The sequence below is a fragment of the Nomascus leucogenys genome, chromosome 20 (assembly GCF_006542625.1).
Source record: "Nomascus leucogenys isolate Asia chromosome 20, Asia_NLE_v1, whole genome shotgun sequence".
NCBI lineage: Eukaryota > Metazoa > Chordata > Mammalia > Primates > Hylobatidae > Nomascus > Nomascus leucogenys.
This window is the reverse complement of record NC_044400.1, coordinates 46,533,226-46,660,233: the sequence shown is the minus strand read 5'-3', so window position 1 is coordinate 46,660,233 and position 127,008 is coordinate 46,533,226. Positions and strand designations below refer to the sequence as shown.

General features: G+C 42.7%; 1 protein-coding gene and 1 pseudogene across 1 annotated transcript; one reads left to right on the top strand and one right to left on the bottom strand.

Moving 5' to 3' along the window:
* Positions 1 to 29,516: 29,516 nt before the first annotated feature.
* On the top strand, positions 29,517 to 115,110 carry UBE2K (ubiquitin conjugating enzyme E2 K). The gene is made up of 7 exons (XM_030800871.1): positions 29,517 to 29,865; positions 67,590 to 67,683; positions 74,590 to 74,648; positions 87,387 to 87,469; positions 106,845 to 106,944; positions 110,009 to 110,137; positions 110,676 to 115,110. Exons 1-7 carry the CDS (start codon positions 29,803 to 29,805, stop codon positions 110,748 to 110,750), a joined length of 603 nt encoding a protein of 200 aa, XP_030656731.1. The 5' UTR covers positions 29,517 to 29,802; the 3' UTR covers positions 110,751 to 115,110.
* Positions 101,922 to 104,701, bottom strand: LOC105738274 (annotated as a pseudogene).
* Positions 115,111 to 127,008: the final 11,898 nt, after the last annotated feature.

Here is a 127,008-nt window from a genome sequence, read left to right as displayed (position 1 = left end):
CTCACTGCAACTTCTGCCTCCCAGGTTCAAGCGATTCTTGTGCCTCACCCTCCCAAGTAGCTGTGATTACAGATATGCACCACCACACCCAGCTAATTTTTGTATTTTAGTAGAGAGGGGGTTTCACCATGTTGGCCAGGCTGGCCTCAAACTCGGATCTCAAGTGATCCACCTGCCTCGGCCTCCCAAAGTGCTGGGATTACAGGCAAGAGCCACCATGTCCAGCCTCTATAAAAAAATTTTAAAAATTAGCTGGGTGTGGTGGCATGCACTTGTAGTCATAGCTACTTGGGAAGCTGAGGTGAGAGGATTGCTTGAGCCTAGGAGGTTCAGGCTACAATGAGCCATGACTGTGCCACTGTACTCCAGCCTAAGTGACAGAGCAAGCAAGACCCTGTCTCAAAAAAACCACAAACACACACACACACACACACACACACTTAAAGCTTGATCTGGCCACTCAATAAATGATAGTTTTATTATTCATTACTATTCTTACTACTGTGGTAGATCAAGAAAATGGTGTGGAACCTATGTCCTTATTTAGAGGCATTCGACAAGTCTTCATGAAGAAGGAGGGGGGGATGATAGCACAGTTTATTGGAAGCTGAGATTATGCAAAGGTTGAAATAGAAATTTCTAGCAATTGTCAAAGGCCTCTATGGCCCTTTACTGTTAAGCCTTTTTATGAATGACTTGGCATGAACAAGCATGGAGGAAGCATGCTTGTCAAATCTGCAGATAATACAAAACGGGGTGGGCTTGATGCATGAACGGCTGAATGACAGAATGCACATTTCAGGAGATCTAAAAAGGCTGAGCCAAGAAGTAATTTAAAGCTGAGTATGTGTGCTTGAAAAACATAACTGCTGCATAAAAACAGAATGATGAGAATTGGATTTACTAGTATTTCAAGTGAAAAAATACTGGAACATCTTGTTGACTACAAGCTCAAAAATGAACCATCAGTCATTGTATAAAAGCTAAATAGCAATTGCAACAACGATGGCCCTACACACAGAATGTTTCCTTTTTTATTCTTTTCTGAAATAATTTTTAATTAAAAAGGAAATAGAGATGGGGTGTTCTTGTGTTGCCCAGGCTGGTCTTGAACTCCTGTGCTTAAGCAATCCTACCGTCTCGGCCTCCCCAAAGTGCTGGGATTACACACGTGAAGCCACCATGCCCAGCCTATGTTCTTATTTCCCTACAGCATCAAGTAGTGGTGTCATAGCCTGAAGATCCCACGTTCTAGTCTTGGCTCTCCAGCATTTACTAGCTGCATGACCTTGGGCATGTTGGTGAATCTTTCTGAGTCCTAACCCTGAAATTCAAAAGAGGTAGGGAGGGGAATTCGGACTAATTTATTACTTTGTGTTTGTGTGTGTGTTTATGTGTGAATGAGACAGGGTCTCACTCTGTCACCCAGGCTGGAGTGCAGTGGTTCAATCATAACTCACTGCAGCCTTGAATTCCTGGGCTCAAGCAATCCTCCCGCCTCAGCCTTCTGAGTGGCTGGAACTATAAGCATGCACCACCATACCTGGCTAATTTTTTTTTTTTTTTTGAGACAGAGTCTCTCTCGGTTGCCCAGGATGGAGTGCAGTAGCACAATCTCGGCTTGCTGCAACCTCCACTTCCCAGGTTCAAGTGATCCTCCTGCCTCAGCCCCTCTAGTAGCTGGGATTACAGGCACGTGCTGCAATGCCCGGCTAATTTTTGTATTTTTAGTAGACATGGGGTTTCACCATGTTGGCCAAGCTGGTCTCGAACTCCTGACCTCAGGTGATCCACCCACTTCAGCCTCCAAAGTGCTGGGATTACAGGCGTGAGCCACCATGCCCAGCCACGCCTGGCTAATTTTTTTTTTTCAATTATACTTTAAATTCTGGGATACACGTGGAGAACATGCAAGTTTGTTACATAGGTATAGACATGCCTTGGTGGTTTGCTGCACCCATCAACCTGTCATCTACATTAGGTATTTCTCCTAATGCTATCCTTCCCCTTGCTCCCTCTCCCCTGACAGGCCCTGGTGTGTGATGTTCCCCTCCCTGTGTCCATGTAATCTCATTGTTCAACTCCCACTTATGAGTGCGAACATGTGGTGTTTGGTTTTCTGTTCCTGTGTTAGTTTGCTGAGAATTATGGTTTCCAGCTTCATTCATGTCCCTGCAAAGGACATGAACTCATCCTTTTTTGTGGCTGCATAGTATTCCATGGTGTGTATGTGCCACATTTTCTTTATCCAGTCTATCATTGATGGGCATTTGGTTTGGTTCCAAGTCTTTGCTATTGTGAACAGTGCTGCAATAAACATACATGTGCATGTGTCTTTATAGTAGATGATTTATAATCCTTTGTGTATATACCCAGTAATGGGATTTCTGGGGCAAATGGTATTTCTGTTTCTAGATCCTTGAAGAATCGCCACACTGTCTTCCACAATGGTTAAACTAATTTACACTCCCACCAACGTGTAAAAGTGTTCCTATTTCTCCACATCCTCTCCAGCAACTATTGTTATCCTGACTTTTTAATGATTGCCATTTTTTTTTTTTTTTTTTTTTTTTTGAGATGGAGTCTCCCTCTGTTGCCCAGGCTGGAGTGCCATGGCACGATTTTGGCTCACTGCAAGCTCCGCCTCCCGGGTTCACACCATTCTCCTGCCTCAGCCTCCCAAGTAGCTGGGACTACAGACACTCACCACCACGCCCGGCTAAATTTTTGTATTTTTAGTAGACACGGGGTTTCACCATGTTAGCCAGGATGGTCTCAATCTCCTGACCTCGTGATCCGCCCACTTCAGCCTCCCAAAGTGCTGGGATTACAGGCGTGACCCACCATGCCCAGCCCTAATGATTGCCATTCTAACTGGCGTGAGATGGTATCTCTTTGTGGTTTTGATTTGCATTTCTCTAATGACCAGTGATGATGAGCTTTTTTCATCTGTTTATTGGCCACATAAATATCTTCTTTGGAGAAGTGTCTGTTCACATCTTTTGCCCACTTTTTGATGGGGTGGTTTGTTTTTTTTCTTATAAATTTGTTTAAGTTCTTTGTAGATTCTGGATATTAGTCCTTTGTCAAATGGATAGATTGCAAAAATTTTCTCCCATTCTGTAGTTTGCCTGTTCACTCTGATGATAGTTTCTTTTGCTCTGCAGAAGCTCTTTAGTTTAATTAGATCCCATTTGTCAATTTTGGCTTGTGTTGCCATTGCTTTGGTGTTTTAGTCATGAAGTCTTTGCCCATGCCTGTGTCTTGAATGGTATTGCCTAGGTTTTCTTCTAGGGTTTTTATGATTTTAGGTCTTATGTTTAAGTCTTTAATCCATCTTGAGTTAATTTTTGTATAAGGTATAAGGAAGGGGTCCAGTTTCAGTTTTCTGCATATGACTAGCCAGTTTTCCCAACACCATTTATTAAATAGGGAATCCTTTCCCTGTTGCTTGTTTTTGTCAGGTTTGTCAAAGATCAGATGGTTGTAGACGTGTGGCATTATTTCTGAGGCCTCTGTTTTGTTCCATTGGTCTATATATCTGTTTTGGTACCAGTACCATGCTGTTTTGGTTACTGTAGCCTTGTAGTAAGTTTGAAGTCAGGTAGCGTGATGCCTCCAGCTTTGTTCTTTTACTTAGGATTGTCTTGGCTATACAGGATCTTTTTTGGTTCCATATGAAATTTAAAGTAGTTTTTTCTAATTCCATGAAGAAAGTCTATGGTAGCTTGATGCAGATAGTATTGAATCTATAAATTACTTTGAGCAGTATGGCCATTTTCATGATATTGACTCTTCCTATCTATGAACATGGAATGTTTTTCCATTTGTTTCTGTCCTCTCTTATTTCCTTGAGCAGTGGTTTGTAGTTCTCCTTGAAGAGGTCCTTCACATCCCTTGTAAGTTGGATTCCTAGGTATTTTATTCTCTTTTTAGCAATCGTGAATGGGAGTTCACTCATGATTTGGCTCTCTATTATTGGTATATAGGAATGCTTGTGATTTTTGCACATTTATTTTGTATCCTGAGACTTTGCTGAAGTTGCTTATCAGCTTAAGGAGATTTTGCGCTGAGACAATGGGGTTTTCTAAATATACATGTGCAAACAGGGACAATTTGACTTCCTGTCTTCCTATTTGAATACCCTTTCTTTCTCTCTCTAGCCTGATTGCCCTGGTCAGAACTTCCAATACTATGTTGAATAGTAGTGGTGAGAGAGGGCATCCTTGTCTTGTGCTAGTTATCAAAGGGAATGCTTCCAGCTTTCGCCCATTCCATATGATATTGGCTGTGGGTTTGTCATAAATAGCTCTTATTATTTTGAGATACATTCTGTCAATACCTAGTTTATTGAGGGTTTTTAGCATGAAGGGGTGTTGAATTTTTATCAAAGGCCTTTTCTGCATCTATTGAGATAATCCTGTGGTTGTTGTCATTGCTTTTGTTTATGTGATGGATTACATTTATCGATTTGTGTATGTTGAACCAGCCTTGTATTCCAGGGATGAAGCCGACTTGATCGTGGTGGATAAGCTTTTTGATGTGCTGCTGGATTTGGTTTGCCAGTATTTTATTGAGGATTTTCACATCAATGTTCATCAGAGATATTGGCCTGAAATTTTCTTTTTTTGTTGTGTCTTTGTCAGGTTTTGGTATCAGGATGATGCTGGCCTCATAAGATGAGTTAGGGAAGAGTCCCTGTTTATCTATTGTTTGGAATAGTTTCACAAGGAATGGTACCAGCTCCTCTTTGTACCTCTGGTAGAATTTGGCTGTGAATCCATCTGGTCCTGGACTTTTTTTGGTTGGCAGGATACTTACTATTGCCTCAATTTCAGAACTTGTTTTTGCAGTGGCTGGTACCGGTTTTTCCTTTCCATATTTAGTGCTTCCTTCAGGAGCTCTTGTAAGGCAGGCCTGCTGGTGACAAAACCTCTCAGCATTTGCTTGTCTGTAAAGGATTTTATTTCTCCTTTGCTTATGAAGCTTAGTTTGGCTGGATGTTAAATTCTGGGTTGAAAATTACTTTCTTTAAGAATGTTGAATATTGGTCCCCACTCTCTTCTGGCCTGTAGGGTTTCTGCAGAGAGATCTGCTGTTAGTCTGATGGGCTTCCCTTTGTGAGTAACCTGATCTTTCTGGCTGCCCTCAACATTTTTTCCTTCATTCAACCTTGGTGAATCTGATGATTATGTGTCTTGGGGTTGCTTTTCTCAAGGAGTATCTTTGTGGTGTTCTCTGTATTTCCTGAATTTGAATGTTGGCCTGTCTTGCTAGGTTGGGGAAGTTCTCCTGGATGATATCCTGAAGAGTCTTTTCCAGCTTGGTTCCATTCTCCTCATCACTTTCAGGTACACCAATCAAAGGTAGGTGTAGTCTTTTCACATAGTCCCATATTTCTTGGAGGTTTTATCCATTCCTTTTCATTCTTTTTTCTCTAATCTTGTCTTCACACTTTATTTCATTAAGTTGATCTTCAGTCTCTGATATCCTTTCTTCCGCTTGATCAGTTCAGCTACTGATACTCATGTATGCTTCACGAAGTGCTCGTGCTGTGTTTTTCAGCTCCATCAGGTCATTTATGTTCTTCTCTAAACTGGTTATTCTAGTTAGCAATTCCTGTAACCTTTTTGCAAGGTTCTTAGCTTCCTAGCATTGGGTTAGAACATGCTCCTTTAGCTCAGAGGAGTTTGTTATTACCCACCTTCTGAAGCCTACTTCTGTCAATTAGTCAAACTCATACTCCGTCCAGTTTTATACCCTTGCTGGTGAGGACTTGTGATCCTTTGGAAGAGAAGAGGCGTTCTGGTTTTTGGAATTTTCAGCCTTTTTGCACTGGTTTTTCCTCATCTTCGTGAATTTATCTACCTTTGGTCTTTGATGTTGGCGACCTTCAATGGGGTTTCTGTGTGGACAACATCCTTTTTGTCGATGTTGATGCCATTCATTTCTATTTGTTAGTTTTCCTTCTAACAGTCAGGCCCCTCTGCTGTAGGTCTGCTGGAGTTTGCTGGAAGTCCACTCCAGACCCTGTTTGCCTGGGTGTCACCAGCGGAGGCTGCAGAACAGCAAAGATTGCTGCCTGTTCCTTCCTCTGGAAGCTTCATCCCAGAGGGGCACCCACCAGATGACGCCTGGCTAATTTTTTAAAAGTTTTTGGAGAGATGGACTCTCCCTATATTGCCCAGGCTGGTCTTGAACTCCTGACCTCAAGGGGTCCTTCTGCCTGAGCTTCTCAAATTGTTGGGACTACAGATATGAGCCACTAGACCTGGCCAGGACTAAATTATTTCTGAAAAAAACTTCTGGCTATGAAATTATATTTCAATTATTTAATTTAAAGCCACTAGTTATTTTAAGCAATTTAGCTTAGCAGATTAACTGATTGCCATTTTAGATAAGGGATACATTAGTGGTTGTAAATGGTATAAATCCAATTCAAATTATTTCAGGCAAAATAGGATTATATAGGCTCTTAGAATTCAAGAAATGGTTAAGCAGTGAAACAGTGGGAAGGACAGAGATTCAGCTGAGCCTCGGGAACCCTGATATTCACACTAAGATAGTAAGGTTTAAAAGTAAGATTTGAAATTGGTTACTTGATTTGGATGTGAAAGCCAGCCTTGGCCGATGAATTATAGAAAGAAGAAGGGAGAGGAGCAAGAACTAAGCTTTGTTGAATGTCTACTATGTGTCAGTTTCTGTGCTAAATTATTTCAAGAAATCTATCTCTTTTAATCCCTACCAAAAAATATAGAAACTGAAGTTTAGAGTGTTTTAAGAAACTTGCGTAAAGTCAAGAGGTAGGGCCGGATGCAGTGGCTCACGCCTGTAATCCCAACACTTTGGGAGACCGAGGCAAGTGGGTCACTTGAGGCCAGGAGTTTGAGACCAGCCTGGCCAACATGGCGAAACCCCGTCTCTACTAAAAATACAAAATTTGGCTGGGCACAGTGGCTCACGCCTGTAATCCCAGCACTTTGACAGGCCGAAGTAGGCGGATCACGCGGTCAGGAGATGGAGACCATCCTGGCTGACATGCTGAAACCCCGTCTCTACTAAAAATACAAAAAAAAAAAAAAAAAAAAAAATTAGCCAGGCGTAGTGGTGGGTGCCTGTAGTCCCAGCTACTCTGGAGGCTGAGGCAGGAGAATGGCATGAACCCAGGAGGCAGAGCTTGCAGTGAGCCGAGATCACACTACTGGACTCCAGCCTGGGCGACAGAGCGAGACTACATCTCAAAATAAATAAATAAAATAAAATAAAATAAAAATACAAAATTTACCCGGGCATGGTGGCCCGCTCCTGTAATCCCACCTACTCAGGAGGCTGAGGCAGGAGAATTGCTTGAACCTGGGAGGTGGAGGTTGCAGTGAGCAGAGATTGTGCCACTGCACTACAGCATGGGCAATAGAGCAAGACTCTGTCTGGAAAAGATAAATAAATACACACACACAAAAAAGTAAACTCAAAGTAGAACCAAAGAAGTGGCAGTGACCAATAATTTTCCCTGGTTTGGTTTAATGATGCACAGCTAATAATATGCTTGCAAATATTTCTTTTCTTTTTTTTTAGACAGAGTTTGCTTTTATTGCCCAGGCTGGAGCACAGTATTGCATTCTCGGCTCACTGCAACCTCCGCCTCCTGGGTTCAAGCAATTCTCCTGCTTCAGCCTCCCGAGTAGCTGGGATTACAGGTGCCCATCACCGTGCCCAGCTAATTTTTGTATCTTTAGTAGAGACGGGATTTTGCCGTGTTGGTCAGGCTGGTCTTGAACTCCTGACCTCAGGTAATCTGCCCACCTCGGCCTCCCAAAGTGCTGGGAAAATAGACATGAGCCACCATGCCTGGCTGCAAACGTTTCTTAATAGTGGTAGCAGCCAGGTGTGGTAGCTCACACCTGTAATCCCAGCACTTTGGGAGGCTGAGGCAGGCCGATCATGAGGTCAGGAGATCGAGACCATCCTAGCCAACATGGTGAAACCTCGTCTCTACTAAAAATACAAAAATTAGCTGGGCATCGGACAGGCGCGGTGGCTCAGGCCTGTAATCCCAGCACTTTGGGAGGCCAAGATGGGCAGATCACGAGGTCAGGAGATCGAGACCATCCTGGCTAACACGGTGAAACCCCGTCTCTACTAAAAATACAAAAAAAATTAGCTGGGCTTGGTGGCAGGCACTTGTAGTCCCAGCTACTCGGGAGGCCAAGGCAGGAGAATGGAGTGAACCCGGGAGGCGGAGCTTGCAGTGAGCCGAGATCACGCCACTGCACTCCAGCCTGGGTGACTGAGCGAGACTCTGTCTCAAAAAAAAAAAAAAAAAAAATTAGCTGGGCATCAGGAGGTGGAGGTTGCAGTGAGCCGAGGTCGTGCCACTGCACTCCAACCTGGGTGACGGATTGAGACTCCATCTCAAATAAATAAATAAATAAATAAATAAATAAATAAATAAAGCTGGGCGTGGTGGCGTGCATCTGTAGTCCCAGCTACTCAGGAGGCTGAGGCAGGAGAATCGCTTGAACCTAGGAGGCAGAGGCTTTAGTGAGCCAGGATGGCGCCACTGCACTCCAGCTTGGAGGCAGAGCAAGACTCTGTCTAGAAGAAAAAAATGGTAGCTAACAGATTTATAGTGCTTACTGTGTGACAGTAGCATATATAAGGTTAACTATTTAATAATTTTTTTTTTTTTGAGACAGAGTCTCACAGTGTCACCCAGGCTAGAGTGCAGTGGCATGATCTCGGCTCACTGCAACCTCTGCCTCCCCAGTCCAAGCAATCCTCCTGCCTCAGCCTCCTGGGTAGCTGGGACTACAGGCACACACCACCATGCCTGGCTAATTTTTTGTATTTTTAGTAGAGACGGGGTTTCACCATGTTGTCCAGGCTGGTCTCGAACTCCTGACCTCGTGATCCACCCGCCTCGGACTCCCAAAATGCTGGGATTACAGTCGTGAGCCACCGTGCCTGGCCAACTGTTTAATAATTTTTAATTTAATTTTTTTTTTAGACAGTGTCGCTCTGTCACCCAGGCTGGAGTATAGTGGTGCAATCTCAGCTCACTGCCACCTCCGCTGCCCGGGTTCAAGTGATCCTCTCTCCTCAGTCTCCCGAGTAGCTGGGATTACAGGCACAAACCACCATGCCCGGCTAATTTTTGTATTTTTAGTAGAGACAGGATTTCACCATGTTGCTCAGGCTAATCTCGAACTCCTGAGCTCAAGTGATCTGCCCACCTCGGCCTCCCAAAGTGCTGGGATTACAATTTTTAATTTTATAATAATTATAGATTCATGGGAGGTTGCGAGGTTCCATGTGCCCTTCACCCAGTTTCCCCCAGTGGTTACCTCTCACATAAATACAGTACAATATCAGAACAAGGAATTTGACATTGTTGCAATGCGTGTACATAGTTCTATGTCATTTTATCACATGTATAGATTTGTGTAACCACCACTACAATCAAGTCACTGGTTCTGAGATTTTACCTTACCTCCCTTTACATCCCTTTACCCTCCCTCATTTATTATTTAATTGTCTTAAGTATTTCCTCTATGTACATCGAGAACCACATTAGCAAGGGTTATTGTTTTTGCTTCAACTGCCAAACATAACTTAGAAAATGCAAGAGAAGGAAAGTCTATTGTATTTACCTACAGTTTTCTTCTTTCCATGTTTTATCTTCCTTCCTGATGTTCCAAGATGTTTTGTTTTACTATTTCCTTTTTGTCTAGATAACTTTTTTTTTTTTTGAGACAGAGTTTTGCTCTTGTTGCCCAGGCTGGAGTGCAATGGGGCGATCATTGGCCATTCTTTCAGGGTAGGTCTACTAGTGACAAATTTTTAGTTTTCCTTTATCTGAGAATGTCTTAATTTGCCTTCATATCTAAGGATATTGTCTCTGGATATAAAATTCTAGATTGACAATTATTTTCTCTTAGTAATTCAAAAGTATTGTGCCATCTTCCTTCTGGCCTCTGGTTTCTGATGAGAAATTTGCTGTTATTCCAATTGTTTCTCCCCCTGGGAGGTATTGTTTCATTTCTCAGTGACTGCTTCCAAGATGTCTCTTTGTCTTCAGTTTTCAGAAGTTTAACCATGGCGTGCCTTGCATGGATTTCTTTGAGTTTATCCAGTTTTCAGTTCAGTCAGCTATAATTTGTAGGTCTACTGTTTGTTTGCCAAATTTGGACATTTTCAGTTATTATTTCTTCAAATACTTGTTTAGCACTGCTTTCTTCCTCTCTTTATGAGAATTTTATGAGATGAAGGTTAGATTTTTTTGTTACAGTTCCACAGGTCCCCAAGTTTCTGTTAATGAACAAAAATCCATTTTTTCTCAGTTGTTTAGACTAGGTGATTTCAACTGCTCTGTCATCAAGTTCACTGATTCTTTCTTCTATCCTCTCCATTCTTTCTGTTGAGCCCACCCATTAAGATTTTTATTTTTGTTTTGTTTTGTTTTGTTTTGTTTTGAGATGGAGTCTCCCTCTGTTGCCCAGGTTAGAGTGCAGTGACACGATTTCGGCTGGCTGCAACCTCTGCCTCCAAGATTCAAGCCATTCTCCTGCCTCAGCCTCCCAAGTAGCTGGGATTACAGGCACTGGCCACCACAGCTGGCTAATTTTTTTGGTAGAGACGGGGTTTCACCATTTTGGCCAGGCTGGTCTCGAGCTCCTGGCCTCAAGTGATCCACCTGCCTCGGCCTTCCAAAGTGCTGTGATTACAGGCATGAGCCACTGCATCTGGCCTCATTTTTTTAGTTCTAAATTCCCACTTGGTTCTCTTTTATATACTCTATTTCTTTTCAAAGATTTCCTATTTCTTTGCTTAGACTTTCTATTTTTCCATTTGCATTAAGCATGCTCATAATTGCTTGTTGGAGTATTTTTATGATGGCTACTTTAAAATCCTTGTCAAATGATTTAACATCTGTGACATGTTGGTGTTGGCATCCTTTAATTGTCTTTTGTTCATTCATTTTGAAATCTTCTTGGGTTTTGGTATGATGAGTGACTTTTTAACTGAGACCTGGGCATTTGGAGTAGATCTTATTTATTTAATTAAATCTCATGTTGGGATCAGCCCTACCTCTGACACAGGGTGGGTAAAGGTGGGTGGAAGAATGTCCCTTTTTCCACTCACAGTATCAACACAGGAGAACCGGGTGAAAGTCCCGGTTCTCCTCTGTTGACATTATGGGTGGAAGAAGGGACATTTCATTACTGCTGAGTGGGGGTGGGAGTGCTGGCTCCCTACACGGTCTCCACTGAGACAGTAAGGATATGTGTGGCCTTGTTACCAGTGAGAGATGGGGAAAGGACCTAGTGGTCCTGACTTTCCACTAGGCTTCCTCTGACATCACTTACAAGGAAGAAGGGTGACTTGAGTGTGGACGGAAGTCCAGGCTCCCTATGTGGTCTCCACTGACACCATGGGGCATTCAATATTCTTTACCACCAGGCAGAGATGAAAGTCAATTTCCATTTGACTTTCTCTAACACTACCCTGCAGGAGAGCTGGGATGACACATCACAGCTTGGAAAGAATGGAAGTCTAGGCTCTCCAGTGGGCTTTTGCTGCTAATCATGTAGGTGGCCACAGTTTGGGTTTTTTTGTTTTTCTTTTTGTTCGTTTTGTTTTGTTTTGTTTTGTTTTTCTGTAATGCTTTACTAGAATAGAGCATCTATTATCTAAAGCAGTGGTGTCCAACCTTTTGGCTTTCCTGGGCCACATTGGAAGAAAAAGAATTGTCTTGGGCCACACATAAAATACAATAACACTAATGATAGCTGATGAGCTTAAAAAAAAAGAAGAGGAGCCAGGCGCAGTGGCTCAGACCTGTAATCCCAGCACTTTGGGAGGCTGAGGCAGGTGGATCACCTGAGGTTAGGAGTTCGAGACAAGCCTGGCCAACAAGGCGAAACCCCATCTCTACTAAAAGTACAAAAATTAGCCAGGTGTGGTGGTGGGTGCCTGTAGTCCCAGCTACTTGGGAGGCTGAGGAAGGAAAATCACTTGAACCAGGGCAGCAGAGGTTGCAGTAAGCCGAGATCGCACCACTGCACTCCAGCCTGGGCAACAAGACAGAAACTCCGTCTCAAAAAAAAAAAAAAAAAAAAGAATTGCATAAAAATATCATAGTATTTTTAAGAAAGTTTACAAATTTGTGTTGGGCCACATTCAAAGCTGTCCTGGCCTGCATGTGGCCTGTGGGTTGTGGGTTGGACAAGCTTGATCCAAAGGTTTTCTGTCTTGCTAGGCCACTCCTTTCCTGATCATTTGGCCCTTGGTTAGAGAGAGCAGACTTATCCAGACGCAGTGGCTCACACCTGTAATCCTAACACTTTGGGAGGCCGAGGTGGGTGGATCCCTTGAGCCCAGGAGTTCAAGACCAGCCATAGGCAACATAGCAAAACCCAGTCTCTACAAAATATACAAAAATTAGCTGAGCATGGTGGCATGCACCTGTGGTCCCAGCTACTCGGGAGGCTGAGATAGGGAAGAGGAGTTCAAGGCTGAAGTGAGTTATGATTGTGCCACTGCACTCCAGCCTGCATGACAGAGTGAGACCCTGTCTCAAAAGAAAAAAAAGAGAGGGGAGGGCAGGGCTTGTGCAGGTTTTTCTTATGCCTTCTTTTTTGTCTGTGGCCATTGCTGTTTCTAGGTTGCTTGCTTTTTCAGTGTCCAGTCTGGGATATATGCAGTAAAAGAAAACCCAGGGAACCCAGTACCATGTTGTTCTGTGGGTATCGAGGTCTCTAGCTGGTCTGCTTTCTCTGCTAGACTTTTAAGTGTCTTCTTATATTTTGTTTTATATTCAATGTCCAAGGATCTTAGTTGCAACTAATAGAAGAAATAGGGAAAAGTGCATCTATTCAATTTCTTCCTAGAAGCAGAAGTCTATGTTAATTTTATTTATTTATTTATTTGTTTTTATTTTTATTTTTTTGAGACGGAGTTTTTCTCTTGTCCTCCAGGCTGGAGTGCAATGGCATGATCTTGGCTCACTGTAAACTCCGCCTTCTGGGTTCAAGCGATTCTCGTGCCTCAGCTTCTGAGTAGTTGGGATCACAAGCACCCACCACCACACCCAGCTAATTTTTGTATTTTTAGTAGAGACAGGGTTTTACCATGTTGGCCAGGCTGGTCTCGAACTCCTGACCTCAGGTGATCCATCTGCCTCGGCCTCCCAAAGTGTGTGAGCCACTGTGCCCGGCCTATGTTAACTTTTAAAATCCTCCTAATAATCCTATGTAGTAATCACTATTAGACCCATTTCAGATAGGGGAACTCAAGTATAGAGAAGTTAACCTATTTGCCCAAGATCACACAGCTAGTAAGTAGGGAAATAAGATTCAAACTGAGGCAATCTGTTATCAGAGCCCATGGTCATGATTACTACATGGGCTTTTGGTAGCCTTTCATTTATTTATCACTTTATACTCTCAAAGTACCATCGCATTTAATGTCATTCATTATTAACCCTATCATATCAAATACTTACTGAGCACTCATTATGAAGAACTTTGTACTAGGTATCAGGATACAACAATGAAAAGACTTGGTTCCTGATTATAATATGCTTGCAGCCTAGTAAAGGGTATAGAAATATAAATAAATAACTGCAACAGAACATGATAAGTACTATAGTAGAGATATGTGGCAGATAATCTGGCTACATGAAAGAGGATGTAACTTTGGAGAAGCCAGGCAAGTTTCACAGATTATTTTTATTTATTTATTTAGAGACAAGGTCTCATTCTGTTGCCCTGCCTGGACTGCAATGGTGAGATCACAGCTCTCCGCAGCCTTGAACTCCTGAGTTCAAGCTATCCTCCCACCTCAACCTTCTGAGAGGCTAGGCCTACAACCATGCACCCCCATGCCCAGCTAATTTTTCTTAAAAAATTGTTGTAGAGACGCAATCTCACTATGTTGCCCAGGCTACAGATGACTAATTTGGATCTTGAAAGAAGGATAGGCTTTCAGCAAGGGGATGAAAGGGAGAAAGAATTCCAAGCAGAGAGAACAGCATAAGCAATTGCGTGGAAACATGAAAATAGCATCTCTGGTAATGTCTGGTAAGCAGTAAATACAATGACAGAGCCATTGTGCAAGGTGCATGTTGTAGGGTAGAAGATACGGCTGGCTTGTCCAAATTATCCCAACACTGCTTATTAAACAATTCATTATTTATCTACCAAATTTAAATTCCACATTTATCACATATTGAAACTTTATTAGTGGTGACTCTGTTCTGGCTATATGGTCTGGTTTGATTCTTTTTTTTTTTTTGGAAATAGAGTCTTGCTCTGTCACCTAGGTTGCAGTACGGCAGTGCGATCTCAGCTCACTGCAACCTCCGCCTCCTGAGTTCAAGCAGTTCTCCTGCCTCAGCCTCCTGAGTAGCTGGGACTACAGGCCCATGCTACCACATCCAGCTAATTTTTTTTTTGTATTTACTTTAGTAGAAATGGGGTTTCACCATGTTGGCCAGGCTGGTCTCAAACTCCTGACTTCAGGTGATCCCCCCGCCTCAGCCTCCCAAAGTGCTGGGATTACAGGCATGAGCCACCATGCCCAGCCCTGGTTTGATTCTTAACAGCTTTAAAGTATGCTTTGATATCTAATAGTGTGTTTCTTTTTTCTTCTTTTTTTTAGAGGTAGGGTCTCACTTTGTTGGCCGGGTTGATCTTCAACTCCTGGCCTCAAGCAATCCTCCTGCCTCAGCCTCCTCAGTAGCTAGGAATTCAGGCGTGTGCCACCACACCTGACTGATTTTTTAATTTTTAATTTTTTGTATGTGTAAGGATGGGGTCTTGCCGTGTTGCCCAGGCTGGTCTTGAACTCCTGGGCTCAAGCAATCCTCATGCCTTGGCCTCCCAAAGTATTTGGATTACAGGTGTGAGCCACTGCACCCAGCTTTTAGTTTTATTTTGCGAAGACATAATTATTTTGTTTTGTTTTGTTTTGTTTTGAGACAGAGTCTTGCTCTGTCGCCCAGGCTGGAGTGCGGTGGCTCAGTCTCAGCTCACTGCAAGCTCTGCCTCCCGGGTTCACGCCATTCTCCTTCCTCAGCCTCCTGAGTAGCTGGGACTACAGGCGCCCACCACCACGCCGGGCTAATTTTTTGTATTTTTAGTAGAGACGGGGTTTCACCGTGTTAGCCAGGATGGTTTTGATCTCCTGACCTCGTGATCTGCCTGCCTCGGCCTCCCAAAGTGCTGGGATTACAGGCGTGAGGCACAGCGCCCAGCCCTAACACTGATCAGTGTTCTAAGGGGCAATAAAACACAACCTTTGTAAATGGTCATCCTCACTACCAACAGAAAGAAAAAAAAATATTCCATCCCTGTTCATTTCTATAAATTAAGCTCTACTGTTAGAGGATTGGAAGGCATCTGGTCCCTAATCAATTATTAGTTGGAATTACATTTTCTGAGTCAGATAATCCTTGGGCAGCCTTATTTTAAAATGCTCTAAAAAATGCTCTAGCACAGAATAGCCAACACAATACTGAAGAAGAACAAAGTTGGAGAACATAGTTGGAGAAGCACTTAAAGACTTTAAAGACACTTAAAGACTTACCACAAATCTACAAGGATTGACAGTGTGGTTTTGGAGAAAGAAAAGGCAAATACATATATCAATGGAAAAGAATAGAGAGTCCAGAAACAGACCCATGCAAATATAGTAAACTGATCTTTTAAGGAGCAAAGGCAACTCAATGGAGAAAAGATAGTCTTTTCACAAATAATGCTGGAACAATTGGACATCTAGTTGCAAAAACATGCACTTAGACACTAACCTTACATCTTTCAGTACTATAAAACTTCTAGAAGATAACATAGGAGAAAATCTAGGTGACCTTGGGTTGGCATTACATTTTTTTTTTTTAACTTTTAAGTTGAGGGCTACACATACAGGTTTGTTATATAGATAAACTTATGGCATGGGGTTTGTTGTACAGATTACTTCATCACCTTAGGTATTAAGCCTAGTACTCATTAGTTATTTTTCCCGATCCTCTCCCTCCTCACACCCTCCACCCTCTGAAAGTCTCCAGTGTGTGTTGTTCCTGTCTATGTGTCCATATGCTCCCATCATTTAGCTCCCACTTATAAGTGAGAACCTGTGGTATTTGGTTTTCTGTTCCTGCCTTAGTTTGCTAAGGATAATGGCCTCTAGCTCCATCCATGTTCTTGCAAAGGACATGATCTCATTCTTTTTTATGGCTGTATAGTATTCCATATTTTCTTTATCTGGCATTGAATTTTCATTTTTATTTTTTATTTTTAGAGACAGGATCTTGCTTTGTGGCCCAGGCTGCAGTGCACTGGCATAATAATAGCTGCTGTCTCTACCACACCTGGCTAATTTTAAAATTTTTTGCAAAGACAGAGTCTCACCATCTTGCCCAAGCTGTTCTTGAACTCCTGGGCTCAAGTGATCCTCCTGCCTCAGCCTCCCAAAGTGCTGGGATTACAGGGGTGAGCCACTGCACCTAGCATTTATTTATTTATTTATTTATTTATTTATTTATTTAGGGGACAGGGTCTTGCTCTGTCACCTAGACTGGAGTGCAGTGCTGCGATCATGGCTCACTGCAGCCTAGATCTCCCAGGCTCAAGGGATCCTTCCACCTTGGCCTCCTAAATTGCTGGGATTACAGGTTTGAGTCACCATGCCTGGCAAAATTTTAGATACAACATAAGCACAATCTATAAAAGAAACAGTAGATGAATTGTACTTCATTAAAATTAAAATATTTTGCCCTGTATAAGACACTATTAAGAGAATGAAAAGTCATAAACTGGAAGAAAAATTTGCAAAACATGTATCTGATATAACAGATATATTGATATATTGTATATATGTGGTATCTTGTATGTAAAATACACAACCAACTTTTAAAACCGAGCAATAAGAAAACAACTCCAAATTAGCCAGTTGTGGTGGCTCACACCTGTAGTCACAGGTACTTAGGAGGCTGAGGCAGGAGGATCACTTGAGCCTGGAAGGTCGAGACTGGATTGAGCTGTGATTGCACCACTGCACTCCAGCCTGGGTGAAAAAACAAGACCCTGTCAAAAAAAAAAAAAAGAAAAGAAAAAAAAAGGTAATTTTGTCCCGCTTCCTGATCATTGTATTTGGAGCACTGAAGTTAAGGGTGTAAGCTCTGTAGTCAAAAAATCTGTGAGAATTCTTTCAGTCCCTAGTGTTTAACTTGGGGTTGGGTAAGTTACTTAACTTGCTTTGTTTCAGTTTCCTCATGACCAGTAAAGTTATAGTGAGATTAAATGAGTTAATTTACATTTTGTAACTTAATTACATATGTACAGCACTTGGAAGCATGTTTGACATTAAATGAACACTCAACAAATGTTACTTTTTTTCTTGGAATTTTGAACTGTATAGAACTTCAACATTGTTAAATAGTATTCTCATGGTCATGAGATGGCTGTTGCAGTTTCAGCTTGATATCCAGAGGCAGGGAAAAGAAAATAACTGTTTTGTGCTCTGGAAGCCTTCTCTTATGTGGATCCCCCCATCAGATTTTTTTTCATGGCTCCCTGGCCAGAATTATGGCGTATGCTCATGCCTAATTTAATTACCCACAAAAATACTTAAGACACCTATGATTCTTTGGCCAATCAACATTCACCTTTGGATCTTGGGAGGGGTGTCACATGGAGAATGAACACATGGACAAACTGAGACTCTGCAAAGAAGGGGGATGGGCAGGTGGTGGAAATGGATTTGGGTAGGCAATTAACAGGATTTGCTTCATGTATCAGCTCAAAATGTATACAAATTTGAATTCCTTGTCTTTCCTCTTACACCTGCACCTCTTCTTATCTTTCCTATTTCTGTTAATGATATCAAAGAAAACTTGGGCATTTTCTTTGCTTCCTTCCTTACCCTTGCCCTTTAAATCCAAATAGTTGGCAAGACATACTGGAAATAATCTGCCTACACATCATAAGCTTTTCTCTATTCACTTTATTGCCACCCGCTTTCAGGTACTCATAACTTGTCTCCTAGAGCAGTGCTTCCTAAATGTTTCTCTGCATCAGAATCACCTGGAGAATAAAAATGCAGATTACCGGATCCCAGAACTAATTCAGTAGTTCAGGAGTGGGAACCAATAATTTACATTTCTAACAATTTCCTAGTTGATGCTCGTGCTGTTCTAGAATTTTTTTTTTTTTTTTTTTGAGGCGGAGTCTCGCTCTGTCGCCCAGGCTGGAGTGCAGTGGCGCAATCTCGGCTCACTGCAAGCTCCGCCTCCCGGGGTCACACCATTCTCCTGCCTCAGCCTCTCCGAGTAGCTGGGACTACAGGCGCCCACCACCACGCCCGGCTAATTTTTTGTATTTTTAGTAGAGACGGGGTTTCACCGTGGTCTCGATCTCCTGACCTTGTGATCCACCCGCCTCGGCCTCCCCAAGTGCTGGGATTACAAGCGTGATTACCACCGCGCCTGGCCTGTTCTAGAATATTTTAACAGATACCAGGCAGGCTTTCTTCCTCCAATTCTTCCCCATTTCAGTCTAGCCTACTGAGAACTGCCAGTATTAATCCTCCTAAGCAGAGTTTCAGTACATAACTACATTAATCAAAAACTTTGGGGATTCTATAAAGCTAAGGGAAATAGCTCATTTGGTCCAGATGATAGTTGTTTATGGATTACTGGTTGGTATTTTTTTTTTCTTTTCTCTCTCTCTCTCTCTCAACTACTTTATTGAGATGTAGTTCACATACAATAAAATTCATATTTTTTTAAAGGAGTGATGGGGCTGGGTGAGACTATTTAATTTTTAATAACACCTTCATTGAGATACAATTTACATACCATACAAGCCACCTATTTAAAGTGTACAATTCCAGCCGGGCGCAGTGGCTCACACTTGTAATCCCAGCACTTTGGGAGGCCAAGGTGGGTGGATGACGTGAGGTCAGGGGTTTGAGACCAGCCTGGTCAAAGCAGGAAAACCCTGTCTCTACTAAAAATACAAAAATTAGCTGGGCATGGTGGCACGCACCTGTAATCCCAGCTACTCGGGAGGCTGAGGCAGGAAAATCGCTTGAACCCAGGAGGCAGAGGTTGCAGTGAGCCAAGATCGTGCCACTGCACTCCAGCCTGGGCGATAGAGCAAGACTCTGTATCAAAAAAAAAGTGTACAATTCCATGGTTTGTAGTATATTTACAGAGTCCTGCAACTGCCCCCATAATCAATTTTAAAACATTTTTAGTACCCCAAAAAGAAACCCTGTACCCATTAGCAATCACATCACTTTCCATTCCTACCTGTAGCCTAGGCAACCACTAACATGTTTGTATGAATTTCCCTATTCTGGATATTTTATATAAATGGAATAATACAATATGTGGCCCTTTGTGATGGCTTCTTTTACTTAGGGTAATGTTTTCAAGGTTCATCCATGTTATAGCATGTATTAGTACTTCATTTCTTTTAATTGCTGAATAATGTTCCATCATATGGATATACCACGTATTCATCATTGCTAGACATTTGGGATGTTTCCACTTTTTGGCTATTATAAATAATGTTGCTATGAACATTTGTGTACATACTGATTGGTATCTTTTTTTTGAGATAGGCACGATCCTAGCCCACTGTGGCCTAGACCTCCTCGGCTCAAGTGATCCTCCCAAGTAACTGAGACTACAGGTGCACGCCTCCACACCTGGCTCTCTCTCTCTCTTTTTTTCTTGATAGAGACAGGGTCTTGCTATATATTGCCTAGTCTGGTCTTGAACTAGCCTCAAGCGATCCTCCTGCTTAGGCTCCCAAAGTGCTTGAATTACAGGCATGAGCCACTGTGCTCAGCTGATTGGTATCTTAATATACAAAATCGGCCAGGTGTGCTGGCTCACGCCTGTAATCCCAGCACCTTGGGAGGTCGAGGTGAGCGGATCACCTGAGTGAGGTCAGGAGTTTGAGACCAGCCTGGCCAGCATGGTGAAACCCCATCTCTACTAAAAATACAAAAAATTAGCTGGGCGTGGTGGTGTGCACCTGTAATCCCAGCTACTCAGGAGGCTGAGGCACGAGAATTACTGGAACCCGGGAGGCAGAGGCTGCAGTGAGCCAAGATTGTGCCACTGCACTCCAGCCTGGACGACAGAGAAAGACTCTGTAGTCTCCTGAGTATCGGGGACTACAGGCACACATTATCATGCCTGGCATGGGGGCTCACTTATGTTGCCCAGGCTGCTCTTGAACTCCTGGACTCAAGCAATCCTTGTGCCTTGGCCTCCCATAGTGCTGAGATTACAGGCATGAGCCACTGGGCCCAGTCTCCTGCAATACATTCATTTTTGTTGCTTTTTTTTTTTTTTTTTTTTGACAGAGGCTCACTCTATTGCCCAGGCTGGTGTGCAGTAATGTGATCATGGCTCACTGCAGCTTTGAACTCTTGGACTCAAGCGATTCTCCCACTTCAACCTCCAGAGTAGCTAGGACTACAGGTGTACACCACCACACCTGGCTAATCTTTAAATTTTCTGTAGAGATGAGGTCTCAGTATATTGCCCTGGCTGGTCTCAAACTCCTAGCCTCAAGTGATTCTCCCACCTTGACCTCTCAAAATGCTGGGATTACAGGTGTGAGCCACCGTGCCCAGCCCCTAATAAGTTATTAATTTCATGAGCAGAGTATGTATTTTATTTTTCTGTGCATTCCTAGCATCTAACATAGTGACTTGAACTTCCATAAACGTTGATAATTACAGCTGCTTTTTTTCAATATAAAGCTTTGTCTGGGAAGAAAAGATTACAATAACTTTCTATATTAAAAGCTTGGGATGGGGCCGGGCGTGGTGGCTCATGCCTGTAATCCCAGCACTTTGGGAGGCCGAGGCGGGTGGATCACCTGAGGTCAGGAGTTCGAGACCAGCCTGGCCAACATGGTGAAACCCCGTCTCTACTAAAAATATAAAAATTAGCCAGGCGTGGTGGCATGCACCTGTAGTCCCAGCTACTTGGGAGGCTGAGGCAGGAGAATCACTTGAACCCAGGAGGTGGAGGTTGCAGGGAGCCGAGATCATGCCACTGCACTCCAGCCTGGGTGACAGAGCGAGACTCCATCTCAAAAAAAAAAAAAAAAAAAAAAAATTAAAGTGGCAGGGCGCCTGTAATCTCAGCACTTTGGGAGGCTGAGGCAGGAGGATGACTACAAGAAATTTTTAAAAATAGCCAGACAGCTAGCTAGCCTGCCTGCCTGCCTGCCTGCCCGCCCGCCTTCCCCCTCCCTCCCTCCTTCCTTCCTTCCTTTCCTTTTGGAGACGGTCTCCCTCTGTTGCCCAGGCTGGAGTGTAGTGGCCTGATCTCGGCTCACTGCAACCTCCCTGCCTCGGGCTCCCGTGATTCTCCTGCCTCAGCCTGCCGAGTGCCTGGGATTGCAGGCACACGCCGCCACGCCTGGCTGGTTTTTGCATTTTTGGTGGAGACGGGGTTTCGCCATGTTGGCCAGGCTGGTCTCCAACTCCTGACCTCGAGCGGTCTGCCCGCCTCGGCCTCCCGAAGTGCTGGGATTACAGACGGAGTCTGGCTCACTCAATGCTCAATGTTGCCCAGGCTAGAATGCAGCGGCGTGATCTCGGCTCCCTACAACCTCCACCTCCCAGCCGCCTGCCTTGGCCTCCCAAAGTGCTAAGATTACAGCCTCTGCCCGGCTGCCACCCCGTGTAGGAAGTGAGGAGCGTCTCTGCCCGGCCGCCCATCGTCTGGGAAGTGAGGAGCGCCTCTGCCCGGCCGCCCCGTCTGGGAAGTGAGGAGCGCCTCTGCCCGGCCGCCCCGTCTGGGAAGTGAGGAGACCCTCTGCCCGGCCGCCCGGTCTGGGAAGTGAGGGGCGCCTCTGCCCCGCCGCCACCCCGTCTGGGAAGTGAGGGGCGCCTCTGCCCGGCCGCCCCGTCTGGGAAGTGAGGGGCGCCTCTGCCGGGCCGCCGTGCAACCTTGCAAGTGTGAAGTGACAGCCTTTCTGCAGGTGTACCCAACAGCTCCAAAGAGACAGCGACCATCGAGAATGGGCCATGATGACGATGGCGGTTTTGTCGAAAAGAAAAGGGGGAAATGTGGGGAAAAGAAAGAGGGATCAGGTTGTTACTGTGTCTGTGTAGAAAGAAGTAGACATAGGAGACTCCATTTTGTTTGTACTAAGAAAAATTCTTCTGCCTTGGGATGCTGTTAATCTATAACCTTACCTCCAACCCTGTGCTCTCTGAAACATGTGCTGTGTCAACTCAGGGTTAAATGGATTAAGGGCTGTACAAGATGTGCTTTGTTAAACAGATGCTTGAAGGCAAGAAATAAAAAAAAAAAAAAGAAAGAAAGAAAGAATTAAGTTATATGGCAAGAAGAAGACAAGCACTGTTCAAACAATTATTTATAGTTTTTTTTAATTATAATAGAGACAAAGTCTCACTTTTTTGCCCAGGCTAGTCTCGAACTCCTGAGCTCAAGCGCTCCTCCCACCTCAGCCTTCCAAAGTGCTAGGATTACAGGCATGATCCACCATGCATGGCCCAAACTGTTCCTGATAAGTATTTTTTTTAAAAAAAACACTTAATTCTCAATGTTTCTGGCATTTTAAATTACAGTGTCCTAAATAAATACTAACTTTAAAAAAAAAAAAAAAAGCCAGACATAGTGCTGTGCACCTGTGGCCCCAGCAACTTGGGAGGCTGAGGAAGGAAGATCACTTGAGCCCAGGAGGTTGAGGCTACAGTGAGCTATGATCATGCCACTGTGCTCCAGCCTGGATGACAGAGTAAGACCCTGGCTCTAAAAAGGAAAAAAAAAAAATTAACTCAAAATGGATTACAGGCCCAGTGTGATGTCTTTTACCTGTATTCCCAGTGCTTTGGGAGGCCACGGTGGGAGGATTGCTTGAGCCCAAGAGCTTGAGTCTGCAATGAGCTATGATTGTGCCACTGTACTCCAGCCTGGGTGACAGAGTGAGACTCTGTTTCAAAATTGAAAAAAAAATTTTAAAAGGATAAAATATAAATCTTAGAGGCATTTCTGGAACTGGAGTCAACTGGAAGTTAATGTGGCAGATTAGCATCCAAGATGGAGCTGCTTTAGTCTCCACTAGGTTTAATAAAATTAATAATTCCTACTGTTCCATCAAGACATTCAAAAGTGAAACTGGCAGTTCTTTAAACAGTGAATGTGTTACATTAATTGTTACTAGTACAGTAATTGTACAGTACTATTGCTTTACAGTATTGGTGCAAACGTCAAAGTGGAAAAAAGGCAGATAATGTCTTAGTATCATTATAATAGTTTAAGTATGGGCTGGGCTCGGTGGCTCACGCCTGTAATCCCAACACTTTGGGAGGCCGAGGCAGGCAGATCATGAGGTCAGGAGATCAAGATCATCCTGGCTAACACGGCGAAACCCTGTCTCTACTAAAAATACAAAAAATTAGCTGGGCGTGGTGGCATGTGCCTTTAATCCCAGCTACTGGGGAGGCTGAGGCAGGAGAATCTCTTGAACCCAGGAGGCAAAGGTTGCGGTGAGCAGAGATCGTGCCACTGCACTCTAGCCTGGGCGACACAGCGAGCCTCCATCTCAAAACAAAAAAAAACAAAAAAAAACAAAAAAAAAACACCATAGTTTAAGGATGGTAGATTGACTGCCTGAAAACATCTCAGGGATTCCCCTGTGTCTGTAAACTATAGTTTGAGATTCTTTTCATCCCTGCTAAAATGTAAATTCCACAATTGCAGGGATTTTAATCTCTTGTTCACTGATATGCCTCCAGGGCCTAGCACACAGTAGGCATTCAATAAATATTTATTTAATTATTTAGTTAACGAAGTTAATCAGAATTAGATATTACTGAAGAGCTATGTTCTCCATTATTGGAAACACATTTTTAAAAATTTGTTTTTGGGTGGATAAAATATACAACAGGAGACATGGTGAAAATTCTCCCACTTTGCTTCCCCCAAAGTACTGAAGTTCCTTCCTGAGAGGTAACCACTGTTATCAGTTTCTTCCACATTTTTCCAGTGATATTTTATGGTTCACAAACATTACATATACAGGCAAATTCCTTTCTCTCCTCACAAATATGGTGACATACTATATACATATGGGCTGTGTCATACCCTTTCATAAGTAAATTTTTTCTTTTGGAATAATTTTATTTTATAATTTTAACTTTTTTAGAGGCAAATCTCACTTTGACACCAGGTTAGAATGCAGTGGTGCAACCATAGCTCACTGCAGCCTGAAACTCCTGGGCTCAAGCCTGCCTCCCACTTCAGCCTCCCAAGCAGCTAAGACTACAGGCACGTGCCACCACCCCTGGCTAGTTTTTTACTTTTTTTGTAGAGATGGGGGTCTTTTTGGCTGGGCATGGTGGCTCGTGCCTGTAATCCCAGCACTTTGGGAGGCCGAGGCATGCGGATCACAAGGTCAAGAGATCAAGACCATCCTGGCCAACATGGTGAAACCCCGTCTCTATTAAAAATACAAAAAAAAGGCCGGGCGCAGTGGCTCACGCCTGTAATCCCAGCACTTTGGGAGGCCGAGGCGGGTGGATCACGAGGTCAGGAGATCGAGACCATCCTGGCTAACACGGTGAAACCCCGTCTCTACTAAAAATACAAAAAATTAGCCAGGCGCGGTGGCAGGCGCCTGTAGTCCCAGCTACTCGGGAGGCTGAGGCAGGAGAATGGCGTGAACCCGGGAGGCCGAGCTTGCAGTGAGTGGAGATCGCGCCACTGCACTCCAGCCTGGCCGACAGAGTGAGACTCCGCCTCAAAAAAAAAAAAATAATAATAAATAATAATAAATAAATAAATAAAAATATAAAAAAAAAATTAGCTGGGCATGGTGGTGGGTGCCTGTAGTCCTAGCTACTCGGGAGGCTGAGGCAGGAGAATCGCCTGAACCGGGGAGGTGGAGGTTGCAGTGAGCCGAGATCACGCCATTGCACTCTAGCCTGGGCGACAGAGCAGGATGCCATCTCAAAAAAAAAAAAAAAAAAAAAAAAAGAGATGGGGGTCTTTTTCTTTTTTTTTTTTTTTTCTTGAGACCGAGTCTCACTCTATTGCCCAGGCTGGAGTGCAGTGGCACAATCTCGGCTCACTGCAGACTCCGCCTCCTGAGTTCAAGTGATTCTCCTGCCTCAGTCTCCCGAGTAGCTGGGATTACAGGTGTGCACCACCACGCCTGCCTAATTTTTTGTATTTTTAGTGGAGACGTGGTTTCACCATGCTGGCCAGGCTGGTCTCGAACTCCTGACCTCGTGATAGGGTCTTCCCACCTTGGCGTCCCAAAGTGCTGGGATTACAGGCAAGAGCCACCGCACCTGGCTAGAGACGGGGTCTTTCTATGATGCCCAGGCTGGTCTAGAATTCCTGGCCTCAGGTGATCCTCCCACCTCCACCACCCAAGTTGCTGAGATCACAAGCATGAGCCATCACGGTTGGCCTTGGAATAATTTTAGATTACAAGAAAGTTGAAAAGATAATGCAGAGATTCTTTTTTTTCGCTCTTGTTGCCCAGGCTGGAGTACAATGGCGCGATCTTGGCTCACTGCAACTTCGCCTCCTGGGTTCAAGCTATTCTTCTGCCTCAGCCTCCCGAGTAGGTGGGATTACAGGCATGCACCACCATGCCCGGCTAATTTTGTATTTTTAGTAGAGACAGGGTTCTCCATGTTGGTCAGGCTGGTCTTGAACTCCTGACCTCAGGTGATCTGCCTGCCTTGGCCTCCCAAAGTGCTGGGATTACAGGTGTGAGCAATCGCACCCGGCCCTATACAGAGATTCTTTGATACTCTTTACTCAACTTCCACTAATGTTAACATCATACATTACCACATGGCTATGTCAAAACTGAGAAATTAGCATTGTTACAATACCATTAAGTAAATTACAGAATTTATTTGTATTTCACTAGGTATGTCCTTTTGGTTCTAGGATCCAATCAGGATACCACATTGCATTTAGCAATGTGGTAAATGCATTGAGACAGAGTCTGGCTCTGTTGCCCAGGCTGGAGTACAGTGGTGCAATCTTGGGTCACTGCAAACTTCGCCTCCTGGGTTTGGGCAATTCTCCTGCCTCAGCCTCCTGAGTAGCTGAGATTACAGGCGCCCGCCACTATGCCCAGTTAATGTTTTGTATTTTTTTTTTTTTTTTTTTTGAGAGGGAGTCTCGCTCTGTCGCCCAGGCTGGAGTGCAGTGGCACAATCTCGGCTCACTGCAAGCTCTGCCTCCCGGGTTCACGCCATTTTCCTGCCTCAGCCTCCCGAGTAGCTGGGACTATAGGCGCCCGCCACCATGCCCGGCTAATTTTTTTGTATTTTTAGTAGAGACAGGGTTTCACCATGTTGGCCAGGCTGGTCTCCAACTCCTGACCTCAAGTGATCCGCCCACCTCGGCCTCCCAAAGTGCTGGGATTACAGGCGTGAGCCACCGTGACTGGCCTCACATGGTACTTCTTATTCACTTAAAATTTATCTTGGAGATTGTTTCATATCAGTTAATATGCAGTTGTCTCATTAGAAGGACTACAGAATGAATTCCTGGAAGTGAAATTGCAGAATCAGTGATTATGTGCATTTAAAGATTACCAAACCCTCTCCCTTGAAGAAATTACCAGACCCTTACCCCGTGCAGTGGCTTGCACCTTTAATCCCAGCTCTCAGGGAGGCAGAGGCTGGAGGATAGCTTGAGCCTAGGAGTTTGAGACCTGCCTGGGCGATATAGCAAGACCCCGTTCTCCACAGAAAGGGGGGAAAAAAGACAAAAAAAAGAAATTACCAGACCCTTTTTTTGGAGGGGGGAGGAATTTTTTTTTTTTTGTGGTTTTTCTCTTGAGACAGAGTCACCCTCTGTCACCCAGGCTGGAGTGCAGTGGTGTGATCTCCACTCACTGAAACCTCCGCCTCCTGGGTTCAAGCCATTCTCCTGCCTTAACCTCCCAAGTAGTTGGGACTACAGGCGCACGACACCACACCCAGCTAAGTTTTTGTATTTTAGTAGAGACGGGGGTCTCACCAGGTTGCCCAGGCTGGTCTCGAATTCCTGAGCTCAAGCGATCCGCCTGCCTCGGCCTCCCAAAGTGCTGGGATTACAGGCATAAGTCAGGGCGCCCGGCCTGGACCCTTCTAACTGGTCTGCCTTTGAGTATTCCAAGTTTCTTCACATTCCAAGATTAGGATTGGACAGTGATAATGTAAAGTGCCCAAAAAGTTTTTGCACTCTTCAAAATAATTTTTTTAAGTCTACCGGCACAAATACATATAGCATTGCGTGATTTACATTATACCAGTAATTCCTTGTACCATGACCTACGTATATGGTCGAGTCCTCTTAGGACCACTAGGGGGCTCTGCTAGAAGGGTTTATATAATTTATGTCAGCCCACTTAGGGGAAATGTTTTGAGATGGTATTTTAGAATTCAGAACTCTTAAAACTTGAAAGAGATAATCTAATCCAGTTTTCTCATTTCGTAGATGAGGAAATAAAAGCTGGCAAGAGAGCTGCCATGGGAGAGAACTGGAATTTTAAAATCTCCTCTTGTTACCTGGGGCAGGAGTTTAAAAATTCTCTTTTGCCTTGTGCCTCCACTGATTCGCCTCCATTGGCTATTTCCGTGTTTGCCACCACAATTTTAATTACTTTTGGTAAGACCATGTATTTGTGATATTTTTATAATAGACATTTTACTGATTGGCTAGGTGAAGGAAGTGCATGAAGTATAAACTTCTAAAATGACACCCTTATTACTTATTCCAAAATGTTCTGTTCAAAATGCTTCTCAGTACCAAACCATTATTACTATGCACCTTAGAAACCACTTTCTTTTTTAAAAATTTTTATCTTTAGAGATAGGATTTCACCATGGGGCCCAGGCTGGTCTCGAACTCCTGGGCTCAAGTGATCTGCTCCCCCTCGGCCTCCCAAAGTGCTGGGATTACAGGCGTAAGCCACCGCGACCGACCAGAAACCACTGTCTTTTCTTTTTTTTTTTTTTTTGAGACGGAGTCTCGCTCCGTTGCCCAGGCTGGAGTGCAGTGGCGCAATCTCGCTCACTGTAAGCCCTGCCTCCCGGGTTCACGCCATTCTCCTGCCTCAGCCTCCCGAGTAGCTGGGACTACAGGCGCCCGCCACCAAGCCCGGCTAATTTTTTATATTTTTTTAGTAGAGACGGGGTTTCACCGTGTTAGCCAGGATGGTCTTGATCTGCTGACCTCATGATCCGCCCGCCTCGGCCTCCCAAAGTGCTGGGATTACAGCCGTGAGCCACCGCACCCGGCCCAGAAACCACTTTCAAACTTACTTTCCACTTAAAAGATTTTATACTTTTTGTTTTGTTTTGTTTGAGACAGAATCTTGCCCTGCGGCCCAGGCTGGAGGGCAGTGGCGCGATCTCGCTCACTGCAACCTCCGCCCCCCAGGTTCAAGCGATTTTCCTACCTCAGCCTCCAGAATAGCTGGGATTACAGGCGCCTGCCACCACACCTGGCTGATTTTTGTATTTTTAGTAGAGACGGGGTTTCACCATGTTGGCCAGGCTGGTCTCGGACTCCTGACCTCAAGCGATCCGCCGCGCCAGCAAAAACGTTTTAGTCTTATCTGTACTCATTTACTCATTCAATATTTATTGAGTGCCTACTGTCACCAGGCACCTTTGTAGGCCTAGGTTTACAGAAATACGGCTCCCCCTCCCCCACCCCGAGTCCCCTGAAGGGTACTATAATTGTTTCTATTTCTCCAATTTTCACTTTAATATATGTGAATTTTCACATGCTTCAGTTCAGTGGTTCTCATAGTGTGGTCCCGGAACCAGCACCAACAGCAGCAACTGGGAGACTTGTTAGAAACGCAGTCTTAGGCCCACCCCACACTCTAGGGATGGGCACAGGAGTGAGTGTATGTGTGTGTGTGTGTGAGAGAGAGAGAGAGAGAGAGAGGGATTGTGTGTGTGTGTCAAGCTCGGTATTAAATAGGTCAAAGATCAACATCTGGCTTCTAAACCCACTCTCAGGCCTCTCCACCGAGTACCTGTCTCAAACCCAATCTGATCCAACAATACCCAGCCTTAATTCAATAATCTGTGCTACCTGAGATGATGGGAATAATCGTGGTACTATAAATGTTGCAGAACAAAAACGACTGCAGTGGATTTTCTGGGGCTACACCAACTGAAAATGGGCCGGACCGAGATCCGGGAGAGCGTTTTCCTGCGCTAGACACGGCGTTCAGCCTCCGGGCTCCGGGTCTAGCTGAGTCAGGGCGGCGTTCCACCCGAGTGCGGCGTCGGGAACCCGTTCAGTTGCGCCCGAACCTTCGGTCAGAGGCCAGCGCTGGAAGCCCAGACCACAGCACCCGGGTTTAAACAGGAGCGGAGGCACCGGGGAGGACCCGGGGGGGGGCCAGCTAGGGCCGGCCAGCTTGGAAGCCGCACCCTCGCGGCCCCAGACGCCGGCAGGGCGGAGCCACGCGGCCGCAGCCCCAGCCGAGAGGCGAGCTAGTGGCTCTGGCGTATGGGGGCCACAACGGGAGCGGCTGCGCCGCCCGGCCGGGTCAGCGTCGTGCGCATGCGCCGACCGGCGCCATTTTGGTGGCCGGGCACGGAGGTGATTCCACACTGAGGCGAGCGCGGCGGCCGAGGTGGTAGTGGCAGTGTTCGTGTGATCGGGTCTGAATCACCGAGGGAGGAGGCGGTGGAGGAAGAGGTGGCGGCGGTGGCGGTGGTCGTAGCGGTGGCGGAGGAGGCGGGTACGAATCAGCTGCGGGCGGAGACATGGCCAACATCGCGGTGCAGCGAATCAAGCGGGAGTTCAAGGAGGTGCTGAAGAGCGAGGAGGTCAGAAATGAACTCCCGGATATCCCCCATCTCTGCCTGGGGCGGGAGGGTCCTCCCAGCTGCGACCCCGATATCCCCGGTAGTCCCTGGGTGGCCCTCCTTGCGGCCGCCCTTCTGCCTGTGAGGACTCAGCAGTGTTCCCCTCCTCCTTCCGCCGCGCTCCCCTCCCCTCCCAGAGCGCTAGGATGGACGGTCTCGCGGGCGGGTGGTCTGGGGTGGAACACGGTTTGGGGAGGTGATGGACAGGGGGGAACTCCTCGGAGGGATGGACGCTCACAAGAGAACCCGAGGCGGTGGCCGCGGCTGGAAATGTGGCTGTGGGGTGGGGAGGGAGCAGGCCGAGCCTGAGAAAACCCGGGAAGTGGGTTGGGGGAAGGGGAAAGGTGGTAACTGGATCCGAAGAGCAGTGCTGCTCGAAGGCCCACACTTTTGAGGGTATTCGGGGTTATTGCCTGTCAGGTCTTCACTGTTCTTAGGGAAGGAGCGGTGAGTCCTTAGGTATTGATTAAAAAGGAAGGACATTCAGAGTTAGTCCTTCTTAGTTGGGTGTTAAGAGTCAAAGGGAGACATAATAGAATACTGTCTTATTTGGTGGCGGGGTAAGGGAATTTCCACCTGTGTTAGCAAGTTAATTCCGAATGAGATAATTATCTCTTTTCCACTTAACCCCCAAATTCCTAGGCCTCATCTTTATTGACATCTCAATCTTTTGAGTGGGCAAAGGCAAGGTGTTTGGTGTATTAAAGACATGTAAATATTTTTAGTTAGGAAAAAAATAATGGAATGTATGAGCTTATTTCAAAATATTCTTTACAAGTTACAGATCAGAGAGACTGTCCTAAGACAGTGCCTCTGTGACTCGTGTTGTGCCACGAAACTTCATTATGATGTCCCTCATAGTTAACTTGATTCTTACTTTTGAAAAGTAGACCTATTAAAAATGTGAAATTTCACCAGATTAATACGTTGTTTCATCTCCTTATTAAGTGAGATTTATCACGACTTAACAGATTTTCAAAAAAATTGCCTCCCGTTGCTCTTAAGTCCTGCAGAATTTAGATACATTAGTACTACGTTTATTTATGTAAGTTATTCACAATGCTCTAGTAACTTGACTCAAAATTATTTAAGTATTAGTACAGTTTCTCATACCAAGATCAACAAGAGTGCCAGATTGTCTTCCCCACATGAATTAAAAAGGAATACAGAAAATGATTATTTTCAAGATTCACATACCATTATTGAATATATCATTGCTATTTGTGTTTTTCTTTTACGGTTAGTACTTTGATAGTGTCGATAATGATTTGTGAAGTTCAGCATTCTAAGTATGTGATGAGTATACACGGAGAAAAAGTTATTTAAAATTCAAAAATGACAACAGACTTATTGAAAGTAGTAGTATATAAGTCATGGTCGGTTTTACAGAGCATGTGTATGAACTCTGACCTCTATGTTTGTTCATATGCCAAAACTCTGAATGGAAGGATGACTTTGTATTTTGTGGTACAATGCAGAAATAGAGTCATAAGTGTCTGTACTGATACAATGAAACAGCAGTTTTAACTTACTTAATATGAAAATGTATTCCAGGTTAGTTGACATATATACTCCTAATGAAAGATAGTAGCTAATATTGTTGCCAACAACTGGAAACATTTCTTGTTTAATAAGGTTGTACAAGCCTGAAACTTAATGGACTTTTAATGCTTTATTTTCTGGTACTTACAAGTGGTAAGTTACTGCTCTGGTAATTAATATGGTTTCTTTGTTTTTTATGAGCTGGCTTTTCACCGTGGTATTCTTAGTACTTAAGTTGAAGACTACCAGAAATACTTGTATTGCTCTTTAGTAATGCATATTGTTAAAAAAAATACCCTGCTCTTTATATGTAAGGGATGATGAAGCCTTACTTCAGATAAGCATCAAAAGTGTTTCAGAAGAAGAAAACAGGAAATGCAAAAAGACAGGTTTTTTTGTTGTTTTTGTTGTTTGTTTGTTTTGTTTTGTTTTGAACAGTACCTGTATAAATATGGAAGGAAACTTCTGGGAAAATAAGTTGCAAAGAACATTTAGGAAAGGGTCAAATCATTTAATCTTGGAATAAATATAACCAATAAATAGCTTATTTTCTTTTTTTTTTTTTTTTTTGAGACGGAGTCTCGCTCTGTCACCCAGGCTGGAGTGCAGTGGCGCAATCTCGGCTCACTGCAAGCTCCACCTCCCAGGTTCACGCCATTCTCCTGCCTCAGCCTCTCCGAGTAGCTGGGACTACAGGTGCCCGCCACCACGCCCGGCTAATTTTTTGTATTTTTAGTAGAGACGGGGTTTCACCATGGTCTGGATCTCCTGACCTCGTGATCCGCCTGCCTCGGCCACCCAAAGTGCTGGGATTACAAGCGTGAGCCACCGCGCCCGGCCATAAATAGCTTATTTTCACCAGTATTTTTTGATATTTTAGTAGCCCCAGTTCTATAAATGTATTGTTATTTTCAACTCATTGAAAACTTGTAGTATAGTCCATGTGTTTTCTTTTTAAGGGTGTAAATACAGTCTTTTGAATGGCTGATCAAATAAATGTTTCATCATGTCACTTTTTTGGTAAATCTGCACTTTACCAAAGTTTATTTCATGTGCTTGTATGCTTGTGTTTACTAAGAACACTGGTTGATTTAAGGACGTTTTGGGGTGGTCTTATAAGTGCCTTTGTAAAGATAGCTGACGCTTAACTGGATTCTGGTTATGAGAGATTATAAGTGGCTGTTCTTAGAGTGTGTTAAAATACAGCCAGCAAGATAAATGTGAAAAAGCAAAGTGCAGAATAGTGTGGAAGAGGCCACCATTTGTGTCAAAAAGAGGGGAATATGTGTATTTGCCTGTATGGGTAAAAGGTTTCATGAGAAATTGGTAAAATTGATTGTTTTCTGTGTAGAGGAATTGGGTGTCTGGGGCATGGGGTATAGATATTTTTTGAATTTAGTGTCATACAAATGTGATTTACTCAAAGGCATCATTTGGCCTCTTTCCCTTAAGACAGTGTTTGGAGGTTTGTCAGATGTTTCTTTTTATTTATTAATATTTATTTTCTTTGTTTTAGATGTTTGTTTTTAAATACGAGTGTGAATTTTAAGTAGTTTTAAATAATATTCCAAAGTTGTTAGGCATGGAATATTGATGTAATCAAGTACATTTTATAATTAGTTATTTTATGAGTAGGATTGCATAAGTAAATTGTTGATTGTGAGGATATAAACCCATAATCAATGTTTTATTCATAGGTTGTATTATTTACTATTAGTTATTGCTGCTGTTAATAACTAGCTGCCATTTGTAGAATGGCTAGTTGTTCTTAATATCATTTGTTTATACATTATTGCTAATTCTTAAGAACTATTCTTTAGATTTCCTATTTCCTAGTTGAGAAAATAGAGATTTAGAGAAGTTAAATTATTTGTCTGCAATCACAGAGCCTGGGATTTGAATCTAGGTCTGCTTGTGTTCATATTGTACCACGCTGTCATGACTTGCCAAGGATAGGCATGCTTTTAATTAATTTAAAAAATCGAGCCTGGTTTGTATTACTGGTTAAAGGATTTAAACACAGTTTAATTTGCTAGTTTAAACTCATTGAAATAAGTGTTACCTATAACTAACTTTAAGATTTACTTGAATTCCTTTTATTTTTTTTTTTTTCTTTTAAGAAGGAATCTCGCTCTCTCGCCCAGGCCGGAGTGCAGTGGTGTGATCTCAGCTCACTACAACCTCTGCCTCCCAGGTTCTAGAGATTCTCCCGCCTTAGCCTCCTGAGTAGCTGGGATTACAGGTGCCCGCCACCATGCCCAGCTAATTTTTGTATTTTTAGTAGAGACAACATTTCACCATGTTGGCCAGGCTGGTCTTGAACTCCTAACTTCAAGTGATCCGCCTGCCTCAGCCTCCCAAAGTGCTGGGATTACAGGCGTGAGCCACCACACCCAGCCAGATTTACTTGAATTTCAACATACAAAATATTTTAAAATTTGAAACTTAATGAAATAAAACACCCTTAAATCAGTGCACTTACTCTTGTTGGTCTTATGCTGTATGGCACCTGTTGGTTTTTCGTGTTGTAATTGCACTTTGGTAACATTTTCTTTTCTCCTTTTTTTGAGACAGAGTTTTGCTTTTGTTGCCCAGGCTGGAGTGCAATGGTGCAATCTCGGCTCACCACAACCTCCACCTCCTGGATTCAAGCAATTCTCCTGCCTCAGCCTCCTGAGTAGCTGGGATTATAGGCATGCACCACCATGCTTGGCTAATTTTGTATTTTAAGTAGAGGTGAGGTTTTTCCATGTTGGTCAGGCTGGTCTTGAACTCCCGACCTCAGGTGATCCGCCCGCCTCGACTTCCCAAAGTGCTGGGATTACAGGAGTGAGCCACTGCACCTGGCCAACATTTTCTAGTCTCATGGGGCGTGTTTAAATCTATGGCATAAACAAATTGGTTTCATGAAAATTACTATAGTACATTAAGTTTTTCTTCATCATTTAAATAGATTTTTATGTCTATTTTCCTTTAAAATTTTAGCGTACTTGATCTAGCTTGATCTAGCTTATTCTATAATAGAAGTAGTTGTAAATTTCTAAAAGTAAGCCTTTTGATTTCTGTAGACCATGGGTTTTTTAACCTTGGCACTATTGACATTTTGGGCAGATAGTTCTTTGTTGAGTGGCTCTCCTGTGCATTGTGGGATGTTTAGCAACATCCCTGACCTCTACCAGTATATGCAGGTAGCACCGCAGACCCCCAGCCCATGTCCCCACTATCTCTTCTTGCTGGATGTATCAACTAAAAATGTCCCCAGACTGCCATATGTTGAGAACTATGTAGACAAAACTTTTTTTTTTTATACAGAGTCTTGCTCAGTCACCCAGGCTGGAGTGCAGTGGCACGATCTCAGCCCACTGCAACCTCCACCTCCTGGGCGCAAGCCATTCTCCTGCATCAGCTTCCCGAGTAGCTTGGATTACAGGCGCCTACTACCATGCCTGGTTAATTTTTTTATTTTTAGTAGAGACGGGGTTTCACCATGTTGGCCAGGCTGGCCTGACAAAACTCTTTAAAAGAGTGTTTATGGGCCAGGTGGGGTGGCTTATGCCTGTAATCCAGCATTTTAGGAGGCTGAGGCTCGATTGAGGCCAGGAGTTCAAGACCAGCGTGGGCAGCATAGTGAGACTTTGTTACTACTAACATTTTTTTAAAAAATCAGCCAGGTCTGGTGGTATGTGCCTATAGTGGCAGCTACTCAGGAGGCCGAGGCTAGAGGATGCTTGAGCCCGTGAGGTCAAGACTGCAGTGAATTGTGATCATGTGACCACACTCTAGCCTGGGCAACAGCGAGACCCTGTCTCAAAAATGAAAAAAGAAAATGATTCCTGGCTATTTATTAACTATATAAGAAGAACACAGCCAGGCGTGGTGGCTCATGCCTGTAATCCCAGCACTTTGAGAGGCTGAGGCAGGTGGATCACGAGGTCAGGAGATTGAGACCATCCTGGCCAACATGATGAAACCCCGTCTCTACTAAAAATACAAAAATTAGCTGGGCGTGGTGGCATGGGCCTGTAGTCCCAGCTACTCAGGAGGCTGAGGCAGGAGAATCACTTGAACCAGGGAGGTGGAGGTTGCAGTGAGCCGAGATCGCGCCACTGCACTCCAGCCTAGGTGACAGAGCGAGACTCCGTCTCAAAAAAAAAAAAAAAAAAGATGGTTTACCCCTGTAGTTCCAGCTACTTGGGAGGCTGAGGCAGGAGAATCGCTTGAACCAGGGAGGTGGAGGTTGCAGTGAGCCGAGATGGCACCACTGCACTCCAGCCTGGCGACAGAGCGAGGCTCCATCTCAAAAAAAAAAAAGAATACTTTGAGACTTAACTGTATCAGATGTGTAAGATAATTTATCTAAAGAATAAATGGACATGGACAGTAAAGACACAAAAAATATATACTGGCTTTGAATGTTTCGTTTTTAAAACTTTTAAGTTTGTGTCCCCTTTTAGTGTTTTTCTTTTAAAATTTCTCCCTTTTAATTTTAATAAAAAGGTAAAATTCTCTACCAAAAATGAATGTAACGAGAATATGAACAGTTGTTTTTAAGACTAGAGGCAGGCATGGTGGCTCACATCTGCAATCGCAGCACTTTGGGAGGCTGAGGCAGGAGAATCGTTTGAGTCTGGGAGGTCGAGGCTGCAGTGAGCGGTGATTGTGCCACTGCACTCCGGCCTGGGGGACAGAGCAACACACTGTCTCCAAATAAAGAGTAAAAAAGTGGTTTTTAAAGTTTTTAATTTTATTTTATTTTTTCAAAAGTATCTTTGAAAGTTATGTTATGTAAGTTACAGTTTTATGTAATATTTAAATAGTGTTTCTTATGGTTTCTGGAATGGGTTGAGCAAGGAAAACCTATAGATTGGGTTAAAAAAAAAATCAAAGTCTGTGCAGATAATATGTTTGGGGTGAATTCCTTGTATACACTGTTACAAAGACTTTGAGCTCTGTCCATTGGGCATAGGTTTAGACACATCTGGGCTCCCCTAGCTTCTTCTCTTTTTATTTATTTATTTTTGAGACAGTCTCACTGTCACCAAAGCTAGAATGCAGTGGCATGATCACAGTTCACTGTAGCCTCGAACTCCCCAGGTTTAGGTGATCCTCCTACCTCAGCCTTCCAAGTAGCAGGGACTAAAGGCGTCTGCCACCATGCCCAGCTAATTTTTGTAATTTTTTGTAGAGACGGGGTTTCACCATGTTGCCCAGGCTGGTCTTGAACTCCTGGGCTCAAGTGATCTTCCCGCCTTGGCCACCTAAAGTGCTGGGATTACAGACGCGAGCCACCATACTTGGCCCGTCACCCCTTCTTAAAGACTATACACTTTTTTTTTTTTTTGAGATGGAGTCTCCCTCTGTCGCCCAGGCTGGAGTGCAATGCGCCATCTCGGCTCACCGCAACCTCCACCTGCCGGGTTCAAGCAATTCTCCTGTCTCAGCCTCCTGAGTAGCTGGGATTACAGGTGTGTGCCACCATGCATGGCTAATTTTTTTTTTTTTCGTATTTTTAGTAGAGACAGGGTTTCACCATATTGGCCAGGCTGGTCTCGAACTCCTGACCTTGTGAGCTGCCGCCTTGGCCTCCCAAAGTGCTGGGATTGCAGGCGTGAGCCACTGCACCTGGGGTTTTTTTTTTTTTTTTTTTTGGGAGACAGAGTCTTGCTCTGTCGTCCAGGCTGGAGTATGGTGGCACGATCTCAGCTCACCACAGCCTCTGCCTCCCAGGTTCAAGCGACTCTCATGCCTCAGCCTCCTGAGTAGCTGGTATTACAGGCGCACCCCACCATGCCCAGCTAATGTTTTGTATTGTTAGTAGAGACAGGGTTTTACCATGTTGGCCAGGCTGGTCTCGAACCCCTGACCTCAAGTGATCCAGCTGCCTCGGCCTCCCAAAGTGCTGGGATTACAGGCGTGAGCCACTGTGCCCAGCCAAGACTATATACTCTTATTTCCCAGTGAATACATTATTGACAGTTATTGAAAATATTGACTATAGCCCCAAAAGGCTTAACTGGTTGGAGATACAGGGCAGACAAAGGATAGATAAAAATGGTGGGGGCAAAGAGTAAATGCTATGGGATTCTAAGGGTATCTGTATGAGAGAGATTCCTTTTTGTTTGTTACTGTTTTGTTTTGTTTTTGAGACAGAGCCTCGGCTCTGTCACCCAGCCTGGAGTGCAGTGGCTCGATCTCGGCTCACTGCAACCTCCGCCTCCCAGGTTCAACCAATGCCTCAGCCTCCTGAATGGCTGGAATCCCAGGATTACAGGCATGTGCCACCACGCCCAGCTAATTTTTTGTTTGTTTGTTTGAGACGGAGTCTCACTCTGTCACCCAGGCTGGAGTGCAGTGGCGCGATCTCAGCTCATTGCAAGCTCCACCTCCCAGGTTCACGCCATTCTCCTGCCTCAGCCTCCTGGGTAGCTGGGACTACAGGCATCCGCGACCACTCCCAGCTAATTTTTTGTATTTTTTTAGTAGAGGCGGGGTTTCCCCATGTTAGCCAGGATGGTCTTGATCTCCTGACCTCATGATCTGCCCGCCTCAGCCTCCCAAAGTGCTGGGATTACAAGTGTGAACCACCATGCCCGGCCACAACGCCCAGCTAATTTTTGTAGTTTTAGTAGAGACAGGGTTTCATTGTATCGGCCAGGCTGGTCTCAAACTCGCGGCCTCAGATGATCTGCCTGCCTGGGCCTCCCAAAGTGTTGGGCTTACATGGTGAGCCACCATGCCTGGCATGCCTGGACTTTTTTTTTTTTTTCCCAGATGGAATCTCGCTCTGTCACCCTGGCTGGAGTTCAGTGGCATGATCCAAGCTCACTGCAGCCTTCGCCTCCCAGGTCAAGCGGTTCTCCTTCCTCAGCCTACCAAGTAGCTGGGATTTACAGGCGCACCCCACCACGCCCAGCCAATTTTGCATATTGTTAGTAGAGACAGAGGTTTATGATGTTGGCCAGGCTGGTCTCGAACTCCTGACGTCAAGTGAGCCACCATGCCCAGCCAAGACTATATACTCTTATTTCCCAGTGAATACATTATTGACAGTTACTGAACATGTTGACCACATCCCCAAAAGGCTTAACTGGTTGGAGATACAGGACAGACAAAGGATAGATAAAAATGGGAGGGGCAAAGTGTAAATGCTATGGGATTCTGAGGGTATTTGAATGAGGGAGGTTCTTTTTTGTTTTTGTTTTGTTTTGAGTCAGAGTCTCTGTCGCCCAGCCTGGAGTGCAGTGGCTTGATCTTGGCTCACTGCAACCTCTGCCTCCTGGCTTCAAGTGATTCTCAGGCCTCAGCCTCCAGAATGGCTGGAATTACAGGCATGCGCCACCACACCCGGGTAATTTTTTTTGTATTTTTAGTAGAGACTGGATTTCACCATGTTGGCCAGGCTGGTCTCACGCTTCTGACCTCAGGTGATCTGGCTGTCTTGGCCTCCCAAAGTGCTGGGCTTACAGGCGTGAGCCACCCCACCTGGAGTTTTTTGTTTTGTTTTGTTTGAGATGGAATCTCACTCTCTCACCCAGGCTGGAGTGCGGTGACGTGATCTCGGCTCACTGCAGCTTCTGCTTCCCAGGTCAGGCAGTTCTCCTGCTTGACCCAGTAGCTGGGATTACAGGCACGTGCCACCACACCCAGCTAATTTTCCTATTTTTAGTAGAGATGGGGTTTCTAGCCAGGCTGGTCTCGAACTCTGACCTCAGGTGATCCGCCTGCCTTGGCTTCTCAAAGTGCTGGGATTACAGGCGTGAGCCATTGTGCCTGGCCTGTATCACTGTATGAGGGAAGTTCTTCAGCTAGGTGCCTTTTTTTTTTTTTTTTTTGAGATGGGGTCTCACTCGGTCACCCAGGGGCACAATCATAACTCACTGCAGCCTTGACCTCCTGGGTTCTAGAAGGCCTTCCACCTCAGCCTCCCAAGTAGCTGGGAGTACAGGTGTGTGCCACCACACCCGGCTAATTTTTATTTTTTGTAGAGATGGGGGTCTCACTATGTTGCCTAGGCTGGTCTTGAACTCCTGGCTTCAGGCAGTCCTCCTGCCTCAGGCTCCCAAAGTGCTGGGATTATAGGCATGAGCCATCTCACCCAGCCTTCTTGAGCTGAGTTCTAGAGGAAAGTTAAGACTGACCTCAAATTTCAGGAGACAGTCCCAAAGGAATTCTGGTAATATTGCAATTCTTTTTTTTTTTTTTTTTTTTTTTTTTTTTCTGAGACAGGGTTTTGCTCTTGTTGCCCAGGCTGGAGTGCAATGGTGCAATCTCAGCTCATTACAACCTCTGTCGCCCGGGTTCAAGCGATTCTCCTGCCTCAGTCTCCCAAGTAGCTGGGATTACAGGCATGCACCACCACCCTCAGCTAATTTTGTATTTTCAGTAGAGACCGGGTTTCTCCATGGTGGTCGGTCAGGCTGGTCTCGAACTCCCGAACTCAGATGATCTGCCAGCCTTGGCCTCCTGAAGTGCTGGGATTGCAGGTGTGAGCCACCACGCCTGGCCGAGATTCTTAAGTAAATGAACTTTTCTCTAGGCACATGAATTGGAACTATGGAACAAAGAGATTATTTATACAATTATTCAAGAAACACATTTACATATTTAGAACAGAAAGGTTGCACAGCTCTTATATACTCAAACATATTTGTAGAGTTAGATCATGTTCTTAACTTTCTTCATGGTTACCTTTTGGGGAGGAAAACCACCCTTTTTCATATTAAGTAAAACGTGTACGTAATAAAGTGTGACTGGCATCCAAATCAAGAAACAGACCCTTCCCAGTACCACAGGAATCCGCCTTCCTTTCTAGTTACTTTCCTGACTTCTAATAACAGATTGTTTTGACTATGTTTGAGTAAAAGAATAGATGTGAGTATATATTACGTATTTTAAGTTTGAAAGTTTTCAAAAGATGCTTTTCAAAATCTTTGTTAAGAAAAACATAGTGTCTTAGAAAATGTGCTAAAATGTATTGAATTTCAGAGCTGAAATAGATCTAGGCCAAACTCTTCATCTATAAAATCAGGAAACTGAGGCCCAAGGAGGTTGTTTCTCAGAGAAACAGAGCTGGTTAATGGTGAATCCAGGCTTTTTGCATACCAGTTTATTTATTTTTTATTTTTTTATTTTTTTTTTGAGACGGAGTCTCGCTCTGTCACCCAGGCACCCAGGCTGGAGTGCAGTGGCGCGCTCTCAGCTCACTGCAAGCTCCGCATCCCGGGGTCACGCCATTCTCCTGCCTCAGCCTCTCCGAGTAGCTGGGACTACAGGCGTCCGCCACCACACCCGGCTAATTTTTTGTATTTTTAGTAGAGACGGCGTTTCACCGTGGTCTCGATCTCCTGACCTCGTGATCCGCCCGCCTCGGCCTCCCAAAGTGCTGGGATTACAAGCGTGAGCCACCGCGCCCGGCCTTGCATACCACTTTAGTCATAATAAGTAGTTGGTTTGTGGGAATATCCTTTTCGTAAATGATAGTATAAAAGCTGACTGCTAATACAACTTTACAGAAGGGGATAACAATGCAGTATTATTTGTGTCTTTTTTTTTTTTCCTCTTAGTATGAGAACTTAAACTTGCCAAGGAGGTAGAGATTTTTAATTCCTGAAGCATAATTTAGTTAAGTTAGCTTAGTAATTAAGAGCATGGGCTTTAGAATTAGATTTGCTTTGAGTCCTGGCTTTTCTTCTTAAAACCTGAAGTACTGGCTCTGTATCTCGATTTTTTTAATCTGTAAAAATGTGGGAAGATTAGGAGAGTCCTTACAGTGCTTAGAACAACCTTGGGACATAATTAAACATTCAGTAAGCAGATAGCTGTTAGATGTCAGAATTAGCTATGTTTTCATATTCTGTTGTGCTTACTGTTCTTGGATTATAAAGGTATTGTTCAATGGTTTAGTGATTATTGGATGTAAATATGCCTTAAGAAAAGCTCAGGATGAGGGCTATGGTACTTCTAATAGTGTCTTTGTTACCTGTGTGCCAATAATCCATGGGGCTGGTGGCCAAGTAGTCCACCCTTATCTGCAGTTTGATTTTCTGCAGTTTCAGTTACCCGCTGTCAACCATCGTCCAAAAATAAGTGAGTATAGTACAATAAGGTATTTTGAGAGAGCACATTCACGTAACTTTCATTACAGTATATTGTTATAATTACTCCATTGTTAATCTCTTGTGTTTAATTTATAAATTAAACTTTATCATATGTATGTACATATAGGAAAAAAACATATAGGGTCGGTACTATCTGTTGTTTGAAGCATCCACTAGGGATCTTGGAACGTGTCCCCTGTGGATAAGAGGGGATATATTAATACAAAGGAATATATGTGGGCTCTGTTCTCCAGATGTGATTTATTTAATCTTTTTTTAGGAGACGGTTATAAATTGTTCAGAGTTTGTGTTAAAATGTTATCTTCCTGAATGAAAAAGTTTATTTGGGAAACTCTCAAATGATATAGAGATAATGGGATTATTTTGGATTTCTTGACTTGGCTCTGGTTTCCTGAAACTAGACCAAAGAATCTAGATTCTAATCCTATGGTATATAATCTTGGATCCCTTTGCAAATCCCTTCTTCAGTGGGCTTTGGGGGCCAGAAAATAGGTGGTCTCATTCGTCTGACATCCATTTTATTCTCTTACGTAAATCTGCAAAGGTGGGAGAACTTTATTTCATTGAACATGCTTTTTAAAAAAATTTTTATTTTTTTAAGGCTAGTCAAACGAAGCAGTGGAAATGGAAAAGGGAAAAAGTCTGTAACTGGTTATGATCAATGAATTGTAAACACCACTGCAAAACCCTTTTTGCCTTTCTCTTCCCTTTAGTTCTTTGCTTTTACTCCAAATTTAGAATAACTGCCTAAAGTTGAATGCCTACTGTCTGCTTGCTTGATTGATTGATTTTAAGACACAAGGTCTTGCTCTGTTGCCCAGGCTGGAGTGCAGTGGCAGCAGAGCAAGACCTTACAGCTCACTGTAACCTTGAACTCCTGGGCTCAAGTGATCCTCCTGCCTCAGACTTCCTAGTAGCCACCACACCTGGCTAAATTTTCTTATTTAAAATTTTTTGTGGAGTTGAGGGTCTCACTATATTGCCCAAGCTGGTGTCAGTCTCCTGGGCTCAAGCAATCCTCCTGCCTCAGCTTCCCAAAGTCCTGGGATTACAGGCATGAGCTACTGCACCCTGCCTATCTGACATTTTTTATATATGGCAGCTTTATGGGATTGATAGTATTCTTGTTTCACAGATCTAACAGTTGCAGCTGTGAAGAAATTAAGTAACTTTCTCAGTTTCAGTAACTTGGTGGTGAAACAAAGATTTGAAACCAGGACTGTGTGTCCAAAATATTGGTGGTTATGGTGGAAAGAGTTATACTCATATCTGCTGCTTGCTCCCTACATTTTTGAAGATTTTTTTAAAACTATGAAATACTTTATACTTAGAAGTTTTAAAAGTAATACATGAACATCTTTATATCTGTGGTCCATATTCAACAGATTGTAATCTTCTCATACTGTGGGCTAAATTGCCTCTACCCAAATACTGTAAAACATAGAGGTAAAGCTCACTGGATAACTTTTTTCTTATTCCATTTTTTCTTTCTTTCTAGGGGTATCTGCTATGTGAAGTTAGTGTATATCCTTCCCCTTCATATTTTTGTTTTTACTGTTAAACATCATATCTCCTGAATTTAAAAATAAAATACTTTTTTGCTTTTTTAAAAGTTTTTTTAAAAAACAGTTTTTATAGATGATTGTAATGTATGTCTCTTGGAAACTTTTTTCTCTTAGCTTTTTTTTTTTTTTTTTGAGACGGAGTCTCGCTCTGTCGCCCAGGCTGGAGTGCAGTGGCACAATCTCGGCTCACTGCAAGCTCTGCCTCCCGGGTTCACGCCATTCTCCTGCCTCAGCCTCCCGGGTAGCTAGGACTACAGGCGCCCGCCACCACGCTGGCTAATTTTTTGCATTTTTAGTAGAGACGGGGTCTCACTGTGTTAGCCAGGATGGTCTCAATCTCCTGACCTCGTGATCCGCCCGCCTCGGCCTCGGCCTCAGCCTCCCAAAGTGCTGGGATTACAAGCGTGAGCCACCGTGCCCGGCAGCATTATTTTTTAAAGATCTGTGATAGTGCATGTTGTGCTAGTTCTTTAATATAGACCATATTGTATTCCATGTCAGTTTTTAAAGTTTATTTTCCTATTGATGGCATTTAATTCCAACTTTTAGATAAAAGCATGTACTGGACATTTTTATAATTTTTCGGGGGACATGTAAGAGTTTTTCTAGGAAGTAGATTTGTAAGATCTGAGCATATTTTTAGCTTCTGCCTGACTGGACATCACTTCATTGTTCTCCAGATGATTGAATCAATTTACACTCCCACTAAAAGAGTTCTGGCCGGGAGAGGTGGCTTACTCCTGTAATCCCAGCACTTTAGGAGGCAAAGGTGGGCGGATCACCTGAGGTCAGGAGTTCCAGACCTGCCTGACCACCATGGAGAAACCCCGCCTCTACTGGAAATACAAAAAATTAGCCGGGCGTGGTGGTGCATGCCTGTAATCCCAGCTACTTGGGAGACTGAGGTGAGAGAATTGCTTGAACTGGGTAGGCAGAGGTTGCAGTGAGCCGAGATTGTGCCATTGCATTCCATCCTGGGCAAGAGAGGGAGACCCTGTCCCAAAAAAAAATAGTCACTATTTTTTGTAAGACTATCTCAGGAAAAAAAAGAAGGGGAAAAAAAAAAAACGTAGTTGCTAGAACCCCCTTTTTTTTTGGAGATGGAGTCTGTGTTGCCCAGGCTGGAGTGCAATAGCACTGACTACATTTTTTTTTTTTTTGAGACTGAGTCTCGCTCTGTCGCTCAGGCTGGAGTGCAGTGGCAAGATCTCAGCCCACTGCAAGCTCTGCCTCCTGGGTTCATGTCATTCTCCTGCCTCAGCCTCCCAAGTAGCTGGGACCACAGGCATCCGCCACCACACCTGGCCAATTTTTTGTTTTGTTTTGTTTTTTTAGTAGAGACAGGGTTTCTCCGTGTTTTTTTTTTTTTTTTTTAAAGATGGACTCTCACTTTATCGCCCAGGCTGGAGTGCAGTGGCGCGATCTTGGCTCATTGCAACCTCCATCTCCCGCGTTCAAGCAATTCTCCTGCCTCAGCCTCCTGAGATTACAGACGCATGCCACAGCTGGGATTACAGACACATGCCACCACGCCCAGCTAATTTTTGTATTTTTAGTACAGACAGGGTTTCACCACGTTGGTCAGCCTGGTCTTGAACTCCTGACCTTGTGATCCGCCCACCTCGGCCTCTCAAAGTGCTGGGATTACAGGCGTGAGCCACTGCACCCAGCCTACATTTTTAAGACTTAGATTTTTGTCACTATGATGGATATGAAATGGTGGTTTATTCTAATTTTTACTTCCCTAGTCAGTAGAGATATTAAGCATATTTTGTGTTTATTGGCCATTAGGCTTTTGTAAATTTAGTGTTTACATTTTTTTTTTTTTTTTTAATGAGACAGAGTCTCGCTTTGTCGCCCAGACTGGAGTGCAGTGGCGCGATCTTGGCTCGCTGCAACCTCTGCCTCCTGGGTTCAAGCGATTGTCCTGCCTCAGCCTGCCAAGTAGCTGGGATTACAGGCATGCCCCGCTAAGCCTGGCTAATTTCGTATTTTTAGTAGAGACGGGTTTTGCCATACTGGTCACACTGGTCTCGAACTCCCGACCTCAGGTGATCCGCCTGCCTCGTCTTCCCAAAGTGCTGGGATTACAGGCATGAGCCACCATGCCCGGCCATGTTTACGTTCTTTAACTGCTTTTTTAAAAATTGGGTGTTTTGGCCTGGGCAACAAGAGTGAAATTTCATCTCAAAAAAAAAAAAAATTAGGTGGTTTGTAGTTTTCTCCTTCTTCTGTAGAAATTTTTTTTTGTTTGTTTTTGTTTTTGAGACAGTTCTTGCTCTGGAGTAAGGCTGGAGTCTTGCTCTGGAGTCATGGTTTCACTTTGTTAGCCAGGCTGGTCTCTTCCTGACCTCAGGCAATCTGCCCATCTCGGCCTCCGAAAGTGCTGGGATTACAAGCGTGAGCCACTGCGCCCGGCCAGATTTGTAGGAATTCTTTATGTTATTTATATGATATTGTCTATCTTACATTATGTGGCTTGATTTTTAATTTTGGCTTATCTTTTTTATACCTTTTTTTTAAGTTGTAGTAAAATACACATAACATAAAATTTATCATCCTAACCATTTTAAATGTTCAGTGGCATTAAGGACATTGTGTAGCTATTACCACCATCCATCTCCAGAACTTTTTATCTTGCAAAACTGAAACTCTGTACCCAATATTACTAACTCCCTATCCCCCTACCACCCAGCTTCTGGCAGTCACCATTCTACTTTGTATCTCAATCTGTGTGACTGCTCTATCGTTCATTATTTGTCCCTTTAAAAAAAAAAAAAAAAAACTCTGAGTATATTTTCTTCATTTTTATTTAAAACCAAAACTCTGGAAGTTAAAAATAACATCCTTGCCCATGAGCAGCTTTTTTTTTTTTTTTTTTTTTTTTTTTTTTTTTAAGACAGAGTCTTGCTCTATTATTGCTCAGACTAGAGTGCAATGGTGCAATCATGGCTCACTGCTGCAACCTCAACCTCCTGGGCTCAAGTGATCTTCCCACCTCATCCTTCCAAGTAGCTGGGACTACAGGTACGCCACCATGCCTGACTAATTTTTGTATTTTTTGTAGAGATGAGGTCTCACACTACTTTTTGTAGAGACGAGGTCTCAGCCTAGGCTGATGTCGAACTCCAGTGATCCTCCCACCTCTGCTTCCCAAAGTTGTGGGATTATAGGCATGAGCCACCGTAGCCATCAAACCCCTGTGCTTCTTACAGACACCAGAAAAAGTTTCAGCCTTGTTTTCAACATTGTTCTGCTGTGCTTTGTCCAAATGAACCTTTATGAGCTGCCTGCTATCCAGTTTCTCTCGCCCACAATTTCACTTGGGAAGACCAAGTCCTCAAGGGTTATGTCATGCACGGCTGTCAGAATAGCGCTCCTGGGACACTTCTGCTTATTTTTTGTACAGCTTTTCAAGTTGGCTTATGCGGAATTATCCTCTGAGCACATTATTTGTCCTTTTGTGACTGGTTTATTTCACTTAACTGTCCTCCTTGTCTTTGAGAAGTTTAATTTTTTTTTTTTTTTTTTTTTTTTTTTTTAAGACTGAGTCTTGCTCTGTTGCCAGGCTGGAATGCAGTGGCATGATCTCGGCTCACTGCAACCTCCGACTCCCTGGTTCGAGTGATTCTTCTGCCTCAGCCTCCCGAGTAGCTGGGATTACAGGCATGCACCACTACCCCCAGCTAATTTTTTTTGTATTTTTAGTAGAGACGGGGTTTCACCATGTTGGCCAGGATGGTCTCGATCTCCTGACCTCGTGATGTGCCCACCTTGGCCTCCCTAAGTGCTGGGATTACAGGTGTCACCCACCGTGCCTGGCCCAGTTTAATTTTAAAGTAGAGCGTGAGCCACCGCGCTTGGCCCAGAAGTTTAATTTTTAAGAGACAGGTCTCACACGCTTATCCAGGATGGAGTGCAATGGTGCGATGATGGCTGTCTGTAGCCCGGAACTCCTGGGCTTAAGTGATTCTCCCATGCCTCAGCCCAGCCTCCTGAGTAGCTGGGACTACAGGCACGAGCCACCACTCTTGGCTAATTTTTAAAAAAATTTTTGTAGAGATGGGAATCTCCCTATGTTACCCAGGCTGATCTTGAACTCTTGGGTTCAAGGGATCCTCCCAACCCAGCCTCCCAAAGTGCTGAGATTATAGGTGTTGGCCACCATGCCCATCTACTTTTTTGTATTTTTAGTAGAGATGGGGTTTTTCATGATGTTGGCCAGGCTGGTCTCCAACTCCTGATCTCAAGTGATCACCCGCCTCAGCCTTCCAAAGTGCTGGGATTACAGGTGTCACCCACCGTGCCTGGCCCAGTTTAATTTTAAAGTAGTCAAATTTTTTCTGGCATATTTTACTTATTGTCCTCCTTTTTGTCTTACAGAAGTTTAATTTTAAGGTAGTCAGATTTTATCTTTTCTTACATGGTGTGTTTTTTGCATTTTAAGAAGTCTTCTCCTATTTTTATATTAATAAAGGCATTCTCGGACCCAGGTCACTGGTTGGCCTGACCTCCTGCTCTGGAGGCACTGTGCCGGAGGACCCGTTTTTTTTTTTTTTTTTAAAGACATTCTTCTATATTTGGTTCTTAAAAGTTAATTCATTTTCTTAACTTCTGTACTCAGGTTTCTCTCTCTACCATGTCATACTGAAACTGCTCCTTCAGGCAGTACCTTCCCAATTACAGAACACAGAGTGAGTTCTCGTGATCATCCATTTTGTACATGTTCCTTCAGCATTTCCATTTCCATCTTAGAACTCTCCTCCTTTGGTTGCTCTGATACTGCTCTTTTCTGATTTTCCTTTAAACTTTGTTACGATCCTTTATAAAATATTGTTACTGATTTACCTTTCATCCTCCATTTGTCTCTGGAATGTTTGTTTTCTCTTTTTTATTCCTTTTGTTAATACCATAGGTCAGGTTTTTATATCTTAGGATGGACTGTTTATTTATTTGTTTGAAACATGGTATCTATCTATCTGTCTGTCGTCTATCTGTCTATCGCCCCGGCTGGGGTGCCGTGTTGTGATCACAGCTCACGCTGCAGTCTTTTTTTTTTTTTTTTTTTTTTTTTTTTTTTTTTGAGACGGAGTCTTGCTCTGTCACCCAGGCTGGAGTGCAGTGGCGCGATCTCTGCTCACTGCAAGCTCCGCCTCCCGGGTTCACACCATTCTCCTGCCTCAGCCTCTCCGAGTAGCTGGGACTACAGGCGCCCGCCACCACGCCCGGCTAGTTTTTTGTATTTTTAGTAGAGACAGGGTTTCACTGTGGTCGCGATCTCCTGACCTCGTGATCTGCCCGCCTCGGCCTCCCAAAGTGCTGGGATTACAATCGTGAGCCACTGCGCCTGGCCTCCACGCTGCAGTCTTAACCTGTTGGGCTTAAGTGATCCTCCCACCATAGCCTCCCAAGTAGCTGGCAGTACAGGCATTTGCCACCATGCCTGGCTGTTTTTTTTTACTTTTTGTGGAGACAGGGTTTTGCCATGTTGCCCAGGCTGGTCTGAAACTCCTAGGCTCAAGTGATCCATGCACCTTAGCCACCCAGAGTGCTGGGATTACAGGCATGAGCCACTGCGCCCAGCCCAGATGGACTATTTGTATTAAATGTTTCCTGGCAATTTGCAGTAGCTTAAGCCTGTAATCCCAGCATTTTGGATGGCTGAGGCAGGAGGATTGCTTGAGCCCAGGAGTTTGAGACCGATCTGGGCAACATAGTGAGACCCCGTTTCTCCAGAATATTTAAAAAATGAGGCCAGACACGGTGGCTCACGCCTGTAATCCTAGCACTTTGGGAGGCCAAGGCGAGTAGACTGCCTGAGCTCAGGAATTCAAGATCAGCCTGCGCAACACGGTGAAACCCTGTCTCTACTAAAATACAAAAAATTAGTAGGGCACAGCGGCGTGCACCTGTAATCCCAGCTACTTGGGAAGCTGAGACAGGAGAATCACTTGAACCCAGGAGGCGGAGGTTGCTGTGAGCCAAGATCGTGCCACTGCACTCCAGCCTGGGCAGCAGGGTGAGACCCCATGTCAGAAAAAAAGCCTGGGGTGGTTCGTTACTTTTAGCAAATGTGTGATTATGGATTTTTCTAATGAGGACCAGCTAATCTATGTACTCTTTTCTCTCAATTAACTATGGGTGTCTTGCTTTTAGGCTTCTTTGTTTCAAGTGAAGCATCTTACTTGGTTTTGTCATACCCAATTGTGGGTTGTCTGATGCTATTGCTTTTCAGCAAGCTGATAATAAAACATTTTATGCTTTTTCTTAAATCACTGTAGTGACTTAGTTTTTGTTGTATAGAATATAGCACAGTTTTTGCCTCTTGTCTATTAGACATTCAGTTATTTCCAGTTTCTTGATGGTGCACATGTGTGAGAATTTTGAGTGTATATCTCTGAAAGTGATACATACTGAGTGGTCATTGAGTGTTGGATGAAATTTTAGGTGTTTATATTGTTAGGTGCTTTCTTTCCATCGGCCCGTAGGAACTGTGAATGTGAGTCATTGAGAGCAGAGTTCTTTCTCACTGATCTTCCATTCCCCATTGCTTAGCACATTGCCTGCTAAGCAGGAGACACTTGTTTTCCTGAATGAGTTTAAGGATATTCCTAAGCTCTAGGGAGCTCATCCCCAACCATTGTGAAAGTTTCATAGTTTCATCCTGCTTCTGGGACCAGGAAGAGTTGAATATGTTGATAAAGGTGGCCTCCAGGTAAAGTTGGATTTCTGTTGCATGTAAGTGTTAATAATGTAGTCAGGTCTTGAATTAGGATGATGGAATGTCCAAGCCCAAAACTGGGAAACAAGATAGTGGGAAGGGAATCTTTTTTTTTTTTTTTTTTTTTTTGTAGTTTTCCCCTTTGAAGATCTCACTGGGCATCTATTTAGTATATATGATATCATCTGTGGTTCAATTCTTTAGTGTAACTTTACATTTTTTATTTATTCGCATATTTACTGAATGCTACCTATGTTAATAAAATGGACATGATCCTTGCTGTTATGGAATAAATTATGGCTCAGTAAGGCAGTGAGAAATTGAACAGCCAATAAGTGTGTTTGTTGACTTTAAGGGGACCTATGGAAGAGTTTCTTGGGAATAACCGTTAACTGATACTTACAGGATAAATTAGAGTGACCATGATCAACTCTCTATACGTATAGATAGTTAAATAATCATTATACAATGAATAATGGAAAACCATTTTACTGTTTTTTTCCTATGTATATATGTTTGTATTTATTAGAGACTAGGTCTCAGTTTGTTGCCCAGGCTGGAGTGCAGTGGTATGATCATAGCTCACTGTAACCCTGAACTCCAGGGCTCAAGTGATTCTCCTACCTCAGCCTTCCGAGTAGCTAGTACTACAGGTAGACACCACTGTGCCCTGTTAATTATTTTTAAATTATTTGTAGAGACTGAGTTTTGCCATGTTACCCAGGCTGGTCTTGAACTCCTGGCCTCAAGTGATTTTCCTGCCTTGGCTTCCTAAAGTGCTGAGATTACAGGCCTGAGCCCCTGCCTGGCCAACTTCTGTTTTTGTTTTTTTCTTTTCCTGATGGACTGTCCTACGACTGTTTTTATTTTTTTAACCAAAACTGCGTCATAACCTCTTATTGGTTTAAGGGTGGCTAGGAAATCTTCTTTAGCTGAGTACAGTACTCCTCAATTAAAATGAGAGTTTCTTTAGTAGGGAAGAAGGAAAAAAGAAAGTTGATTAGACAATAGCCATGTAGAGGGTAGAGGGGCAAGAATGAACTCAGGATCATTTAGGAAACCTTTTTAGGTAGCTTAGGCAAGAGATTATTGTAGTGTGGGGCTAGAGTTGAATAGGGAGCTGAAGAGAAGTTATAAGTATTTGGGAGACCCTCTGTCACCCAGGCTGGAGTGCAGTGGCTCAATCATAGCTCACTGCAGCCTCAAACTCCTGGTCTTAAGTGATCTTCCTACCTCAGCCTCCTGAGTAGCTGGGACTACAGGCACGTGCTACCACGCCCTGCTAATTTTCATATTTTTTTTGTAGAGATGGGGTTTACCATATTGCCTAGGCTGGTCTTGAACTCCTGGGCTCAAGCAATCTACCTGCCTCGGCCTCCCACAGTGCTGGGATTATAGGCATGAGTCACCACACCCAGCCAACTTTTAACTTTTTATCAATAAAATTTTGAAAAGTCGAAAGGACAGTACACTTGTATCCCCACTAGCTAAGGTCATGTTGCTCTCATGAATATAATTCACTACCAAAAACTTGAGCATGCATTTCTTAAAAATACTATTCTTTTGGTTGGGCATGGTGGCTTACTCTGGTAATCCTTGCACTTTAGGAGGCTGAGGCAGGAGGGTAAGTTGAGCCCAGGAGTTTGAGACTAGTCTGGGCAACATGACAAAAGCCCGTCTCGACAAAAAATATAAAAAAATAGTTGGGTGTGGTGGCATGTGGCTGTGGTCCCAGCTACTTGGGCAGCCGAGGTGGGAGGATTGCTTGAGCCCAGTAGGTTCAGTGCCATGATCATGGCTCACTGCAGCCTCTGCAATCCAGCCTGGGTGACAGAGTAAGACCCTGTCTCCAAAAAAAAAACCCAAACTTTTATTTTTCAGTTAACTTAAAAAAAAGTCTTATCTATGTAAAGTTCACCGATTGTATATAATTGTATTCTTGGGTCTTTTAAAATTTATGATTGTTAACCCCTCCGCATACCTTTCTTTTTTTCTCATCTCATTAATACTGAAAATCCTGATGTATGTGATTCCTAGTTTAGGTGTAAAGGTTTGATTGGCTTCAGGTTAAACATTTTGGTAAGAAGACCCCAATTGATGTTGTGTACTTCATATTGAATCATATTAGTACATTTGTAAAATCAGATTGTCTTACTGTTAGTGATGCTTGGTCACTTGTTTAATCATTTGATAAAGGTGGGATCCACAAGATTTCTTTGTAAAGGTACATTTTACGCTCTTTGCAATTAGCAAGTAAATGATGGATTAATTCTTTGGCATCCTGGAAATAATCTTATTCCCAACATCCTTTTACCAGGTGCACTCACACACACACACCCACTCTAACTCATGCTGGTACAGTTTAACCATGCCAGTTAATCTAACATGTTTATCTTTGGAATTTGGGAAGAAATCTGAGTACCTGGAGAAAACCCACGAAGACATGGGGAGAACATGCAAGCTCCACATGAGACAGCAGCCCGTGTGGGATTTTTTTTTTCCTCATAAATGTTATAAGGAAATGATGTTATCCAAGGACGTACTGTATTCTCTCTCTCTCTCTCTCTCTTTTTTTTTTGGAGGTGGAGTCTCCCTCTGTCACCCAAGCTGGAGTGCAGTGGCATGATCTCGGGTCACTGCAGCCTCCACCTCCCAGGTTCAAGTGATTCTGCTGCCTCAGCCCCCCAAGTATCTGGGATTACAGGTGCACACCACCACACCCGGCTAATTTAGTAGAGATGGAATTTCACCATGTTGGCCAGGCCGGTTTTGAACTCCTGACCTCAGGTGATCCACTCGCCTCTCTTTTTTTTTCTTTTTTTGAGACAGAGTCTTGCTGTCGCCCAGGCTGGAGTGCAGTGGCGCGATCTCGGCTCACTGCAAGCTCCGCCCCCCGGGGTTCACGCCATTCTCCTGCCTCAGCCTCCCGAGTAGCTGGGACTACAGGCGCCCGCCACCTCGCCCAACTAATTTTTTATATTTTTAGTAGAGACGGGGTTTCACTGTCTTAGCCAGGATGGTCTCGATCTCCTGACCTCATGATCCGCCTGCCTTGGCCTCCCGACTACAGGCATGAGCCACCGCGCCAGGCCACCTCTCTTTTTTTTTTAATTTTTTTTTTTTTTTTTTTTGAGACAGCATCTCACTCTGTCACCCAGACTGGAGTGCAGTGGTACAACTTCAGCTCACTGCACCCCCTGCCTTCCAGGCTCCAGGAATCCTCCCACCTCAGCCTCCTGAGTAGCTGGGACTACAGGTGTATGCCACCACGCCTAGATAATTTTTTTTTTTTTTTTAGTAGAGACAGGATTTCACCCAGGCTGGTCTCAAACTAAGCTCAAGCAATCCACCTGCCTCAACATCCCAAAGTGCTGAGATAACATGCGTGAGCCATTGTACCCAGCCTTGCTGTCTTCTCTCTTTTTTTTTTTTTCTTCAGACTGAGTCTCGTCCTGTTGCCCATGCTGGAGTGCAGTGGCATGATTGCTGTTCACTGCAAGCTCTGCCTCCCAGGTTCATGCCATTCTCCTGTCTCAGCCTCTCGAGTAGCTGGGACTACAGGCATCTGCCACCACGCCCAGCTAATTTTTTGTATTTTTAGTAGAGACGGGGCTTCACTGTGTTAGCCAGGGTAGTCTCAATCTCCTGACCTCATGATCCGCCTGCCTCGGCCTCCCAAAGTGCTAGGATTTACAGGCGTGAGCCACTGCGCACGGCCTGTCTTCTCTTAAAGAGATTAATAAGTTTGAGGGAAAACTCAGAATGTCCTTGTAATTTAAATTTTTAAGGGAAAATAATAACATTTAAAATCATTGTTTCTCTGTGTTAATGATGGGTACTGTACAAATAATTTCCTTTTTTAAAAAATGTATTTATTTATTTTTTGAGACAGAGTTTCTCTCTTGTTGCCCAGGGTGGAGTGCAATGGCTCAATCTCAGCTTATTGCCACCTCTGCCTCCCGGGTTCAAGCGATTCTCCTGCCTCAGCCTCCCAAGTAGCTGGGACTACAGGTGCACACCACCACACCCATCTGGTTTTTTTGTATTTAGTAGAGATGGTATTTCACCATGTTGGTCAGCCTGGTCTCGAACTCCTGACCTCAGGTGAGCCACCATGCCCAGTCCTTTTTTAAATTTTTTTTTTTTAATTGTTGTCACCCAGGCTGGAGTACGGTAGCACAATCATGGCTTACTACAACCTCGAACTCCTGGGCTCAAGTGATCCTCCAACCTCAGCCTCCCAAGTAGCTGAGACTATAGGCACCCATCACCACACCTGGCTAATTTTTGTGTTTTTTTTTTGTAGAGGTGGGGTTTTGCTGTGTTTACTAGGCTAGTCTCAAACTCCTGGGGTGGATCCTCCTGCCTCAGCTTCCCAAAGTGCTGGGATTACAGGTATTAGCCACCGCACCCAGCCCAAACTGTATTTTTTTGTCTTCTAGTACACCTTGTAATTTTTTGTTGAAAGCTGGGCATGGGCCGGGCATGGTGGCTCACGCCTGTAATTCTAGCACTTTGAGAGGCTGAGGCAGGTGGATTGCTTGAGTTCAGGAGTTCAAAACCAGCCTGGGCAATGTGGTAAAACCCCGTCTCTGCAAAAAAAAAAAAAAAAAAAAAAATTAGCTAGGCATGGTGGTGCATGCCTGTAGGCCCAGCTACTTGGCGGGGGCTGAGGCAGGAGGATCACTTTAGCCCCGGAGGCAAAAGTTGCAATGAGCTGAGATGGCGCCACTGCCCTTCAGCCTGGGGGACAGAGTGAGACCCTGTTTCAAAAAAAAAAAAAATGCTGGGCATGTTTTACTAGGTAAAAGTAACTGAGGTAAATAAGCCTTTAGTGTGAGGCGTTACGTTTATCTGACTTAGGATTGGGCTGTGTTTTGTATTAACATTTGTTGTAGCTGTAGGTGTGAGAACTAATATTTCCTCCAGTGTTATTTTTGTTTCCTTTGTTGTCTTGGGGTTCCTTAGAGACTTCTTTAAGTTATATTTTTTTCTTTTTTAGTTTTTTAATTCCTTGCAAGTATTGCAGAAACGCAGTTCTTTGAGTAACGTCCTGTTGTTATACAAAAGCCTTCTTGGCCAGGCATGGTGGCTGACAACTGTAATCCCAGGACTTTGGGAGTCCGAGGCAGACAGATTGCTTTAGCCCAAGAATTCGAGATTTGTAGACAAATAGAGACATGGCGAAACCGTCTCTACAGAAAATACAAATATTAACCAGGCATGGTGTCGTGCACCTGTACTCACAGCTACCCAGGAGGCTGAGGTAGGATCACCTGAACCCAGGAGGCAGTTTGCAGTGAGCCATGATCATGCCACTGCACTCCAGCCTGGGTGACAGAGCAAGACCCTGTCTCAAAAAACAAAAACAAAAACAAAAACCCTCTTGCTAGTAAGGTTTCAGTACTCTGTTGTAGTCTTTTAGTGAATCTGTGTACCTGGGCTGTGATATTCACAGTTGCTTCTCAGTTCACACTTCCTCCTTAGGTGAGATTGGAAGGCTAGGATTGGGTTTTTCGCTTCCCTCGGGTCAGTTAGCTCTGATAAAACTCCAGTTGGTTAACCTCTGGTGAAATCTTTTCTCTTGAAGGCAGGCCTTTTTAAGAAGAACAGATTACTTTGGAATTACTTCAAAATGGCTACTTTCCCCCTTCCGCCTGCCAGAAGCATGCAGGGAATTTTCTTCCATCCTCACTGTGAGAACCTCCTGCGTTCAAGTGACCCTCCTGCTTCAGCCTCCTGAGTGTCTGGGTCTACAGGTGCATACCACCATACCTGGCTAATTTTTGTATTTTTAGTAGAGACCAGGTTTTGCCATGTTGCCCAGATTGGTCTTGAACTCCTGGGCTCAAGCAATCTGTCCACCTTGGCCTTCCAAAGTGTTGGGATTACAGGCATGTACCACTGCACTTGGCCTTTTTTTCTAAATAGTATTGTAAATATTTGGGTTTTTAAAATAAAACAAATTTATTCTCAGTTCTGGAGGCTAAAAGTTGGAAATCAAGGTATCAGCAGGGTCAAATTCCCTCTGAAACCTCTGGGGAATCCTTCCTTGCCTCTTCCTAGTTTCTGTTGGTTTGCCAGCGTTTTTGGTGTTCCTTGGCTTGTAGATGCATCACCCCAATAATCTGTCTTCATGTGGCATCCTCCCTGTGTGTCTGTCTTAACATGTTGACCAGGCTGGTCTCGAACTCCTGACCTCAGGTGATCTACCCGCCTCGGCCTCCCAAAGTGCTGGGATTACAGGTGTGAGCCATCATGCCTGGTCTGTTTTTATTTTTTAACTTTCTGTTAAAATTTTTAAACTTGTACTGAAGTTGAGAAAATAGCATAATAGATATAATCACCCAGTTTCTTTTTCTTTTTTATAGAAACGGAGATCTCACTTTGCTGCCCAGGCTGGTCTTGAACTCCTGGGCTCAAACAATCCTCCTGCCTCAGTCTCCCAAAATGCTGGGATTACAGGTGTGAGCCACCACTCCTGGCCTCCACTTTCTGTAGTTGTCAACATGTGGCTAGTTTTGTCTGTCAGATTCCCACTCCCTTCTAGATTATTTTGCGGTTTGTTTGTTTGTTTTTTGAGATGGAGTCTCGCTGTCTCCCAGGCTGGAGTGCAATGATGCGATCTCGGTTTACTGCAACCTCTGCCTCCCAGGTTCAGATGATTCTCCTCCCTCAGCCTCCTGAGTAGCTGGGACTACAGGCGTGCACCACCACACCTGGTTAATTTTTTGCGTTTTTAGTAGAGACAGGGTTTCACCATGTTGGTTAGGCTAGTCTCAAACTCTTGACCTCAGGTGAGCCACTGTGCCTGTCCCCTTCTAGATTATTTTGAAAAAAATCTTTTGAGTTATTTTGCAGCAAACCCCAGAATTCTGTCATTGTACAGTGAAGAATTCATTGTGGATCTTTAACATACAAGGACATTTTTATGAAACCCAATCAAGTGTCTTATTACGTCCAACAAAAGAAACACTGTTTTTTAAATATGTAATAACACAGTACATGCTCAGGTTTCCTTGACTTCTGACTTATCTTTTTACAGTTACCTTATTCTTCTTAATGGTTGTAATCATTTAGTTTACTTTCTAGTCCTTTTATGTTACAATCAGTCTTAGAGTACAAATGTAGTATCACATACAGAGGATTGTATTGTGTAGGAAAAACATGGACAGCAAAGACTGAATTGAAAAAGTGATACTGGAGAGTAGGACTTGATGTGAAGAAGTTTGAAGAGTAGCTTTGACTGTTTTTCTTTTCTCTTTTATAATCTTAAAGGTTTCTTATGAGGGGAGTGCTGAGAGGATATACTCCAGTCATCCAGGCAGGAGTGCCAGTGGCAAGATCATGGCTCACTGCAGCCTGGGATTCCTGGGCTCAGGTGATTTTCCCACCTCAGCCTCCCGCATTGCTGGGACTATGGCCACACACCACCACACCCACACCCACACCTACCCCTACCTAATTTTTTTGTAGAGATGGGGTTTCACCATGTTGTCTGGACTGATTTTTTTTTTTGTCTTTTCCATAAGGATAGAGATGGGCTGGTCTTTAACTCCTGGGTTCAGATGATCAGCCCACCTCCACCACCCAAAGAGCTGGGATTACAGGTGTGAGCCACCGTGCCTGGCCTAATCTTAGGATTGAAGTATGTAAATTCTAAAAGTTGAGTAAGTGTATAATAAAAACTGAGTGTTAAAGTACTGTGTCATAGTGTAAATGGCAGTGTTTTTTTCTTACTGGCATACATTGAGATGTCCTCTAACTGAAATCTTAGAAGTGAGCCGGGTGCGGTGGCTCACGCCAGTTATCCCAGCACTTTGGGAGGCTGAGGCAGGCAGATCATAAGGTCAGGAGTTCGAGACCAGCCTGGCCAATGTGGTGAAACCCCGTGTCTACTAAAAAATATGTAAGAAATTAGCCAGGCCTGATGGTGTGCGCCTGTAGTCCCAGCTACTCAGGAGGTTGAGGCAGGAGAATCGCTTCAACCCGGGTGGTGGAGGTTGCAGTGAGCCGAGATTGCCCCACTGCATTTCAGCCTGGGCAACAGAGCAAGACACCATCTCAAAAAAAAAAAAAAAAAAAAAGAAGAAGAAATAAGTGAAAGAAAAGCTCTGTCTTGACTCCTGAATCAGTTTTAAAACCTGGCTTCATTGATTATTAGCTTTGTGACTTTGTTGCCTCAGCTTCCTTATTGGTAAGCACATAAGTTTGTTATAAGATTGAGTTATTACATATACATCAGTTAAAATATTGCCTGTAAATTATATATAAATATTGAGGTGGGAGTGGTGGTTTACGCCTCTAATCCCAACAGTTTGGGAGACTGAGGCGGGAGAATTGCTTGAGCACAGAAGTTTGAGGCTGCAGTGAGCTATGATTGTACCACTGTACCTCCTGCCTGGATGATAAAGCGATGTATTAGGTATTATTATTGATCGTTCAGCAGCATTACCCACTGTTTCCTTGAAATATTTTTCTTCCTGTAGTGTCAGTGATATCAGACTATCCAAATATCTTTTTCTTCCTTTCTTCTTTCCTTTCTTTCCTTTTCCCTTTCCCTCCCCTTCCTCCTCCCTTCCCTTTTTTCCTTTTTTCTTTTTTTCTTTGGAGACAGAGTGTCACTCTGTCCCCCGGGCTGGAGTGCAGTTGTGCGATCCCGGCTCACTGCAAGCTCCGCCTCCTGGGTTCACGCCATTCTCCTGCCTCAGCTTCCTGAGTAGCTGGGACTATAGGTACCCGCCACCATGCCTGGCTAGTAGTTTTTGTTTGTTTGTTTGTTTTTGTTTTTATATTTTTAGTAGAGACGGGGTTTCACTGTGTTATTCAGGATGGTCTCCATCTTTTGACCTCGTGATCCACCCGCCTCAGCCTCCAAAGTGCTGGGATTACAGGCGTGAGTCACTGCGCACAGCCCCCCCACCTTTTTTTTTTTTTTTAAGAAGGAGTCTTACTTTGTCGCCCAAGCTGGAGTACAGTGCTTCCGTCTCGGCTCACTGCTCCCTCCGCCTCTCGGATTCAATCAGTTCTCCTGCCTCAGCCTCCAGAGTAGCTGGGATTACAGGCATGCACCACCATGCCCCCAGCTAATTTTTGCATTTTTAGTAGAGACGGGGTTTCACCATGTTGGCCAGACTAGTCTCGAACTCTTGACCTTAGATGATCGCCCACCTTGGCCTCTCAAAGTGCTGGTATTACAGGCGTGAGCCATGGCGCCCGGTCTTTCCTATCTTTCTGACTGTATCTTCAGATCACTCGTGAACCCGAGACCTGAATTTTCATTTACCTACTTGGTTCTTTGGATTTTCACAGATACCTTGTATCCAACATGTCTTAAACTGATTTTTCCCCTCTTCCTCAAACCCTGACTTCTCAATTCTTTGTTTCCTTATCTTTGTTTATTATACTGTCATCCACCCAGCAAAAAATCCCCTCCTCTAAGATCATACACTTTTAGTTAGTAACTAAGTCCTTTAGATTTTACTTCCTGTCTGCCTTAATTCATCTACTTCTTTTCATTGCAGTGGACTTTATTGGCATCTCTCACTGGATTCCTAAGTATTCTCTCTAATCCCCCTCCAGCCATTTCCCCCTACTCCAGCCAGGTGATCTCTAAAAGACCCAGATCTGATTGTTATAACACTTCAAATTTTTATTATTCTTCATGACCCTGAATAATCTGGCTTTTGACTACTTCTCTTGCCTCATTTCGTCATTTTCATTCTTTGTATTGTAGTCACATTGGCAGCATTTCAATTCCTAAACCTGTCAAGTCCTCATTTGCCTCTATTTTGCACAGCGTGTACTCTCTGCCTTACGTGCTGGCTTTACCTAAAGTTAAGTCTTTTAAAACTAGTTTCCTTAAGGAAGCTTCCTCTTACTTTCTAGATTTTCTGTCTGCTAAATGTTCTTCATAGTATCCTGTACTTCATTTAAAAATTATATAATTAGTTATTCAGTACCTTAGAATGAAATAACTATTGATACAGGGTAGAGAAAATTTCTAGTTGATCATTATACTACCAGTATCTTATAATGCTTTGCGAATAGCAAGTACTCAGTAAATATTCGTGGAATTGATCAATTCAGACTTGAATTACTCTTCATTGTAGATTGAGTAAAGTTTGACAGAAGTCCAGAACTTAACTTTTTTTTTTAAGAGATGGTATCTCACTCTGTCACACAGGCTGGTGTGGAGTGGCACAATCATAGCTTACTGCACCCTTGACCTCTTGGGCTCAAGTGATTCTCCCACCTCAGCTTCCTGAATAGCCGGGATTACAGGCACACGTGTTTTTTTTTTTTTTTTTTTCACGCTGTAGAGATGGGAGTTTCACTATGTGGCCCAGGCTGGTCTCAAACTCCTGGGCTCAAGTGATCCTCCCTCCTTTGCCCTGCAAAGTGTTGGGATTACAGGTGTGATTTTAAAAATGCTGGCTGCAGCCTGGAGTGGTGGCTCACGCCTGTAATCCCAGCACTTTGGGAGGCTGAGGCTGGTAGATCACTTGAGGTCAGGAGTTCGAGACCAGCCTGGCCAACATGGTGAAACCCCATCTCTACTAAAAATTCAGAAATTAGCCGGGCATGGTGGCGGGCGCCTGTAATTGCAGCTACTTAGGAGGCTAAGGCAGAAGAATCGCTTGAACCCCCAAGAGGTGGAGGTTGCAGTGAGCTGAGATCGCGCTACTGCACTCCAGCCTGGGCAACAGAGTGAGACTCCGTCTCAAAAAATAATAATAATTGCTAGCTGCTATAGCTTCTTCTTTTTTTTTTTTTTTTTTTTTTTTTTGAGGCGGAGTCTCACTCTGTTGTCCGGTGGAGTGCAGTGGCGCGATCTCTGCTCACTGCAACCTCCGCCTCTTGGGTTGAAGCAGTTCTCCTGCCTTAGAATTTCAAGTAGCTGGGGTTTACAAGAGTGTGCCACTATGTCGTCTCTTGTACTATTTTTATCTTTTATTTTCGAGACAGAATCTTGCTTTGTCGCCCAGGCTAGAGTGCAGTGGCGCGATCTCAACTCACTGCAACCTCTGCTCCCGGGTTCAAGTGATTCTCCTGCCTCAGCTGGTCTCGAACTTCTGACCTCGGGTGATCCCCCTGCCTCAGCCTTCCAAAGTGCTGGGATTACAGGCATGAGCCACGGCGCCCGGCCATCTTGTACTCTTTTCAGTGTGTATACCAGAAAATTTTAAATTTACATATGTGGCTTACGTTATATTGTATTGGGTACTGCTAGTCTAGAACTTGTTTTTAGTAAGGATCATACATGTGTCTCCATGGCCTCAGTTTTTCATTATTCTCCCAATCCCTTTGTTTTCATGTCACTTCTGCTTTGGGACTGTTATGTGCCATAAGCTTCAGAAAACACAGTGGCTCACACCTGTAATCCCAGCACTTTGGGAGGCCGAGGCAGGTGGATCTCCAGAGGTCAGGAGTTCGAGACCACCCAGGCCAACATGGGGAAACCTTGTCTGTATTACAAATACAAAAAAATTAGCCAGGCGTGGTGGTGGGCATCTGTAATCCCAGCTACTTGGGAGGCTGAGGCAGGAGAATTCCTTGAACCCAGGAAGCAGAGGTTGCAGTGAGCTGGGCGACACAACAAGACTCCATCTCAAAAAAATAAAAAATAAAAAAAAAATTTAACTGCCTAGAAGGTAGAAATCGTCTTTATTTCTTAGGCCTTTGAATAATAGGGGAAAGATAAGTCATTTATATTAAATTATGAGAAAATAATGGCAACTGTTAAGCTTTTAAAGTATTATTTCCAACAAATTAGGAAGAACTAAATTTCACTTCTATATGCATGATCATGATGAGCAGTTGTGGCTTGACTAGGAAACAAATAATAATTTCTTTATATCAGTGAGAATTACTTGTAACTTTAGGGGGCATTTAGAATTATATTTGTCTTATTTGAGATTTGGATTTAAATTTTATTTTAGAGCATTTTTTAAAAAATAAATAGAAGTGAGGCTAGTATTGTTAATTATTCTTTTTAAAAAATACAGTATTTGCTTTGGTTTAAAATTTTCTGCCCCAACATCATTATCAAGAGTCAGCATATTACAGTGATAAATTTAGCATTTACTGTGTGGTAGGCATTGTTCTATATACTTTATTCGTTAAATTCACCAGCGAACCCTGTGAGGAACTATCTTATCCTTAGCTGACAGAGGATGAAACTGGAGTACAAAGTAGTTAATTAACTTGTTCACAGCTAGTAAGTTTTAAAAAGGTTAAACAACAATATACTTTGTATTTAGTCCTTAAATGATAAAATCTTCCAGTGTTTAGTTTTTCCCACTAGAACATAAGCTCCAAGTGGGCAGGGACTTAGGTTTTGTTCACTAACATTTGAGATAGCATATACTAGACCCTAGTCATTATTTGAAAGAATTTTTACAGTGATAATGGTAACAATGACAATATCATTTCACTGAGAGGTGGCCTTGGAAATAGATTAGAACCGCTTTGAGTTCTTCACTATTGGTTGTTGACAATAATGTTTTTTTTAATCTCATTCAAATTAGCTTTAACATTATGTGCTATTTTGCATGCTTCATGTATATCTTAATAAAATAGTTGATTTAAAAATTGCTAACTTCTGTAGCTTCTTCCTTCTTTTTTTTTTTTTTTTTTTGGTGACAGAGTCTCGCTTTGTAGTCCAGGCCGGAGTGCAGTGGTGTGATCTTGGTTCACTGCAACCTCTGCCTCCCGGGTTCAAGCAATTCTCATGCCTCAGCCTCCTGAGTAGCTGGAATTACAGACATGTGCTACCATGCCCAGTTAATTTTTGGATTTGTAGTAGAGACAGGATTTTGCCATATGGGCCAGGCTGGTCTCAAGTTTCTTGCCTCAAATGATTCACCTGCTTCGGCCTCCCAAAGTGCTGGAATTACAGGGGTGAAACACCCTGCCTGGCCTAGCTGCTGTAGCTTCTATATATCTCTATTCCTTTTGTGCATTAGAAATACCTTGAAGCCCCCAGGGAACATCAGAAAAAAAAAAAAAAAAAAAAAAAGACTACCAGAGGTCCCGCTGTGTGTTTAGCTGAGTTGGGAGAAGAAAGTTTAGAAAAGCAATCTTTGACCTGTCCTCATGAAAGATTTACAGTGATAACACAATTCTTCAGGATTTCACCCAAAAACTTCAGCTGTCTTGGTTGTTGCAGTCATTGAAGTGAATAACACATTATTTTGTTATTTATTTTTAGATACTACATTTTTTTCTTAGACTGTGGAAACAGAACTGTGATATTAATTTCGTAAAATCGGGTTTTAATTTTTTTTTATTTTTTATTTTTTGAGACAGAATCTTGGTCTGTCACCCAGGCTGCATGCAGTGGTGCAATCTTGGCTCACTGCAACCTCCATCTCCCAAGTTCAAGCCATTCGTCTGCCTCAGTCTGCCGAGCAGCAGGGACTACAGGTGCCTGTCACCACACCTGGCTAATTTTTGTATTTTTAGTAGAGATGGGATTTCACCATGTTGGCCAAGCTAGTCTCGAACTCCTGAGCTCAAATGATCCACCTGCCTTGGCCTCCCAAAGTGTTGGGATTTACAGTCGTGAGCCACTGCACCCAGCCAAATTAAAGGTTTTATAGTTAATGTTGTTAGGGAAAGGGGAACTATGCTGCTTACTTCTATCCAAGAAACTTAATTCTAAAATTTTATTCTCTTTTTTTTTTTTTTGAAACAGAGGCTCACTCGGTCGCCCAGGCTGGAGTGCAGTGGCACGATCTCGGCTCACTGCAAGCTCCGCCTCCCGGGTTCACGCCATTCTCCTGCCTCAGCCTCCCGAGCAGCTGGGACTACAGGCGCCTGCCGCCATGCCCAGCTAAATTTTTGTATTTTCAGTAGAGGCGGGGTTACACAGTGTTAACCAGGATGGTCTCGATCTCCTGACCTCGTGATCCACCCACCTCAGCCTCCCAAAGTGCTGGGATTACAGGCATGAGCCACCACGCCCAGTCGAAAGTATTCTCATTTTACAGTAATAAAATTGAGAGTTAGGTGTTCAGTGGTATACCTGAATGAATACCACAAGTAAGCGACAGAACTAGGATTCAGCACACATATGTCTTACTCCAAAGGCCATAACTTTCGTAATACTGTCATCTTTCACCATTCTCCATGTCCTGCTTATAGTTCCTGACTCTTAAAGTAAGACTTTAAGTTCGCTTGTGGGAGCAGTGGGATTGGAGTTTTCGATTGTGAAATAACTGGATGTTTGAATTAAACTGTGGTGGTATAAAGAATAATTGTTGCTTGATGGAAAATTGAGCTGTGAAAAATTTTTGGCTTAACTTTGTTTTCTTTTTATCTTTAGTTATGTGCAAATAAAGACCCTACTCTAAACCCTATAGAATGTTTTTTTGTTTTTGTTTTTGTTTTTTGCTTTTTGAGACAGAGTCTTACTGTGTTACCCAAGCTGGAGTGCAGTGGCGAAATCTCGGCTGACTCTAACCTCTACACCCTGGATTCAAACGATTCTCATGCCTCAACCTCCCAAGTAGCGGGGACTACAGGCACACACCACCATGCCTGGCTAATTTTTCCTGTTTTTAGTAGAGACAGCGTTTCACCATGTTGGCCTCAAACTCTTGACTCAGTGATCTGCCTTGTCCTCCCAAACTGTTGGTATTACAGGCACGAGCCACCGCACCTGACCAGAATGCTTTTTTGTAATGTAATTCATCATGATGATGGTATTTTCTTGAGCTTATTTAGTACATTTTTTCATACAATAATAATGTTTTTTCTATAGGGTAAAAAAAGCAATTTTTTTCTGACTTATAATTTGGGGGCTGGACGCGGTGGCTCACACCTGTAATCCCAGCACTTTTGGAGGCCAAGGCAGGAGGCCAAAGCTGGTGGATCACTTGAGCCCAGGAGTTCAAGACCAGCCTGAGCAACATGGCAAAACCCCCTCTCTACTAAAAATTTAAAAATTTAGCCAGGCATGGTGGTGCACACCTGTAGTCCCGGTGACTGGTTAGGCCGAGGTGGGAGAATCACCTGAGCTTGGGAAGTTGAGGTGCAGTGAGCTGAGATCGCGCTGCTGCATTCCAGCCAGGGTGATGGGAGTGAGACCGTGTCTTAAACAAATAATAATAATTTGGGGGTGATGTAGACAGAAATAAGGACAGAGGTATGAAAAGGAATAATTAGCATTTTACTAGCCAGATATTTGGTCAGTCCCAAAAAGCAGCTTTTCTAATCTCCCTCTCTTCCTTTCCCAAAAAACTTTAATCAGATCCTTTAGTATCCTAACATCTTTGGGTTATTTGCATACTACTTTTTGGAGGGGGGATTGTGGAAAGCTATCGAGATCTTTGAAAGCATTGATGATTAGCAAGATGATTATTCCTGTAAGAAGCCTTAAGAGGAGAAATGTAAGTGTGTAAGTTAACACTGGCTTCTTAAATTGGTCAGTGAAAGTTGGATGCCTCCAATTTTCTTTTTAACATTATGCACAGATACTAGACAATTTTTTTTTTTTTTGAGGTGGAGTCTCGCTCTTTCACCCAGGCCATAGTGCAGTGGCACGATCTTGGCTCACTGCAACCTCCGCCTCCCGGGTTCAAGCGATTCTCCTGCCTCAGCTTCCCGAGTAGCTGGGACTACAGGTGTCCACCACCACGCCCAACTAAATTTTTGTTTTTTTTGGTTTTTTTGAGACGGAGTCTTGTTCTGTCACCCAGGCTGGAGTGCAGTGGCGCGATCTCGGCTCACTGCAAGCCCCGCCTCCCGGGTTCATACCATTCTGCTGCCTCAGCCTCCCAAGTAGCTGGGACTACAGGTGCCTGCCACCACATCCGGCTAATTTTTTTGTATTTACTAGTAGAGACAGGGTTTCACTGTATTAGCCAGGATGGTCTCAATCTCCTGACCTCATGATCTGCCCGCCTCGGCCTCCCAAAGTGCTGGGATTACAGGCATGAGCCACTGCGCCTGGCCATCAAAGTATTTTTATTGTTGCTAAAATGTACATTTTCTCCTCTACCACAAATACCAAAGTTGTTAATGATTTTTTAGGGCATAAGAAGTAGTTTCTTATTGTACATATTTATAGTTAAATTTAGTTTTTAGATAAAAAATATTTTCAGAAAAATGTAAAAAAAAGTACTAATTAGAAAGTAAGTTTTTAAATCCTATGTTTTTATTAAAATCAGGATTAATTAGGAGTGATGTGAACTTTGAAAAATTTGGGCTTTAAGTCCTGTATTGTTTATGAACTAAACATTCTGTACTAAAAAATATTTAACATAGAAAAAGAGTAAAAATTGTGTCTTTTTTTGGGTTGGAGGAGGACGCCAAAGACAGTAATTATTAAACTGTTTCATCTAGTAATCAAGTTTAAGAAAGTCAGTCTAAAAGCAAAAAACTTCACTTTTGAAATCTCGAGTGAGGCTTTGTTTCGTAAGAGTAGATATGTTGTGTCAATCAGGTAACAATATTCTAACCAAAAAATGAAGATATAGGCCGGGCACGGTGCCTCACATCTATAATCCCAGCACTTTGGGAGGCCAAAGCGGGCGGATCACGAGGTCAGGAGTTTGAGACAAGCCTGGCCAACATGGCGAAACCCCGTCTCGACTAAAAATAACAAAAATTAGCTGAGCATGGTAGTGGGTGCCTGTAATCCCAGCTACTCAGGAGGCTGAAGCAGGAGAGTCGCTTGAAACCAGAAGGTGGAGGTTGCAGTGAGCCAAGATCGTGCCATTGCACTCCAGCCTGGGCAACGAGAGCAAGACTCCGTCTCAAAAAAAAAAAAAAAAAAGGAAGATATAACTTGTTCTTTAGGGATTTTGGTTTAAAAAATCAAGAGGATTTACTGTATTTTTAACATAGGTTTGAGAATATAAGTGGAGAGCCCATTTGCTGGCAGGCACTTATGAATGTTAATGTGAATCCCACTGGATGGTTTTCTGAATCATTTAAGGTTATCATGGCTCTGAGAATGGACTGTCATAAGATTAAGAGACTCAGTAATGCTATAGATAGGAAAGTACTTGGAGTAGTTTAAAGTGCAAAATAAGTCAATGTAGATAAATTTAAAGTAGAAATCTGGTTTTTGGAAGTAGGTAGTTGCCATTTTAATAAACTAAGCAGAAAAACAAATTGAAGAAGGCCTTAGATCTTTTGAGGCATTTAGTCCTCTGGAATTTTTCATGGAAAGGAGAATCTGTTAGATAGCTAGAGCTTTCACCATTCTGGTGGATAGTGTACTACTTCAGTCAGTTAAACTGAACTTTTAGAGTTGTTATGGTTAGTTCAAGTGAGAGTTTATGGCCTAAATGGCTTTTAATGACCCTGAATTTTCTGTTTATATAAGCAGAACCCATGTATCCTGGGGTTATCGTGCAGAATATAATGTCTTAGCGTTTATCTGTGGATGATTAGATTTATCACTTTGGACCTGATATACATGGAATTGGCAAACATAAAATAGGTTTTATACTATTTTTCTCTAATAACATTCCTAGAAAGTCAAGAAGCCATTGTATTGTTGTTCAAAGTGGTGTTACTTCATTTAGAACATTGAAGTTAAAATTTATTCGTTTGTTTTAAATATTCTTAAAACTGGCTAATTAAGTCCTAGAAAAGCCCAGACTTATTTTCCTAGAGCAGATAATCAAGCTTATGAAAGAGGGGGTTTCAAAATTTTTTATAGGTAATACTTTAGGCGTTTTTCTTGCTGACATAACTAACATTTATTTTCTGTTTATTTTTAAGACGAGCAAAAATCAAATTAAAGTAGATCTTGTAGATGAGAATTTTACAGAATTAAGAGGAGAAATAGCAGGACCTCCAGACACACCATATGAAGGCAAGTACTTTTTTCTGTATCAAAATATTGTGCGTATTAGAACTTGTCTGAAACATTTAATCAGAATAATCTTAAACATCTATAAATTATATGGAGGGTAACTGCATTTGGTTTAGATAAACAGCAATTTAAAAGATACTGAATATAGACTGGTATTTCTTACTGAATTTTAGCTAATTTTTTTCTTTCCATAAAACAGTTTTAGCAGAGCTTTGTTACAGGTATTATAGGTTAGAATTTAATAGAATAAAAGATCTGGCATGGTAAACCTCTAAATTATATGGACTGTAGACACTCAGTTACCCTTCATGTGGTATCTAAAACAGACCTTGCCTTAAATGTCTCACTGGTAAAATGTTGCTTTTGTTTTTAAAGTTCTTCTTTCTGTCATTTAGCATTTCATTCACTCATATGTCTTCATATAGGCTGTAGTCCAAATGTTTATTTTCTTTATTCAGGAAAGCTTTTAGTGATGATTTCAAGACATAGAAAGGAGGTGGCTTTGCTGAACTTGGTGTTCACAAATTAAGTCTGTAGCTACTTTAGACCATGGAATTGGGTGGTAAGATACAGAAATAAACCTTATAGCATTTTACTTTCTTATTAGATGAGTCTTCATTAATTAATATTATTGTAAATTTAGGTTATATAGCATATAACCAAGGCTCTTGCATTAATAACTGTTCAAATATTTATTAGAAAACATAGAATATATGGTAACCCTAATTATACAATCTTTACATGTATTTTCTCATTTAATCCTTTCAGCAAATCTTATTAGGTAAATACAACGATTGCTGTCTCATAGATGAAGAAACAAGTTCAGAGAAGTAACTTGTCTAAGGTCAACCATCTAAGTAGCACAACTGATAGCCTTTGCCTTCAAAGCCTGTGCTTTTAATCACTTTATGTAAATCAGAATTGACTTAATATTGGAATTATTAAGTCATGGGTGGTGATGTCTATTTTGTTTTATCTATTTTTTTATATGCAAAGTTTTACTGTTACCCAGGCTGGAGAGCAGTGGCATGGTCATAGCTCGTTATAAATTTGAATTCCTAGGCTCAAGTAATCCTCCAGCTTCCTCAGTAACTAGTACTACAGGTGCATGCCACCATATCCAGTTAAATACTTTGTGTGTGTTTTTTGTTGTTCATTTTTTATTTGTTTGTTTTTTGAGACTGAGTCTCTCTGTCACCCAGCCTGGAGTGCAGTGGTGAAATCTTGGCTCTCTGTATCCTCTGCCTCCCAGAATCAAGTGATTCTCCTGCCTTAGCCTCCTGAGTAGCTGGGATTACAGGCGCACCACCATGCCGGCTAATTTTTGTATTTTTAGTAGAGATGGGGTTTCACAATAATGGCCAGGCTGGTCTTGAACTTCTGACCTCAGGTGATCCGCCTGCCTTGGCCCCCCAAAGTGTTAGGATTACAGGCGTGAGCCACCAATCCCGGCCACCAGCTAAATACTTTCGAGTGGTTCTATAATTCTGTAATGAACAGTTACCCAAAACACTTTTTTTTTTTTGAGATGGAGTCTCACTCTCTTGTCCAGGCTGGAGTGCAGTGGTGTGATCTCAGCTCACTGCAAGCTCCGCCTCCTGGATTCATGCCATTCTCCTGCCTCAGCCTCCCGAGTAGCTGGGACTACAGGCGCCTGCCACCATGCCCGGCTAATTGTTTTGTATTTTTTTAGTAGAGACGGTGTTTCACCATGTTAGCCGGGATGGTCTCAATCTCCTGACCTCGTGATTCGCCAGCCTCAGCCTCCCAAAGTGCTGGGGTTACAGGCATGAGCCACCGTGCCCGGCTACCCAAAACACTTTTTAAAAATCTAATATTCTTGAATATTTTCTTGTTTTTAATCCAGATTTTTTAAGACCCTAGAATGTCTTTAGCATATTATACCAATTCTGTTTATTCATTTTTTCTTTTTCTTTTTTTTTTTTTTTTGAGACAGAGTCTTGCTCTGTCTCTCAGGCTGGAGTGCAGTGGTGCGATCTTGGCTCACTGCAAACTCCGCCTCCTGGGTTCAAGCAATTCTCCTGCCTCAGCCTCCCAAGTAGCTGGTACTACAGGTGCCCGCCACCATGCCTGGCTAATTTTTGTATTTTTAGTAGAGGCGGGGTTTCACCATATTGGCCAGGCTTGTCTTGAACTCCTGACCTTGTGATCTGCCCACCTCGGCTTCCCAAAGTGCTGGGATTACAGGCGTAAGCCACCACACCCAGCCCATTTTTCCTTTCTTTATTGGAGAGATGGCATCTTGCCAAGTTACCGAGGCTGGTCTCAAACCCCTGGCCTCAAACAATCCTCTTGCCTTGGTGTCCCAAAGTCTTGGGATTCTAGGCATGAGCCATTGTGCCCAAACTTGTACCAATTTTTAAGTGATAAAATTTTATTTTTTGTTTTATAGTTCATACGAGCCATTTCTAGATATTTAATTTTTTATGCTGTTTATCGAGTGCTTCCTATCTGCTTGGCTTGGTCTGGCCGTTTTCATGGATGCTGTTTCATTTAGTCCTTTTTGCAATCATTAAATGTAGAGGAGACCTTTAGTTATCTTACAAAAATCAGGTGCTTGTCCTAATAGCAGATGTTTTTATATAGTAATATACTAGCTTCTTCTTGAAGTCAGACCTTATAGTTATTCTTGAATTTTTTTTAAAGTTGTTTTGAAGTATTTTTGGAAGATAGGAGGGCAATGACATTATTCTAGAGGTCTGCCAGCAAAGTTTTAAATTTTTTAATTGATTTTTATAAACAAGGCACTTCCTGAGCAAAATTAGATAGAAGCAATATTTAATAGGTAGATTAATTTTTTTAAATTGGATAATGTATACTTACATACATTACGATATATTAAGATACATTAATTAGCCGGGCGAGGTGCCTGTGGTCCCAGCTACTCGGGAGGCTGAGGCAGGAGAATGGCGTGAACCCCGGGGGGCAGAGCCTACAGTGAGCCGAGATCGCGCCACTGCACTCCAGCCTGGGCAACAGCGAGACTCCGTCTCAAAAAAAAAAAAAAAAAAAAGATACATTAAGATATATTTTTATGGCCGGGTGCGGTGGCTCACACCTGTAATCCCAGTACTTTGGGAGGCCGGGGCGGGCAGATCACTAGGTCAGGAGATCGAGACCATCCTGGCTAACATGGTGAAACCCCGTCTCTACTAAAAATACAAAAAAATTAGCAGGGCATGATGGCGGGCGCCTGTAGTCCCAGCTACTCGGGAGGCTGAGGCAGGAGAATGGTGTGAACCTGGGAGGCGGAGCTTGCAGCGAGCCAAGATTGTGCCACTGCACTTAAGCCTGGGCAACAGAGCAAGACTCCGTCTCGGAAAAAAAAAAAAAGATATATTCTTTACTGGTTAGAAACAAGTTTGGTCATTTTTTTTTTCTTTTCTTTTTCCCAATACCGAGAATGGGACCAAAAGTTTGGTCATTTAAAAGTGCTTATATCTGCCCGGGCAGGGTGGCTGATGCCTGTAATCCCAGTACTTTGGGAGGCTGAAGCAGGTGGATCACGAGGTCAGGAGTTCAAGACCAGCCTGACCAACGTGGTGAAACTCCATCTCTACTAAAAATACAAAAATTAGCTGGGTGTGGTGGCGTGCGCCTATAATCCCAGCTACTCAGGAGGCTGAGGCAGGAGAATCCCTTGAACCCACCAGACGGAGGTTGCAGTGAGCTGAGATCACACCACTGCACTCCAGCCTGGGTGACAGAGGGAGACTGCGTCTCAAAAAAAAAAGTGCTTATTTCTGCTGCTGCTGCTGCTGCTGCTGCTAAATGAATATTTTGAAAAGATTAGATTTAATATGCTTTTTGTTATATATTTGAGGTAGAGTAACTTGAATTCTGTTATTTTATGTAAAACTGTTGAGAGAAGTTCATTTTGTTAAGCAAAAGCACCATTCAAGGGCATAAACTTTAATGCTTTTTCTTTTAAATGTGACGATAGGTTAAATGTTTATTGCAAGGATGTAGCAGTTTTTTGAGTTTTTAAAAATCTAAACTTAAATGCTAAGGCAAAAGTTTACATGTGGGATGTTAAGCTATTTATAACCATTATTAAGTAATGAGGCAGTTGTTTTTATAGTATTTAAAGAATCAGATTGTGAAGTAGAATACTCATGGGAAAATGCCATAGTGTGGATGTTACTTAACTCAATTTTCTTCACTTCTTTTGCCTTAATAATTCAGTAACAAAGAAACAGTGTCTTGAGCTTTTCTTCCTAAAATTTATTTTAGGTTTATGGAATCGTTGTTGACAGCTTAAAAATTCTCATTCCTTCCTGATCTCCTCTTTGGGTCAAGTTAAATTTAAGATTGTTAATTTTTAATATTAAAAGCTATTCTTCAAGAAGTTAATGTTTTAAAGTAAAAACTATTATAATATGAATAATATAGTTATCATAAAGATTCCTTAGTTGTATTACCCTGATCAAATAATGCTATGATTAATGCTAAGTGGTCATATATTGAAAGTTGTCAGAGCATGTAACATAAGGGATAGAAATCAGATTTTAGAGACTCTCGAGTCCAGCATTATTTATATAATATCTCTCGGCCCTCACACTGCTCCTAAGAGATTATTTTGGCCATTAACAAAGAACTTTGTATGATGGGTTATAGAGATGGTTTAATCTGGAGTTTAGTCAGAAAAAAAAATAATTCTTAGGAAGGAAAAAGAAAAGCCTATGTAGTGCTGAAGCCAAATTTATTATAACTATATTTGAAGCTGGCATTTCTAATTCCGGGTATAGACAGTTACAGACACAAAATTTCTTCAGGTACCCTTCTCTTACCTGTCAGTTTTTTTTTTTTTCTTTCCACTACTTTTCTTTAAATTTCATTATTGTTATATGTTCTGTGATTCAGGCATTTAGTTCAACTCATGCATTAATCACTATGGGATTCTATTAAAAGGAACTAGCGGCCAGGCGTAACGGCTCATGCCTGTAATCCCGTTACTTTGGGAGGCTGAGGCGGGTAGATTATTTGAGGTCAAGAGTTCGAGACCAGCTTAGCCAGCATGGTGAAACCCCCATCTCTACTTAAAAAAATTAAAAAATTAGCCGGGCATGGTGGCGCACACCTGTAGTCCCAGCTACCCAGGAGGCTGAGGTAGGATAATTGCTGGAACTGGGAGGTGGAGGTTGCGGTGAGCCAAGATCGCACCATTGCATTCCAGTCTGGGCAACAGAGTGAGAATCCGCCTCAAATAAAAAATAGCAAGAAGAGAGGCTAGGTGCAATGGCTTATGCCTGTAATCTCAGAACTTTGGGAGGCTGAGGTGGGCAGATCACCTGAGGCCAGAAGTTCAAGACCAGCCTGACCAACATGGTGAAACCCCATCTCTATTAAAAATACAAAAATTAGCTGGGCATTGTGGTGGACACCTGTAATCCCAGTTACTCAGGAGACTGAGGCACGAGAATCGCTGGAACCTGAAAGGTGGAGGTTGCAGTGAGCCAAGATTGTGCCATTGCACTCCAGCCTGGGCAACAGAACGAGACTCTGTCTCAGGAAAAAAAAAAGAGAGGATTCGAAACAAAAAGGGCTTGAAGAAAATAGTACCACTTTTATTTTTTCCTCAGATTCATAGTCATCCATTCATAACAATGGAGGAGTGAGGAGATATATTTGAGAGAGTCTAGAATATTACTGAAGAAAGTCTCGTGTTTGACTTTTTAAAGAGCTGAGTGTATAGAATTTTGAAGATAATGTTCCTAGCACACAGTTTTTTATTTTACTTTTTATTACAGGGAATTTCAGATATATAAAAAAGAAGAATAGGCCGGGCGCAGTGGCTCACGCCTGTAATCCCAGCACTTTGGGAGGTCGAGGCGGGTGGATCACGAGGTCAGGAGATCGAGACCATCCTGGCTAACACGGTGAAACCCCGTCTCTACTAAAAACACAAAAAATTAGCCGGGCGTGGTAGTGGGCGCCTGTAGTCTCAGTTACTTGGGAGGCTGAGGCAGGAGAATGGCGTGAACCTGAGAGGTGGAGCTTGAAGTGAGCCGAGATCGCGCCACTGCACTCCAGCCTGGGCAACAGAGTGAGACTCTGTCTCAAAAAATAAATAAATAAATAAATAAATAAATAAAGGAATAGTTTGTCTTTATGTCTATCTCTCGTTGAATTTTGCTTAAAAAATAAAAAATATATTTAAAGTTTTTTATATTAAAATAGAGACAAGGACTTGCTATATTGACCAGGCTGTACTCAAACTCCTGGCCTAGCTTTAAGCAGTTCTCCCACCTCGGCCTCCCAAAGTGTTGGGATTACAAGCATTAGCCATGGACCCAGCTTGTTTTTATTAGGCTGGTGCAAAAGTAATTGCAGTTTAATTGCACAAATGTTAACAAATAAGTATTGACGTTTGATTTAAGGCACAAATGAAAAGATTGGGACCTTATTTCATTTGTGAGAACCAGCTAGAAGTGGAATTTTGTTTATGGCATAATCTGTGTCCTTTGTATCATCTGTACTTTTATACCTCCTTGCCGCCTTCTTTTTTTTTTCTGACACTTTTTTTGTTGTTGTTACTTAGCAATTCTTAACAGGATGGATTAGAGGACACAGTGGGAGATTAGAACTCTAATAGTTAATTGTCCTGATGAAATGTTGGCATTGCATTGTCTGGATTAAATGTATTTATCTGTAGCCTTGTTACTCACTGATAAACTAATATAGTTGTATGAAATGGATATTCTGTATGCTTTAAACAACCTTTAAATTAAAAACTAGTGCTTTTGATTACTTTCTGGATTTCAATTTTAAAATGAATTTTTATAATCGAATATAAAATAGCTGCTCTGAAAAGTTCGTCAATATATTTGTCTTATATATTTGAATTGAGCAGCATTCTTAACTCTGTTTTCCCCATTTTTTTAGGAGGAAGATATCAACTAGAGATAAAAATACCAGAAACATACCCATTTAATCCCCCTAAGGTATTGTAAGCCTATTTTTGTGCATGAACTTATAAAATATTTTATATTTCTGACCTCATTTTATTAATATATATTTTAGGGCTTATTAAAGTCACAGCTTTATGAGTTGTTTACTGTGTAAACTTGATGAGGACAGGATTTTAGGTAATGGCAGATGGCTTGCTTCTGAAATTAGAATGAAAAGCAAACTTATCCAAAGGCAGCCAGTAATGGCTCAAAACTGGAATAGGATGTACATCTGACAATGGCTCATATACTAGATCTAGAAATACATGGTAGTGTTCCCAAATTTAGAGAGCCCCTTTATACATAGACAGAGGTTCTTACTTGACTCAAAGAAGTATGTGTTTTAGGAGAGTACCTTCTACATTCAGTCATTATTTGAGTACTTTGTGCCAAGAAATATAGCAGTAACTAAGACTTATACTGTTCCTGCTTTCATAGAGCTCAGATTATAGTGGGGGAAAAAACTGAGCATGGAATTGCAACTGTGATAAATGTTGAAAGGGAGGATGGAATACCCTAAGATCATGTATAACAGGGGGACCCAATCTAAACTTATTTTTGGATTGAACCACTTCCATTATGTCTCTGCTTTTACTGTCATCAGCACTTTAGGCATTCAACTTTATTCCCTATTTTATCTATTATTTAATCACCCTTCCATCTTTTCCATTTCTACTCATTCTCTGCACTGTTGGTCTAGAAATCTTCCTAGAGTGCAGTTTTGATCATGCTGCTTTTCTTCCCCTGAATAAAGTCTAAACTCCATGGCTTGGCACTTGAAACCTCCTAGAACCTGACCCCAATCTTGTTTCCCACTCTAATCTTCTACCACTTCCACCCACAATGTGGGTCTCATTTTCCATCTTAGATTGTTTATTTGTAGATGATGCTTATTCTTCCACAGCTTTCTATCAGTTTCGCTTAAATCTTTGTCCCTATTATTTAAAATTCTAGTTTTCTATGAGGCCCGAGTATCACTTTCTTCATTAAGCTGAGTTCATCAAATGTTTCTCCCTCTCCTCTCTCAATAGCATTTTATACAATTTATATAGTAGCAACACAAATATACTTCCAACTCATGTTTTATTTTGGATATGTATCTTTTTCTAGCTTTTATGCTCCTGAGTCAAGGACCATGTCTTACATACCTATATATTATCAGTAGTTCCCAATAGTATAGTGTCCCTTGAGCATATGATAGCAGTCACTCAGAATGTTCTAGAATTTGTTCATTCAACCTATTGGTTGTTCCAGTTTAAGAATAGATATGATAATGGAAGTTCCGGGGTGATTTTGGCTCACTTAGCATTATGGGCTGCCTATTAGTCTATTGTTTATGTACATCTATTTTCTGATAAGCCTGGTCGATTTTTTTTATTATGATAAAATATACATGACATAAAATTTACCATTGTAATCATTTTTATGTGTACAGTTCAGTGGCAGTGTATTTACCTTGTTGTTTAACCTTTACCATTATCTGTCTATAGAACTTTCTCACCTTCCCAAACTGAAACTTCGTGCCCATTAAGCAATAACTCCCCATTATTCCCCGCTCCCAGCTTCTGGTAACCGCTGTTTCTGTTTCTCTGAATTTGATTAATTCAGAAACCTCATGTAAGTGGAATCATAAAATGTCGTTTTGTGTCTGGCTTATATCACCTAACAATGTCATCAAGGTTCATTCATGTTAAAGCATGTGTCAGAATTTCTTTGTTTTCAAGGCTGAATAATATTCCATTATAAGTATAGACCATATTTTGTTTTCTCATTCAGCTGTTGATGGATATTTGGATTTTGTTTGTTTGTTTTTTGTTTTTTTTTGAGACAGAGTCTTGTTCTGTCACCCAGGTGGGAGTGCAGTGGCACGATCTCAGCTCACTGCAAACTCTGCCTCCCGGGTTCACGCCATTCTACTGCCTCAGCCTCCCAAGTAGCTGGGACTACAGGTGCCCGCCACTACGCCCAGCTAATTTTTTGTGTTATTTTTTAATCGAGACGGGGTTTCACCATATTAGCCAGGATGGTCTCGGTCTCCTGAACTCGTGATCCACCCACCTCAGCCTCCCAAAATGCTGTGGGATTACAGGCGTGAGCCACTGTGCCCAGCCTTGGATTTTATTTTATTTTGTTTTTTGTTTTTTTCATGGAAATAAAGAGAAAGGAAGAAAAGAGCTCTTAGAGAAACCGTTCTCTATTTTACTGTTTACTCTACATATACTATTTACTATACATAGTAAAATAATACGTTTACTATTAATAAAAGTTTATTTTTACTATTAAATAATGACAGTAGCAGCTGTCACTTGTTTTGTGCTAGGAGTTTTATATGCTTTTCCCAAAAGTCTTTATAACCACCCTAATAAATGAGTGAGCTGAGGCTTAGAAGTTAAATGGAACCCAGATTCCATATGGCCCTTATAAGCCCATATGTTAAGCCACTGGGCACTACTTCCTGTATCCTGATAAGGAAAAAGTAAGGACAAAATCTCTCAACCTGTGAGTATCTAAGAACAATCAACCAGAGTTCAAATCTTACTTATGTAATCTCTGTGCCTCAGGTTCCTCACCTGCAAAATCTTTTCATAGGGTTATAAAGACTAAAGAAGTCGATCTGTTGTAGAGAACTGTATTTCATTAATTCTATGATCCATTTTTTCCCCACATTTTTAACATCTGTGAAATCAGGATACATCTTTTGGTGGATGGCATGTCATAATTTAATTGGCAGAGGTTTTTGTTTCCCAAGGTGTGTTAGTAAGTTCTCACCCTGCTACAAAGAAATACCTGAGACTGGGTAATTTATAATGCCGAGAGGTTTAAGGCCGGGCGCAGTGGCTTAGGCCTGTAATCCCAGCACTTTGGGAGACTGAGGTGGGCAGATCACCTGAGGTTGGGAGTTTGACACCAGCCTGACCAACATGGAGAAACCCCTTCTCTACTAAAAATGCAAAATTAGCCGGGCGTGGTGGCGCATGCCTGTAATCCCAGCTACTTGGGAGGCTGAGGCAGGAGAATGGCTTGAACCCAAGAGGCAGACATTGCAGTGAGCCGAGATCGCGCCATTGCACTCCAGCCTGGGCGAGGTTTAATTGGCTCGTGGTTCTGTAGACTGTGCAGGAAGCACAGTGGCTTCTGCTTCTGGGGAGCCCTGAGGAAACTTATAATCATGGCAGAAGGCCAAGGGGAAGCAGACACGTCTTACATGGCAGGAAAAGGAGCAAGAGAGAGTTGGGGGAAATGCCGCACACTTGAAAACAACTAGATCTCATAAGAACTCACTAACACGATGACAGCACCAAGGGGGATGATGTTAAGCCATGAGAAACCATGATCCAGTTTCCACCAGGCCCCACCTCCAACACTGGAGATTACCACTTGACATGCAATTTGGGTGGGGACACAAATCCAAACCATATCACATAAGGGTACGTAAAACAGTGATATGTTAAATAGTTGATGGTGCCTGATATTTGATGAAATGTAAGTTACAAGTGCCTGGAATCATAGTAAGCACTTGGTAAATGTTAGATAGCATTAACCAATGACTGCCACCCCAAGTGAGGGAGGCCCTTTCCAAAGTAGTCTTTTGGCTTTCCTCTATAACAACATTTTAAAACACAGTAGTATTGACACTTAAATTTTCTCTGTAAATTCATATTCTCATACCTTGCTGGGGGAAATGTAAAATGTTGCAGCCTCTTTGGGAAACAGTTTGATCAGAATGGCAAACTTAGAGTTCCCTTGTGACTCAGCAGTTCTACTTCTAGGTATAACATTTATCCACACAGTAACTTGTACACAGATATTCATACCAGCACTATTCATTACAGCCAAAAAATGGAAGCAACCAAAAATGCCCATCAACTGGTGAATGGATAAATAAAATGTAGTATATCCATACCATGGAATACTATTTGGTTATAAAGAATGAAGTACTGATAAATGCTATAACGTAGGTGAACCTTGAAAACATTATGCTAAGTGAAAGAAACCAGACACAAAAGCTTCACATTGTATTATTTATATGAAACATTGGAAAAAGCAAATCCTAGAGACTAGAGACAGAAAGGAATTTGGTGGTGGCTTAGAAATAGAAGAATGAGGAAGTAACTGCCAATGGTTACAGGGTTTCGAGTTGGAGGAAGAAAGAATAACTGAAGTTAATGAAACAGACTTCCACTTCACTTACAGCATTACTAATTACTATTAGTAACATTACTAACTAGTAACAAAACAGGTTTCATTACTATTAGTAACAAAACTGACTTCCACTTTCTTTTTTTTTTTTTTTAAGACATTGTCTCATTCTGTCGCCCAGGCTGGAGTGCAGTGGCACAATCTTGGCTCACTGCAAGCTCTGCCTCCTGAGTTCACGCCATTCTCCTGCCTCAGCCTCCCGAGTAGCTGGGACTACAGGCGCCCACCACCACGCTTGGCTAATTTTTTGTATTTTTAGTAGAGACGGGGTTTCATCGTGTTAGCCAGGATGGTCTCGATCTCCTGACCTTGTGATCCTCCTGCCTAGGCCTCCCAAAGTGCTGTAATTACAGGCATGAGCCACTGTGCCTGGCCAGGGTTTCTTTTTGAGGTGATAAATAGTTAAAAATTAGATTGTGGTGATAGTTGCACAAGTCTGTGAATATACTAAAAGTTAGCAAGTTGTACCATTGCTGGGCGTGATGGCTCACCCCTCTAATCCCAGAACTTTGGGAGGCCGAGGTGGGCGGATCACCTGAGGTCAGTAGTTCGAGACTAGCCTGGCCAACATGGTGAAATGCCATCTCTACTAAAAATACAAAAATTAGCAGGGCTTGGTGGCAGGCACCTGTAACCCCAGCTACTCAGGAGGCTGAGGCAGGAGAATTGCTTTGACCCGGGAGACAGAGGTTGCAGTGACCCGAGACTGCGCCATTGCACTCCAGCCTGGGCAACAGAGCGAGACTCCGTCTCAAAAAAAGAAAAGAAAAGGAAGTTGTACACATTAAGTGGGTGAATTACTTTATAGTGTATAATAACTTCAAAGTAATTGCATAGTTGTGGCTCTATTTTAGGCACTTCAACCTGTAACTTCATTTAATTTTTGAAATAAATATTTTGTTAAATCTCTCCCACCTCATCCCCACTTTAATTTTTTAGAGACAGGGTCTTACTTTGTTGCTCAGTCTGAAGTTTAGTGGCATGCACAGTCATAGTTTAGTGCAGCCTTTAACTCCTGGGCTCAAGTGATCCCTCCACCTTGGCCTCCCAAAGTGCTGGGATTATAGGCATGAACCACCACATCCACTCTCCTGTTTTATTAAAGTGAGAAAAGTAGACTCAAAACATAGTAACTGAAGTATGTCTGATGTTTTTGCTACTACCTCATCTTGCTGTTGAGGCCACTATTACCTGGCCAGGCATGGTGGCTCATGCCTATAATCCCAGCACTTTAGGAAGTCAAGGCAGGAGAAGCGTTTGAGCTCGGGAGTTTGAGTTCAGCCTGGACAACATAGCAAGGCCCTGTCTCTAGTCACAAAAAAAAAAAAAAAAAGAAAAAGAAAAGCCTCTACATCTCTAATTCTAGCTGTTCCGTTTGGAGGTAGCTTTGACATTTAGAAACATCTTCTTAGGTTCAACCCCAATTTGTATTACTGTGACTTCAACCAATTAGTCATAGTTGCAGTTTAGTGTTCTTTAAATATGGTGTATATGAAATAAAAATTTTTTTAAATAAAGAACAAACAAGAAAATAAATATGTTATATACCCCACTTGTGGCATTACGCTCTTGCAGTAAATGTTAATGAACATGATAAATATGTTCTAGATGTATACTATGTTGATTTGAATTTTTACTGATTGGTAAATAAAATGAGAAGAATGGGGAATATTTATGTAAATTTCTTGCTGAATTGTGCGTTCACATGTGTTCGGACTCAGGCTTAATTTTAAGTCTTATGAGGTAAAATTATCAAGGTAGCTGGTTATATTCTCATTACTACTATGCAGCTAAAATTTGAGAAAAGATGAAAAATTCACATTTGTCTTACCATGGTCACAGAATATTTTGTTTATTATTATGCAATAAATTATTGACTGGAAGAGTAGGCTTACTTCTAAAACAGAGAAAATATATCTTTGAATCAGGTGATAATAGTGTAGAAGGAATTTGATTAAATGCATACAACCAATGTGATTTCTAGCATTAAATTGCAATGTATATTGTGTTAGTGAAAAAATCATTAGTAAAAATATAGTCCAATGGTGTATCCTGCTCGAATAGAGATTAAGTTGTAGGCCGGATGTGGTGGTTTCCTTGCCTGTAATCCCAGCACTTAGGGAGGCGGGGCGGGGGGCAGGTAGATGGCTTGAGCTCAGAAGTTCATGACCAAATGGCAAAAACCTGTCTCTAATAAAAATGCCAAAAAACAAAACAAAAAATACTAGTCTGGTATGGTGGCATGTGCCTGTAGTCCCAGCTACTCAGGAGACTGAGGCACAAGAATTGCTTGAACCTGGCAGGCAGAGGTTGCAGTGAGCCGAGATCATGCCACTGCACTGCAGCCTGGACAACAGAGTAAGACTTTGTCTCAAAAAAAAAAAAAGAAATTAAGTTGTGAATTTTGCTCTTTTTCTTTGGTGTTATCAACATACTTTTTACATGTTAAGTTGTATATACATACCAGTGCTAATAATCTTTTAATGAGCATATGCTCATTGTACATACATATTCAAAATAGCATTTTCTTTTGTATGATAAGGGAGTTAAAGCTGGCTTAATAATATAATATGTTTTGAGACCCTGTCTCAAAAATAAATAAATAAAATAAAAAACAAGATACGGCCAGGCGTGGTGGCTCACACCTGTAATCCCAGGACTTTGGGAGGCCGAGGTGGGTGGATCACCAGAGGTCAGGAGTTCAAGACTAGCCTGGCCAACATGGTGAAACCCCATCTCTACTAAAAATAATTAGCCAGGTGTGGTGGGCGTGCCTGTAATCCCAGCTACTCAGAAGGCTGAGGCAGGAGAATCGCTTGAACCCAGGAGGCAGAGGTTGCAGTAAGCTGAGATCGCACCACTGCACTCGAGCCTGGATGACAGAGTGAGACTCCATCTCAAAAAAAAAAAAAAAAAAAAAAAGCAAGAAACACACTTCACATATCTTCAGGTCTTAAAACTGGAAGTTACAGATGGAAATATCAACTCACATCTACCATGAAGTGGGAGCTGAAGTGTTTGTTAAACTAAAGAGTGAATGAAATTTACAATGCATCCTGTAGGAGGAGATAAGAACCCTTGATGCGATGCCAATATTGATAATTTAAGAATAGTTTCCTTTGTTTCTGTCTGGGAACATTTAGTATCTGTTGTTACATAGTGTTCAGATTTTCTGTTTTTGTTCATTGAGTGCTTCCCAAAGCTAGTGAGTATTCTGAAGTTCCCAGACAATGCTAGTACTAGTTTTGTATATAAAAATAAGGAGACATTATTATTATTTTCTTAATAGATACAGGGTCTTGCTACATTGTCCAGGCTGATCTCAAACTCATAGCTCAAACAGTCTTCCCACCTTGGCCTCCCAAATTGTTGAGATTACGTGCTTGATTCACTGTGCTGGGCCATGGAGATAATCTTGAAGATTAAATTCTTTTTTTTTTTTTTTTACAAAATTTTTATTTTATTTTATTTTTTGAGACAGGGTCTTGCTCTGTTGCCCAGGCTGGAGTACAGTGGCATGATCATGGCTCACTGCAACCTCTGTCTCCTGGGCTCAAGCGATCCTCTCACCTCAGCCTTCGAGTAGCTGGGACTACAGGCATACCCCACCATGCCTGACTAATTTTTTTGTATTTTGTAGAGATGAGGTTTCACCTTGTTGCCCAGGCTGCTCTCGAACTCCTGGGTCCAAGTGATTTCACCCACCTCGGCCTCCTGAAGTGTTGGGATTACAGGTATGAGCCACCACGCCTGGCCCCTGAAGATTAAATTCTTTATTGGATCATCTGCAAATTCAAAATTATTTTTTCTTTTCTTTTCTTTTCTTTTTTTTTTTTTTTCAAATAGGGACGGGGTCTCACCATGTTGCCCAGGCTGGTCTCGAATTCGTGAGCTTAAGCAACCCACCTGCCTTGGCTTCCCAGACTGCTAGGTTTATAGACGTGAGCCACCATTCCCGGCCCAAATTCAAAATTATTTATTTCTGACTATAGATTATAGTACAAAGTAAGAATTAGTTCAGTAATTTAATTGGGTCTTGACTTTTTTCCTATGTATCTACAGAGAATTCTGTATAGAAGACCCTTCTTTAAAAAGCAATGCTGAACACCATATCCTGCTTTTTGCTCACACCTGTAATCCTAGCACTGTGGGAGGCTGAGACGGGTGGATCACTTGAGCCTAAGAGTTCGAGAAAAGCCTAGGCAGCTTAGTGAAACCCTGTTCTTGTGTCCACAAAAAATAAGAAAATTAGCCGGGAGTGATGGCGCACGCCTGTAGTCCCAACTACTCAGGAGGCTGAGGCAGAAGAATTGTTTGAGCTCAGGAGCTCGAGGATGCAGTAAGCCGAGATTGCACCACTGCACTTCAGCCAAGGTGACAGAGTAAGACCCTGTCTCAAAAATAAATAGAAAAGGCCAGGTGCAGTGGCTCATGCCTGTAATCATAGCATATTGGGAGGCTGAGGTGGGCGGATCACTTGGGAGTTCCAGACCAGCCTGGCCAACATGGTGAAACTCTGTCACTACTAAAAAATACAAAAATTAGTCAGGTGTGGTGGCGCACGCATGTAGTCCCAGCTACTGGGGAGGCTGAGGCGGGAGAATCACTTCGGCCCGGGAGGCAGAGGTTGCAGTGAGCCGAGATTGCACCACTGCACGCCAGCCCAGGCAACCAAGTGAGACTCTGTCTCAATAAAAGTAAAAAAATATGATTAAAACAAAAGGCAAGATACACTTCACATATCTTCAGCTCACTTGACTAAACCGTAATCCTTCTGACATCTTCAATAGTGTTTTTAAATTATGTTTTCTAATCTTGTTGAAAATACTAAACCACATGGGGTTTTTTTTGTATGTTTGTTTTGTTTTGTTTTGTTTTTGAAACGGAGTCTCGCTCTGTCCGCCAGGCTGGAGTGCAGTGGCGCGATCTCAGCCCACTGCAAGCTCTATCTCCTGGGTTTACGCCATTCTCCTGCCTCAGCCATCCGAGTAGTTGGGACCACAGTAGCTGGGACTACAGGTGCCTGCCATCACGCCCGGCTAATTTTTTGTATTTTTAGTAGAGACAGGGTTTCACCGTGTTAGCCAGGATGGTCTCAATCTTGTGATCCGCCTGCCTCGCCCTCCCAAAGTGCTGGGATTATAGGCGTGAGCCACCGCACCCAGCCACCACATTGTTTTAAAGTTATAAAATGCTGTGAATTCCTTGAGTTACTGACATTATGGCATATGCTTGTTTATGAATTGAACTCAATGAATAGTAAATAGAGATTGATTATTCAAAATTCAAAAATCCGAGATTCGAAATGCTCCAAAATCTGAAACTTTTTGAGTGTTTACATGTCACTCAAAGAAAATGCTCATTGGAGCATTTTGGATTTCAGATTTTCAGATAAGAAATACTCAGCATGGGCCAAGCACTGTGGCTCACTCATGCCTGTAATCCCAGCAGTTTGGGAGGCCGAGAGAGGAGGATTGCCTGAGCCCAGAAGGTTAGGACTGCAGTGAGCCATGATCGCACCACTCCACTCCAGCCTGGGCGACAGGAGTGAGACCCTGTCTCCAAAAAACAGAAAGAAAGAAAAAGAAATACTCAACCTGTATTAAGATGTGAAATGTGTTGGTTATATCTCTTATAAAGCAATGTTTGATGTGGGCTCAGTGGCTCACGCCTGTAATCCTAGTACTTTGGGAGCCTACGACAGGCAGATCTCTTAAGCCCAGGAGTTCAAGACCAGCCTGGATAATATGGTGAAACCCCCAACACTATTAGAAATAAAAGAATTAGCTGGGTGTGGCGGTGTGTGCCTATAGTCACAGCTACTTTTAAGATGGATCACCTGAGTCTGGGAAGTTGAGGTTGCAGTGAGCCACAGGAGTGAGACCTTCTCTGGGGAAAAAAAAGGGGGACAAATGTTTGTTGTACATAAGCCCTATATTACTGCCTTACTTAACTTGCATTGTATTTGATATTTAGCCTTATAATAACATTTTTGCCGTAATGTTAAGTGCACATTCATTCTGTGTGAGTCGCTTACATCTGGTGATGCTTTATTAAGTAGGATGGATACAATGTCTTTCAGGGAAGACCAGACAAACAAGGCAGAAATCACAGAAGTATAATTAATACTATGACAAAGGAAACTACAGGTGTGTGGAATAGATCAGGAAGAAGTGATATGAAAAGTGAAACTTGAAGAGTAGGAATTAGTTGGGAGAAGAGGGCACAGAGGTATGTTATTGAGAAAACAAATATGTATGAAGGCCCAGAGCAGGGGAAAAGTTTAATAGGACTTTGAGCAGGAGAATGGAATGTGGGATAGAGGTAACAATTGAGATTTCAGGGGTAGTCTAGGGCCAGGTTAAGAGTGTGGGCTTGGCCGGGCGCGATGGCTCCATGCCTCTAATCCCAGCACTTTGGGAGGCCGAGGCGGGTGGATCACCTGAGGTCAGGAGTTCGAGACCAGCCTGGCCAACATGGCGAAACCCCATCTCGCCATGTTGGCACGCCAAGATCACGCCACTGCACTCCAGACTCCAGCCTGAGTGACAGCGCGAGACTCCTTCTCAAAAAAAAAAGAGAGAGAGAGTGGGCCCACATGAAGGGAATGAGAGGTCATTAATGGTCCTCAAAGCAGCATAGTGATGCAAATCAGATTTGTTTTAAAGGGCTCTCTTTAGTTTCGGTGCGGAAAATAAATTGGAGGGAACAGAAAGGAAGGCAGTAAAGTCAGGAGACTGTTTAGTAACCTGGGTGATGAATGATTGTCTCCTTAAATGAGAAGGTGGATGGAGAGAAGTAGGTATCATTGAAAGTAGTAAGATTATTAAGACTGAAAAGAATCAAGCATAGCAAGAATGAAGGAATGGAAAGTATCTTGTTAGTTTTCGGTATTTTAAAGTCATTGGCGAATTAAAGTGCCTTTTTAGATTGAATATGAGTTAGTGAGCAGGAGGTAAGGAAGTAGAAATAGGTAGTGTAAACAAATCAAGAAGTGACAAAGAGAAGAGAGAAGTGGAAACTCTTAGCTTCTTTCCATAAATAGCTTAGGAGCATATATTGAAGAGTCAGTTTTTTTCCAGTTGGTCGTGCTCTGTTGCCCAGGCTATAGTACAGTGGCACGATCACAGCTTGCTGCAGCCTCAACCTTTCAGATTCAAGTGATCCTCACGCCTCAGCTCCCTAGTAGCTGGGAGTATAGGTGTGTGCCACCATGCCCAGCTAATTTTTTTATTTGTAGAGACATGGTCTCACTATGTTGCCCAGGCTGGTCTCAAACTCTTGGGCTAAAGTGATCCTCCCACCTCGGCCTCCCAAAATGTTGGGATTACAGTGTGTGAGTGCTAATTTTTGTAAAGTTCTTAGAACATTAATTGGCACATGGTAATTAATCTATTAAGTGTCAAAGAATATGGGCTCAGCTGGTCATTGTCATATGTGTCAGAGATAAGAATACAAGATCCTCCAAAAGTTCATGAGTAAGAGCTGATGAACTCTTAAATTTCATGGTGCTCCAATACAGCTTTAGCATTTTCACTTGTTGGTTTATTATTCTTCCATAATGAGACAAATAATGAGATGATTAGACTCAGAATCTGGAATCAGATTGTGGGAGTTTACATTGTGCTCAGTTAGCTATTTAATTAGGTTTCTTTTTTTCTTCTTTTTTTTTTTTTTTTTTTTTTTTTTTTGAGACGGAGTCTCGCTCTGTCGCCCAGGCTGGAGTGCAGTGGCGCAATCTCGGCTCACTGCGAGCTCCGCCTCCTGGGTTCACGCCATTCTCCTGCCTCAGCCTCTCCGAGTAGCTGGGACTACAGGCGCCCACCACCATGCCCGGCTAATTTTTTTGTATTTTTTTTTTTTTTTTAGTAGAGACGGGGTTTCACCGTGGTCTCAATCTCCTGACCTCGTGATCCGCCCGCCTCGGCCTCCCAAAGTGCTGGGATTACAAGCGTGAGCCACCACGCCCGGCCAGGTTTCTTAAACTCTAAGCCTTAGTATCTCCTCAGTGTTTGCTACATCATAATAGGCATTTCAATAATAAGAATTTGAGAAAAAATTCTACAGAAAAATTAAGAGAAGCACAGCCACTTACTATTTGTGCTTCCAGTCACTGGTTTTACTTACTTTTTTCCTCAAACCTATTCTGCACCCTGCCCACATGAAGAAAAGTGCCATTTACTATTTATGTTTTTATTTTATGTACTATTTTATTTACCAAAATGGATTTTATTCTCTGTTGTATTGTCATAACATCTACCATTATTCTAGGTAAATTGTAAGCTCCTAGTAATTGTTGGGTTTGTTTAAAGGCGGAACATTTATTAAAGAGTTTAAAAACAATATATGTTAGTGACAACATTCAGCTTACTGGATCCTTTGTCTTCTACACCCCTTCTTTCACCTAGGCAAAATGATGTAATAGATATAGGGACCTTTCTTTTTTTAGTTTGAAGATTTCATTTTCTTGTAGTTCTACTTAAACTGTTTTATTTCTGTTACTGAAAAACTCAAGTGTGCTTTATATTCTAGGTCCGGTTTATCACTAAAATATGGCATCCTAATATTAGTTCCGTCACAGGGGCTATTTGTTTGGATATCCTGAAAGATCAATGGTAAGAGATTTTGAATTCACCTTCTCTCCTCATATGAATACCAAGACTATAAGAGTGTTAAATGTGTAATTGTCTCAAAACATATATTATACTTTATCTTGTTTGGGCAGTAACTTTATAAAGTCTCTTAAGTACATAACTGAAAATGCAATATAATTGAGATCACAATCCATATTTAAATAGAGACTTGTTAGATAATGTTAGATGCTAGCTTTACACTTTGAAAAGTCTTGGATTTCATTTGTTATTTTGGCAAATTTGATTCTTTGCTATCTTAAGAAGATACTTGTGAAAGACTAAAAAAGTAGAAAGTAAGTATTGAAGTAGTCATATCCCCCTTAGATGGAATGTAAGTTACAAAATTGTTGCAAGTTGTGTTAACTGAGCACAGTTAAGATTTTGGTTTATGAATTCTAACAAGGAGCACCTTTGTAGGTGATGTCTTCATTTGGATAGCAGTATTGTGCTTTCACTTTTTTTGTCTGATTTGCTCTGCACAGCATTAAGTGTTCCTACTCTGGAGCCACCAGGTTCATATCTTGGCTCTCCAGTTTACCAAGCTGCATGGTCATGAGCAAATTACCTAAAGTCTGTGTGCCTTAGTGTCCTCATCTGCAAAATGGGTTGATACCCACTTCATAGAGCTCAGAGGATTAAATAAGTTACTTTATGTAATTCCCTTAGAATAGAGCTTTGCTTTTGTTTTTTTTTGTTTGTTTGTTTTGAGACAGGGTCTTGCCCTGTTGCCCAGGCTGGCGTGCAGTGGCGCAATCACAGCTTACTGCAGCCTTGACCTCTAAAGCCCAAGTAGTCCTACCACCTCAGCCTCCCAAGTAGCTGGGAATACAGGCGCATACCACCACACCTGGCTAATGTTTGTATTTTTTGTAGAGACAGGGTTCCTGTTGCCCAGGCTGGAAGCTTTGTGTAGTCTAACAATGATAAAGATGATAGTTAATTATTTAGCACATGATTTTATAGATGGAAAAACTAAGACCAAAGGTATAAAAAGTAATTGTAGTGGGAGAAAACCATAAAACTAGAAAAAATCAATTGAGTGAGTGTGTATTATGACCTTTTCTTCTGATTTTACTCTTTTACAAGAGAAGGTATAACAGAACAAAATAGAACAGCAGTTGGTAAGAAGACTTGGAGCCAAAACTGTGTTTAATGGGCCCAGCCTGGCTGCCTAATCTTCTAAAAATTATATATTATTGTTGGTACTAGAATTTTTAAGCTATGTTTTTTTGGGTGTTTTGTTTTTGTTTTTGTTTTTTTGGGACAGAGTTTCACTCTTGTCGCCCAGGCTGGAGTGCAGTCGCACGATCTTGGCTCACTGCAACCTCTGCCTCCAGGGTTCAAGCGATTCTCCTGCCTTAGCCTCCCTAGTAGCTGGGACTACAGGCGTGCGCCATCATGCCCAGCTAATTTTTGTATTTTTAGTAGAGATGAGGTTTCACCATGTTGGCCAGGCTAGTCTCGAACTCCTGAGCTCAGGTGATCCACCCGCCTCAGCCTCCCAAAGTGTTGGGATTACAGGCGTGAGCCATCGTGCCTGGCCTAATTTTATATTTTTAGTAGAGATGGAGTTTCACCATGTTGGCCAGGCTGGTCTCGAACTCCTGACCTCAGGTGATCCTCTTGCCTGGACCTCCCAAAGTGCTGGGATTACAGGTATGAGCCACCGTGCCTGGCCTGATTTTGTATTTTTTGTAGAGACAGGGTTTCACCATGGTGGCCAGGCTGGTCTTGAACTCCTGACCTCAGGTAATTCTCCTGCCTGGGCCCCCCAAAGTGCTGGGATTACAGGCTTGAGCCACCACACCCGGCCTAAACTATGTGATTGATTTGTTAAGAAAGGGGGGAAAAAAGGTACCTGAAAGAAAATCAAATAGAAATGACAGTATTTAGTGTATGGCCAATGGTTTACTTAGTAACTGGATGAACAGACTAGAGTTACAGGTTTTGTTTTGTTTTTTTCTATTCCAGTAGTATATCTGAGTAAATCCTGTCCCTCAGTAGATCATCTCTTGGGATCTGGTTTCTTGATCCGTATTTCAATATATTCTATATTCCATATAGATCAAGACTTTCTAACATAAAGCAGTGTGGAATAGACTTACTTTTTATCTTCTCTGTTACTCTTTTGATTTGTGACTTTTGCCAATTTATTGAACTTCTTAAGTGTCAGTGTTTTTAATCCATTAGGTTATCGCCAAGGCCTCTAAAAGCTCTAAGATTCAGTGATATGAGTACATATTTGCAGTATTAGAGACATTGTACTGTTTTCTCTTGGCTTCTAGGACATTAGATTTTCTATTCTCCCTTTCCTGTGCTCACTCCCAGACTCCTTAACCAGTTCCTTGCATCTGTGTGTATTAGAATGCCTCAGGGATAAGTCTTGGATTTCTGCTCCTTTCTAGCTGCACTCACTTCCTTGGTAAGTGAGTGCATCTGATTTCGTCATAACTTCACCTTTACATACTGCAAACTCACAAATTATCTTCCCTGAACTTGAGACTCCTATCCTGCTGCCTGCTTATCATCTTTACTTGACTATATAATGAACATATCAAACATGAACTGAACTGATAGTCTCCTAACCTGAAACCTGCTTCTATAGTCTTCCCCAACTAAGTTATTGGCAAATACATCCTTGCATTTTCTCAGGCCAGAATCACATCATGATCCTTGGCATTTCTTTCTCTGGTACCCCATGCCCTGTCTGCAGGTCTATTGGCAAAACCTCCCAACATCTTAACAGCGGCTTTACTACCACACTTTTCCAAACGCATTACCTCTAGCCTGGATGATTGCATTATTCTGCCTCCCTGCTTCTGGCTTTTCCCTACTCAGGCTATTCCCAGCACCCAGAATGACAACTTTAGAAACAAAGCTTGCAGTCACGTGCGGTGGCTCATGCCTGTAATTCCAGCACTTTAGGAGGCGGAGGTGGGCAGATTGCCTGAGGTCAGAAGTTTGAGACCAGCCTGGCCAACATGGCGAAACCCCATCTCTACCAAAAATAAATAAATTAGCTGGGCATGGTGGTGCGTACCTGTAATCCCAGCTACTTGGGAGGCTGAGGCAGGAGAATCGCTTGAACCTGGGAGGCGGAAGTTGCAGTTAGCCGAGATCATGCCATTGCACTCCAGCCTGGGCGACAGAGCAAGACCCCATCTCAAGAAAAAAAAAAAGAAAGAAAAAGTTTGTAGATGAAAACTTCCCACTGACTTCTCTTTTTGCCCAGAGTTAAGCCAACAGTACTATTACTTGTAATTATCTCCCTATATAGCTAGTTGAAAGATTATGGTGTGTATATATAGAGAGAGAAGTTGAATTTTTATACCAAAACATTTTCTCCTAATATGATGTGCAAGAACAGAACATTTTTTACATCAACTATTCCCTTTTCCTAAGCAGGTGAATAATCTTGTTTTTTATCTGTACAATTGAAATATTAGAATATACCAAAGACACATTAGATCAAATAGGTGAGACTGGATATTCATGAAGTCATTACTCTATTCCCTGAGCTTTACTAAGGTATAATTGACATTTAGTGCATATCCATATTTAAATGTGAATGTTTAGGTTTCAGAACTGGAATTTGATAGAGAAAAATACAGGGTCTTAATCATAGGAAAAATGAATTACATAAAATAATTTTCAGCAGGCATACTAGAAAATAATTGGTTAATCTTGGTCTTTTATTAATGCATCTAGGGGTGGTGATACATCTTTGTTAATATTTAACAACTTATTTTAGTATATTTATTTATTATTACTTTTTTTTTTTTTTGAGGCAAAGTCTCGCTCTGTCACTCAGGCTGGAGTGCAATGGTGCGATCTCTGCTCACTGCAACCTCCGCCTCCTGGGCTCAAGCAGTTCTCTTGCCTCAGCCTCCCAAGTATCTGGGATTACATTACAGGCATGTGCCACCACGCCCAGCTAATTTTTTTGTATTTTTAGTAGAGACAGGTTCCACCGTGTTGGCCAGGCTGGTCTCGAACTCCTGATCTCAGGTGATCCACCAGCCTCGGCCTCCCAAAGTGCTGCGATGACAGGCGTGAGCCACTGTGCCCGGCCCTTGGTTTATTTCTTAATTTCACAACTTATGCTATGTGGAAACTATTTTCTAATGTTTTCCACTGACACTTACTATGACTAATCGTGTCTACTTACCTGGGCAAGAAAATGGCAACACATAAAAATTTCACTCAGTGATGCTGCCCTGACAAAAACAGGCACAGAATATCTGCCTGGTCAATAAGGTATGCTCAGCATCATTACTCATCAGGGAAATGCAAATTAAAATCACAATAAGATACCACTACATGCACTACATGCCTGTAAACATAAATACCTCATGCATTGCTGGTAAGAAGGTGGCTTAACCAGGCAGGGCACGGTGACTCACGCCTGTTATTACAACACTTTGGGAGGCTGAGGTAGGTGGATTGCTTGAGGTCGGGAGTTCAAGACCAGCCTGGCCAACATGGTGAAACCCCATCTCTACTAAAAATACAAAAATTAGCCAGGCGTGGGTGATGGGCGCCTGTAATCCCAGCTACTTGGGGGGCTGAGACAGGAGAATCTCTTGAACCTGGGAGGCAGAGGTTGCAGTGAGCTGACATCGTGCCACGCACTCCAGCCTGGGTGACAGAGCGAGACTCCGTCTCAAAAAAAAAAAAAAAAAAACAATGTGGTTTAACCCCTTAAAGCCAGTAATATCTACCAAAGCTAAACATACACCTTCAGTATGCCCTGTCAGCTTCATTCCTAGGTGTATATCTAAAAGAAATTAGTGTCTATGCCTACTTTTTAAAAGACATGTATAAAAGAATATTTATGGCAGATTTATTAATAGCCCCAACGGGAAATAACTCAGATGTCTCATCAACAAGAAAATTGATATATTGCAATCACACATTGGAGCACTACATAACAGTACAAAAGAGCCTATCATTGACACAAACAACATGGATGAGACTCAGTCATGTTGAATGACAAAAGCCAGACACAAAAGAATACATACTGTATGGTTCAATTTTTATGAAATTGAAGATGAACCAGAATTTATGGTGATAAAAAATACGATAGCCCAGCGTGGTGGCTCATGCCTGTAATCCCAGCACTTTGGGAGGCCGAAGTGGGCGGATCACGAGGTCAGGAGATTGAGACCGTCCTGGCTAACACGGTGAAGCCCTGTCTCTACTAAAAGTACAAAAAATTAGCCAGAGCGAGACTCCGTCTCAAAAAATTAAAATTAAAATTAAAAAAAATTAAAAAAACAAAAAAATACGATAGTGGTGAGGCTGGGCAGGAGTTGTGAGTAGGAGGAGCAGAAGTGAGGCTTTGTAATGCTAAAAATACTCTGTATTTTTATCAGGTGGTGGTTACATGGATATATACATATGTAAAAATTCATCCAGCTGCATGGTATCTTAACTTTGCTTAAACTTTAACAAAAAAATTTATAGCAGCTGGGTACAATGGTGTGTACCTGTAGTCCCAGCTACTTAGGAGGCTGAGGCAAGAGGATTGCTTAAGACCAGCAAGTCTGGGCTGAAGTGTGCTATGCCAGTCAGGTGTCCACATTAAGTTGGGCGTGAGTATGGTGACCTCTTAGGAACAGAAGACCACCAGATTGCCTAAGGAGACATGAACCAGACAAGGTTGGAAACAGAGCAGGTCAAAACTCCTGTGCTAATCAATAGTGAGATAACACCTGTGAATAGCCACTGCATCCCAGCCTTGACAACATAGTGAAATCTAATTTTATTTTATACTAAAAATAAAATCCTTAGTATGAAAGCTGCCATCCTCTTTAAGTAGCATTTAGTGTTTTGAATGAACGTGGTTTAATTATTGATGATCTGTTGGAAGAGCCTTAACAGAAAAGTTAGTCAACGATATGAACAATTCATATGATTATTCTACATGGTAAGGCCTTACTGAGTCCTTATGAATGAATATATGAATATTTACATAGCCACATTAACTATGTCTTACTGATTTGAGACTTGAGCAAAATTTATTTACTGGACATAGATTTATGTGCTACTGATTTATTCACATTATCTACTAAATTATAAAGATAGACACATTTTGAAATTTCATACTCCTGTTTGCCCGTTAGGATTTGTTATAATAGATTTAAGTTGGTTGTATATACTGATCCTAAAGATATCAGTACAATATAGATTTGATCACTACTTTGTAAATAAAAGAAGAAATGGAACAAAAGAATGTTTTCAGTTATATACTTTTTCACATTACTGAATTTAGATTAGAGCAGTCCAAAATTGCACACATTTCTTTATATTATTGAAGATACAGTTTCTATAGTATTCATTTATTTTTTTAAAGTTTTAGGCTGGGTGCTGGCCGGATGTGGTGGCTGATGCCTATAATCCCAGCACTTTGGGAGGCCAAGGCGAGTGGATCACGAGGTCGGGAGTTCAAGACCAGCCTGGGCAAGATGGTGAAACCCCGTCTCTACTAAAAATACAAAACAAAAATTAGTCGGGCGTAGTGGCATGCGCCTGTAATCCCAGCTACTTCGGAGGCTGAGGCAGAGAATCGCTTAAACCTGGAGGAGCGGAGGTTGCAGTGAGCCAAGATCTCACTGCACTCCAGCCTGGGCTATAGAGCGAGACTCCATCTCAGTAAAAAAAAAAATAATAATAATAATAATAAATAAACCTTTAAATTTATTTTATTTATTTATTTATTTATTTATTTATTTATTTATTTATTGTAGAGATAGGGTCTTACTATGTTGCCCAAGCTGGTCTCAAGCACCTGGCCTCAAGTGATCCTTCCACCTTGGCCTCCTGAAGTGCTAAGATTACAGACTTGAGCCCCCCACACCTGGTCTATAGTATTTAGGGTTAGAAAAATGGGTGTGGTAGGCTGTTTTTGCATTGCCATAAAGGAATACCTGAAACTGAGTAATTTATAAGGAAAAGAAGTTCCATTTGGCTTCTGATTCTTCAGGCTGTATAGGAAGTGTGGTGCCAACATTAGCTCAATTTCTGGTGAGGCCTCAGGGAGCTTATGATCATGGCAGAAGATGAAAGAGGAGCCTGTTTCACATGATGAGGGTAGAGAATAGAGTGGAAGCAACAGAGCAGGGAAGTTGCCACATACTTTTAAAACACTTTGTTTGTTTGACACAGTCTCACACTGTCGAGCAGGCTGGTGTGCAATGGCACGATCTTGGCTCACTGCAACCTCCGCCTGCCAGGTTCAAGCGATTCTCCTGCCTCAGCCTCCTGAGTAGCTGGGACTACAGGCGCGTGCTCTCACACCTGGCTAATTTTTGTATTTTTAGTAGAGACGGTGTTTCACTATGTTGGCCAGGCTGGTCTCGAACTCCTGACCGTGATCTGCCCTCCTCGGCCTCCCAAAGTGTTGGGATTACAGGCATGAGCCACGCACCCGGCCAAAAAAACATCTTTTTTTTTTTTTTTTTTTTTTTTTTTTTTTTTTTTTTTTTTTTTTTTTTTTTTTTTTTTGAGACTGTCGCCCAAGCTGGAGTACAATGGTGCAATCTTGGTTTACTGCAACCTCCACCTCCCGGGTTTAAGCACTTCTCGTGCCCTCATGCGTCAGCCTCCTGAGTAGCTGGGATTACAGGCGCATGCCACCATGCCCAGCTAATATTTGTGTTTTTAATACAGATAGGCTTTTGCCATGTTGGCCAGGCTGGTCTGGAATTCCTGGGCTCAAGTGATCCACCCGCCTTGGCCTCCCAACGTGCTGGGGTTAAAGGCATGAGCCACTGCATCCAGCCTTAAAACACTTTTTTTTTTTTTCTTTGAGACGGAGTTTCACTTTTGTTACCCGGGCTGGAGTGCAATGTCACGATGTTGGCTCACTGCAACCTCCACCTACTGGGTGCAAGCGATTCTTCTGCCTCAGCCTCCCAAGTAGCTGGGATTACAGGCATGTGCCACCACACCCAGCTAATTTTGTAATTTTAGTAGAGACAGGGTTTCTCCATGTTGGTCAAGCTGGTCTCGAACTCCCAACCTCCAATCATCCGTGCACCTGACCTCCCAAAGTGGTGGGATTACAGGCATGAGCCCCCACGCCCAGCCAAAACACTTAAAACAACCAGCTCTCACATAAACTCATTCATCACCAATGGGGTGGCACTAAGCCATTCATGAGCGATTTGCCCCCAGGATCCAAACACCTCTCCCCAGGCCCCACCACCAACACTGGGAATTACATTGCAGCATGAGATTTGGAGAGGACAAATATCCAAACTATATCAATAGGTTTTGTTTTGATATTTATTTTTATTTTTATTTTTTGAGACAGAATCTCACTCTGCCACCCAGACTAGAGTGCTGTGGCTCACTGCAGCCTCAACCTTCCAGGCTCAATTGGTCTTCCCACCTCAGCCTTCCGAGTAACTGTAACTACAGTCACGTGCTACCACACCTGGCTAATTTTTTGTAGAGACAGAGTTTCACCTCATTGCCCAGGCTGGTCTTAAACTCCTGGGCTCAAGCAATCTACCTGCTTCAGCCTCCCAGAGTGCTGGGACTGCAGTCGTGAGCCATCGTGCCTGGCCTCAATTATTGAACTGATTTTCTTACAATTAATTATTAAAACTGGCTGTGCGTGGTGACTCAAACCTGTAATCCTAGCATTTGGGAGGCCAAGGCAGGAGGACTGCTTGAGCCCAGGTGTTTGAGACCAGCACTGGCAAAATGGCAAGACCCTGTCTGTACAAAAATTTTTTAAATTAGCTGGGCATGGTGTTGCGTGCCTGTAGTCTAAGGTGAGAAAATCACTTGAGCCTTGAAAATCAGGGCTGCAGTGAGCCGTGTTCACACATTCTGTGAAAATTCAATCATGCAGAAAAGTGACAACTTTTTCTCTTTGACATTGTTATGAATTGTATCTAAATTTGCAGCTCTAGATTTTTTTTCAATTTTGAGGGTTTTGACAGCAAACTGCCTTTTTTTTTTTTGCCCCTGCCAGACACGGTTTTGCTCTGTCGCCTAGTCTGGAGTGCAGTGACATGATCACAGCTCACTGCAGCTTTGACCTTCCAGGCCCCAAGCATTCTTCCCACCTCAGCCTATCACAGGTGCACACCACCATGCCTGGTTAATTTTTTAAAATTATTTTTTATAGAGATGGGTCTTGCCATGTTGCCCATGCTGGCTGGTGCTCAAGCAATCCCCCTTTCTTGACTTCCCAGAGTGCTAGGATTACAGGCATAAGCCACTGCCCCCAGCTGATTTCTTTTTCTTTAACCTCCTCTTCAAGTTTCTGATTCTTGAAATGGTAATCTAGAGTCTGTAGTAGATTGTGTCTTCACAATAGGAAGACAGTGCAAATAGAGGAAATAGACAGTATTTATAATAAGGATTTTTGAATCTCTAAGGTAAGAACTTAATTTTTTTTTTTTTTTTTTTTTTGAGACAGAGTCTCGCTCTGTGGCCCAGGCTGGAGTGCAGTGGCTCGATCTCAGCTCACTGCAAGCTCTGCCTCCTGGCCTCAGCCATTCTCCTGCCTCAGCCTCCCGAGCAGCTGTGACTACAGGCGCCCGCCACCACTCCAGGCTAATTTTTTGTATTTTTAGTAGAGACAGGGTTTCACCATGTTAGCTAGGATGGTCTCAATCTCCTGACCTCGTGATCCACCCACCTCAGCCTCCCAAAGTGCTAGGATTACAGGTGTGACCCACTGTGTCTGGCCTACTTAAAATTTTTTAAGAAAATTTTTGTAAAGTACACAGCATAAAATTTACTAGGCCAGGCATGGTGGCTCGTGCCTGTAATCCCAGCACTTTGGGAGGCCAAGGTGGGTGGATCGCTTGAGCCCAGGAGTTCAAGACCAGCCTGGGCAACATGGTGAAACTCCATCTCTACAAAAAAATACAAAAATTAGCCAGGCATGGTGGCATGAGTCTGTAGTCCCAGCTACTTGGGAGGCTGAGGTTGGAGGATCGCTTAAGCTCAGGAGGTTGAGGTTGAGGCTACAGGGACCTGTGATCACACCACTGCATTCCAGCCTAAGTGACTGTGAGACCCTGTCTCAAATAAGCAGGGCCGGGTGCGGTGGCTCACAGGTATAATCCCAGCACTTTGGGAGGCCGAGGTGGATGGATCACCTGAGGTCAGGAGTTCCAGACCAGCCTGACCAATATGGTGAAATCCTGTCTTTACCAAAAATACAAAAACGTTAGCCAGGTCTGGTAGCGTGCAACTGTAGTCCCAGCTACTAGGGAGAATCACTTGAACCTGGGAGGCAGAGGTTGCAGTGAGCTGAGAGATTGTGCCACTGCACTCCAGCCTGGGCGACAGAGGGAGACTCCATCTCAAATAAATAAGTAAGTAGACTGGGCATGGTGGCTCTCGCCTGTAACCCCAGCACTTTGGGAGGCCGAGGCGGATGGATCACCTGAGGTCAGGATGGATATATATATCTATATAGATATAGATATAGATATAGATACACATACACATATACGTATATACACAAAAGCCAAACATTTTGTTGATCCATTCATCCATCCATGGAAACCTTAAGTTGCTTCTACCTTCTAGCTGTTGTGAATAATATTGTTATGAACGTGCATATATTAATACCTACTCCAGTTACTGCTTTCAGTTCTTTGGGTGTATACCCATAAGTAGAATCACTGGATTATATAGTAACTCTGTGTGTGTGTTTTCTTTTTTTTTGAGGGACTGCCATACTGTTTCCCATAGAGTTTTCACCATTTTACATTCCCACAAGTAGTGCACAAGAGTTCCATTTCTCCACAACCTGGCTAACAATTACCATTTTTTTATGGTAGCCATTCTAATGGATATGAAGTGATAGGTCATTGTGGTTTCAATTTGCATTTCCCTAATGATTAGTGGTGTTGAGCATCTTTTCATGTGTTTATTGATACTTTATATATCTTCTTTGGAGAAACGTCTCTTCACATCCCTTGTCGATTTTTTTAACCAGGTATTTTTGTTGTTGTTGTTATTGAGTTGTAGGAGTTCTTTATATATTATGGATATTAAGCCCTCACCAGATAAATGATTTGAAATATTTTCTCCTGCAACACAGAAGTTTTTTTGTTTTAAGTAGTAGGGTCTTGCTGTGTTGCCCAAGCTGGCATTGAACTCTTGGGCTCAAGTGATCCTGCCACCTCAGCCTCCCAAGTAGCTGGGACTACAGGTGTGTGCCACCACACCAGCTTTACAGGAGTGTTTATTTTTATTTCTAAATTTTATTATTTTCTTTCTTTTTTTCGAGACGGAGTCTCGCTCTGTCACCCACCTGGAGTGCAGTCACACGATCTCGGCTTACTGCAGCCTCTGCCTCCTGGGTGTTCAAGCAATTCTCCTGCCTCAGCTTCCCAAGTAGCTGGGATTACAAACATGCGCCACCATGCCTGGCTAATTTTGTGTTTTTAATAGAGATGGTGTTTCACCATGTTGGCCAGGCTAGTCTCGAACTCCTGACCTCAGGTGATCCACCTGCCTCAGCTTCCCAAAGTGCTGGGATTACAGGTGTGAGCCACTGCACGCGGCCAAGAGTTTTTAACTTTGATAAAGTTGTGCATATTCCCTTATTTTTTTCTTTGGTTTCCTGTACCTTTGATGTCATATCCAAGGAATCATTGCCAAATTCAGTGTCATGAAGTTTTCTCCCTATGTTTTTGCTTTCTAGCTCTTACATTTAGGTCTTTGTTCCATTTTGAGTTAATTTTTATGTATGGTATAATAAGGGAAGGGTCCAGTTTCATTAATTTGAGAGACTGTCAGTTTTCTTTTTTTTTTTTTTTTTTTTTTTTTTTTTGAGATGGAGTCTCGCTCTGTCGCCCAGGCTGGAGTGCACTGGCGCGATCTTGACTCATTGCAAGCTCTGCCTCCCGGGTTCACGCCATTCTCCTGCCTCAGCCTCCAGAGTAGCTGGGACTATAGGCGCCACCACGCCCGGCTAATTTTTTTGTATTTTAGTGGAGACGGGGTTTCACCATGTTTGCCAGGATGGTCTCGATCTCCTGACCTTGTGATTCACCCACCTCGGCCTCCCAAAGTGTTGGGATTACAGGCGTGAGCCACCGCGCCCGGCCCAAGATTATCAGTTTTCAAGAAAAGTGTTTATTGCCTTGTTGAGATATATGTTAGACTACCTATGTGATAGTATGAAGGACTTGCAAGATTTAGATGCTTTTATTTTACATGACTTTATGTTTTTATTTCAAATTAAAATAAGTATTATGAGTTTAATAGTTGCCTTAGTATTAAATACTTCGAGTGAAAATTTTTCTTTGCTATTCAGGTAAATTTCCTTTAAATAAATAATTTTATTAAAAATTATATAACATAAGATTTTGTTTCAGGCCACACCATGGATTTTAAAATTAGGTTGCTTAGAAAGTCCATTGGAAAACTAAGTAGTGCACTTAAGTGTTGTATATTTCATTGGTTATATTTTGTCTTTGTGTTCCTTATGTTATTTTTGGTGGTTTAAGTCAGCTTTATGCTGATAACTTCTAGGTAGCTTTTGATATGTATGTGCCTTTAAACATTCTCTTTGAAATTACTCAAACTATCAAATGAAATTAGAGAAAGAATTTCCCCTTGTTATTGTGAGACTAGAAAGACGGGCCGTCGTGGTGTCTTTTTTTTTTTTTTTTTTTTTTTTTGAGACGGAATCTTGCTCTGTCACCCAGGCTGGAGTGCAGTGGCGCAATCTCGGCTCACTGCAAGCTCCGCCTCCCGGGTTCACGCCATTCTCCTGCCTCAGCCTTTCCGAGTAGCTGGGACTACAGGCGCCCGCCACCACGCCCGGCTAATTTTTTGTATTTTTAGTAGAGATGGGGTTTTACCGTGGTCTCGATCTCCTGACCTCGTGATCCGCCCGCCTCAGCCTCCCAAAGTGCTGGGATTACAAGCGTGAGCCACCGCGCCCAGCATCGTCGTGGTGTCTTAACACCTGTAATCCCAGCACTTTGGTAAGCGGAGGTGGGCGGTTCACCTGAGGTCAGGAGTTGGAGACCAGCCTGGCCAACAGGGTAAAACCCCGTCTCTACAAAAAAAAAAAAAAAAAAAAAAAAAAAATCAGCCAGGCATGGTAGCAGGCGCCTGTAATCCCAGCCACCCAGGAGGCTCTGAGGCAGAAGAATTGCTTGAACCTGGGAGGCAGAGGTTGCAGTGAGCCAAGATTGCGCCACTGCACTCCAGCCCTGGGGGACAGAGTGAGACTTCGTTTCCAAAAAAAAAAAAATTTTTAAATGGCAAGTAGAAAGACAAGAATGAACATTTGAGGATTGAGTTTGGCTTTTTGTTTTGACTCATGTCTTAAAAGAATTGTCCATTTAAAAGAGATGGGGTTTTGCCATCTTAAGCGATCTGCCTGCCTCAGCCTCTCAAAGTACAGAGATTACAGGCATGAACCACCGTTTCTGGCCCTATTTTTAATTTTTTGAGGAAACTCCATAATGTTTTCCGTAATGGTTGTACTAATTTGCATTCCCACCAGCAGTGTGCGAGGGTTTCCTTTCCTTTACATCATCACCAACACTTGTTCATCGTTTTTATAGTAGCCATTCTAACGAGTGCTAGGTGATATCTCATTTTGGTTTGTTTTTTCTTTATCTATTTTTGATAGAGTATCACTCTGTTACCCAGGCTAGAGTGCAGTGGCATGATCTCAGCTCACTGCAACCTCAGCCTCCTGAATAGCTGGGATTAGAGGTGTGCACTATCATGCCCAGAAAATGTTTGTATATTTAGTAGAGATGGGGTTTCGCCATGTTGCCCAGGTAGGTCTCGAGCTCCTGACCTCAAGTTCAGGTGATCTGCCCGCCTCAGCCTTCCAAAGTATTGGGATTACAGACATGAGCCACCATGCCCACCCTAATTAACAGTATTTGTCAAATTTTAATGTGCATCAGAATCACCTGGAGGACCTGTTAAAACAACCCTGGAGTTTCTTTGTTTGTTTGTTTTGTTGTTTTTTATTTTGTGGAAAACAAAAGCAGAAAAACTAAAACCCCAAACTCCAGAAAAAATCCTAAAAAATATGTTTTTTCTTAAAAAATACTGTCTCTACTCCTCTCCCTCCCTCCCAACAGCCCTTCTTGTGTTCTTGTCTAAGTGCCCTACCCCCCCCCCACCCCCATGACTATCCATTGGTCTTGCTACTGTACCCCCACTTCCCAATAGCTATCCAGGATGCGTACCCCATGTTCTCTTACCTGGCTTCTAAGCAGGAGCATGTCTTCCTGCCAAATTCCCTCCCTGTTCCCACCCACCCCCCAACCCTTCTTATCTCCAGAAATGTCAGAACCTTCCCCTGGGCAGCCTTAGCCAGGAATAAAACATTTTTGTCTTCCCTCGTTCTATAGGACCCTTTTCCCTCCCTCCACATATACATGGACCTCTAAGAGAAGGATATCTTTCTCTGGGACCCCATATTCCCCTGGCCTACTCCAAGAACCCTGTCCCCCACTCCAGCTTCTTGCACTCTGAAGAGCAACAGTCTTCTCTCCAAGGAATCGTCTTCCTTCTCTCAGGATGTGTGCATCTGCTCAGCCTCCCACTCTTACCTTTCTGACCCAGACCCCCCATCCCCCCATTCTCCTGAGCCAAAGAGCCCTTTTCCCACCCAGCCCAGGGACCCCAACCTCCTCGCCTCCACGCCTGCGCGGCTAGCGGATGAGGACATTGATCTCGGCCACACTGGTCTCCAGCACGTTCTCGGCCGTGGCCTTGCCGTGTTGCTCCTTGAGGTTCAGCCTAATGGCAGGCTTGTGGGCGAAGCGCACGTTGCAATAGGAGCAGCGGTAGGGCCGTGCTCCCGAGTGCAGGTTGAGGTGGTCGTGCAGGGTGGACTTCTGTGTGAAGCACTTGCCGCAGATGCCGCACGAGTGTGACTTGACACCACGATGCACGTTCATGTGGCGGTTGAGGTTGCTGCTGTGGTTGAACTGCTTGCCACAGCGAGGGCACATGAAGATGAAGTGCTGCGCCCGCATGTGGAAGACCAGCTTCTCCATGCCCTGGAACACTTCCGGGCACTTGGTGCACTTGATGTTCTTTAAGGGGTTTCCACCTGAGAAGCCCCCAGGCAGGGGTCCCCGGCTGCCCCCGCCCCCAGGCTGCCCCCGCCCCCCGGGCAACCATGGCCACCGCTGCTGCTTCCACCAGGCCCGAGGTGGCCGCCACGCTGGCCCGGCCTCCGGGAATCAACAGCAGGCCCTCCCCTTCTGCGTCCTCCGACAGGCTATAGCAGGCCTTCACCACACCCTGCGGTGGGGCTACAGTGCTGGCGGGCACCCTGCTCTGGGCCAGCTCCCCAAGGTGGCCACCCACGGAGCCTCCAATGCCCAGACCCCCTCCCAGGCCTCCAGGGGGTTTGAGCCGGTGTGCCACCTCCAGGGCCGACTCCACCTTGACGATGCAGATGTCAGACACGTCCTCATCCTCATCCTCATCCTCTTCCTCGGCTTTCAGCTCCAAGTCCTCATCCAGTGGAAACTCCAGCTTCACTGACCGCAGGAGTGGAGGGGGTAGAGGAGGTGGGGGTGGGGGCTTCGGGGCTGGCTTTGGGGTCCTGGCTGGAGGGAGGAGGGACTTGGTGGCGCTGACGCTGCTCACTGACCCCATCCTCTTTGAGGCCTATTTTGGTCTCAGTGAACTGGCTGAGGGCATTCCGGCATTTCTCCACCACATGCTCCATCTGCAGGTAGGAGGCGGCTGTAAGATAGTTGTGGGTGTCCCTAACAGCGATTTCCAAGGCGCCCGTGTAGCAGGAGAGGAGCAGGTCGGCCACGATGCGTGCACTGTGCATCAGGGAGACCTGCAGCTCCGAGCTGGGGTTCAGCAGGAACTGGTGCCGCAGGAACGGTGAGCAGGCGGCCAAGATGACCTTGTGGCCTCGAAACTTGAGGGTGTCGGCCACAATGGTCACGTCACAGAACCGCACCTCTGCCGGAGCTGGTTCATGTTCCGTAGCGTAGCGGCCTCGTGGCCGGGCAGCTGGAAGCGCAGGACTTCCACCCCAGAGGCCAGTGTGGCGGGGGTGGGCAACCCTGGCACAGTTCCGCGCGCTGTTTTTTTTATCCCCTATTTTCCCAACGCCCCCGGGGCCGGAAGCGCCCCCCACTCTTGGGCAGGGCCTGGGCAGTGCGCAGGCGCGGGGGTGCGCGGGGTCGGCTCCGCTGGGGCGTAAGGGGGGAGGGGCGGGGGCGGCTTGTGCCGTGTGTTCCAGGCCCAGCGCGCGCGGCGGCGGCGTGGGCTAGGACTCCAACCCTGGAGTTTTTGATTCAGTAGCTCTGGGATAGAGATAACTTCCCAAGGGATGCTGATGCTGCTGGTTGGATGAAAAACACTGAGATCATTGCCTTAAGACGTCCATTGTTGGTTGTTGGCAATAACTTAACTTTTTGGCTAGGGATGGAGGTGTGGGAGACAGAGTCTGGCTCTGTCCCTCAGGCTGGAGTGCAGTGGCGCCGTCTGTAACCTTCGCCTCCCAGGTTCAAGCGATTCCTGCCTCAGCCCCACAAGTAACTGGGATTACAAGCATGTGCCACCACGTCTGGCTAATTTTTGTATTTTTAACAGACAGCGTTTCGCCATGTTGCCCAGGCTGGTCTCAAACTCCTGGCCTCAAGTGATCTGCCCTCCTCGTCTTTCCTTAAGTGCTGGGATTATAGGCGTGAGCCACTGCACCCAGCCTAAATTAACTTTTCTCGTAGGCATCTAGGGAAGTACTATTTATGTACCAAACTTGGGAAAATTGTGAAAACAGTCACTAATTTTTTCTATTCTGTGGTTCAAATCAGGAACCCAGTTGAAAAAGGCTGGTTTAGAGTAATTGGCTAGTTGTCGTGGCTCACACCTATAATCCCAGCACTTTCAGGGGCTGAGGTGGGAGGATTGCTTGAGCTCAGGAGTTCAAGACCAGCCTGGGTAACATGGTGAAACTCTGTCTCTACCCAAAAAAAAAAAAAATTGTTTTTAATTGGCTGGGCGTGGTGGCATGCACCTGTAGTCCCAGCTACTCAGGAGGCTGAGGTATGAGAATCACCCGAGCCAAAGAGGTCAAGGCTACAGTGAGCCTTGATTGTGCCACTGCACTTTAGCCAAGGCAGTGTGAGACCCTATGTCAAAAAAAGATCTAATTTACATAGTAAAAATGGGCATTCTCTTTACATGCAACATTTTTAATATGTCCACATATTTATACATCCCTCTATTAATTGGTAAAGCAACTTTTTTTTTTTTTTAAGATGGAGTCTCGCTCTGTCGCCCAGGCTAGAGTGCAGTGGCGTGATTTTGGCTCACTGCAACCTCCGCCTCTCGAGCTCAAGTGATTCTCCTTCCTTAGCCACCTGAGTAGCTGGGATTACAGGCACATGCCACCACGCCCAGCTAATTTTTGCATTTTTTGTAGAGATGAGGTTTCACCATGTTGGCCAGGCTGGTCTCGAACTCCTGACCTCAGATGATTGCCCGCCCCAGCCTCCCAAAGTGTTGGGATTACAGGTGTGAGCCACCGCGCCCAGCCAGTGAGACAACTTTTTTACCAGAAATGCCAAGAATTATTGCTAGACAGGTAGATACTATTTTTTAGACAAATACTAGCTTTATAAAGATATTTTCCTTATAAATACATTTAGAATCATAAATTAAGTGATGTAGTTTAAGCCAAAAAACTTGTCCTATTTCAGAATGTTATGGAATGATTTCATATTTTCTTGAAAATATGGCCGGGTGTGGTGGCTCAAGCCTGTAATCCCAGCATTTTGGGATGCCAAGGCTGGCGGATCACAAGGTCAGGAGATCGAGACCATCCTGTGTCTCACGGTGAAACCTGTTCTACTAAAACTACAAAAAATTAGTCGGGCGTAGTGGCGTGTGCCTGTAGTCCCAGCTACTTGGGAGGCTGAGGCAGGAGAATTGCTTGAACCAGGGAGGTGGAGGTTCCGGTGAGCCGAGATCGTGCCACTGCACTCCAGCCTAGGCGACAGAGTGAGACTCCATCTCAAGAAAAAAAAAAAAAAGAAGAAAATGTATTTGCTTCATAGTATCTTGTTTTTAGAGTGCCATTGAAAGAAAGTCTCACATGCTATTAGTACTAATGATGTATCACTTTAACTTTGTTTAGAGAAATGGATAGAAAATAAGTGAGTGGATAAAACTAACAAGAAGGATCTTGGCAACAAGAAAAACAAGGACAGTTCAGCATTTGAGATGTCTTAAGAAACAGAAAAACGGCCAGGCGCGGTGGCTCACGCTTGTAATCCCAGCACTTTGGGAGGCCGACGCGGGCGGATCATGAGGTCAGGAGATCGAGACCACGGTGAAACCCCATCTCTACTAAAAATACAAAAAAAATTAGCCGGGCGTGGTGGCGGGCGCCTGTAGTCCCAGCTACTCGGAGAGGCTGAGGCAGGAGAATGGCGTGAGCCCTGGAGGCGGAGCTTGCAGTGAGCCGAGATTGCGCTCCAGCCTGGGCGACAGAGCGAGACTCCATCTCAAAACAAAACAAAACAAAACAAAAAGAAACAGAAAAACTGGCCGAGTGTAGTAGCTCACACCTGTAACCCTCACCTTTGGGAGGCCAAGGTGGACGGATCACCTGCGCTCAGAAGTTCGATACCAGCCTAGGCAACATGGCAAAACCCCGTCTTTACGAAAAAAGGAAAAAACAACAAACAAAAAAAAACGCTGGGTGTGGTGGTGTGTGCCTGTAGTCCCAGCTACTCGTGAGGCTGAGGCAGAAGAATCACTTGAGCCCAGGAGGCGGAGGTTGCAGTGAGACAAGATAGTACCACTGCCCACTCCAGCCTGTGCGGCAGAGAAAGACCCTGTCACAAAAAAAAGAAAAAAGGCCGGGCGCGGATGGTGGCTCACGCCTGTAATCCCAGCACATTGGGAGGCCAAGGCGGGCGGATCACGAGGTCAGGAGATGGAGACCATCCTGGCTAACACTGTGAAACCCCGTCTCTACTAAAAAAAAAAAAATACAAAAAATTAGCCGGGCGTTGTGGCGGACCCCTGTAGTCCCAGCTACTCAGGAGGCTGAGGCAGGAGAATGGCATGAACCTGGGAGGCGGAGCTGGCAGTGAGCCGAGATCATGCCACTGCACTCCAGCCTGGGCGACAGAGCCAGACTCCGTCTCGGGAAAAAAAAAAGAAATAGGCAAATTGTAAAGTAAGGAAGAAAATATATGATAGGCAGATACATAATTATAAATGTCTGTGACTTAAGTATATAAAGATCTAAGTAACTTTTAGCTCTACAATTTTTTAATTTTTATTAAGAAAATACTTTGCTTTTGCCTGCAGAGCCCTCTTAATTGGGATATTTTCATATTTTGAATTTTAGGGCAGCTGCAATGACTCTCCGCACGGTATTATTGTCATTGCAAGCACTATTGGCAGCTGCAGAGCCAGATGATCCACAGGATGCTGTAGTAGCAAATCAGGTAAGATGGCTGCTTTTGAAAGACTCTTGTATTATGTATGAGTCTCTAACACTTCAGTGGTTTGCACATTAACACATGAGCATACTCTATTGAAACTAAATTTTGAAATGGTTTTCTTTCTTGTGGTAGGATTATTTTGTCAGGTGTAATAGTGAAAACTTCATAGACTTTTAACATCCTAGTTTAATTGGATATAGATGCTGTTTTCCTAACACGAGTATTTTCAAACACATAAAGTCAAAAGAATTACACAGTGAACACCCATATTCCTACAATCTAGATTCTATGATTAATGCTCGTGTATGTGTCCATCTTTTTATCCTTCCATTCAGTGATGATCCCTTCCTGCTAATAATTTTAATCACCTCCTATCATGGCACTTACATGACATGGCACAGTTTCTGATGACTTTGTAATTTGTTGAACGGAATAAATATTTTTCATTTCCCTTTCTAGCTACAGTGGCTGAGTTTAATAGTTACAACAGAGACTGGACCTAAGTTATTAGTATCTGACTCGTTAAGAAACAGTTTGCTGGCCAGGTGTGTTGGCTCATGGCTGTAATCCCAGCACTCTGGGAGGCCAAGGTGGGTGGATCACTTGAGGTCAGGAGTTCCAGACCAGCCTGACCAACATGGTGAAATCCTGTCTCTACTAAAAACACAAAACTAGCCTGGCATGGTGGCATGCCCCTGTAGTCCCAGCTGCCTGAGAGGCTGAAGTGGGAGAATTGCTTGAACCTGGGTGGCAGAGATTGCAGTGAGCTGAGATCACGCCATTGCACTCCAGCCTGGGTGACAGAACGGGACCCTGTCTCAAAAAACAAACAAGTTTGCCAACACATACTCTAAGCCATTGGAATATAATGAACATTTTTTTTTTTAAAACTTAGAAAATTTTTCTTCTCTTGACTTCTAAGATATAACCCTCTTTTCTTCCTCACTTCATAGCTGTTCTTTGTTAGTTCCCACAATTATTTCCCTTCCTACTCGTCTTTCTTAAATGTAGTTCCTCAGTTCTGACCTTGTTACCTTTACTTTCTGTACACACTCACACTTGGATGATCATATCTATACTGATGTTACCACCCATACATTGATAAAATGTTTAGGCTTGCCCTCTCTCCTAAGCATGAGAGCCTGGTGTTTAACTAAATTGGTAGGTCATGGTATCATAGAATGATAGGTTTGTAGGATTTATGATACTGCATTCAGTTTTGGTAGTGTTACACTCAGGTACCCAAGGAACATTCATATGGTTAACCACCCAAGTCACAGCCTTTGGAGTTTTTCTCTGTGTCTCCTTTGCTCCTGTTGATAACCATTCCCTGTATCATTCTGTCACTATATTTACATAATTACTCTGATTGCCATAGGTCACTTTTTAAAAATTGTTTCTTTTCAGCTGCTCTGATAGATCTCCTTTTCTCATCCTCTTTCTTCCTTTCTCCGTCTTCTACGTTGCTATCAGGTAGCTTTATAAAGTGCAAATCCTACTTCACTAACAAAAACTTGTTAGTAGCTCTTCTGTCACCTACTTGAGTCTAAATCCTTTAGTTTGCAGAGTTTTTCCATGATCTGAACTCTCTGCTTTATTTCCTAAATTCTTGTTTTCTTCAAACTCATGCTTTTTCAAGCATTGCATTCATTTTTACATATTGTATCCAATCTGCCATATTTCCTCTGCCTGAGGAAACTTCCTCTTGGCAAACTTTAATCTATAAGATTTTAATTTATATATTATCTTTCTTCTTTTCCCTTGAGGATCTGTTTACTTTATGTATATATGTATATATCCTTGTCAACATATTCTGTTATCTCTGAGTACTTCGAATTAGGGTTTTCCATGTTTTATATATGTGCTATTTGTTCATATTTGGTTGTTCAAAGCATGGCTTGTGTTCCAGCTTTGCTTTCCTGTTGAGCTCTAAGCCTTACAGGTTGAGGTTGGACTCAAGGGTTTCTTTTAGCTCCTAAAATAGTTCAGTAATTTGACTTATTTTCTTGTGATGAGTCAGTGGTAGAAACTAGATTTATCGTTTTAATATGTAATAGATTTAAATATATAAAGTACTTTTAAAAGAAATATTAAAGTGAATTGAATAGTTAGTAATTTATACTTTGCTTTACTAACTAATGGTGGTTCCAAAGTATTTGATAAATTTACCTCTTTCCAATGCATATGGGAAGTCTTTTAATAAAATTACTCTATTGTGAGTTTATAATCATCTCAAGTTATGTAATAAGTTAGGACTTTTCATGTGGGGTTTCCATAAATCACTGTACACTAATGCAGCTGTAAGAAAACAGAAGAAGAGGCCGGGCGCGGTGGCTCACGCCTGTAATCCCAGCACTTTGGGAGGCTGAGGCGGGCGGATCACGAGGTCAGGAGATCGAGACCATCCTGGCTAACACAGTGAAACCCTGTCTCTACTGAAAATACAAAAAATTAGCCGGGCGAGATGGCGGGCGCCTCTAGTCCCAGCTACTCGGGAAGCTGAGGCAGGAGAATGGTGTGAACCCCGGGGGACGGAGCCTGCAGTGAGCCGAGGTCGTGCCACTGCACTCCAGCCTGGGCGACAGTGAGACTCTGCCTCAAAAAAAAAAAAAAAAAAGAAGAAGAAGAAGCTAGTTGTATTCTAGCCTGGGCTGTGGGTAATACAAAAGCTGGTTACATTGTAAAAAATTATTCTAATGTCCACATATTTTTATAAGCTAGTAATCTGTGTTCAGTTGTATAATGTTTGCTGCTTTCCAGTGTTTGGAACATCTCTTAATTCCTCACTTAACCTAATTTTAGTCTTGCTAGTTATATTTGTTGAATTCGGAGATTAAAGTAGATTAATGTTACTTGTCTTTATTATTGTCAACACAAATTGTGAGTTGAAGCTTCAGGTTAAGTGGTCTTTTCTCGAGTGACATAGTTTGTCTATAATGCAAAGTGAATCACGTTTTAAATGTAGATTTGTTTTATTTGGAAAAGTAGGGTTGTAGGCGATTAGAGCTGAAATATAACAAATATTATAACTGTAATGTCATGTCAATCAATTTTTCCCCCCATATAGTACAAACAAAATCCCGAAATGTTCAAACAGACAGCTCGACTTTGGGCACATGTGTATGCTGGAGCACCAGTTTCTAGTCCAGAATACACCAGAAAAATAGAAAACCTATGTGCTATGGGCTTTGATAGGGTAAGTACATAAGGGCATGTTGATTTTTATATATTGATTGATTTTAAATTATTGCAAATTCTTGGCTGACAAAAGTGGTTTAGAAAATAAGAGAAATTTGCAGCCTGGGCAACATGGCAAAACCCATCTCTACAAAAATTAGCTGGACGTGGTGGTGAGTGCCTGTAATCCCAGCTACTCTGAAGGCTGAGGTGAGAGAATCCCTTGGGCCCAGGAGGACGAGGCTGCAGTGAGCAATAGTCATGCCACTGCACTCCAGCCTTGGTGATAGAGCAAGACCCTGTCTCAAAAAAAAAAAAAAAAAGGAAAAAAAGAGAAAATCTTTTTGGTAAACATATTTTCTGTTTTCGAAATCAGTGATTTTTTTATTTTTACTAATTACTGTCATTGATTTTAGAAGCGTTTCATGCACTGCAAATGTAAATCAACTTACAGAAAAGAAACAAGGTGTTAATTCCCAGTATAAAGAGTGAATGATTCAGTATTGTTTAAATGTTTCCTTGAGATTTAATTTCCTGTCCCCTTTTCTTCTCTACAGAATGCAGTAATAGTGGCCTTGTCTTCAAAATCATGGGATGTAGAGACTGCAACAGAATTGCTTCTGAGTAACTGAGGCATAGAGAGCTGCTGATATAGTCAAGCTTGCCTCTTCTTGAGGAGCACCAACATCTGTTATTTTTAGGATTCTGCATAGATTTCTTTTAAACTGGCATTCTTGCCTAATGATGTTATCTAGGCACCATTGGAGACGGAAAAAAAAAAATCCCTGCTCTGTAAATAAAGCTAATTAAACGTCTGTGTAAATTTAAAAAGGGGAAATACTTTAATTTTTTTTCTTAATAGTGTAAAAATTCCTTGAGCTAAGCTAAAACCATGGAAGAAACATGCTACTTTAGTGTTTAGCAGTGTACCAAGACTAGCAAGAGTTTGCTTCAGGATTTTGTTGAATAATTAAGATAATATTTTGAGTGTGTCAGGGCCATTCAAATTGTTGGTGTTGCATCACAGCTACCTTAACTGTTTTTAACATGGATCCTCTGTGCCTGTGAATTTACTTGCATGCTTGTACTTGACTTCTTAGGATGGGTAGCTGAAAAGACCACCATTTTAAGCATTTGAGAATTCTTAAATATGAAATTTATTCAGAATTGAAGATGGTGACCTATTCAGAGCCTTTTTGTCCTTGTCAACAGACTGGGACATAGTGTCTGTTCCCCCCCGGCCCCCCCACCACCACCTTGCCACACACAGCTAATATTTTGATGGTAAATTTCTCTGTATTAGGTGGGGAAATGTGCTGAAGGACAGTATGTATCCCTTGCTTCATTTTTAGATCATAGGTTTGGAATGTTTTGTCCCAGTTCTTCAAACACTCTTAAATTTTTCCTAAGTAATGTAAAAATGGAACTGCCAATTTTATTTCTCTTGCGAAAATAGTAAATACTTGATGTTACATTATTCCCAGGTTTATTGAAAGAACCCAACTTAGTTTTTCAGTGAATTTGACACCTATTTTTTAAATGATGAAATTTTTCTTTGAGAACTGGCAAGGATGCAGTCAGCTGTTTGCAGTTTTTAGCCTGATTTTGGGGTCTATAGAGATTGCTTTATTGGATACTTCAAGTCATTCTTGCTTGCACTTCCCCTATTGACACATGAAAGCTGTGTTGGTGTTTTATTGTACATACTTCAGATACACATAGGAATAGAAGTGTGTTATAAATCTAGCTTTCTTTATGATGTTTCTGATATGAGAATTGAAAACTTTACCTTCTCTTGTACATAGTCAGACTATTTGTATTAAATTTACATTTCATTCTAAGTTCAAAAGTTTGAAAATTATTAGTTTTGCAAGATCAAACACTAATGTGACCATTTTATGAAGGTTGAAGTGGATTTATGCAGGCAGTTCTATATATAGAAATACAATTCTTTTTAAATTTTTAGGACCAATACAAAATAACAAAAATGTAATGGAATCAGACTGAATTAAAGTAAGGCTGTATATTGAAAGTCATATTATAAAAGGTTTGCTTTCTTTAAGTGTTATTTATCTTAAATTATAATCGTTAAGTGTTTGGAAGATAATTTTTGAATCATAACGTCAGCATAACTTCATTTGACTTCTCAATAATCTTGATACTAGAAGCAATAAAAGAACCATTATTAAATATATTGTAATGTTAAAGATGTGAAGGTTCTTCCAAAAATTTGTAAGGCTTTCCTAATTAACAGTAAACTCTTATAGTTGATATTATTTCATACTAAACACAAGTTGCTGTTTTTTCCCCATATGTTTGCTTACGCATGTCTTTATACAAACACCTCCTTTTATTGCTGTAGTTTATTTTCTAAAGATGCCAAAGGAAACAACATTTTTCTTTATTTATTTTAAATACCTGAAACCTTGTACTTTATATTTTGAAGTAAGGTGGGGTTGTGTGAAAATGTGGATGGTTTTTCTCCAGTGTTGGTTAGAATTACTTTTTTTAAGTGGAGGGCAACTTGGTAGTATTAGTAGAATTTGGGTTTAAAAATATCAGACACATCTACCCAGTTTATTTTTTGCCTGTATTATCAGGGTATATTTAATTGTCCTGTGGTTAAACAAAGGTGAGAGAGCTCAGAGTTTCTAAAGGTCAAGCATTTTACATATACACATACATACATGCTCTTGGAGGCAGCTATATCCTGCTTTGATTTTTATGGACATGAGCCCTGTAGGGTTATATACTCATCTAACTACACTTCAACATCCCCAGTGCCCAAGAAATTGAAAAGTATAATATTTGGTTTGAGACATTCTTCATAAAATATTCTTTATTATAAAAATTTACCTCATTTACATTTAATGTGATGATTTTTTTTTTCCTTTCTGGTATATTTCCCACTGTACTGTTTGGTTTGTGTTATTCTCTTGTCTGTGGGTAGATTTAGTTACCCAAACATAGAAACTAAAGCAATTGCTTTTTTCCTCTGGTCTTAAATATGTTTGGAAAAAAAGACACTAAGAGATCAGGCCTAGGGGAAAAGTACCCTGGTGGAAATTATTTTTGTAATTCTTAATATTTTTGAGTTGGCTCCGTTTGTCAGTTTTAAAAGCCTCAAAAATTATGTTAAAAAAAATCCAGTGAAATCCCATTTAGGGCAGGCCGATTTGTTAGAAGTCACTGATACTCCAGTAGGCTTTTGTTATAATCAGGCCTGTTTCCTGAGTATGTGCCTCTTTTAAAAGAAGAAATAATTAGCTGTATAGTATTTCAGTACTGATGAATGAATGAGTGAATGAATGAATGAATGGCAGTTAGTGGACCCAAATAAGTATTCAGTGGTATATAAATATTTGAGGAACTAGGTACTGAATTAGGTGCTCTGAGTTGGCACCCTGAAATGTTTGGAATTACAACTATGATTTACTTAAACACGTAACACGTTCAAGGATATATAAATGTTTGGAGTCTTAAGTATTTTGCTTTTGAAGAGAATAATCTATATGAAATGAAAGACTTGATTTTTTTTTTCATTTTTTAGAAGTAATACACATTTATGATTGTTGGCACATAAAACTATGCAAAATAATTCTTTTTAAGTATCTGTAAGAAAGAATTGGCAGTTTAAACGGATTTTGCTTATTTATGCACTACAGAATGCAGCATACTGTATTACTGTTGAGGCTGCTTAATAAGTTTACCAATGTGAAAAGCAGATCTTGGGTATAAGTGTATGCCTGATTTGAGCTTTTAAAACTGTGCAGTAGGTGTATGGTAATGTTTTACAATCCTATGTAGCAAAATAGGAAATTATGAATTTTTGTTGTTGTTTTAAAGATTTAAGATGGATTGGGGTAGGGAACAGCTGGAGCCAGGTATACCTTCTAGTATGTAGAGGGAAACAATGTTTAGATAGGAAAAAGGAAGCCGTCTGTTTACAGTTAACTTTATTTCATGGACTTCTACAAAATGTTGTATTAATCACTTTTTCTAGTTCAAGGAATTTCAATTCCAGGGTACAAACCATTGATTTAAAAATTACGTTTCCATTCTTTTTAGTACCAGTTTAAAGTAAATGCTTACCATCAGCCAGTTGCTGTCACTGGGAAGAAGGCAACTTGAAGTATTTACTGATAAATAGCCTTTATTCCCAAGTGTGACTTTTCTTCAGTGTCTACATATTATGTCACACGTTCTATTTGCACTGCTGCAATATAGATCAAAGATCTTGTGGCATAGGGGTAGGGGAGTGTTAGTATCTCCCTTGTCCCATTTGTTCTCTTACTGCTTCATTGGACTGATCTACCCTCATGAACTTGCAATCACCTAAATGGAAGTCTTGAATGTGTCACCTTTTGCTTGGTTATTTCAACCATGCTGCTATATATAATCAGGTGTGGCACAGTTTGTCAGTTTGATTCTAGGTGTGAGTGGATAGAAATCATTACACTGTGCTGTTAACGATCCTTGTCTGCTTGCTGTTACCTACTTTTTACAGGCATCATAATAAAAGCTAGACTATTTCTTTGGGGGGAAAGAGACTTATTTAATGTAATTTAAAAAACTTTTCCAATAGAAAATGAAATATTATTGAAAATAATATCTATTTTTTAGCTTTCAGCAATTGATGGTGCTTTGTTGTGGTGTCTGCTGGAAGTCTACTGCCATTATAGGGAACCTTGCTTGTTAGCTTCTCTAGATCTCTATTCTAAACAATCTGTTAGTGATGATAAATTCTGTAGGAGGGTCTATTCTGAGCCGTTAACTTCCTGTAAGGGGAAAATGGGTGGGTTACCAGAAATACCATTGAAGCAGGGTGGGCTGTGGGTGGAGGGTTGGGGTATTTGTCTTGAGAATTAAAAACTACGAAACACTTTTGTACACAACTGATTTTTTAAAAAATAAACACATTTTTAAAGATGTTGAATTTTTCCCCCCTTATTGGGAATTCTTAAAAATAAATGCATGCATGTTTTCCCCTGAAAATGGTTTATATCTTATTTCTGGGTACTCATCTGTGGACAAGCAATTAAGTCTTAACTCTAAATAAGAACTAGGCAGATATAGGCCGGGCACGGTGGCTCACGCTTGTAATCCCAGCACTTTGGGAGGCCGAGGCGGGCGGATCACGAGGTCAGGAGATCGAGACCACAGTGAAACCCCGTCTCTACTAAAAATACAAAAAATTAGCCGGGCGTGGTGGCGGGCGCCTGTAGTCCCAGCTACTCGGAGAGGCTGAGGCAGGAGAATGGCGTGAACCCGGGAGGCGGAGCTTGCAGTGAGCCGAGATTGCGCCATTGCACTCCAGCCTGGGCGATAGAGTGAGACTCCGTCTCAAAAAAAAAAAAAAAAAAAGAACTAGGCAGATATTTCTCCTTCACAAATTTCATAGTGATTGACATATAAATGCAGTAAGTTATATCAGATCTTTGAATTTAAAGCAGATTGAAATTTAGTTCTAATTAAATTTACTAAAAGAACATATTTGCTTAGGTTCTAATCCAAAATTGAGAGTAACTAAGAGTTAAGTAATACTTTGTATTCTGTTTCCGTATATACTTTCTGGAAATGTTGCTTGGTACTGTCAAAAAGACTGAATTGTTTCAGAAAGTCCAGGGTTTAATCCCAGCTTTTACTCAAGAGCAGAGAGCCTGGACTTTTCTGAGCCTCAGTTTTCTCATCTAGGTAAGATATTTGCCCAGTACTTTGTAGCATGTTTGTGAAGATCAAATGATTGATGTAGCTATAAAACTACTTAATATATTTGTATAGATGTTAATATAATTCTAACACTAAATTTTGGCTAAACTATGAAAGGATTACTCTTCTTAATCTGAAACCACCAAGAGGATACCTTGTTTGAAAATTGTTCTGGTTTGGCAAAGTAGCTATTTTTTGTTATGTCTATTTCAAAGGTCCATTGATTGGTTATTATCTGTAGATTGTCCCTTCCTCCATAAATGCTGATAATTAGAAGACACTTTGTCAGGGTTTGTACAAATTATTTTACATGGCAAAATTGATTGTGTCTTTATGGTATTTGTAACCAACTCACAGCAGGCCTATAGGTTTCTTTGCCAAGAAATGGAATTCCTCCTGACCTGGAATATCAATATAAGTGCTCTTTTTGTGGAGTAAGACTGGGTCTTTAGGTACTAAAAATCTAGGATGACAAATAGAATTCAAGGCTGGGTGTGGTGGCTCACACCTGTAATCCCAACACTTTGGGAGGCAGAGGCAGGTGGATCATCTGAGGTCAGACAAGCCTGGCCAACATGGTTAAACCCCATCTCTACTAAAAACATAAATGTTAGCTGGGCATGGTGGTGTGTGCCTGTAATCCCAGCTACTCTGGAAGCTGAGGCAAGAGAATTGCTTGAAAACTCGGGAAGCGGAGATTGCAGTGAGCCAAAATTGCACCGCTGCACTCCAGCCTGGGCAACAGAGTGAGAATTTAAGGAGCTCTCATGCCCTGGCAATAGATAGTCAAATTTAAAGAGCATCAGACATTTGGCACTTGTTTTGATCATCAGTGAATTAGTTTTTCAGTGAATAATATGAAAATTATTAAGGATAACTTTCTTAAGGTATCAGATAAAGTCAAATGGCAAAATTGGCAAAATGACACAAATTCAGGATAATTGCTGAAGTGATTATTAGCTGGAGCATGGTTGATTTTCTTTGCCGGTGTGGTGGCTCACAACTGTAATCCCAGCACTTTCGGAGGCTAAGGAGGGAAGATCACTTAAGCCCAAATTGGAGGCTGCAGTGAGCCAGATCCACCACTGCACATCAGAATGGGCAACAGAACAAGACCCTGACTCCAAAAAAAAAAAAAATTATCCCAGGCCGGGTATGGTGGCTCATGCCTCTAATCCCAACACTTTGGGAGGCCGAGGTGGGTGGATCACAAGGTCAGGAGTTCGAGACCAGCCTGACCCACATGGTAAAACCTCGTCTCTACTAAACATACAAAACAAAAATTTGACAGGCATGGTGGCGTGCGCCTATAATCCCAGCTACTCTGGAGGCTGAGGCAGGAGAATCACTTGAACCCGGGAGGTGGAGGTTGCAGTGAGCTGAGATTGCACCATTGCATTTCAGCCGGGGCGACAGGGCGAGACTCTGTCAAAAAAAGTATTAGGCCAGACGCAATGGCTAACACTTGATCACGCCTGTAATCCCAGCACTTTGGGAGGCAGAGGGATTACCTGAGGTCAGGAGTTTTACACCAGCCTGGCGAACATGGCGAAACCCCGTCTCTACTAAAAATACAAAAATTAGCTAGGCATGGTGGCAGGCGCCTGTAATTCCAGCTACCCAAGAGGTGGAGGCAGGAGAATCACTGGAACCTGGGAGGCAGAGGCTGCAGTGAGCCGAGATCGCGCCATTGCACTCCAGGCTGGGCAACAAGAGCAAAACTCCGTCTCAAAAAAATAATGACTGTCATTCCAAATAAACTCATTGCTTTTAAAAAGTAAGAGTTCATAGTGAAAAAAACTAATTCTCTACCAAACTCTACTACTAGTACACAGAACAGTTTTTAAATAATGGATTTTTGTTTTTAGGTTACCTCCAGGTCACTAAATAATATGCTTATTCCTGTTTAAGTAACTCATTTCTGTTCTGTCAGTTACACCTAGTTATCTCTTGACTCCATGTTTTTATCCCCAACTTTATCTTCACTCAGCAATGGAGTAGGTTAAAGGAGGGCTGTCATATGCAGAAAAACCTTGAGAAAATCAGATGGTTTGGGGGGACAAGTATGTATAGTTAAGGGGCATCTACTCACTGAAGTAAAATTGCTTTGGACTGAGGGCAGAGGAAAGGAAGATGAGTAACTGCAACAAGGGGACTACAGTACCTGGATAAAGGTAATAATTAGAAGATTAAGAGATAGGCCGGGCGCCGTGGCTCATGCCTGTAATCCCAACACTTTGGGAGGCCAAGGCAGGTGGATCACTTGAGGTCAGGAGTTCAAAACCAGCCTGGCCAACATGGTGAAACCCTGTCTCTACTAAAAATATAAAAATCAGGCCGGGCACAGTGGCTCATGCCTGTAATTTCAGTACTTTGAGAGGCCAAGGCGGGCAGATGTCAGAAATTCGAGACCAGCCTGGCCAACATGGTGAAACCCTGTCTCTACTAAAAATACAAAAATTAGACGAGTGTGGTGACGTGCGCCTGTAGTCTCAGCTACCTGGGAAGTTGAGACAGGAGAATTGCTTGAATAGGCAGAGGTTGCAATGAGCCAAGATCGTGCCACTGCACTCCAGCCTGGGAGACAGAGTGAGACTCCATCTCAAAATAAAAATAAAAATACAACAATCAGCCAAGTGTGGTGGCGTGCATCTGTAGTCCCAGCTACTCTGGAGGCTGAGTCAGGAGAATCGCTTGAACCCCAGGAGCGGAGGTTGCAGTGAGCCAAGATCATGCTACTGCACTCCAGCCTGGGCAACAGTGAGAGTTCGAGACCAGCCTGGCCAACATGGTGAAACTCCGTCTGTACTAAAAATACAAAATTAGCTGGGCATGATGGTGTGCGTCTGTAGTCCCAGCTATTCGGGAGACTGAGGCAGGAGAATCGCTTGAACCCGGGAGGTGGAGGTGGCAGTGTGCTGAGATCGCGCCACTGCACTCCAGCCTGGGCGACAGAGCAAGACTCTGTCTCAAAAAAAAAAAAAAAAAAAAAGATTAAGAGATAGGTGACAGAGATTATAAAAAGAACAAAAAGGCAAGGTGTGGTAAAAGAAAATCAAGGTTATGAACCTATTGAGGGCAGAGTAGGAAGGATAAAAGTGCCTATGTGGGGAGATTCTATGTAGAGAGTACAAGGAAAAATCTTGGCCCCAAATGCTTTGTTAATCCTTTTAATTTGTTAAAAATCGTTAAAGGGTCAGGTGCAGTGGCTCATGCCTGTAATCCCAGCAATTTGGGAGGCCGAGGTGGGCGGATCACCTGAGGTCGGGAGTTCAAGACCAGCCTGGCCAGCATGGTGAAACCCTGTCTTTACTAAAAATACAAAAATTAGCTGGGCATGGTGGCAGGCGCCTATAATCCCAGCTGCTTGGGAAGCGGAGGCAGGAGAATCGCTTGACCCCGGGAGGCGGAAGTTGCAGTGAGCCAAGATCACGCCATTGCACTCCAGCCTAGGCAACAGAGCGAGACTCCGTCTCAAAAACAAAATAAATTGTTAAAGTCCAGTTGATTAAAATGTTGCCAGTACTGCTTTCTATCCCCCCATTCAGTGCAGTAAAACTCTCTTCAGGCTCATGCCTGTAATCCCAGCACTTTGGGAGGCTGAGGCAGGTGGATTGCTTGAGCCCAGGAGTTAAGACCAGCCTGGGCAACATGGTGAAATTCTGTCTCTACAAAAACAAATAGCCAAAAATTAGTCGGGCAGAGTGATGGGCGCCTGTAGTCCCAGGTACTCAGGAGACTGAGATGGGAGGATCACCTGAGCCCAGGAGGTCGAGGCTGCAATGAGCAGTGATTGCATCACTGCACTCTAGCCTGGACAAAGTACAAAGTAAGACCCTGTCTCCAAAAAGAAAACTCTTCACTGGGCCTTTTCTCTTTGGGAAGCTTCCTCTTTTCCCAAGGGTAACTTGTACTCTTTACTACTTTCCATTGCCTTACTTCAGTTTTTTTTTTTTCCTTCATCTAGATGTTCTTTCCTTCAGTATTTCATCCCCTAAACTATTTAAATATGTTTGTGTATTTCTCCTCTTTTCCCTGCTCTGTTTCCCATCACATTTGAAAAATACTGCATCCTGAATAGACTGCTTCCTTATCCTTTTCTTTCCTTTTCTTTTTTTTTTTTGAGACGGAGTTTGCTCACGTTGCCCAGGCTGGAGTGCAATGGCTCGATCTCGGCTTACCACAACCTCGGCCTCCTGGGTTCAAGCAATTCTCCTGCCTCAGCCTACCGAGTAGCTGGGATTACAGGCATGTGCCACCACGCCCGGCTAATTTTTTATTTTTAGTAGAGATGGGTTTTCTCCATGTTGGTCTTGAACTCTTGACCTCAGGTGATCCCGCCCGCCTCAGCTTCCCAAAATGCTGGGATTTACAGGTGTGAGCCACCACGCCTGGCCCCTTTTCTTGTTCTTTATCTCTTACAGTTTGGGCCTGGCCTGCATCATGATACTAAAATTGGTCTGAAAATTCTGCTGCCCTTCCAGATTATGATGACTGGCATTGTCAAACTAAGAACTCAGGTTTTCTGTCTTAAACTGCTTGCTTTGCTTTTATTTTCCTAAGCAATTTTGGTAATAAAAATGTGCTCATTTCAGAAATCATAAGCTGTAACCATACCTCCTTGAATTCACTTAGTATTCTGAAGTATTCTTTCAGTGTACTATTTTTAGGTCAGTACAAGTGAGCTAATACTCCAGCTGGGCACATAATTGCTAATATTCATCTTTTAAAAACATGGAAATTATAGTTCTTTAAAGTTTCTTTACATAAACATTTGAATGGCTATAAGGAGACCATTGTGTAGGGCTGCAATATTTTATGGCAGTTAACCTATTAGGTATCTAGATTGTTTCTGATTTTTCTCTATTACAATATTGGTCTATGGACTTCTGATTAAACATGGTAGATAGCACAAATGTTTTAATACTACAGTTGTGTCTTGAGACTTAAGCAAAATGACATTTAGAGGTACAAAGCTCTAGGGACAAAGAATGGTAGATAAAAGGTCAAAATACTTTTAGAAGATGGAAAGTGGACGGAAAATAGGTACTGACATAGTACAGTACAGCAAGTTCAAACCTAATTGTCTGTAGGAACACTGATTAGAAGCAAGCCAGTTTACTCCTTACAACTTAGACCTAGTCAGTGGAGAAAAACAGGCCCTACAGAATGACTGAGAATGGAGATTGATTAAAAGTTTGTATTCTTAGGCCGGGCGCGGTGGCTCACGCCTATAATCCTAGCACTTTGGGAGGCCGAGGTGGGCGGATCACGAGGCTAACACGGTGAAACCCCGTCTCTACTGAAAATACAAAAAATTAGCTGGGCGTGGTGGCAGGCGCCTGTAGTCCCAGCTACTCGGAGAGGCTGAGGCAGGAGAATGGCGTGAACCCGGGAGATGGAGCTTGCAGTGAGCCGAGATCGCGCCACTGCACTCCAGCCTGGGCGACAGAGCGAGACTCCATCCCCCCCGCCAAAAAAAAAAAAAAGTTTGTATTCTTTCTACCCAGTGAGATAGGTAACTAGGTTACTACTGTGCTTTTTTTTTTTTTTTTTTTTGAGACGGAGTCTTGCTACTACAGGCGCCCGCCACCACGCCCGGCTAATTTTTTTGTATTTTTTAGTAGAGACGGAGTTTCACCGTGGTCTCGATCTCCTGACCTCGTGATCCGCCCGCCTCGGCCTCCCAAAGTGCTGGGATTACAAGCGTGAGCCACCGCGCCCGGCCAACTACTACTGTGCTCTTAACATGGAAGGAAAAGTGCTCTTTGAGAATTTGAAACAGAAATCTTCAGACTGAGAAATGCCAGGCATAAACTGAAAATGAAGATCAACTGATTATACAGGATGGCAGATTCTTAGTTTCTACAGTGCTTACAGTTAAGTTCAAGGAGGAGGAGGAAAGATCCTTTTCTATAGAAATTCGGTGTTCCCAGAGAAAAGAACTTCAAAGGGATTCAGACTTTAGAAGAGCAGTTTTTCCAATGAGAAAGCTGAGTTTTCACCCAGTGAATTCCAAAACATGAGCAACTTTAAGTTTCACTAGATTTTTAAAGATTGTTTCCTAACGCTAACGACCAAGATCAAAATAGTTTCAACTACAGGGAGAAGAAAACCTGAATATACAACCGTCTTCAAAGGTAAAATACTACGTCTGTGGAAAAAAAAAAAAAGAGCCAAATGAATTGGGAATAAGAATCAACTTTCTCAACAACATGTGAAGCTACAAGACAAGGAAGCAATGACTTCTAAGTTCTGAGTGAGGCCAAGCGTGGCGGCTCATGCCTGTAATCCCAGCACTTTGGGAGGCGGAGGCAGGAGGAGTGCTAGAGGCCAGGGGTTCAAGATCAGCTTGGGCAATATAGTGTTGCCTGAGCAACACCACACCTGTTTTTTATTTGTTTGTTTGTTTTTTGGCAACATCTCTGCCAAAAAAAAACAAACAAAAAAAAACAGGTGTGGTGTTGCTCAGGCAAGAGGATCTCTTGAGACCAGGAGGTCAAGGCTGCAGTGAGCCATGATCATGCTACTGCACCCCAGCCTGGATAACAGAGTGAGACCCTGTCTCTTAAAAAATAAATATATAAAAAGTTTTTAAGTTTTGACTGAAAAGTTAGATATTGTCAGATACTCAAGATCTCAAATTTTGTCTTCCATTTGGATTTTCTCAGGAAGCATCTGAGTGATATACTCCCCCAAAATGGAGGAGAGTAAGTCACGCAAATGAAACGGGATACAACACAGGAGCTGGCTATTTCTGGGATGAATGAAGTCCAGAATGCCAGTTGTGCATCAGCCTTACATGCAGCTATTCCCGTCCATAGGACCAGAACTGTGAAATACTCCAGAATGGAGATCAACAAAATAAATTAATAGGTTATCACATACATCTTATGTGTGTAATTACATTGCGATGAAGTGCAAAGAAGGAATTAGCAAAAATAGGAAGAAGTAGTAGAAACAGAAAACTAATCAAATAGAAAAAGATATAAAGAACCATTTTTACACCAACATGGCACATGTATACATATGTAACAAACCTGCACGTTGTGCACATGTACCCTAAAACTTGAAGTATAATAATAATAAAATTTTTAAAAAAGAACCATTTTTAGTAAGCTCATTAAGCAACCAATAATTAGTCATAATGTAAAAAGAATGGAAGTGGGGGTAGAACATGTAAAAGAACCAAGTAAGTACTCAACTACCTTCAAAAAGTATGTTTTAAATTCAGTGAATAAAAGTAGGGCAGGGCGAGGTGGTTTACGCCTGTAATCCCAGCACTTTGGGAGGCCGAGGGAGGTGGATTGCTTGAACCCAGGAGACCAGCTTGCTGTACATGGCAAAACCCAATCTCTACAAAAAATACAAAAATTAGGGCGGGCACGGTGGCTCATGCCTGTAATCCCAACACTTTGGGAGGCTGAGGCAGGCGGATCACGAGGTCAGGAGATCGAGACCATCCTGGCTAACACGGTGAAACACCATCTCTACTAAAAATACAAAAAAATTAGCCGGGTGTGGTGGGGGGCGCTTATAGTCCCAGCTACTTGGGAGGCTGAGGCAGGAGAATGGTGTGAACCCTGGAGGCAGACCTTGCAGTGAGCCGAGATCGTGCCACTGAATTCCAGCCTGGGCGACAGAGAGAGACTCTGTCTCAAAAAAAAAAAAAAAAAAAAAAAAAAAAAAAAAAAAAAATTATTTATATATATATATATATATATATATACACACACACACAAATTAGCTGGGTGTGGTGGTGTGCACCTGTAATCCCTGCTACTCAGGAGGCTGATGTGAAAGGATCACCTGAGCCCAGGAGGTCCAGGCTGCAGTGAGCTGCGATCGCACCACTGCACTTCAGCCTGGGAGAGCCTGTCTCAAAAAATAAAGTACAATACAGGCCAGGCATAGTGGCTTATTCCTGTAATCTCAGCACTTTGGGAGGTCGAGCTGTAAGGATACGTTGAGGCCAGGAGTCCAAGACCAGACTGGGCAACAAAGCGAGACTCTACAAAATTAAAACTTTTTAAATACAGTGTACAGTACATAGGGACATATTGTACACAGTATACATAATTTTTGCCAATTATATACCTCAATAAAGCTGGAGAAAAAAGTGTCTAATTCAATGACTTTTAGTATATCCATGAAGTTGTGCATCTATCACCACTATCAACTTTAGAAATTTTCATTGCTTGAAAACGAAACCCAACACCCCTTAGCAGTCATACTTTTGTTTTTTAAAATAATATTTTTAGCAATATTTGACTCTTAAAATTTATATATTCCTTTGATAAAACAAAAAATAATGCCATCTTGAACCACTGTATGCATTTCAGATTATTTTCTTAAGGGCACTCTTCAGAACCTTCCTTTATTGACAGTATTTCCCCATCATGTTGTACTAGTAAATATTACCACTCATGGCTGGGCACGGTGGCTCACGCCTGTAATCCCAGCACTTTGGGAGGCTGAGGCGGGCAGATCACCTGAGGTCAGGAGTTCGAGACCAGCCTGACCAACATGGTGAAACCCCTGTCTCTGCTAAAAATACAAAAAATTAGCCTGGCGTGGTGGCGGGCGCCTGTAATCCCAGCTACTCGGAAGGCTGAGGCAGGAGAATCGCTTGAACCTGGGCGGTGGAGGTTGCAGTGAGCAGAGATCGCGCCACTGCACTCCAGTTTGGGCAACAAGAGCAAAACTCCATCTCAAAAAAAAAAAAAATGTGTGTATATATATATATCTATATAAAACCATTCATATATATAAAAGGTTCACACTACTCATGGCAAATATAAGTATTCTCTTCAAAAATACTCATATGGCTGGGAGTGGTGGGTTTACACCTATAATCCCAGCACTTTGGGAGACTGAGGTGGGAGGACTGCTTGAGCCCAAGAATTTGAGACCAGCCTAGGCAACATAATGAGACCTCATCTCTAAAAATATTTTAGAAATTAGCTGAGGATAGTGGACCACGCCTGTATTTCAGCTACTATGGAGACTGAGGTGTGAGGATTGCTTGAGCCTGCGAGGTCAAAGCTACAGTGAGCTGTGAGGGCGCCACTGCACTCCTGCCTGGGCAACAGAGCAAGACCCTGTCTTAAAAAAAAAAAAAAGTTCATATGAAGGTGAAAGTAATGGGGATTTGTGTTTAAGTGAAGATTTGGTGTGGTTGAATGTATCAGATGGCATTTTCAGTATGGCATATTATTTCATTGAATCCTTTAAACAAATTGAGTACTTTTTTTATTACAGTCTTTCTACAATTGAAGAAATAGTATATACAACTCACCAGAATTCAACAAAGCATAACCTGACCAAACCAGGTTTCAAACTTCCTGAAACCAAAACTCTTACTACCCGGCCGGGCAAGGTGGTTCACGCTTGTAATCCCAGCACTTTGGGAGGCCGAGGGGGCAGATCACTTGAGCTGAGGAGCTCAAGACCAGCCTGGGCAAAATAGTGAGACCTTTTCTCTACAAAAAAATTTTTAAAAGAGCCAGATGTGATGGCGTGCACCTGTAGTCCCAGCTACTTGGAAGGCTGAGGTGGTGGGATTGCTTGGGCACGGGACATCAAGGCAGCACTCCATGCGTGCAGAGGATTGTGGTCTCTGCACTCCAGCCTGGATGACATAGTGACAGCCTGTCTCCCCCCCTCCCAAAAAAAAAGAATTAACTGAAAATTGGAATTATTCCCACCCTGCATGACTATCTTACAGTCACACTGCTCCTAATCAGCCTTTTAGTGCCTCACTCTTAACCATAAGGGGAACTAAGATTGAAACTTTGAGAAGACCAGCCTGGGGAACATGGCAAAACCCACCTCTACACAAAATATAAGAAATTAGCCAGGTGTGGTGGTGGTGTGCACCTGTGGTCCCAGCTACTAGGGAGGCTGAGATGGGAGGATCACTTGAGCCTGGGAAGTCGAGGCTGTGGTGAGGTGAGATGTTGCCACGTCACTTCAGCCTGGGTGACAGAGCAAGACTCTATCTCATAAAAAAAATTTTTTTTAAAATTTTTTTTTTAGAAGAGCCTTCAACATAAAAGAAACCAAGATGAAAAATAACCTGGATGAAACTTAATCTAGGGATCAGAATAATTAAAACAAAAATCTAGGCTGGGTGCCATGGCTCACACCTGTAATCCCAGCACTTCTGGAGGCCGAGATGGGTGGATCACGAGGTCAGGAGTTCAAGACTAGCCTGACCAACATGGCAAAACCCTGTCTCTACTGAAAATACAAAAGAAATTACCGGGTGTGGTGGTGGGCGCCTGTAATCCTAGCTGCTTGGGAGGCTGAGACAGGAGAATTGCTTGAACCCTGGAGGCGGAGGTTGCAGTGAACCGAGATCTAGTTATTGACATCGAAGAAGTCATTGTGCCCATATAGAAACAGGATGCTATAAAAAGGAATTTTAAGAAAATAAGACTGTCAGGAATTTTTAAAATAATCACTGAAGTAAAACACATCTATAAATTTCTTCTCCAACTCTTCCCTTCCTTCCTTCCTTCCTTCCTTCCTTCCTTCCTTCCTTCCTTCCTTCCTCTCTCTCTCTCTCTTTCTCTCTCTCTCTTTCTTTCTTTCTTTGACAGAGTCTTGCTCTGTCACCCAGGCTGGAGTGCAGTGGCATGATCTTGGCTCGCTGCAACCTGCCGGGTTCAAGCAGTTCTCCTGCCTCAGACTCCCGAGTAGCTGGGACTATAGGCGCCCGCCACCACACCCGGCTAACTTTTGTATTTTTAGTAGAGATGGGGTTTCACCATATTGGCCAGGCTGGTCTCGAACTCTGGACCTTGTGATCCGCCCACCTCGGCCTCCCAAAGTGCTGGGATTGCAGGCATGAGCTACCGCACCTGGCCTCCAACTTTATTTCTGTCCTGACAGGATTTAAGGGAGACCCACAGCATTCCTTGTAGGGAATAGGACGTATACTCTTATCTATATGGAAAAGACCACTATGAAAATGTTACCCACTTTACCAACGCCTAGGGGACTAATCAAGCTTTTCATCTCAATTCACCTTGGTCACTCACTTCAGTATTTTCCGGTTGTTTGGCATAAAACTCTGTATTTTCTTTCTTTCTTTCTTTTTTGATGGGGGGGCTGGTGGACAGGGTCTCACTCTGTTGCTCAGGCTGGAGTGCAGTGGAACCATCAGGGCTCACTGTA

Bases quoted from the DNA above. Each gene is read 5' to 3' on its own strand.
- UBE2K (XM_030800871.1), top strand. From the start codon at position 29,803: ATGGCCAACATCGCGGTGCAGCGAATCAAGCGGGAGTTCAAGGAGGTG. The intron at 74,649-87,386 runs GTATTGTAAGCC...TTTATATTCTAG, and splicing joins ACCCATTTAATCCCCCTAAG to GTCCGGTTTATCACTAAAAT. The intron at 87,470-106,844 runs GTAAGAGATTTT...TTTGAATTTTAG, and splicing joins GATATCCTGAAAGATCAATG to GGCAGCTGCAATGACTCTCC.